Below are 144,179 nucleotides of genomic sequence, written 5' to 3' on the forward strand. Positions count from 1 at the left end.
TGATGCTGTAGTATACAGAGAAGTTGCAGCATTAGAAAATTGTAGCGAAATGCAGGAAGATCTGCAGCGGATAGGCACTTGGTGCAGGGAGTGGCAACTGTCCCTTAACATAGACAAATGTAATGTATTGCGAATACATAGAAAGAAGGATCCTTTATTGTATGATTATATGATAGCGGAACAAACACTGGTAGCAGTTACTTCTGTAAAATATCTGGGAGTATGCGTGCGGAACGATTTGAAGTGGAATGATCATATAAAATTAATTGTTGGTAAGGCGGGTACCAGGTTGAGATTCATTGGGAGAGTGCTTAGAAAATGTAGTCCATCAACAAAGGAGGTGGCTTACAAAACACTCGTTCAACCTATACTTGAGTATTGCTCATCAGTGTGGGATCCGTATCAGATCGGGTTGACGGAGGAGATAGAGAAGATCCAAAGAAGAGCGGCGCGTTTCATCACAGGGTTATTTGGTAACCGTGATAGCGTTACGGAGATGTTTAATAAACTCAAGTGGCACACTCTGCAAGAGAGGCGCTCTGCATCGCGGTGTAGCTTGCTCGCCAGGTTTCGAGAGGGTGCGTTTCTGGATGAGGTATCGAATATATTGCTTCCCCCTACTTATACCTCCCGAGGAGATCACGAATGTAAAATTAGAGAGATTAGAGCGCGCACGGAGGCTTTCAGACAGTCGTTCTTCCCGCGAACCATACGCGACTGGAACAGGAAAGGGAGGTAATGACAGTGGCACGTAAAGTGCCCTCCGCCACACACCGTTGGGTGGCTTGCGGAGTATAAATGTAATTGTAGATGTAGATGTAGATGAAGTCCGCCCTCAATGTCATCTTTAAAGTACCACATTGATAAAAACATATCCAACAGTTCTTTATCTTAGGCTGGCCAGTTATGTTATGAGTTTGTCGGCTTTATTGAGAAGAAACACAGTGGTCATTGTGTTCCTGCTATTGACTGTTGGAAGACAGCACCAGTCATAAAATTGCTCATGTCTGTGCTGATGGTGAGTTGACAATGGATATTGAGTGAGCCAGCCAGTGTAATATCCTTGGAAAGACCGTCTTTAATTTTGTCAAATGCTTGTTGCCTGGGGTGTGTTTGCCTGCTAGTGCGTCTGTAAAAGCTGTCTTTGTGGCAGTTCCATTAGGCTGGTGTCTACGATAAAAGTTTATTATACTAAGGAACTGGCGTAAATCATGAAAGATCTGTGGTCATGTCAGATGATGAATGAACTCAGCACATGGAGATGTAGGCTGTGTGCCATTGCAGGAAACCAAATGACCAAAAAAGGTAACTTGAGACTGACTCAGCCAACATTTATAGTCACTGATGATGATGATGCCAAGTTTGCATAAAGTGTCGAAAATTAGTTTGAGATGGTCTTCATGCTTCTCTCACGAAGTAGAGAAAACTTAAGTGTCATCCAAGTAAATGTAGCAGAAGGGGAATTTAAAAATACCACTGTCTATAAATCTTTGCCAGTTTGTGCTGCGGTTGTAAGACCATACGGTATATAAAGAAATTCATACAGTCTGAAAAGGGTGATGATAGCCGTCTATGGCACATCATGAGGTTCAAATGGATCTATTAAATACGCATTCTTACTATCGAATACACTAAAAACTGAAGCACCTGCCAAATAAAGTACAAACACCTGAATATTTGGGAAAGGGTATTATGTGGGAGTTGAGCGCCTAATAGTCGTTGCACAGTCTAAAAGTGCTGTTATTCTTGGGTATGGGCTGAGTGGATGAGGCCCAAGGCCAGACTGGCAGACCCAGTGTGGAGTTTATTTTAAGAACTGTACCATTACTGGTCATGCTCTGTTGGAATGCTCATGGAGATTATGTAAGGTGTGGAAAACACATACTGCAGGTGTACAGACACCAGAAGAAGAATGCACTTGAGTGACCTGTACAGTCGTTGATAAAGCTATTGCAAGCTGCTCCAGTGGTGTGTGAGTGTCTGCTAGAGTCTGTCCCGAATCCTCTAGCTCATTTGTGAAGAGAGAAACAGGATGGTGAGATGGTGAGGATGTTTCTGAATGAGCTGTTCCAGATATATATGCGTGGTAGTGAGCTCATCTGCTTATGAGCGACTTTTTTCACATATTGTGGGGTTTTCTTTAATCAGGCGGATTGGTTCCTGTCATATATGAAAATATTGCTGAGTAGTATGTTGTAATTCCAGAGCCAATGAGAGGCATTCTTGAATTATCTATCGATAGTAATTGCATGTGTCAACTGAAATGACAGTTTTCTAGCTGAGTTCTGTAGTCGCTGGTTGTTTCGTGGATGGTGGAACACAGGTAAATACTGTGAAAGAACGTCCGCTACTGTGAGGCAAAAGAGTTCCAAAAGACAAATTAGGAGATAACTGAAGGTGTCATAGAAAGTCAGCTCCCAATAGTGGTTCGTTAACATCAGCAATGAAAATTTCCAAGAGAAAACCAAAGTCCAGTGTTTGAGGTGTGGTCTCTTAGATATGATTTATGTAGCATTTGCTGTACAGAGCTGGAAGGGAGATATATTTTTTCCTGCCGGTGGTGCAACACCTGGAATAATGCTAACCTCAGATTCTGTGTGGACGAGAAAATATTAACTAGAAGTGTGGGGCAAGATGTAGAGTCTGTTGTACAAGGGTTATGTGCAGCGAGATTGACTTACATGTTGAGGTGGCAGGTGACATGACTTCTTGTGACTGTCTGGTCCCCTATTGTGGACCGGCCTTCCTTTTTTGGTGGTTGCAGGGAGCTGTGCAGTTATGAGCTTTATCACCGAAATGTACTTGAAATCATCATTGGTGTGTTCACATCTTTTTGTCAGCAGGTAAAGTATACCTGCCAGCTAGTCGTATTTGTTAGCTGGGTGAAGGTCTTTACTCACATGGGTGAGAATGACATATCATCCTCAGAGCTGTCTCTGAGCGCTTGGTACTGTTTGGTTGCTGGCTGCCTTGAGTCACGGCCTGTAGCCTTACTAAGGCACAGCTGATCACTGCTAATTGTAACTGAGAAGTTAATTTTACAATAATACAGTCTACAAAGTGTGGTATGGCATTAGTGTCACATCAATTAACTGTCTAAATGTTTGTCAGAGATAGCTCGATGTCGTTGCTCTTCTGGTGTTCGGGTAAGACGTTGCATGAGAACAGTCTTCACCACGTCGTATTTGTTGATAGTTGGGGGTGAGAATGTAACATCACTAATAAGATCTGCATGCTCTCCGAGGTGACACAGTAAAGTGACGAACTTTGAACTGTCATCAGTAATGCCATGATTGTGGTAAATACGTTTAAAGACAGTAAACCCTATTCTGGTTGTGGAACTGTGACAGGTTGGGTGATGAATTAAACCACACAACGTTGCTGTGCAAATTCCGATGTCCATATAGCGCTGCATTTGGTCGCAGAGTGAAGAAGTTCTGATGGGACATTGTCCAATCTACTGCCTTATTTCGATTTAGGTCTTTCAGTACTCTGTCAAATTTTTCTTGCAGCATCATATCTCCTGTAAAGGATGAGCCAGACAATAAGGGATTTTACTTTATTATATGAGCCTCAAACCGGTAACTTCATTTTTCCATTGCGGCCAAGCCACGGCTGGCAGTGTTAGCTGCCTGTAAATTCTTTCATCCCACGGTCTTGTAACAGGAAGTCAGCACCGAGAAAGGGCACCTTGTTCACGCGCCTCTCTCGTGTGCTGACGAGGTAACGCCGCCGCAGGCGTCGCTTAGCAGGCAACGCTCTGGAAAGTTCCATGCCGCCCGCACGGTTTGCTCGGTCCTGACCAATCAGGGTGGAGGAAGCCGCGTGGTGCGTCGAATATACCCGGCCGCCCGTCGCCGGGCCCGCTCTCTTGTATTCTTGCTCACCCGCGAGTCGGATGCGCTCCCTGTAGCATTGAACATCTCCCGCTTCTCCCGGTGCTACGGCACTGCGGACTTAGTTTTGGCAGACAACCACTTTCGGTAGCTTCGCGAACAATGTTCGCCAAATTGTAAGCTCTGGCTCACCCTCACCTCCCTAGGCCTATGTAGCCCCGTTCATCATGCTTTAGCCAATAAATGGCCTTTCTCTAAAATTCACACTATTATTCCACAACGCCCACCGCCTGCCCATACCCGCCATCCTGTACACTCCCATCTCATCTTCATCTACGTTCCCTTCCATTTGTATAATATTGCCTTCAAGTTCATTTCCATTATATATACCCTCTATATACTCCTTCAACCTTCAAGCTTTACCTTCTATGTTTAGTACTGGTTTTCCATCTAATCTCTTGATGTCCACACAGCTGCTTCTCTTTTTAATACTCCTTTTGTCAGAAAAGTTCCAGAACAGGTTTGAAAGTTTCCCTTACCAAGTAATGACCCTAGCTCCTGTGAAAGTAGTCCTCTTTGTTATCTATACACAGTTGCCAACGTTTCTGCAGATTTTTGAAGCAAGCAGTGAAATTTTCAACTGTGATGCTTGTGAGCTTATTTGTCACAGCCCATTGGATGTCTGCGGTATTTTAATGAATCTTTTCTTTCAGTCGCCTTTTCACTCGCCTAAACAAGGGAAAATAGCAAGGTGAAAGGTCGGGCGAATATGGTGGATGTCCGATGGCAATAACAGAATGTCTGGCCAGATACTTGGTAATAGATAAAGCAGTATGGGCTCTTGATTTGTTCGTTTGTTGAAGTGCACAATCTTACATTTCTGAACATTTAAAGAAAACTGGCAATCTTTGCACCACTTTGAAATCTTACCAAGATCTAACTGAATATTTGTGCAGCTTCTTTCAGACAGTACTTCATCACAGATTACTGTGTCATCTACAAAATGCCTGAAGTTACAATTAATATTGACTGCGGGATGATTGCTAAGCAACATGAACAGCGAGAGTCCCAGCACACATCCATGGGGCACTCTCGAAGTTACTTCTACATCTGACGATGACTCTCGATCCAAGATAATATGCTGCGTCCTCCCTACCAAAAAGTCCTCAATCCAATTACAGATTTCACTTGATACCCCATATGATCGTACTTTTGACAATAATTTCTGTTATCGAGAAATACTGCAGCTACCTGATTGCCTTGATCCAAAGCTTCAGTGTGTCATGTGAGAAAAGTGCGAGGTAGCTTTCACGTGATTAATGTTTTTGGAATCCATGCTGACTGGTATTGAAGAGGCCATTCTGTTCAAGATATCTCATTATATTTGAGCTCAGAATATGTTTTAAGATTCTACAACAAATTGATGTCAAGGATCCTGGACAGTAGTTTTGTGGATCACTTCTACTACCCTTCTTGTAGACGGGTGTGATGTGTGCTTTTTTCCAAGACCTAGGCACGGTTTTTTGTTCAAGTGGTCTATGATAGATTATAGTTAGAAGAGGGGCTATAACTCAGCCGCAAATTCAATATAGAATCTGATAGGGATTTCATTGGGCCCTGGAGCTTTGATCAGTTTTAACAGTTTCGCAACGCCACTGATAGGTACTAATACTTATTTTAGTCACCTTTTCAGTGGTTCGAGGATTAAGTTGGGACAGTTCTCCTGGCTTTTCTTTGTAAAGGATCATTGAAAGCGGAATTAATAATTTCAGCCTTTGCTTCGCTACCCTCAATTTCTGTTCGTGGCTTATTTGCTGGGGTTTTGTGAAATATCATTTGACAATATTCTGCTGAGGTAGTCACTTAAGGCATCACGCATTGCTCTCTTGACAGTCAAATAGTTTCATTCGACATCACTCTCTATCTATGGCTCTACACTTCGATTTCCATCTATTATACAGTAATCTCTGTTTAGAAGTTCCATTGGGTACATTTCTATCCAAAGCATGGCCAACGAATCTTTTAAACCTGAGCCATAGTTCCTCTACATGATCCTGTCCTGTGCTGAAAGTTTAAGTTCCTCATTGACATGTGACATTACTGATTTTTTTTATCTAGTTCACTGAATATATGTATATTTCTGCTTATTTTAGTTGTCTTTCGTACTTTGGTAATCATTGTTGTCACAACAGCTGCACAGATACCATATTCACTGTGGACACCCTCAGAGGTATCAGCTCTGTTTGTTGGCATAGATCCAATATTTTTTCATCGTCGGTGGGGTTCCTAACTGTCTTTTCTGGATAATTTTCAGAAAAGGCATTGAGCAAAATTTTTTACAGGATGTCTTAATACTCCGACCATTAGCAAAACTTCTTAATGCACCGATCATTAACAAAACTGTCATTTTCCCAATTAAGTGTTGGATGACTGATGTTTCCACCGATGATTACAGTATGATTGCGGAACTTACGTACAAGTGGATTGCAGTTTTCTTTAAATTTTTCGTTTACATCAGGAGATGAGTCTGGTGGGCTATAGAAGTATCCAGTTATCATTTTATGCCCGCTCTTGATACTGAGTCTCGCCCAAACAGTCTCACATGTAGCTTCAGTTTATTTCTCGGTGGATCTGAGTGTCTTGTCAACTGCAACAAATATGCCACCTCCATTTCCTTATCCTTTCGATATATATTAAATTTCTCCAAAAATCTAATGCTATAAGCTGCACCATAACATTAATAATCACCCATAAGATTTCTGTTGGCGCCATGTGGAAAGCTGTGCTACTGCGCAGAATTTGTGGCGTCCTTGTGAACGGTGCAACTACAGAAATGCACTAGTTGCATGTTTGAACCCGGCTTAAATTCACTGCCTAGCCATTGGCAGCCTTGCCCATTTAGCAAGAAACTTTGCGCAGAGCATCGTAAGATATTATTTAAGTGTTTACTGAAAGTAAACCACGGTGCACACGGTGGGTTTGTTTACGTATTGTGAGTGTACAGTATGTGATTAATGGCAAAATTAGGTGTTGCGTATGGGCTTTGCCCACTGATTGACGAAAGTAGTTTACTTGGTGTAACAGACGATTCCCAGCCCGGTACTGTGCTTGTGACACTTGGGAGAAATATCGTTATAAGATATAAGGTAAGTACTGTGAAACACAATGGTTGAGAAACCAAAGTGATTCGAATCTAGCATTGTTTTATGTTCACACTTTTCCTGATGGTTTAATTTTTACTCGGTAAGTCAACAGACAAATCCTTCTTACTAGATGTTCCCTTCGAAAGAGCAATGCCGGTTTCGTATACCAAACGTAATTTGTATTCCGCCACTAATGACCTCTTAATCGACTGGACTTTAAGCACTGTCTTCCTTCCTTGACACCGTCTGTTTCGTACCGTAACCTAACAAGCAATTTTACGTGGGAGTGTGCTGAACTGCCTTCTTATAGTGGAAAGCAGAATTACGTCTATCGTTTGAATAGCAATAATGTACTGTACTAAACACCAGTTTACATATTGTATTTGATATCAGTGTTAAGTTTCATATGACTCAACATTATGCAGTAATTCAGTCCCTACCAAATGTATGTTCTCAGTTTAATAACAGCCTAGTAGCCTAAAATATGACATTTACTGCATAGTTATGTGTGTGCACTTCTGTCTGTCTTGACATGGAACTAGAAATGAGTGCCTGCGAATTGTCAACAAGTGTATAACATATAGGCATGGATTAAATGCTGTCTTGTACAGTTCTGTTGTTAAACTGAGTGTGTGGTGGTAGTATACTATGAACTGTACACATATGAATAACATTGTACAGTTGCCATTGTATATTGTATAGCTACAAACAGAACCATCACATGCGCAAAATACGTAGTATATGAGATTGCATCTCAAAGTATATACTGATGGGTCATGTTGTTTTCAAGACCTGAAGTGTTAGTGCCAACTCAAAACAGAAATAAAAGCCAAACAAAGCTGACCCATAAAGAAGCAGAGCAGATGCTTCACATTTTCATAGTTTGTTGTTGTTGTTGTTGTCTTCAGTCCTGAGACTGGTTTGATGCAGCTCTCCATGTGCAAGCTTCTTCATCTCCCAGTACTTACTGCAACCTACATCCTTCTGAATCTGCTTAGTGTATTCATCTCTTGGTCTCCCTCTACGATTTTTACCCTCCTGTGCAAGCTTCTTCATCTCCCAGTACTTACTGCAACCTACATCCTTCTGAATCTGCTTAGTGTATTCATCTCTTGGTCTCCCTCTACGATTTTTACCCTCCACGCTGCCCTCCAACGCTAAATTTGTGATCCCTTGATGCCTCAGAACATGTCCCACCAACCGGTCCCTTCTTCTTGTCAAGTTGTGCCACAAACTCCTCTTCTCCCCAATTCTATTCAATACCTCCTCATTAGTTATGTGATCTACCCATCTAATCTTCAGCATTCTTCTGTAGCACCACATTTCGAAAGCTTCTATTCTCTTCTTGTCTGTGCATAGGTATGTATTTTTCCTTTAAATGACTGCGCCCTTTACGTAGTGTCATTAATTTCCGTATGTGTAGATAGACTGTCACAGTAAACTTTCTTGATGTTTTGTCATCTTCATCTGTTTTAAACTGTCTAAAACCAATGTTCCACCAAACATGCTGTATCATACTTTAGGCCTATATGAATAGAACCACTGTCATCCATTGTTGTAAAACATTACTTATTCATATGACAAATCCATTTGTTTTCATGTTTTGTTACTTTCATTTTACATATTTCTTTCTTTCTTTTTTTTTTTTCAAATTGATTTTTTTGTGAATTAGGTAGTTACATGTACCATTATCAAGTAGCTTTGGTTCACGTAATCAAAAGGAATTTCATAAAAACAAAGAAATGTGAAACAATAACAGCAAGGCAAATAAAACAGCATTCTCAGCCACCTACAACAGAAATGATGATGTATTGAAAGCATTAACCTCAATGTTCATTTACAAACCTAGGGAGATATGTAATGTCAATCTTTTTTGACTAGGGCCTACTACATACTGTACACAACACTTATTTTGATACATTTTGACGAGCTGCATTTCATAAATTACTATTAGGTACAATTTTTCTGGCACTGTGCGGAAGCAAACTGAAAGAATAGGAATCATTCTATGTTAAATCAACACAGCTGACAATCTCTGATTTTTATCAAATGTGTACTCATTGCATATGAGGAGAGAATGAAAAATGGCATTTTTCAGATTTGTATTTATTTATTTATTTATTTACATGTCAAGTTCCATAGGACCAAACTGAGAAGCAAACCTCCAAGGTCATGGAACGTGTCAGTACATGAAATTACAACTTAAAAGTAATAACGGATAAATTTTTGAATTTGAGTGGTAGCTTATTGAAAATGGATGCAGAAGTACACTGCACACCATTCTGCTCAAGGTGGTTAAGGAAGTCTGATCCAAATACAGGTTTTGATTTGTGCCGACTATTAACTGTGTGAAAGGTGCTTATTCTTGGGAATAAGCTAATATTGTGAACAAGAAGTGACAGTAAGGAATATACAGGGTGTCCCAGCTATCTTGTCCACCCAAAATATCTCTGGAACAATAACAGCTATTGGAAAACGACTTTTGCCGATATCAGTGTAGGGCTGGGGCCCATGAATGTACATATTTGGAAACATTCTAAAACGAAAGCATATGTTTTTTAACACAAACTTATGTTTTTTAAATGGACGTCCTATATTTTTTCTTCAGCAATCCATAGCATGACAAAGCACATACACAATGGCGTTGATTGCATCGCAATATTCCCATTACATCCCGAAATATTGAGACGTGAAGTTGACGCTTGAAAACCCCCGACATGTGCTACTAGCGCACGTCCTGAGGCTCAGGCGTGAACCCCAAGCTGCCCGTAATCGCATTGTGATTGACATGCGTAATCACACCTCCATGCTTATCAAGAGGGACACTTACTTGTGAATCACATCGCGATTATGGGCAGCATGGGGTTCACGCCTGAGCCTCAGGACGTGCGCTAGCAGCGCATGTCGGGTGTTTCAAGCATCAACTTCGCGTCTCAATATCTCGGGATGTAATGGGAATATTGCGATGCAATCAATGCCATTTAAAAAAACATAAATTTGTGTTAAAAAACATATGCTTTCGTTTTAGAATGTTTCCAAATATGTACATTCATGGGCCCCAGCCCTACATTGATACCGGTGAAAGTCGTTTTCCAATAGCTGTTATTGTTCCAGAGATATTTTGGGTATGAGACAGGCCTATGTCAAAATACCCAGAATCATGAACAGGGATCGACAAGAGGTTTGTGAACTTACACCACTTATTGCCTGAACTGCCTGTTTCTGTGCCAAAAATATCCTTTTAGAATGGGAAGAGTTGCCCCAAAATATAATACCATATGACATAAGTAAAGTAGACTAATGTTCGTGTCGAACGATCACCCATTTCAGATACTGTTGAATAGTAAAAATGGCAGCATTAAATCTTTGGACAAGATCCTGAAGGTGGGCTTTCCACGACAATTTACTATCTATCTGAACACCTAGAAATTTGAACTGTAAGTTTCACTAATCATATGCCAATTCTGTGAAATTAAGATGTCAGGTTTTGTTGAATTATGTGTTAGAAACTGTAAAAACTGAGTCTTACTGTGATTTAGCGTTAGTTTATTTTCTACAAGCCATTAACTTAGGTCATGTACTGCACTATTTGAAAATGAGCCAATGTTGCACACAACATCCTTTACTACCAAGCTTGTGTCATCAGCAAACAGAAATATTTTAGAGTTACCCGTAATACTAGAGGTCATATAATTTACATAAATGAGGAACAGGAGTGGCTCCAACACTGATCCCTGGGACACCCCCCATTTGACCATACCCCACTCAGACCCCACCTCACAGCCATTCTCAATATTGTGAATAATGACCTTTTACTGTCTGTTCCTAAAGTAAGAGGTGAACCAATTGTGAGCTGCTCCCCATATTCCATAATGGTCCAACTTCTGAAGCAATATTTTGTTATTAACACAAACGCCTTAGTTAAATCAAAAAATCTGCCTAGCGTTCGAAACCTTTTGTTTAACCCATCCAGTACCTTACAGGGAAAAGAAAATATAGCATTTTCAGTTGTTAAACAACTTCTAAAGCCAAACTGTACATTTGATAGAAGATCGTGTGATATAAAATGATCAATTATCCTTACATACACAGCCTTTTCAATAATTTTAGCAAACACTGATGGCATAGAAATGGTCTAAAATTGTCTACATTATCTCTTTCTCCCTTTTTATAGAGCAGTTTTACTACTGAGTACTTTAATCAGGAAACTGACCATCCTAAAGGAAAAATTACAGATATGGCTAAATACAGGGCTAACATGTGCAGCACAGTACTTAAATATTCCGATAGGCACTCCATCGTAACTGTGAGTCTTTAGTCTTCAGTGATTTAATTATTGACTCAGTCTCCCCCTTGTCTGTATCACAGAGGAGTATTTCAGACATCTATCTCAGAAAGGCATTTGCCAAGAAAGTTATGATTCCCTGTAGAAACTGAATTTTTATTTAATTCACCAGCAATGCTCAGAAAATCATTGTTAAATACTGTACATATATCTGGTTTATCAGTAGCACAAGTATGACAGAAGTAATGGCCACCCAAAGGTCTAAAAATGTGTGAAAAATGTGACAAACATTGCATACAGAAATGGCTGTAATGTCTGTTCTAAGAGAAATAGAAGCACTTTCAGATAAATTTGGAAACGGCTAAGAACAAGCTTTAAAAAGGTATCCAACATTACCGTATTCAAATAATGTACATAATCAAGGTCAGTGACCTTGAATAACTCAGAACATATCACCTACAAAATGTCTGAAAAAATATATTTGCGCCTTCATATTACATCACACAACATAGTAAAAAATCAAGTTAGGATGACATTTGGATTTGGAGATATTACTTTATTTCTTCAGTAGTATGACACAATAAAGCAATAAAAATTGAATGCAAACTGCAACAGAATAACTTAAAGTACTGAAAAACATGTTAACTTTTAAAAAAGATTGTGTGATAGCAATAAACAGTAAGGTAGCAAAATGAACAGGCCAATAGCAAGCACTTGTAATATGCCAAGTACAAATGTTGATATGATTGGTGGCATAATGACAGACCACAAAATGTGTGATAGGTGCAGGAAAAAATTGACACACAAACAAGGGCTTGTGGCTGAACCTACTATGTGGAAAGATATAGGAATCACAACTCAGCGTAACTCCTCACACACATCTATTGACCATGATGTTGATGTAGTTGAATTAACTGATAGTCTGGTATCATTGGTGAGTCACCAGTGGAAAAGAAGAGACAAAGAGAAAACATATGCAGAGAATAAGGTCGAGAAAGTGTCTGAAGTATTCAGAAATAAATACGAGAAAAAGCAGAGGGCGAAACAATGTTATGGAATCTGAAATCCCATTGAAGAGGCAAAGAAACTGGTACACCTACCTAATGTTGTGTAGGGCCCCAGTGACCACACAGAAGTGCTGCAACATGACATGGCATGGACTCGACTTATGTCTGAAGTAGTGCTGGAGGGAACTGACACCATGAATCCTGCAGGGCTGTCCATAAATCTGTAAGAGTATGAGGGGATGTAGATCTCTTCTGAACAGAACGTTGCAAGACATCTCAGATATTCTCAATAATGTTCATGTCGAGGGAGATTGGTAGCCAGCGGAAGTGTTTAAACTCAGAACAGTGTTCTTGGAGCCATTCTGTAGCAATTATGGACATGTGGGGTGCCACATTGTGTTGCTGGAATTGACCAAATCCATTGGAATGCACAATGGACATGAATGGATGTGAGTGATCAGGCAGTATGCTTACAGTTATGTACATGTCACCTGTCAGAATCATATCTAGAGGTATTGGGGGGGGGGTCCCATATCACCCTAACTGCACATGTCCCACACCATTACAGAGCTCCACCAGCTTGAATAGTCCCCTGCTGACATGCAGGGTCCGTGGATTCATGAGGTTGTCTCCCTACCCGTACACATCCATCCGCTGTATACAATTTGAAATGAGACTAGTCTGACTAGGCAACATGTTTCCAGTCATCAACAGTCCAATGTCGGTGTCGACGGGCCCAGGCGAGGTGTAAAGCTTCGTGCCGAGCAGTCATGAAGTACATGAATGGGCCTTAACTCTGAAAGCCGATATCGATGATGTTTTGTTGAATGGTTCACACTCTGCCCCTAGCTGATCGTCCAGCATTGAAATCTACAGCAATTTGCAGAAGGGTTGCACTTCTGTCTTACTGAATGATTCTCTTCAGTCATTGTTGGTCCTGTTCTTGCAGGAGCTTTTACCAGCCACAGAGATGTTGGAGATTTGATGTTTTGCCGAATTCCTGATAATCACGGTACACTCGTGAAATGGTCACATGGGAAAATCTCCACTTCATCACCACCTTATGCACCAATTATAACACCATGTTCAAATTCACTTAAATCGTGAAAAACCTGCCATTGTAGCAGCAGGAACCGATGTATCAACTGCGCCAGACACTTGTTGCCGTATATAGGCGTTGCCAACCACAGCGCCCTATTCTGCCTGTTTACATATCTCTGTATTTGAATATGCATGCCTATACCAGTTTCATTGGCGCTTCAATGTATAACACAACTGAAAGAATAATTTAGTAATAGCACTTCAAACAGTGAGAAGAACCAAATATTGATGCTTCTTCCGAAAAGTGGGAGCATCCGAATGATTGAAAATGAATTTGAAGCCTCAAACTATTTAATATTGGTCAAAGAATGTAGTATCTTAGGAACTCCTAATCCGAGACCTAAGTGAACATTTTGTGGACTTTCACATAGAATTTTACAACAGAGTGGATATAAGCCGCTATGTGCCCGAGAAGAAGGATTTTGTTGCTGTCAAGGGAAATGGTTCCAGGGTTCATAAACAAAAATGACTGGTGTAGGAAAACCTAATGATTTTTATCAGGGCATCCAGAGTTAAAGCTGAAAGTAGCATTATCCAAAGTTTGCCAGTTACGACCCAAGAACGGTGTTCTGGCTGGTGCAACCAGTACCTATAGTGTGCGTCTTGCAGTATTCATGAAAATGTGAAGCTCATGTTGGACAGGTGATGCCAACTGTCACCTTAATGCATACAAACACTGTCTGTCCGAGAGCATTTGTAATCCTGCACAGCCAAAATGTTATATGTCAAAATGTGAGAACTGCCCAAGTGCACAATCTTTCATTATATAATCTATAGGACTTGTTTGTTGAAAATGGAGCTGATGAAATAACATACAAACTTTGGACACCTACAGACCAAACATCTCTCCAAACATGTCTGTTTTGTGGAAGGTTTCTTGGGAAACCTCACTGAAGAATTCAAAAAAGCTCCTGCAGCTTCATAGCTGTCCAACAGTCTTTTCAATCTGAAAGGGACACTTGTGACAATGAATACATTGTTGTTTGTGATTTTGCAGAGAATTATACATTTGTCATGCAGGATGAGGTTTAAGGGGGTTCACTGGAACAATGCACAGACCTCTATTCATCCATTTGTTGTTTATAATGACATCCAGAAACCTATGCAGTTGATCACATTTCATTTGTTAACAAATCGGAATGCCTTAAACATGACAGTGTTGTGTGTGTTCATCTTTTACAATGCCATTGCTTAACTTATCTTTTCATCAGAGTGATTTCAGTGTCTGTTTAGAGTGTCATTTCCTTGCCACATCATATGGCAGAGGACCATGTGGTGGTATTGGGGTACCACTGAGAGACTTGCTTCCCATGCCAGTCTGCAGTGCATCTACACCTCTCAGATGATGACACCCAGGTAGCTTTATGAATGATGTTCCAAGAACATTACAGTGTATCACTTTCATAATAAAACTAACAGGGAATATAATGAGGACGCTCCTCTCTTTCAAGAGTCATTAGCACAGATTTGCACTATTTTTGGTACCCACTAGTTGCACTGCGTTATTTCCACTGTCCATAAAAAAATCCAAATGAATGTTTTCTCCACTTCACCATACATCAAAAATGAGTATCTGACACAGACCCACAATACTCATACCCTGTTGATATCACTGTGTTTGCTGTATGTTTGTATGAAGGTTGCTGCTGGCTTGGATGTGTTTTTAATGTTAATGAATATACCAGTGGGGTTACAAAAGCTCCCTACATCGTCATGGCTCTTCACCTTCATTGTGTACCCCAAGAAATCTGACGTCTTTACTGTGGACAAGATAGACATTTTTACAAAGGTTGATGGGAGTACAGCAACATGTCACATGTATGCCCTTTCACCAGAAGATGCTCAAAAGTGTTATATCTTGCTTCTCAGTGTTGAGGCGTGGTAACTACTGATGATGCATTTGTCATTGCATTTGGTTGTGATATTTGAATGTTTTTTCCATGCATTCCATACATTTGTCTAGGATGGTTGTATCATGTTTTGTGTCATTGAAGGTCAGAGAGCGTGCTGTTACCTTGCGTATTACAAATACTTGCAATTGGCCTGTTCATATTGCCATACTGTGCATTGCTATTACATCATCTTTTTAAAAGTTAACATGTTTTTCAGTACTTATAACATTTTGTTTCAGTTTGCATTAAATTTCTGTTGCTTTATTGTGTCACATAGCTTTAGATATTAACTCACATGTCCTAATCCAGATGACATCCCAACTTGATTTTTCACTATGTTTAGTGGAACAATGAAGAAGCAAGTACATCTTTCTCAGAAATTTTGAAGGTGATACGTTTTGAGATATTCAAGGTCACTGACCTTAATTATGTGTGTGTTTTTTAACATGGCCAAGTTGAATATCATTTGCAGTCTTTTCTTAGCCATTTCCAAAATTACCTGATCCATGATTCTGTCTCTATTAGAACAGAAATTACAGTCTTTTTTTGTGAGCAGTGTTTTTCGAATTTTGCACACATTTTTAGAAATTTGGGTGCTCATTCCTTTGTCATACTTGTGCTACAGTTCTGAAATTGGGCATTTTTCATTCTCTCCTCATGTGTAGTGAACACCAAATTTAATGAAAATTGGAGATGGTCAAGTTGGCAGCTGGGTTGACTTGACATGGAATGACTCCTCCTCTTTCGATTTATTTAGCCTTACAGTGCCAGAAAAAATTATACTTAACAGTAATTTATCAAAGGCAGGTCCTTAACATTTGTCAAAACAGACATTGTATACATTAGCAACAGGCTATTGGTAAAAACTGATTGATATTATATATCTCTCTAGGTTCCTAAAGAAAAGTTTTTGTTGTGTCTGTGATGGTGTTACCAACAGAGTATTAAAATTTTATGCTACCATGATGGTACCACTCTTTAACTTCATTTACAATCAGTTAAACACACAAGGCTGCGTTCCAGAATTTTTAGTAGTAATCATTTAAAGAATGCAGACCTTGTTAATGACCTCTCATTTTGGTTTATATGTAAAGGATTCTGTAGACATATGAAGCTGTATATTACCCTAAAAACAAAGTTCTGACTGGAGTTAAATCATGGTGATAGCTGGTTCTCTCACATATCCGAAGACTCGTTTGATGCAGCACTCCATGCTATTCTGGTGGTTTCAGTTGCCTGAGATTGCAGTCATGTGGATGAGCAGCATATATATATATATAAAACAAAGATGATGTGACTTACCAAATGAAAGTGCTGGCAGGTCGACAGACACACAAACATACACACAAAATTCCACACAAAATTCAAGCTTTCGCAACAAACTGTTGCCTCATCAGGAAAGAGGGAAGGAGAGGGAAAGACGAAAGGATGTGGGTTTTAAGGGAGAGGGTAAGGAGTCATTCCAATCCCGGGAGCGGAAAGACTGTTTCCCTCTATTATAATCATATATATATATGTCTGCTTGTGTCTGTATATGTGTGGATGGATATGTGTGTGTGTGCGAGTGTATACCCGTCCTTTTGAACCGACAAGGAAGATCAAAGAGTGTCTTAGATCGGCGAAGGAGAAAGGAGACCCACTTGCAAGGTCGGGAATATACCGTATACCATGCACATGCGGAAAAGTTTATGTCGGAATGACTGGACGATCAATTAACACCAGGATCAGAGAGCACAAGCGACATTGCAGGTTGGGGCAGGTGGAGAAATCGGCCGTGGCAGAGCACGCACTGAATGGGACCGACCACGTAATAAAATTCGCCGACACGGAAGTTCTAGCTGTAGAGAAGCACTATCACACGCGCTTGTTCAGAGAAGCTGTAGAAATACAAAAACACCTGAACAGTTTCAACAAGAAAGAGGAAAGCCTTAAGGTAAACGGATCCTGGCTTCCCGTACTGCAGCGAACGACCGTCGCAGGTAGCAAGAGGAGAACCGCACCGGAAATGACCGCGGAGAAGCCCTCGGACGTTGGCGCGCCAGGTACATATAGTCTGCGCCCGCGAGCTCGCCTCCAGTTCACCACCGGCAATGGAGGGTGAAGCTTTGACAAAGCCAGCCACTCGTGCTGGCGAAACGTCAGAAAAATCATTAGATGAACGTCGGCTGAAGAACCCGAGACAGAAGCCAATAGGCAGTTTGTCAACAAGTGGCCACGAAAGCCTTAACAATTTTGAAGGCAATCATGCTGATTGATGTTCCCCTGATGGCTAAAGAACATTTGCTTGAAACATTTTGTAATTTGCATCCGGACAAACAGTTATTTAGCGTGGTCAAGATAAGTGTACACCCTGTATAAAGTGTGGGTGAAATTTTGAAATCGTTTTGGCTGGTCGGTGTGTTTTACCACTGCTTGCAGGGTAACACCCTTTAGGTAACTACAAGCCAACCAAGCCTCATTCCAATCTGAGTTTCCCAATTCATGCCCTCCCCTTGTAAGAAGCATGCTAGATGATATTTTTCAATAGCCAACCTCTATTCTCTTCTTCAGTTACAAGCTAAAACCTACATTTCAGATGTACTACCTACAGCTGTGACATGGAAATTTCGAGAAAAGCAATTACAGGTGAGTGTCCCAGCTGAGCGCTGACCAATTTGTGACTGACTGCTCATCTCGAAGGTGTGTCCTCATAGTTACAGCTTCCCTTAAAGGAAAGTGCCATGGCTAATAGTCCAGGCTTACAATAGGATCATAAACCAAAGTTAACAAATTGGTATACTGGCAGAGATTAAGTGTTTTTTTTTCCAGATTATAAATTTGAAAGAGAAACAAAATAATAACAGTATAAAAGGGAAATTCCAATGAGAAATTTGTTACACACACTAGATTAAAGGAGGATAAGAACCACCTTGGTTCATACACGAGAAAGATGCCCTGGTCTGTTCTTACCTTCTTTGAATCAGAATTCGTAGTGCATCTGACAAACTATGAAATAAAAGATCTGGCAGGACAGTGAATTGTATTGAAACCCAGATTTTGTCAGTTAGTTTCATGCATTTGATTTGTTTCATTAATCATTGAGACTGAACAAGTATGACATGTTTTTCAGATATTTTTCTACATGTAACAACATGTCATCATAATGATACTTCTAACATGAGTTAAAAAATAAATTGGTCACTACTGTCAGCATTATTGCTCTTCCTACTGTTACTGCTACAATGGTTACTTTTATGACTTGTTGTTTTGCAGTTGCAAGATCAGAAGCAGATTGGTAGCTGGAGCACAAAAAGCAGACTGACATCACCTGTAATATACGACAAAGCAAACAAACAGTATGTGGGTGTGTTTCACTATAACCAAATCCGGACATGGACAGAAAATGATGACAGGTTGGATAAAGCAAATAAAATAAAGGTACGGTCATTAAAATTTCTTTTCTTAATTTGGTACTCATTTTAGTAATACTGTTAAGTGTAAGGTATAAAACACTAATGTTTAAATGTTTTTCAACTTAGTTTCAGGAACCCATAAACTGCATTTTGTCATCTTCTGAAGAAAAACCTCCCATTGTTCTTTTCAAAAATGGTTGTGTGTTACCATTAGATGCTGTTTTGCAAAAAAGTAAAGAAGACACCCAAAAGCCAGTTTTAGCATCAGATGAAGAAATTGAAGATTCCTATATTATATCCTCTGAAGGAAGAAATTACGTCACTTTTTTAGCACGTAACTCAAAGGTATGACAGTCATAGTAACATAGTTAATTTGAAGTGTGATTGAAACTTAGAACAAAATAGTCTCCTTGTACAAAAATGATGGGATGCTGGTGTTATGATTTTGGGAAACTAAGGCTAACTATTACAGATGTGGAAAAAAATATAACTTATTAGTTCATTTCAGCACTGATCTGAAGTGAAATGTAGCATTTTAACTGTTGAGTGTTATTAGAGTGGATTAGATATTGTGGAATCTGAACCTTTTTTCCATGTGTTGTTTGAATACTTTCTGCCTTTGGCTAGAACTAGGAAATCTGACATGCACTTCTGAATTTTACAAAATTACTGTTGCACATACCTAAAATAAGGTCAGATAAGAAAGTAACCCTAGTCAAAAAAATATAATCAGGAAATACTTCAAAAATCATGATTTGCCAGTGTGTGGCATTCTATGTTTCTGGAGTTCTAAGTTATAGATTTCTGGTTTGCTTGTGCCCACCACTGAAACTAAAATCATAATACAGAAGAAATAAGTCAGAAGTAAGTGACACACTGATTAAATGCAGCAACATCAGAAGTAGAAAAAAAAGTTGTTTATTAGCAGCAGCAGCAGCAGCAAGGCCAGTTTCTTAGTTCATCAAATAACAGAAGGAAGAGCGATGTACCTTCTCAGAAATCCAAAGGAGAGGTAAAGTAAACTTTCTAGGCATTGTATGTTGATATTTCAGTGAGTCATGATGAGCACTCCGAAAGATTTCACAAAGGACTGTAACTAGTGAGTATTTGTCACACTCCAGGTTCAGGGGCTTGGATTTTAGTGTCTCATTAGGATATCATATGATGATTTAAGCAAAATGAAAAAGAAAAATAAATTAACTGCAGTGGGTGGGATTGATTTTTTTTTTTAAATACTCTATATGGTGTCTTAGGTTAAGGTCCAAGAAATCACATGTTCGAGCCATTCATCCTGGTGGACACTCATTTGCGGATAATCAGAAAAAAATAATAAAAAAAATGGAATTTCACATGATGCTGTTTAACATTAAAAATAGTAACCATTTATGGACTGGTTGAAGAAAAGAAAGTACTATAGTATTTAAGTTACTGACTAGGGTGGATGGTTTGAATCTCATCAAGCAATGGAAACTTTTTTATTTTTTAAAAAATCTTTGTAAAAATGACTTTGGTCACCATTTTTATGCAATTAATTGGTTTACAAACAATTTTTTTAATTTGTATTTCCTTGTCATACCGTTGTAATCAACTTATTAACTTCTTCAATTGCTCTTAATTTTTCTTCTTATATTTATTTTTCACTTGGAATACTTATGCATGTGAATTTAATTACTTTTATTTATCTGTCTTAATGTTTAAACATATGAAAATGCTGATCTGTCGATTAAAAAACAAAAGACAAAATAATCTACTGTGCAGTGGTATCAAGAATGTATTCTTCTTTACAAGATGTACGTCTTTTTGGATTGCAATGGTCATACAAACATTTAAAATATAAATTCTTATTGTACTATGGACAAAATAACTTGGATGATGTTTTAAAGGAAAATGGGGACTATAAGTAAAACAAATTTCAAGCAAAATGGGAAATAGAAGTAATAAATGCAGTTACATGGACAAAAATTTAAAATGATGAAATGGAAGGCTTTAAGTCAAAGTTAACAATAATCGAAATCTCATTAATAGGCATTCCAAGTGGAAAAAGACTGATAGGAAGAAAAATGAAAGCAGTTGATATATTTCATACAATGACTTACATGTGGTGACAAGGGAATGGAAAAAAATTGCATTTAAACCAATTAATCGAATAAAAATAAAGATAAAAATAATTTCGATAAAGATTTAAAAATAAAGAATTTCAAAGTGCATAACAAAGTGTGAAACCACAATCTTCTACATGTGAGGTCATTACCTTAACCATTACGCTATACAACTGGTCTGTAAATTGTTACTATTTTTAGTGAAATTTTGAATTTCTTTTTCATTGATTACTCGCTAATGAGGGCCCACCATGGTGAATGGCTGCAGGGAGTGATTCTATGGACCTTGACATACATCACCATATAGATTATTTCAAAAAAATTCTACTGCTGGGACCGCTCCTTGTAAGTATCTGTCAAAAGGATGCACAATAGGCTTTGGATGAAGAAAAATCCATTTTCATTTAGCTTTTACAGGCTCATACAATATGTGATCAGAAGCATCTGGACACCCCCCAAAACATGCATGTTTGCATACTAGGTGCATTGTGCTGCCACCTACTGCCAAGTACTCCATATTAGCAACCTCAGTAGTCATTAGCCATCGTGAGAGAGAGAGAGAATGGAGTGCTCTGCTGAACTCACAGACTTCAAATGTGGTCAGGTGATTGGATGTCACTTGTGTCATACGTCTGTATGTGAGATTTCCACACTACTAAATATCCCTAGGTCCACTGTTTCCAATGTGATAGTGAAGTGGAAATATGAAGGGACACGTGCAGCACAGAAGTGTGCAGGTTGACCTCGTCTGTTGACTGACAGAAGAGGGTCATAATGCGTAATAGGCAGACATGTATCTTGACCATCACACAGGAATTCCAAACTGCATCAGGATCCACAGCAACTACTATGACAGTTAGGTGGGAGGTGAGAAAACTTGGATTTCATGGTCGAGCAGCTGCTCATAAGCCAAACATCACGCCGGTAAATGCCGAACGCCTCGCTTGGTGTAAGGAGTGTAAACATTGGACGATTGAACAGTGGTAAAACATTGTGTGCAGTGACGAATCATGGTACACAGTGTGGCAATCCATTGGCAGGGAATGGGCATATCAAATGCCCATTGAACGTCATCTGCCAGTGTGTGTAGTGCCAACAGTAAAATTCGGAGGCGATGGTAGTTATGGTGAGGTTGTGCTTTTCATGGAGGGGGTTTGCACCCCTTTCTGTGTTGCATGGCACTATCGTGGCACAGACCTACATTGATGTTTTAAACACCGTCTTGCTTGCCACTGTTGAAGAGCAGTTCGGGGATGGTGATAGCATCTTTCAACATGATCAAGCACCTGTTCGTAATGCACGACCTGTGGTAGAGTGGTTACATGGCAATAACATCCCTGTAATGGACTTGCCTGCACAGAGTCTTGACCTGAATGCTATAGAACACCTTTGGGGTGTTTTGGAACGGCGACTTCGTGCCAGGCCTCACCAATTGTCATCGATACCTCTCCTCAGTGCAGCACTCTGTGAAGAATGGGCTGCCATTCCCCAAAAAAACCTTCCAGCACCTGATTGAACATATGCATTCGATAGTGGAAGTTGACATCAAGGCTAAACACCATAATGAATTCGAGCATCGCCGATGGAGGGCGCCACGAACTTGTAAGTCATTTTCAGCCAGGTGTCTGGACACTTTTGATCACATAGTGAATATGTTGAGGCATTATGTTGTGATTCGTTAATGGTTAGAGACCCTAAGGTGAACAGACAGTTCATTGTAAAGATAATTATATGTACTGAATGTATTTTTAAGAAGTCTTTTTATTATTAATCACTTACGTGAAACTTGCTCCTGAATGCTGACAGTCATGTACGATAGTGTGCATTTGCATAATGAATGTTGAATGTACCCTGTAGTTCCATGAATAGGTTTACCTCAGTTGCAGAAAACATAGTCGGGTAACCTGCTTCTCAATATATTAGGAATAAAACGTGAATGAAATACAGCAATTAAGTTGTTCCTTAAGTTTCATAACTTGATATCTTCTGTCTGAACATGCAGATACTCAAATTCAGGCTAATGTTAGCTGCCTGTGAACAAAATTGGATCCCTTTGTAGCACATCACTTCAGAAGCTCCTGTTGTTTTCCATTTTTTTCTACATAAACTGAAATTTAGGTATGTATCTCAGAACTACTTTTCATTCTGAAAAACCAATCAAATACAAAGAGCTACAGTAAGAAACTTCAGGATTATGCCTATTGAATCAGCATGTTCAGAATGGGGTCATATCTACTGAATAAACATTCTAAGGAAACCTTTGTGTTCAAAAATTGTTGATTGGTTCTCTGTAAAAGGAGTACAACTAAACTGGCATATGACACACTGCATTTTTCCTGTACAGCACAAGAACTGACCTTCATTGCAGTAGTAATGTACGAGAGAAGATAATAAATAACTAAATAAATACAGTTTAGCAAATGTTTCATTTGGTTTATTTTAATGTTACTGGGATCATTTGTACAGTTAATCATCAGTTTGTAATGCTTCGAGAATTTCGGGGTAAGTTCTAGAAACACATGGCTCTCCACCATCTCGAACACCCGATATTTTAATGACGAGGGTGAGAGAGCCTTTTTACTGTGCCACACATATCTGTGTGTGCAAGAGGGACAGCTGTCACGAGAAGCCAGGAGCTGCGTCAGATGAGCGGCCCCGACAGGTGGTTACCAGTAGCACCTTGGAATTTACATCAAAAAGTCAAAGAGTGTTTGTATGATGTTCCATGGTTTGTGGTGTCATGAGGATTGTTACAGAGACAGATGAAGCGTGTATTGTATAGAGACTCTTACTTCATGTCTTGGCTCTGTATGAGGCAGCATGTATGTAATTGTATGGGTGGTTTGTCGATTCTGACGTTTATCTTGGAACCAGTTGGCTTGCTGGAGCTTGTACGGAATAATTGTTACTTTGGGGATGAGAGTTGAAAATATATTGTTGTTGAACCGAAAATATTCTACGAGTACATGATTTATTTCCACATCTACATATATATCCCCCGCACCCCCCTCCCTCTCTGTTCCACTCGCGGATTGCGTGAGGGAAAAACAACTGTCTGAATGCCTCAGTACGAGCTCTAATTTCCCTTATCTTTGAATGGTGGTCATTGCGCGATTTGAAAGTTGGTGGTAATAATATATGCTCTACATCCTCGGTGAAGGTCGGATTTCGGAATTTAGTGAGCAGCCCCTTCCATTTAGTGTGCCATGTAATTGAAAGTGTGTCCCACTTCAAACTTTCTATGAGATATGTAATGCTCTCGCGATGGCTAAATGTACCAGTCAAGAATCTTGCCGCTCTTCTTTGGACCTTCTCAATCTCTTGAACCAGACCCATCTGGTAAGTGTCCCTTACAGATGAACAATACTCTAAGACTGGACAAACTAACATATCGTAAGCTATTTCCTTTACTGAAGGACTGCATCGCTTCAGGATTCTACCAATAAACCACAATCTAGAGTTCACCTTACCCATTACTTGTGTAATCTGGATCATTCCATTTGAGATTATTTTGAATAGTCACACCAAGATACTTGAAGGATGTCAGCGCTTACAAAGACTGGGCATGTATTTTGTACTCATACATTAATGGGGATTTTTGCTTTGTTACGCGCAGTAGGTTACACTTACTAATATTGAGAGATAACTACCAGTCATTACACCACGCATGTATTTTCTGCAAATCCTCATTGATTTGTTCACAACTTTCGTGTGATGCTACTTTCCTGTAGACTACAGCATCATCGGCAAACAGTCTAATGCTGCTGACAATACCATCAACCACATTGTTTATGTAAATTGTAGAAAGCAGCGGACCTATTACGCTGCCGGGCGCTGAAGACCTTGCTGTCGTGCGCCCACAAAACCCCTCTACTACTACTACTACTACTATTACGCTGCCCTGGGGCACACCTGAAGTTACGCTTGTTTCTGTTGAAGTCACCCCATTCAGGACGATATACTGCTCCCTGTTTATTAGAAAACTTTCTATCCAACTGCATATGTCATCAGATAGACTGTAAGTGCGCACTTTTTGGAGAAAGCAACAGTGCGGAACTGAGTCGAACACTTTTCGAAAGTCGGGAAATATGGCATCAACCTGGGAGCCATTATCGTGCACAAAGAGGGCCAGCTGTGTCTCGCATGACCGCTGTTTCCTAAAACCTTGCTGGTTTCTGCTGATGAGCTTCTCAGAGTGTAGAAAGGTCATTATGTCTGGACACAAAATATGTTCCATGAATTCTATGATTTCAAGAATAGAGAGTTGGTTAATATTATTCCCTTTAACCTGATACAGTCTTTGGAGAAGAATTAAACAGTGAGAGCAACTTAGCTGATCGGCTACACACAAGCGTATGAGTCAACTGGAAGAGACGTGAGCTGCACAACCCAACACAGCACTGTCTCTTGTCATTCAAGAAAGCGTTAGAACGTGGCGACCAAGTGAGAGGACTGAAAGAGAAAGGGAAATTGTAAGCCAAAAGCGGGAAGAAGATATTTGAGTTGCCATAGCAACCAGGCATAACAAGACTGAGAAACTGTTTCGAGTAATTTGCGTTGTGTCTACTGAACCAAATGAAGAAATTTGTGAAAGCAACATAAGACAGTAGAAGGTAATAATGTCAAAAGAATGGAGGGAAGATGTCAACTTTTCAATTAAGATGATTTGGGTGTGGGGAGGAAGCATTTCTCACACACGCAGTAACCAGCCACCGGCATCGACGCAGTAACCAGCCACTGACGTTGACGCAGTAACCAGCCACTGACGTTGACGCAGTAACCAGCCGCCGACGTTGACTGCAACGGCTGCTGTTCACCGTTGCTGACTTCGTGTCCACTCGCCGACACTGACACCGCAACCAACGTTCGACGCTGCCGGCACCTGTGCTATTCACCGCAGCATAAAACTCTACACTGGGTGAGCGAACAACAATAATTGTTTGAGTAGGGGGGGGGGGGGGAAGAAACTGTTCAAAGACTATATTACTGTAGCTAGTACATTTAGAGGTGAAGTTGTTTTAGATGATCACTAGGTCGAAAATCAATAGGGATATGGATAGCATTCAAAAAACTGGGGAAACTTCAGAACTAGCCATGGTTACGACAGTGAGTAAGGGGGCACCAGACTGGTTTGAGGTAGTGAATTTACTTAAAGCCCAGAGAGCAGATTCAGCGGCTTTAAGGAAAGAACTAAGTGATCAGAATGCTTCATTAAGAAAAGAACTAAATGCTAAGTTAGATGCTCAAAGAGCAGATTTAAATGCTCAAAATGCTTCTTTAAGACAAGAATGAAGTCTTAAGTTAGATTCAGTAAATACACAATTGAACATCAAATTAGATGCTCAGAGTGATGTTTTAAGTAGCCAAAGTGGAATCTTGAACAGTCAAGCAGCTAATATAGTTTTGTTAAAGACTGAATTTGACTCTTTAAATAATAAGGTAGAAAATCTGATATTGGATTTAAAGAGTGAACAAACCAGTTCTTTGAATACTCACATTGAACAACTATTCACTGAGTTTAACCAAAGAAAGAATGAGCAATTTCAGGATTTAACTAAAAAATTAGAATTTGACATTGAAGATAAATGTAATAATATAGAAATGGAACTTGTCGAAAAATTAGGATCATTTCAGCGTGTATCCAATGTTACATTCGATGCTGTAAAGCAGAGGTTGTGCACCCTGAAAGAGTGTGTTGAGAAACAGGATAAGCTGATTCCTATAGTCCAATCACAAATTGCATGCGTCAACAAGCAAGTAAATAATGTAGAACGAAATTTCAAAGAAAAAATAGTCAACTTTGACATTATAAATGTAAGTAATCTAGCAGAACCATTTGAGCAAATTATAGATCGAGAAATTACTGAGAATATAATGTCCGTAAACGTTGCAACTGTTGCTTTTACCAAACAGAATGATACTAACAAGGTTACAGACAACTTGTGCAAGAAATTCAAACTTGTCCATGACAAAGTTGAAAACAGAATAACTTTATCTGATGTTGTGTTACCTAGTAAAGTGGTGATTGTTTTTCTGTTGGGAGACTTTCACTCAAAATGTAAAGAGAAGTACTGGTTTGCTCTCGCTCAAGTGAGGTTAATGTCAGATCCATGGGATCCGAGCGGAGTCACATCTGTTCCCTTGGGACGTTAACATTCTGTGTTAACGGGCAGAGTGACGACCGTCGGTTCCTGAATTGTTTTCGGTGTTGCTTCCACATTAGTTTTCCTACATCTAATTCTCTTCAATATTTTAATGATGAGGGCGAGAGAGCCTTTTTACTGCACCACACTCATCTGTGTGTGTAGGAGGGACAGCTGTCACGAGAAGCCATGAGCTGCATCAGATGAGCGGCCCTGACAAGTGGTTACCAGCAGTGCCTTGGAATTTACATAAAAAAGTCAAAGAGTGTTTGTATAATGTTCTGTGGTTTGTGGTGTCATGAGGATTGTTACAGAGACATATGAAGTGTGTATTGTATAGAGACTCTTACTTCATGTCTTGGCTCTGTATGAGGCAGCACTTATGTAATTGTATGGCTGTTTTGTCGATTCTGACGTTTATCTTGGAAGCAGTTGGCTTGTTGGAGCTTGTACAGAATAATTGTTACTTTGGAGATGAGAATTGAAAATACATTGTTGTTGAACTGAGAAGATTCTACAAGTACATGATTTATTTCAAGAATAGAGAGCTGGTTAATATTATTCCCTTTAACCTGATACAGTCTTCGGAGAAGAATTAAACAGTGAGAGCAATGTATCTGACGACCCAAAGTAGAGGATCAGCTGCACACACAACGTATGAGTCAACTGGAAGAGACGTGTGAGCCGCGCAACCCAACACAGCACTCTCTCTTGTCGTCCAAGAAAGTGTCAGAAGTTGTATGGAATGAGTCACTTTATATTCATATGTACCATATTTTATGGACTCTAAGATGCTACAGACTGTAGGACACATCGTAATTTTTAAGCAGTTTTTTAAAAAAATAACATTTTTACTATTTTTTATTATTAGATTGCAAAGCAAAACGAAAAGAATTCTTAATCTATAAAACTGAACTGATCTTTCAAATTCCTGAAAATAGTCATCTTCTAGTTTTGGCCTTTTTTTCTTTCAGTCCTCTGTTTGCACGTTAAGTCTTCCTCTTTTTTTTTTCAGTTCTTCTTTACTAGACCGCCAATTGTGATTTTTTTTTTTTTGTGGACGGCCAAAACGCTGATCAGTTACTCTGTTTCCAACTACATCTGTGTATGCTATTACTTTCAATTTTAGCCCTCATCATATGATTACCATTTATTTTTTCCCATTACGAAACTAGCAACCAACAAAAACTTACTGTTACCGAAAACCTAAATCCAGGGTTGCCACAGGTTCTGGAAACAGAGAATTTCAAACACGTCAGGGAAATCAGGGAAATATCACGGAAATTTGAAAAAGCACTGCATAAATCTTGATTTTGTCTCAGTAGATGAAATGGTTTGTTTAGTGAGGTGTCATACATTATCATTGGCTGGATGCAGCTGAGTACGTGTGCCGCTTCCCTACTCCCTCATTATTGCTGCTTCTCGTCTTCCTACCACTCCCCTCAGCTTGCAGTCAGTGTTGCCACTACTTCTTGTCACTAGCCTAACAGATGCCGATGACAGGCTGGGAGGCATGAGGAGTGGTTTGTTTGAATCTGATTCTCGGAGACTGTAGATGCAGGGGCTGGAGACGGCAGTCGTGTGCATGAGTTGTGTTGGAGTGATTGTGTGAATGTGTGTGTGTGTTCTGGTTTTCTGATAAAAGCTATGGCTGAAAATTTAGTTGTGGGAGTGTGATTGTCTTTTCTGTCTGCAGCTCAGCAACCATCTTTATGGTGAGTTGTTACCCATCTTCATTATTATTGATTCTCAGAGTATTTGAAAAAGTTATCTGTTGCATGCATCGATCACTTTCGTCTCATTTCATCAACATGCTATCTGTGGCTAGTGAGTAGCTGGTCACACAAGTGGATTTCCACAATGGGCCAAAACGGCAGGCCATTTCTACAATTGTCTGTAATGGATCATGTCTGCCAGTCTGAAGCCATTCAGTTCCCACTAATGTGCAGGCCCTGCCTGTCAGAACTAGTCTCACTGATCTGCCCACAGGCTGGGTCTGTCTGTGTATGGTGTAAGGCAGCGGATTTTCATGGTTCATCAATGGACCCAGGACTGTGGTGGTCCTCAGCAGGCCAGAGGCCATCGGCATTGGATTTCAGGAATTGCGACCGTCTCACCTCAAAGCGTTTTATAGACATTTTATTTGTTCTAGTACATTTTGGCACTTATAAACTACATTTTATGTTAGAAAGTGTGGATGATAAGAAGAAGAAAATTGTGTTACTCGCTGGCAGTTTGTACGCTGTGTACTCATATATTTCTTGAAAGAAAAATCATAAAATACTTGTAAAGTAATAGATATAATACTGTGGGTAATAACTGACAATAACGAACATAGTAGAACCAACATTTTACTGGCAGTCACCTACAGTGTTTGTTTACACAATTCTTCCCCACCTTATACAATTCTTTCAAGAGGCCTAATTTTTTTCTGAAATCAGTGAAGGTATTTTAAATTTGTCTTGGGACTCCAAGGAAATGTTTATTTTTGTCACCAAATGTGTTATGTTTTATTGAAATAAAATAACATCGGTAGTCTTAATGAAGCACACATACTATTTGACTTGCTTTCTCCATCTAAAAGCAGTTGTTTGCAAAAGATGTTGATGTTAGTACTTAAGATTTTTGGTCATATCAGGAAATGCCATCTGCTTGCGAGTTTTTTTTAGATATTTCCTCGTTTGCACTATTGTTTCTTGTACTGTAGCTGCAAAGACAGATTGCCAATTTATGTCTTAAGTTACCCTTGAGATCTCAAAATTTGTCAGGGAAAAATGCTAAAACTTGTCTGGAACTCAGGAAAATATCAGGGAATTTCATGTGGGGAAACATGTGGCAACCCTGATATCACTTTAACTGAAAGTTCACTGGCACCGTAGACTGTAATGATGCACCATAGGCTAGACAGTGTTCTGGGTGCGTGTTGTTGAGGCGGGAAGGAGACATTGTTAGCAAGCTTGTGAATCCCTGCAAAACTCATGTTCGTCACATTGGTGCACTGCTGTTGCTGTTTTAATCCAGTGTTGCCAAATAGAGGTAGGTTTCCCATGGCATTGAATATATGGTCATTTTTAAGACCACTGGGAATTTAAATCAAACACTGGAAATTTTATATTAATTTTGAGTAAGATGCACTTGAATTTTGGAGGCAATTTTTCAAAGAAAAGAGTGCATCTTACAGTCTCAACAGTATGGCTACATGCTGACAATTTACAAGTTTTTTTTTCAGCTGCAAATTAGTAATTCTTACTCACCACTGTATACAAATCATGTAAATAAATGTCAAGGAGAAACTTTTTCAGTTTTCAAATTTAACTCCAGTGTCTGCCAGACATTTTATGTTATTGGACAGGTGATTAAAAACTTTGGTAGCAGAGTAGTGGACCCTTTTTGGGCTAAAGTCTACCTTAATATGGAATAATGAATGTAATTTTTTCTTCTGCTTTGTAGCTAGGTACATCATTGTTCCTTTTCAAATGTAGTGAGTTATTTTCAACAAACTTCATGAGAGAGTACCCATACACTGTGAAGCAGTAGTCAGAAATACCTAATTCCTTAAACAGATGTCCACAAAATAATCATGGATGAGTGCCAATATTATGCCTTCAGCTTTTTGTACAATGAAAACTAAATTTCTTAAACTTGAGTTTTTTCATAATGTTATTCTATGTGAAATATGTTAACATAACAATTTATCTGTTTCCAAGATTTGCAATGATTGAAAGTGCAAATGTGGCTGAACTGAGTTGTTCTAGGAATTCAAGAATGTGGTTTTTCCTGATTAAGTTATCAACAAAATAGACATCTAAAATTTTGAGTTTTTCACTATAGTTATTACTTCTGCTCCATGTGTTATGTTGTTATGTCATGGACATAATACCATTATATGTGCATGTCACATCTTTTTGAAATCATTTGCAGAAGAACATTCTCTAATACTTTTTTGAACATTGTTTGTCATTTCTTCTGTTCCTGTATGCCTACTTGGATTTAGTGCAATAAATTATCAATGTCATCTGCAAATGGAACCAGTTCTGTTTGGCCTCTGTGTGTGTGTGTGTGTGTGTGTGTGTGTGTGTGTGTGTGCGTGTGTGTGCGTGTGTGCGTGCGCGCGCGCGCGCGCGCGTGCCCATGAGTGTTTTTCTGAATCTGATGAAGGCCTGTCTGACAGCTTAATCTTTTTTTAATGTACATTAAATGCACCCATGTGCTCCTGTGTCTGAGATTGAACCTTGTGGAATGCTTCTAAAATGTGGTGAATATATGAGGTCTGTTCAAAAAATTCTGGAACTTTGTCCACAAAATTTTTCTACATTTACCTTTTACTTATTGTGCATGGTGTCCTTTGAAATAACTGTTCTTGACATTTGATACTCTGCTCCCATTGCTGTCTCCACTTCCGGAAGCAGTCTTGGTACGTCTATAGCTGGATTGTGCAAAAAGCCATCTGCGAGCTTTCTTTTATCTCATCAAGAGTTGCAAATCTTTGTCCTTTCAGTGTGGTTTTCAACTTTCAAAATAAAAGAAGTCCACACGGGTCAGGTCTGGAGAGTACAGAGGATGAGGCAGCACAGTGATTTAATTTTTTGTGCTATAGTCATGCACCAAAAGCGATGAATGTACGGGTGCCTTATTGTCATGGAAGAGCTACAAACTGTCTCACCACATTTCAGGCCCTTCCGTTCTCACATTTTCTCACATGCGTCGCAACATGTCCTGATAGTACGAGGGCAGTTCAATAAGTAATGCAACACATTTTTTTTCTGAAACAGGGGTTGTTTTATTCAGCATAGAAATACACCAGGTTATTCCCCAATCTTTTAGCTACACAACACTATTTTTCAACGTAATCTCCATTCAATGCTACGGCCTTACGCCACCTTGAAATGAGGGCCTGTATGCCTGCACGGTACCATTCCACTGGTCAATGTCGGAACCAACGTCGTACTGCATCAGTAACTTCTTCATCATCCGCGTAGTGCGTCCCACGGATTGCGTCCTTCATTGGGCCAAACATATGGAAATCCGACGGTGCGAGATCGGGGCTGTAGGGTGCATGAGGAAGAACAGTTCACTGAAGTTTTGTGAGCTCCTCTCGGGTGCGAAGACTTGTGTGAGGTCTTGCGTTGTCATGAAGAAGGAGAAGTTCGTTCTGATTTTTGTGCCTACGAACACGCTGAAGTCGTTTCTTCAATTTCTGAAGAGTAGCACAATACACTTCAGAGTTGATCGTTTGACCATGGGGAAGGACATCGAACAGAATAACCCCTTCAGCGTCCCAGAAGACTGTAACCGTGACTTTACCGGCTGAGGGTATGGCTTTAAACTTTTTCTTGGTAGGGGAGTGGGTGTGGCGCCACTCCATTGATTGCCGTTTTGTTTCAGGTTCGAAGTGATGAACCCATGTTTCATCGCCTGTAACAATCTTTGACAAGAAATTGTCACCCTCAGCCACATGACGAGCAAGCAATTCCGCACAGATGGTTCTCCTTTGCTCTTTATGGTGTTCGGTTAGACAACGAGGAACCCAGCGGGAACAAACCTTTGAATATCCCAACTGGTGAACAATTGTGACAGCACTACCAACAGAGATGTCAAGTTGAGCACTGAGTTGTTTGATGGTGATCCGTCGATCATCTCGAACGAGTGTGTTCGCACGCTCCGCCATTGCAGGAGTCACAGCTGTGCACGGCCGGCCCGCACGCGGGAGATCAGACAGTCTTGCTTGACCTTGCGGCGATGATGACACACGCTTTGCCCAACGACTCACCGTGCTTTTGTCCACTGCCAGATCACCGTAGACATTCTGCAAGCGCCTATGAATATCTGAGATGCCCTGGTTTTCCGCCAAAAGAAACTCGATCACTGCCCGTTGTTTGCAACGCACATCCGTTACAGACGCCATTTTAACAGCTCCGTACAGCGCTGCCACCTGTCGGAAGTCAATGAAACTATACAAGACGAAGCGAGAATGTTTGAAAATATTCCACAGGAAATTTCCGGTTTTTTCAACCAAAATTGGCCGAGAAAAAAAATGTGTTGCATTACTTATTGAACTGCCCTCGTACCATTGATTAACAGTTTGTCCCTGTGGCAAGAACTCGTGATGAACTAATCCTTCAAAGTCAAATAAAACTATCAGCATGGCATTGACATTTAACTTAGGCTGAGTAGCTTTTTCTGGTCTTTGAGAACCTGTGCCGATCTATTGTGAAGATTGAACCTTGGTCTCAACATCAGGCCCATGGACACACATCTCATCACTGGTTATGATTCTCTTAAGAAACATCTCACTCTCATTTGCGCGATCCAAAAGCTCTTCTCAGATTGCAAGGCGAAGGTCGTTCTGGTCCTGACTCATGAGCCATGGGACAGACTTGGCGACAACACAATGCATTCCAAGATGCTGTGTCAGGATTTCATGACATGATCCAACTGAAATGTTACATTCTTCTGTAATCTCTTGGAGAGTCAATCTCCGACTGGCATGCTCAATTTCATTGATGTTCCTGACACGAACATCGTCAATAGTTGTCGGAGGGTGTTCTGAATGAGGGTCATCTTTAACTTCCATCCTGCCATTTTCAAGCCATGTGAACCACCCCTAACACTGAGTATGGCTTAATCACTCATCACTGTAGGGTTCCTGCATCATTTGGTGTGTCACTGTAAAGATTTTCTTGAGTTTCACACAAAATTTAATGCAGACGATTGCTCCTCTGCTTCTGCCATTTTGAAATTCGCAAACTGTGCGACACAATGTTCTACCCAATACAGCACTGAACAATAACTAACAGACATACAACAATGAAACTTCCAGCAGTTACACATTACACACAGGCTTGTATAGGATTGCCAACCGCATTTTGCTTCAACACACCATTGGCACGAAATTCTGAATGTTGCGAACTCGTATATATAACTGGCATTCCCAGTTGATCAACTGTTCCGAAATTGAAACAGTGATTTGCTAAGGATATTATTGTTGCTCAGGTAGATGATATAACCTTCTCAGATTTTTTGGGAAATGATGGCAGTAGTGAAACCAGTTGGTAGTTACTGATGCTGTCCTATTTCATTTTTTATAGATGCAGCTTTAACAATGGTATATTTCAGTCTCACTGGAAAAATGCTCTGAGTTAATGATGCAGTACATATTTTAGAAATGACAATAGTTGTTATGCGGGAAACACTTTAGTACTCTGTTAAAAATACTATCAAATCCAGATGAGCTTTTATTTTTGAGAGAATATGTAACTTTATTAATTATTTATTAATTAAGGAGAAGTGAGAGAGACATTTGTATTATCAACAATAATGGAAATTCCTGGATCTACACGTACATGGAACAATATGTAAAAGAATCTCCCACCTATAGTGGGCTGATGTATGATGCATAGATACATGTAACAGAAAACAGTGTTCATAGTAGCTTTCAAGCTCTTGCTCTTTTTGTACAAAAAGTATACACATTCACTTACATGGATACCCAAATGATCACTACCACAGGAAGACTGATTGTTATCAGTTATTGAGAGAACTTGTGTGGGCAGTTTGAGGTGGGGTGGGGGTGGGAAAATGATCGTGAGGCAAGGAAAGGGTAACAGGATAATGTGAGGCAGATCTTTCGACCGATGATTCAGCGGCTGCACAGCTAGATGAAAGGAGTTCTGATGATAGAGCATATAAGAAATATAGAAAGAGGGAGAGGGTGGGGAGAGGGGAAAGGGAGACGGATGAAGAAGGTGGAGATGAAGAAGGAGACAGGAAGGGGACAGAGACAAGCTAAGGCTTGCTGTTGGTTTCAAAATACTTGTGACCTGGTATCTTGCTTCTGATTTGTCCTGTATCATCTGTCTTAAATGCCTGCATCATATCAGCTACCTAGCAGCAAGACTTTTTTTTCATAATCTCTTTTTCATTGACACTCAGTTTTCTGCTAAAAGTCTGCTACAACCTACAGTTGGATGAGAGGCTCTTCTCCTACCATTTCAGGGGACACAACAAATTTATTAGACTGTGGAATCTCAGATGCAAATGAAGAAGCAGAATAAATGTTCACCCTTTTGCCCATTACTACTTACATTTCCCCAGTTCCCACAGACTTTTTCCTCCCTTCAACCTATCTGGTTCAAATTTCACATAATTTAATGCAGCCTGAAAGGCACAAATCTGTGCTTGTTGCTCTACGATTCTCTTGTCTTTTTAATAGAGTCAACAGTTCCATGAGAGAGCTTTGAGTTTCCCATTCAATTCCCCTCTACAATTACCCCACTGGAACTCCAAGCCACAATCTTCACCACTTCTTGACTGAATACCCTACGGTAACATTCACATTTGTTACACATTGAGAAACAAAATTTGTGCCCAAAAACAGTTGCAAACCAATTGACACACTGTACACTACACAAATTTTCATTATTTATGAGCTGCAAAAATTAGGCCTACAGATAGCATTTCAAATGTATAATAAACATATAAAGTTAGTTATTTCCACTCAAAATGAACCCTGTGCTCACTTACCTGCAATATGTGTTAATTAAGTTGCTCAAAATAAAGTGTCACTTTTAATCATCACTTAGCGCGTGATATGGGACAAAGTTTACTTTTTGCAAAATACAGCCTGCTTCAAGTGATGCAGCTTATATGACAATTTAAATTAAAAACTCAGAAGTTTGGGTATGTGCATTGATAAGAACTTGAACTCAAAACTACATAGGTATTACAAAATGTTTAAGGTTAGTGACTTTTCCAACATGGATGCCAGAAGATTTTAGAGATGAAAGGGGCTGTTTAAATGGATTGGTGTATTGTGGACTAATATTCCTGTTATCACTTATAAGAATATGGAATGCCCACTTAACTATAATTGTCATTATTGTTATTTATTAAAACAAGTGGTATTTAGGAAATATTGCACTTTCATAGAGGGCTAAAGGTTGTAGGACGGTCCATAACAACAGACATTCATAACACATTACCCATCTCATTTCAAGTAACTGAACATAATACCATTTGTAGAGATCATTATTATTATTATTATTATTATTATTATTATTATTATTATTATTGATTATTCCCATTTAAAGAGAGCGTGAATTCCTCTATGATGATTGTTTATGTTTTTTCTGAGCCCAAATTTTCTTCGTGTGTTCACTGCGTTTCTTTTGCTCCGCTGTCCATTTGCATCCTGGTCTCTTCTGTGTTGTGGTGTCAAATTTATGTTTTTTGATGATGTTCCTGAATTCAGTTCTATTTTCTGCATTGTTTACTGTTATGTGTGCTTGTCTGAGGTCCTCTTCAACTTCTTTTATCGATTTTGTTTTTCCCCTGCCTGAGTTGATGACTTTAAGAATTCGCTTTGAAATTCTGTTTTCATTCATCCTGTGGATATGTCCGTAGAACTGCATTCTTCTTTTCCTTATTTTATCCGTAATCTTCTCTGTGTATTTATATAATTCTGATGTTGGTCTCTTCTTCCAAATTCCTTGCTCTTGTATTGAGCTAAAAATTTTCCTGAGAATTTTCCTTTCATGTTTTCCTATTCCTTTGATTTTAGTTTGCCCACCTATTTGTGTTGTTTCAGATGCATACAGACCACCGGAAGTATGACAGTGTTGTAGTGCCTCAATTTTGCATTAATGGATATGGACTTTTTGTTATAATAGTTCGACGTGAGTTTATATGCTTTCTGTAGTTTTGTTATTCTTTCCTCATTGGCCTTTAGTTTGATCCCTGATGGCTGGATGATTTCTCCCAGGTATTTAAAATGTGGTACTTGTACAGTTTTCCTATGGGTTGTCACAATAGGCAATTTTTCTTGTGGCATTCTTTCTATGTACTGGGTTTTCTCATATGAAATTTGCAGGCCAGTTCTTTGTGCAATTTCGCGTAACTTCTCTATGGTGTTAGTGGCTTCTTTTCTATTATTTGTGAGGATTGCAAGGTCATCTGCAAAAGCTAAACACTTCACATTGAATCTATTATTAATTTTTTCAAGAATGATATTAAAGAGTAATGGTGAAAGTCTGTCACCCTGTCCCACTCCAGTTTGGATTTCAAATGGTTCAGAGATATCCCCCATAAATTTAACCTTGGAGACTGTGACAGTTAATGTTTGCCGAATGATTGCTCTTGTCTTTCTGTCAATGCTGAATTCTTCCAGCGCGTTGCAGAGTGCTACTCTGTCTATTGAGTCATAGGCCTTTTTAAAATCTACAAAAGGGACCACCGTGTTTTGGGTGTTTCTCATCTGGAGAATCATTTACAGATTCAAGGTCTGTTCTATGCATGATCGTCCCTTGCGAAAACTAGCCTGGTATTCTCCTATTTGTGGGTCAGCTTGTTCTTCTAATCTCTTCATGAGAACTTTTGATAGGATTTTATATGTGACCAGCACGAGTGAGATACCCCTGTAATAATTTGGTTCAGTTTTGCCCCCTTGTTTGTGGAGTGAATGGATGAGTGCGCATTTCAAATTATTATTAATATTATTAAAATACATGAATACAACTTAGTTGTTATTTATTTGTAGTGCTATGTTACACAGATGTGTAACTGTGTGACAGTATAGAAAGTATTAACAAAAAAAGTTATGCCTGAATGTTTTAAAACAAAAAACAAAGACAAAAAAATTATTGTGGAAGAATGTGTTTGTCAATGACAGGTAACACACTGAGGTGACAAAAGTCATGGGATACTTCCTAGTAACCTGTCAGAACTCCTTTTGCCTGGTATAGTGCAGCAATTTAATATGGCAGTTGTTGAAAGTCCCCTGCAGAAATATTGAGCCATGTTGCATCCGTAGCCATCCATAATTTCAAAGGTGGTGCCGTTGCAGGATTTTGTCCATGAACTGACCTCTTGATTATGTCCCATCCATGTTCGATGGGTTTCATGTTGGGCGATCGGGATGGCCAAATCATTCGCTTGATGTGTCCAGAATGTTCTTCAAATCAATTGCGAACAATTGTGGCCTGGTGACATAGCACATCATCATCTATAAAAATACCATTGTTGTTTGGAAACACGAAGCCCATGAATGGCTGCAGATGGTCTCAGAGTAGCAAAACATAACCAAGACCCAGTCCATTTCATGTAAACACAGCCCACACCATTGTTGCCCACCCTCTACTTGCAGAGTGCCTTGTTGACAACTTGGGTCAGTGGCTTTGTGTGGTCTGCAGCCATACTCGAACCCTACCATCAGCTCTTGCCAACTGAAATCAGGACTCATCTGACCATTCCATTCTAGGGTCCAGCCAATATGGTCAAGAGCCCAAGAGAAGCACTGCAGGCGAAGTCATGCTGTTAGCAATGGCACTCATCTCGCTCATCTGCTGCCATAGCTCATTAATGCCAAATTTTGCTATACTATCCTAATGGATTTGTTCATCATAACTCCCACATTGATTTCTACTTTTATTTCACACTGTGCTGCTTGTCTGTTAGCACTGTCAACTCTCTCTGAATGCCTCTGCTTTCGATCATTAAGTGGAGGCCATCAGCCATTGCATTGTTGTTGTTGTTGTTGTCTTCAGTCCTGAGACTGGTTTGATGCAGCTCTCCATGCTACTCTATCCTGTCCAAGTTTCTTCATCTCCCAGTACCTACTGCAACCTACATCCTTCTGAATCTGCTTAGTGTATTCATCTCTTGGTCTCCCTCTACGATTTTTACCCTCCACACTGCCCTCCAGTACTAAATTGGTGATCCCTTGATGCCTCAGAACATGTCCTACCAACCTATCCCTTCTTCTAGTCAAGTTGTGCCACAAACTTCTCTTCTCCCTAATCCTATTCAATATTTCCTCATTAGTTATGTGATCTACCCATCTAATCTTCAGCGTTCTTCTGTAGCACCACATTTCAAAAGCTTCTATTCTCTTCTTGTCCAAACTATTTATCGTCCATATTTCACTTCCATACATGGCTACACTCCATACAAATACTTTCAGAAACGACTTCCTGACACTGAAATCTGTACTCGATGTTAACAAATTTCTATTCTTCAGAAATGCTTTCCTTGCCATTGCCAGTCTACATTTTATATCCTCTCTACTTTGACCATCATCAGTTATTTTGCTCCCCAAATAGCAAAACTCCTTTACTACTTTAAGTGTCTCATTTCCTAATCTAATTCCCTCAACATCACCTGACTTAATTTGACTACATTCCATTATCCTCGTTTTGCTTTTGTTGATGTTCATCTTACATCCTCCTTTCAAGACACCGTCCATTCTGTTCAACTGTTCTTCCAAGTCGTTTGCTGTCTCTGACAGAATTACGATGTCATCGGCGAACCTCAAAGTTTTTATTGTCTCTCCATGGATTTTAATACCTGCTCCGAATTTTTCTTTTGTTTCCTTCACTGCTTGCTCAATATACAGATTGAATAACATTGGGGAGAGGCTACAACCCTGTCTCACTCCCTTCCCAACCACTTCTTCCCTTTCATGTCCCTCGACTCTTATAACTGCCATCTGATTTCTGTACAAATTGTATGTAAATAGCTTTTCACTCCCTGTATTTTACCCCTGCCACCTTCAGAATTTGAAAGAGAGTATTGCCCTTGGTGAAAGATAATGCATCAGATGTGGTTTTCTGGGGACACTTGACACTGTGTGACAAAGCAAGTAGGTATATGTTTACTTACCCTCTTGTTTTGCCATCTGCCTCCTTAAATTCGTTTTTATCAATTTTGACTGATTGCCATTAACATACGTGGATATAATCTGCATTTTCATAAAAGAGAAGGACTGGCCCTCAGTTTTAAAGAATGTAACACCAGATCTAATTTTGTGCTTAGTTTAATGTATGTAATTGATTTTATAATTTATTTTGACTATTCCTAGTTTATACTTTCATTAAAGGACGAAATCAGTAATTGTTTCCTAACTTAAATTCTGTTGTTGATGTATAAACAAATATAAATTCTGTACTAATTATAAACATTTGGAGGAACAACTAATGCTACTCTTAAAGGTTCTATTTGGCTCTATTCGAAAATATGTTAGCAAAGCCAGCCCTTAATTAATTCCAAAGTAATTGACAGTTTATCAAAGGTATTATTTGTGTAACGATATACGTTAATTGCATCATTTAAACAATAATTCAGCCTAACTCTTGTTGTAGCAAAAACTGTTAAAAAAAACAATTTTCTGATCTATTCAGTTAATCAAATGAGTTAAGTTTTAATTGTAATTTCTGTGAATTTAACTTCGAACAATGTGTAGTTTCAGCACCTATTATTGTGAGGGTATATAAGAGCACGATTTCTGGTCCAGAGACAGTCAGTTCACGGCCGAGTATCAGACAAGGAACCTGTATTGGTTGGATCAACAACAATGCATCCGTGAAATAAGTGTAACACAATTAGGCCTTGTGTTAAAACAATGACAGTGTCTGCTCCATACGTACCTTTCTATTCTTCAAGAACTGTGAACTTTGTGGTTAGGTTTTTACTGCTCGTAGATGTTCAATAGTAAACTACTGTAGCAGTATGTGGAGGTTTGCCAGCAAACTATTAATGAGGCTTATGGAAAGTTAAAACCATAGTGCACTGGGCATATATAACTGTGTATTATTTGAGGGGGTGGGGGGGGCGGGGGGGTAGGTTGTGAACAGTGAAAGTAAACTGCTGTGAAATGCAGCTATGTACCTGTCGGCTACATTATTTAAAGTAGTCAGTGTTGTACTACCACACCCCATTTTTCAGCCGGTATCACAATGCGGTACGTCGACACTGGGCACAAAAAACGAAGAAATAAAGAAGGTGAACCGTCACAACTGTATATCTCGGATATTGAATTCCCCAACAATTTCCTAAATGGAATGTTTATGTGTCTATCTCCAACTACCGTTCTGTGTTCAATGTCTGTTAATTCTCTCATGCAGCCATAATCACATCGGAAACCTTTTCACATGAATGACCTGAGTCTGAGTACAGTGATAGCTCTGCCAATGCATTGCCCTTTTATGCCTTTCTGTATGTGATATTACGAACATCTGTATATGTGCATATTGCTATCCCATGACTTTTTCACATCAGTATAGTTTGTAACACTTGGTGTCCATTGTGGAATTCTTTATGTAGCTGCATATGCCGACATCATCTTCACAGTACATTTATTCTGATTTTGTCAACAATCATTGATTGTATGGAGGTAACTGGAACTTTCACAAGTATGATACTGTAAGGAAAAATTACACATGTTAACCAATGATCAGCTTCAGTATTGTGCAAAGAGTAGGGGGGGGGGGGGGAGGGAGAGAGAGAGAGAGAGAGAGAGAGAGAGAGAGAGAGAGAGAGAGAGAGAGAGAGGGGGGGGGGGGATATTTCTGCTGTATTAAAGCAGAAATGAAGTTAATTTATCACTATCATATGATGAAAACTGGTAAGTATAACTATAAATGTCCTTTTAGTTGTCACACATGCACTTGGAAGATGTGTCTGATATATCAGATTTGTTACATACTGACTCGTTCCATATCATAATAAATTGTTTGTCACATTGTCTGTGGTACAAAGCACAAGGCGATCTAAACAGTTCTTATGCATTTTAGTTCTATTGTACGTCTGTATCTCTGAAATAACGAGAGTAACATATACGAACACAATTAGTCTGTGCTAGTACTTATTCTTGTATAAAAGATCCTTGGACTTCTGGCCACATTAATTCAGGGTAGTAGACTGTATTTACCATGAATTGCCACAGCAAGAAGTCCGAGAATGTTTTGTACAACAGTGCCGTAGTGGAAGAGTTTGTTCCCTTAGTGCTTATTCTTGTTGCAGAATGGTGTATTTTTGTATGTGATACCTGTTGTTGGATCCAGGAATGAAATACAAAAAGTAAACTTAAATAGGGATGAACCTGACATAACCTTAAAAGGCTTTACAGTTGTCCAGGATTCATCTTCCTGCCACATTTTCACTTTATGTGAGTATTTGGACATGTTTTAAGATATAAATACCTGTTTCACTTTTTCTATTGAAAGACTTGAACAAATGAACATTTGGGTTTTCAGGGAGTGATGGCAAACTATTCTCACTGAACATCTTCCATACCTCAGACATAAAGTCTCCCGGAAATTTTGTGCAAGCAGTCTCATGTGTCAACACCAAGAATCCAGTTGTGCTGAAGGCACTGAGTAGCACATATTTAATGTTGTATGGTGCAGATCCTAGTGAAGAAGGTTTGTGTTTAGCCGATAATTTCTTAACTTAACATTACAAGTAAAAAAAAAAAAAAGTCGAGCATTTCGAGCTTCAGCATTTTAAGAGCGACATAGTCACGTATTTACTTGACATTTGTTATGAGTACTTCTATCTTTAATGTTGTAATATGTCAATATTATACTCCGTACCTATTGCTGCCTTCTGGAACTTTCGGAGCTTACAGGGGAACCTCCCCATCGCACCCCCCTCAGATTTAGTTATAAGTTGCACAGTGGATAGGCCTTGAAAAACTGAACACAGATCAATCAAGAAAACAGGAAGAAGTTGTGCGGAACTATGAAAAAATAAGCAAAATACACAAACTGAGTAGTCCATGTGCAACATAGGCAACATCAAGGAGTATGTGAGCTCGGGAGAGCCGTGGCCCCGTGGTTAGCGTAAGTAGCTGTAGGACCAGAGGTCCTTGGTTCAAGTCTGCCCTCAAGTGAAATATTTTAATTTTTTATTTTCAGACAACTATTATCTGTCCGTCCGTTATGTTTTCATCACTTTTTTGGGAGTGATTATCACATCCACAACAAACCTTAAATCGGGCAAGGTAGAAGAATCTTTCTACCCATTCGACAACATATTCCTGTCATGTGACGCATATGCCGTCACCAGTGTCGTATAGAATAAATCAGATGTGTTTTCCTGTGGAGGAATCGGTTGACCTACGACGTTGCGATCAAATGTTTTCGGTTCCCATTGGAGAGGCACGTCCTTTCGTCTACTAATCGCACGGTTTTGCGGTGCGGTCGCAAAACACAGACACTAAACTTATTACAGTGAACAGAGACACCAATGAACGAACGGACAGATCATAACTTTGCGAAAATAAATAAAGTAAATTTGTCACTTGAGGGAAGACTTGAACCAAGGACCTCTGGTTCCGCAGCTGCTCACGCTAACCACAGGACCACGGCGTTCCTGGGCTCACACTGTTCTTAATGTTGCCTATCTTACGCATGGGCTACTCAGTTTGCATATTTTGCTTATTTTTTTCATAGTTCCACACAACTTCTTCCTGTTTTCGCGATTGATCTGTGTTCCGTTTTTCAAGGCCTATTCACTGTGCCAACTTATAACTAAATCTGAGGGGGGTGCGATGGGAAGGTTCCCTTGTTAGTGTGCCTTTTCACTGATGGTGCATTGTCTTGGAGTTCTGTGCCCCAGTGTTAGTGGTCGCATGCTGTCTTGGTATCGCATGCGGCCACGTTGCAGGTCAATCAGTATGAAGAATTTTGCTAGAAATTGTAATTAATAGTTGAATGTGTTTCATCAGTCTGTAGGAGAAAAGTGTTTGAGCAATTGAGCTATTTCACAGAAAGGCACATAGGATTAGTTAAGAGATTTATGGTTTAAACAGTGTTGTGTTTATTAATCAGTAATTTTGATGGAGAAACACATTGATATCAAAACATAAAATAAAAAGGCTGTTATGATTAATGACTACCTGTTTTTAGAGTTGAAACACACTGTAGCAATGGTTACTTCATTGTGAATGTGAAACAAGCATAATTTTACGTGAGACTGGATGCTTTTTGACATTGTTAGGGAAATGTGTTACGTGCTAAAGGGACTATAAACAAAGTTATTTGACTTGTGCTGTTATTACTTCTGTGTGACATTTCCCATTCTTTAACTGAAAACTTAAGTATTTGAAACATATAAGAGTGAAGCATTTGCATTAAGCTCACGGTCAGGTCTATTTCGTAACGAAGTGTGTTCCCATGTAAACCTTCCATACTTGGGTCCAATAATTGCAAAAATTAGTCTGAAACTAAATTGAAGAGACATTGCTGGAGCTTTGCACACATTTTGTGTTAATAACAAATTCTTTATTATTTACTTTTTTAAAACTTGTATTTGTGCAAAATAAGAGTGTTGTTTTGTAATGCCACTAGGTTGTGAACTGACAGTTGCAGCTGAAATTAGCTTGGTACATGAAATTTCGCCAAGCAAAGAGGGTCCTATTTGACAGTGATATAATCTGGAATTAACATTTATATGATGCAGATTTTCGAGTTCAATTTCATCCGAGTCATTTTTGGTGTTACTGTAAGGTCAGCTGCTTTATACTTTCATCCGAGTTACTGATCAGGCACTCTTCAAAAGTACAAAGGAGAGGCAGCAAAAATATCTGTTGGGGATGCTTTGGATCATAGATCATTTTTATGATTATTAATTCTTGAAGGAGAAAGGACAGGGCACGAAAAGAGCTGTAAGCCTAATGAGTACACTTAAAACAGAAAGAGAAATTTTTAAAAAGATACTTGCATGTCATTAATCGTTTCAGTATAATTTGACAGATAAGAACTCAGAGTTTTCCTTGAATAAACTACAAAACTCACACCAAACCTGGGCTTTAGAATCTTTCTGATGTTTATTGTAACAGTAAAATAAAATTGCCCTTCCTGTAGTCCCATATTTAGGCTGGCATGTCTGACATGTATGTCATCATGTATCATGTTGTTCTACTTCTATTTTTATATTGTGCTGTCATCTCCAATGGATATGAACTGGTTTGACTTATTGGTATTGACTTATTGGTAATGGAAAATTAATATTGCAACTTTGCAAGCTCCTGAAATTTGAGAGTGACCCTGTCAAATTTTATAGTACCCACTTAGTTTCTTTCCATATGCATACACATACTTTTACATTTATCTCCTCGGATGAATACAGCGTGTAATGTGCTACTGTTTGCATAATAGATTAGGGCAGTAGTGCTGAGTAACATGGGCATATGACTCCTATAGATTGTTTAGACAACAAAATCTCAGGTAATGTGGTTTCAAAGCTGGTCTAGCAGACAGCACATGCTTTGACCCTTCCTGCACATTGTTAGCAAGAAGAGTATTTGAACTGGGTAACCACAGAGAGAGGTGTGGGCAAAATGCCCTTTATACTTTTGATGTATGCTGTTTGTACAGCAAGTATTAGAGATGTTGTGCTTGTTGGGGCATTTTATCAAACAGTATGGGTGCAGAAAATTTTGACATTCAAACTTATTGGCATGTGCACTTTTTGCAAGATGGAGCAGTTAGCAAATCACTGAAAACTTTGAAAGTTAATAACTTTTGACCACAGTGAACTGTGATAACTTACAGCATACCATATTCCAGATCGTGATGAGGAATTTCAGAATATGTACTCACAGTGCACCCCAGCGTAATAATAGTTGTTTGTAACTGAGAAACAGGGTAAATATGTTTATTGTTGCATGTATTTCTGTTAGGGTAATTATGAATTATGGTAATTAAGAGTATAAAAATGACAATCATTTACATGGGTTACATGCTTCATAAATTCTGATGACACCAACACAGTGGTGGCTTGTGCAAAATTTTACCGATGTGCTACAACATCTACATCTACATCATACTCCACAAACCACCTAATGGTGTGTGGCAGAGGGTACTTTCGGTGTCACTATCTGATCCCTCCAACCCTGTTCCATTCGCAAATAGTGAGTGGGAAGAATGATTGTTGGTAAACCTCTATATTGGCTCTAGTTTCTTGAATTTTCTCCTCGTTGTCAATATGTGAGATGTATGTGGAGGGAAGTAATATGTTGTCCAACTGCTCCTGAAAAGTGCTGTCCCGAAATTTCAGTAGTAAAGCTCTCCATGATTCCCAACACCTCTCTTGTAATGTCTGCCAGTGGAGTTTGTTTAGCATCTCTGTAATGCTCTCTCGCCAGGTAAACAATCCCGTGACAAAATGTGCCGCTCTTTGCTGGATCTTCTCTATCTCCTCTATCAGTCCTACGTGATAGGGATCCCAGATAGGTGAACAATACTGAAGAATTGGGCAAACAAGCACCTTATAAGCCACTTCTTTCATGGACGAGTTACATTTCCTTAAGATTCTTCCAATGAATCTGAGTCTGGTGTCTGCTTTTCCCACTACCTGTTTTATATGGTCATTCCACTTAAGGTCGCTCTGGATAGTTATGCCTATATATTTTACAGCAGACGCTGTCTCCGGTTGTTTATCATCAGTAGTGTAGCTGTACAGTAGTGGATTTATTTTCCTATTTATGCGCAATATGTTACATTTATTTATGTTCAATGCCAGTTGCCAGAGTCTGCACTATTCATCAATCCTCTGCAGGTCTTCTGCAAATTCTCACTATCTTCTGGCGTTGCTACTTTGGTATAGACAACTGCGTCATCTGCGAATAGCCTTAAAGAGCATCTGATGCTTTCTACTAGATCATTTGTATATATTGTAAACACACTTCCCTGTGGTACCCTGGATATTACCTTTACATCTGTTGATTTAGTTCCATTAAGAGTGATTTGTTGCATTCTATCTGCAAGAAAGTCTTGAATCCAATCGCAGGTCTGCTTGGGTACTCTGTAAGCTCGTATTTTTTTCATTAAAGGGCAGTGCGGGATGGTGTCAAATGCCTTACTGAAATCAAGGTACATGGCATCAACCTGAGCGCTGTTGTCCACTGCGCTGTGGATCTCGTAGAGGAACAGAGCGAGCTGAGTTTTGCAGGATCTCTGTTTGCAGAATTCATGTTTACTTTTATAGAGAAGATGTTCAGTTTCCATAAACGCCATAATTCTTGAGCATGAAACATGTTCCATAATTCTACAACAGATTGATGTCAACGATATAGGTCTGTTATTGTGTGGATCTGTCTTATGACCTTTCTTAAAAACGGGAATGACCTGTGCTTTTTTCCAGTCATTAGATACCTTTTGTTGTTCAAATGATCTACGATAAATTACTGCTAGAAGGGGAACAAGTTCCTTTGCATAATCTTTACAGAATCTTATAGGTATTTCATCTGGTCCTCTAGCCTTTCCACTAGTAAGCGATTGTAGCTGCTTTTCAATTCTGCGATTGGTTATCTCAGTATCTGCTATTTCGATGTTCGTACGACGATTGGAAGGAGGGACAGTGTTACGATCTTCCACGGTGAAACAACTTTGGAAGACCGAATTCAGTATTTTGGCCTTCTCTCTCTTGTGTGGTCACTGAGAGAATGAATAGATGATTTTGACCCACTTACTGATTTTACATATGTGGTCGTCTATAGACTTTTAATTTGCAAGGGTAGTAATTGTAACTAAATTCAGTTTATTAATAATACGTATATCAATTGAACTTTTAAATATATTTAATTTTATAATTGTGTAACACTTCGAGAAATAGAAAAAAGAAATAAACCATTGTGAATCGAATTCGGGCCACAAAATTGTGAGTCTGTTGTCTTAAATGCTTAGTTGCCACACCATTATGAGATATGCTGCTCAAATATCCCTCGTGCTATATATGTAGATCCTTAGAGAGCTTTTTACCTGTTCCTGTGGATCACTCAAGTGGTATATTCTACGAACTTGAAAGGGTAATCTACCCGCTTCTAGTCACATAGCTTGAGCCAGGCCAGTGAGTCTCATCCCATTTCCTCCTTTTTTTAGCTTTAGATCCAGAAAAAACCTATCTGTCTCCTTAAATCTCACTTTCTCCTCCAAAGATCTACTGCAAAAGTGTCTCTATAGTAGATAACCTACAGAAAACACTTTCATACTAAAAGGTGGTGGCATTTCTCACTTTTGCTGTATTAATTTTGTTTGTTCATGACTAGTTTCAGCCTTCTAGCCCACTGTCAAGTGATTTTTGTGATTCTGCAATAGAAAACTATGCTTTACATATTAAAATTTCAGCATTTTTAAATATGTTTTTTTCTATTTGCTCTTGTCCACAAATGTTGTCTTGTTGGTTTGACAGCTTGATATTTACAGAGGTATTATACCCTTCTATGCTTTCACAATGTGTTACATGGAATTTCAAAGAGAAATACCACTCTTGTGCTGTGAACAACTTAGTAGTCGTAAGACTGGAAGGGATGACACCATATCAGAGTATGCCCAGTGGAAAACGGACAGCTGGATTCCTTCTCTGAGTTCATCGTAGTGTGGCTGATGATCATTTCAGCACTTGACCATAGCATACTGGTTTCTAGTCATATTGGAGAGAGCACTACAAAACATGTTTTTGTCCGTTTTATTTGCATACCAGCATGTATTCGAGGAGAAATGGCATAACTGTAGTGTGATTCGTGGTTTGCCCTCGAAGAGAAATGGTGTAATTTTAGTTTGATTTCTGGCTTAATTTGAAGAGAAATGGGATAATTTTAGAGTGTTATTTACAGTGTGCTGTAGCATGTTAGCTGCTGCTACACCATTGGAGTGCGGAGAGAACTCCCATATAAGACTGATGTGCCACAGCACTTGAAAATTTGTTCATGAAGATTCTGTCATTTTATTGTAATACCAATGCAATCACTTCAAACTTTAATGAGAAATTATGAACACACTAGTTTGCAAATAATCATATTGTGAAACTTCAGTTTCTCCCACATATAAAATATTCAAATAACTTTTGTGAATACAGGTGGGTGAAGTCTTTGACGATCGCTGATATTTTTACAGGTGTACACCCCGCCATTTTTAAGGCACAAATGCAGTGAGAGAGTGTTATGCAAGAAAATTTAAATCTTTGATAAGCAGGACACATGCAGAAAGACAACATAGGCACCATTAAAAGGGTCGCCACACAACTTTAGATGACAAATGTTGAAAATCATTGATAGTGAATTTTAATTGTAACAGTAACAGGTGATAAAGTAGCTTTAATTCTGTCCCTCTGTTGTTTGAGTGGAGGACGGGCGGGCGGGGAGGGGGGGGGGTGAAATTCAACCAGGATTCAAGCAAAAGTCTGCATAAACTGGTGTCCCAACAGCTGGAAGTACATGCCAGATTGTCTGTCTTGTTATATTACTTAGGATGGCTGGTGCCAAGGCAATATTCTGCAATAGCAGATTTGCTTCATTGTTGTAAGCGTGTGTGATGCTTACCGTAGGCTAACCAGCAGTCCTCCACAGTCCTGATGGTCTAACCAGTGTATGATATGTTACAACTTCAAGGGATTCAGTAGACACCTGCCGTATTCAAACCAAGATCACCCTTTACAGACCCTAAAGGGGCCCTTATCTTAGATAGTGTTTGAAAAACACACTTCACATCATTTTTCTATGAATACAACCGCTCCTGTTGGAAATGAAACGTACATGAGGCTGCGGCCTCATTATTTTTTTCATCACTCACTCGATTTGTGTTTGGTCCACAGCACAACACTCAGCTGATCTGTGGCTTTCACTGTAACCTTTCAGGTGAAAGGTGATTTCGAGGTGGGCCAACTCAGCTGAGTAACTTTCAGGGTCTGAGATGGCATGGGCCCTGTGTTTTAAGGTATGAAGTACACCTCCATGCTGAGCCAGCTGCTGACAATTATCAGCCTAAACGTTCAAATCAGTGAGAGTTGCTTCCTGTAAACAGCACGTCCCAATGTACCATCAACATTTTCATCAAGGAATGGAAGGTAGCCATCCGTTTCCACTTCCATCAAGGAAGTGAATATTTAGGTGGACTGAATTAAGATGTTCTCAAAAGTTGTTTAAATTCTCAATTCCGTGAGCCCAAACAACAAAAGTATCATCTACATATCTAAAAAAGCAACAGGTTTCAAAGCCACTGACTCCAGGGCACGTTCCTCGAAATCTCCCATAAACAGCTCAGTAATAATAGGTGACGAAGGGCTCTCCATCACAACTCCATCTGTCTGTTTATAGAACAGGTCATTGAATAAAAAGTAAGTGGGAGTCAACATATGTTGAACTAAGTTAGTTAATTCAACACTGAACCTAACCTCACTTAATGAATGAGAGAGAGGAATGTGAGTGGGGAGACTCCATCGAGACTCACTGAAATATCAGACTCTTTCAAACATAGTCCCTCTAATTGACATAAGAAATCTGCTGCATTCTTAATGTGATGTACACATTGACCTACAAGTGTGTTCAACAGAATAGCAATGTGTTTTGCTACACATTATTTTGGAGCACCAACTGCGGGGGATAATCTCTTTCAACAGGGAATGTTTATTCAGGAGGTTATTAGTCTTCCTCTCAGCCCTTTTTGTTGGATCAGCTCTGAGTTTACAATATGCTGGATCGGATAGTAAACACTGCATCTTTTGTACATAATCCTGCTTGTCTTACACGAATGTAGTAGCATAGCCCTTGTCCTTGAATAAACTAACAATATCAGGATACATGCGGAGTGAATACAAAACAGCCCTCTCTGCTGCTGTAATCTCTTGGGCAAACGTGCCCAAGTCAGCACATGACATGCTTCTCTCTGAAAGCTTTCTCCATGAGATTGATCACGGAACATCAAGATTATTCATAGCACCCTGCAGCCTGTATTACACACACACACACACACACACACACACACACAACCACCACCACCACCACCACCACCACATATATGCACACATAAGTACACCATACGATTCCACACAGGGTGTTAAATGTATATTTGGCATTTAACCATGAGGAAATACACTGACAAAAACTCGCTGAAGTGCTCATTCATGTAGTAGAAGATATTTATGTATCACTTCTTTCTCATCCCTTCCCTAGGTGGAGTAGGGATGTCTTACTTCCACACTTTTTGTATTCAAATAATATCATGTTTATATCAGAGCTTGTTGAAATAGTTTCAGCAGAATAATCTGGATAAATTTAAATCTCTCCCCAATCTTCTTTCCTCCTGCTACACCTCTTTTCCTCTTCCAACTGCTTCCTCACACACAATCCCTCTTCCACATGGGTCCTCACACCCAGTGCATTCTCCACCTGCCTCCTCACACCCAGTGCATTCTCTAACTGCCTCCTCACAATGTCCCCCCTTCCACCTACCTCCTCACAACCTGTCCCTCTTCCACCTGCTTCTCCAAATCCCTTCCACCTGTCTCCTCTCACCATGTTTCTTTTCCAATCATCTGCATCTTCCATCTGCCTATACACCTCTCACACCTGTCCCCTATTTGTCCATCTCTTTCTCATCCATCTCTCTGTCCATCTCCTCTTGCCCCCTCTCTCTGCGCACCTTTCAAATTGGCAGTTGTTGAAGACATCACTTGGCTGCACACCCTTAAGCTTTTTGAACAACAATTGTTTTTTGGTGTCATGTTTGTCACCGCAGAAACATACTGTTTTCTGTGCCTTCAGATTACAGTTTCAGATTTTATGAAAAAAATATTGGTTGTCAGTTAATGACACTGGAGCCAGTATACATGCTTTTCTAGTGAGATTTTAGTCAAATTCGGGTATTGCTAAGCAGTGCTTTTCAGTTATTTTCATTGAATAAATGAGGTATTTATTTCAGTTACTAAGGCTTGGTACTGCTTGTAGCTGCCTGATGGAACTAATGTTGATTTTAGGAGTATGCTGTAAAAGAGAATGCAGATGCAGAGGTTGGGTTCTGCCAAACCTTAGACAGAGCAAGAATCAGTAAAAAAGTTGCTATCATTGTTCCAGAGATGTTGTATTGAACTATCAGTATCATTACAGCAGAGTACACTCTCTCTCTCTCTCTCTCTCTCTCTCTCTCTCTCTCTCTGTCACACACACACACACACAGACAGATATACAAAATAAGACCTGAAGGAGAAGAGTGCAAACTTTTCCAGGTTGATGTTAGCTGTATTACAACCTTAAGGTTTTTGTTAGCATTATACGATTCACTATTGGATATTTTTTGGGACATGCAGTATTTCAGTTTGCCCAGTTAGGGGGGGGGGGAACTGAACAAATGTACATCACCATTGCTATGCACTGAATTTTGGTGCTTGTTTTTCTTATTTTCATTAGGTGCCTTTATGCTGGTGCTGAATTTGCAGTTCCGACTGGTAAAATCAAGACTGCACTTCAAACTCTTCAGCCCGCGGCCACAGGTGTGGCGTGTGCAGTCGGCACTGCTTCTCCCTGTTGGCCTTAGCCTGGTGGTAGTGCCATTTCACATAGGTGATGAACGCCTCGCTGCCCTACTAGGCACTTCACGGCCTCTTCTTTCTGAAGCTGGATTGCGGCCAGCAATTGTGGCTGACTGGGGCACTACCAGTGATACTGGCTCCAGTGTGGGTTCAGCACAGAATATCTTCTCCACGGCACCAAATCACATTCGTGAAAGGCTGGAAGGTGTTGCATCAGATGGCTGGCCACAGGCACTGTAAGTTGTACAGGATGCTGTGCATTTTTCTGATAATATCTGAAATGATATACATAGTCAGTGATTATTTTTATTGGTTACTTATTGCCAGTTGTATTTGTGTGAAACATGGGAAGAAAATTAAGGTCTCCAATTAGACTACCTAGCACCAGTGTTCTCTACTGTAGAACTGTTTGTGATTCAAGAATAAAAGTCAAAATGTTTTCCCAAAATGTCAGTCATTACTTAATCTCCTAGAGTATACATTGTTGTGCACCTGTTGAGATTTTTCGTGAATAGTTTACTACATCATGTGTCAGAATGGTTATTTTCTGTGGCATAGAAATATATGATGTCGATCAAAAGGGGCAATGACGATAACTTGTTTAACATAAGTAACAGAGCCATATTGAATATTCACACTGACCCACTTTTCAGTCTTTGAAATTTGGTGACTTTCAGCTTTTGTTACTTAAAACAACTTTGTTCCTGTATCATCTTTCAATACTTGCAAGAATGTTGCTGCAAGTAGCTCACATAAATGAACCTATGTAAAATGATCCATCAGTTCGTTTATATGCCCTTAAATTCTGGATTATGCTCCTGACGCTGAGAAGTATAGTTTCATCAAAACAAACAAATCTGTCCATTTCCCTGATATAAGAGAAATCTTCTGTGGAGGCCTTGAATAGAATCGGAAAATCAGATCAGACAAAGATGGCATTTTCATGTTTATGGTGAGGTCTTTCAATATCTTGGAGCATTGCATATAATGTTGTTTGATGAATTTCACTACTTCTATTTGCTACTTGTACAGCAAAATTGTGACATGTTGAGTGCATAGGTTTCGTTGCAGTTTCTCTTTGGGTGGTGGTACAGTTTTCACATTGATGTAGATTGTTTTAAATGATGACCTTGAAAAGGCTGTACGAGTTGGTGTTTGTAGTGTGAAAGGTTTGGGTGGCATTATATCACTGTCCTAGTATTGTACAATAGCATATGAAATTGTTAAGGAAGAAGTATTTTGTGATCCTGATGCAACATAAAATATGCTTGATTTTTTAAAGCATTAATCACAAGTGTTGTAATATAATATTTGTATTTCATTGTGATATTTAACTGTGTAAAGACGTGTTTTAACATAATGATATTATTATTATTATTATTATTATTATTATTATTATTATTATTATTATTAGTAGTAGTAGTAGTAGTAGCATATTCCAAATAATGGAAGGAGTACGAGTAACCATTTACTGCATAGTAGAGTTCCCAACATGTTTAATTATAGTTATGCCATTTACAAAATTTGCACTAAGTGTTGGCAAAGTAATGATAGTATTAATTTCTATCTTTTGGCTACAGGCTATCTTTACAAAACAGCTGATCTGTGTTTCATTCCTACTGTGTGCTGCCATTGAATTCCCTGTTAAAGAAGAAAAATCTTCAGCTCATATTCATCCCAGAGTTCAGTGTGGTTTTGGAGACATGCTCTTATGTGCCAGCAGGATTAGGGGTTTGGTGAAACATCTCAAAGACAGGAACAAAAGCATAATATATGAGACCTATAGCAGTCATCCTTGAACTGCCTTCACAGTAGACAACAGTAAAAGAGTTGATGAGTTCATCATCTAATTAGTTACGTCACTGTGAGTGAGATTCAAATTTAAGAAAATTTGAAACTTTGGTTTATCAAGAAGTTTGTACCAGGTGAATCCTACTTCTACTGACTGAAGACTGGAAATCTCAGATACAAACTTTCACCCAGTGTGTTCTGAGGAGATTTTGAAATGTAGGAGATGATTTTGTGATGAACATTGAGACAGGTGATGAAACCTGATTCCATTGTTGTGAACCTGAAACAAAGTGACAAAGTACAGAATGGCACCACGAGGATTCACCATCTGCAAAGAGAGCAAGGACAGTGTGATCTGCTGGGAAAGTTATGGGCAGTCTTCTGGGATGCAGAAGATTACATTCTGGCTGTTTGACTAGACAAACCATAAATGCTGTTCTTTACATCCAGACACATCTAAATATTCCACAATGAAACCACGGGAAGATGATTGTCCAGCAGCACGATGTTTGGCAACACACTGCTTATGTCACTGTGGAGAAAATTAGGAATTCGAGCATTTGTCTTCTCCACCCTGCAGCCATAGCATGGCAGTCTACAATCTTTTTGGTTTTGTGAAAGAACACCAGCATATCCAGTGCTGTGAGACACTGAAGGACTTCAAGAAAGCAGTGCATGACTATCTTTGAGTAGCCAGAAATGACTTCTATTGCAAAGGAATTTACAGACTTGGAAAAGAATGGGAAAAATGTATGCAGTGAAATGGAGATAGTATTGAAAATTGAATGAAAACTTTATAGTTTAGAGTGGTATACATTAGTTGTCTAAAAAATAAAAAGTAATATTCATAACAGTGTGTTGCTTTTGACTTTCAGTACAGTCAATGTATAAGGTGTTACTGGGATGATGATATTATTGTTACAGGCTGTCATTTGCAGAAGCTTTTTGGTGCCTGTTATGAATGGAAAGTGGCCATTTTTTAAATTATCAAAAAGCTCATTGTTTGTAATTTTTAAAAAACAACGCAGTATGAAATGTTACTGTGTTCTCCATCTGAAGAAACTCAGTTAACAGAGAAATATATGTAATGAAAAACAAATGTGGAAGGGAGTAACTGCATAGATATTTAGGTACTAGTCACTACTCATCAGCCATGGGAAAAAAGGAAAAGGCTGTAGAGGAGCTGCAGTAATTCTAAAGAGCTGAGGATGACAGTAATGAGGATACCTCATAAACATTGTAAGTCCAAATGGAACATGATTAAATACAGAATATCCACTGAGGATGGTGCAACTGTGTTCAAAGATGTTTGAGGAAAAAAGAGACAACATTTTTTTCTTCCAGTGATTGTTATATGTGTTGTTCCACTGTCACATGTATGTTGTTGTCATATTCTACTGGGAATCACAAATTTTGAGATCACTGTCTTATTGCAGTAGTTCAGCTTCTAAGGCATATGTCAGATGTCATTTGCGGGAAGTCATTACTGCTGATGCTGACAGATTTCACATAATCTCATTACCGAGTGAAGTGTGCAATGTTTGCATTCAGGATGAATAGTATTCCAGTCACTGTTGACCACTCAGGTTTAGGTTTTCTGTGTTTTCCCTAAATCACTTAAACTGAATACAGGGATGGTTCCGTTGGAGAGGTCATGGTTGAATTCCTGTTCCAATATATGCAGCCTGAGGCTCTGCTCCATTCCAAATGACCTAATCATCAGTTTAGTACTAAACCCTCATCTTATATCATCTACAGTTATTTTCGCCAATCCTTGTAAAGTTAAATGATTCTACTCACTGAGACTTGGAAGGTAGCATGCTTAAGGCTCTGAACTCTTATTTGCAGGAAACAGTATTCAAATTCCTGTCCAGCTACATTGCTTTAGTTTTTTAGAGTATTGCTAAACCACTTCATGTAAAGTCTAGGATGGTTCTGTACAAAGGGCTATTACCAATTCTGTGGCCCATATTTGTCTGCCTCAGGATATGCCCATACCTGATGGTCTGTATGTGAATATTATGTCAAACTGTAACCGTGTATTGATACAGGCCACCTGTGGTACCTTTACATTTTACACTGTTGCTCTTAATGGGCAGTGCTGACAAGGGAAACTTCCCATCACACCTCCGTCAGGTTTAGTGGTGAAATAACCCATTGGATAGCCCGTCAAAAATGGAACACAGATCAAGCATGAAATAGGAAGGAGGTGTACTGAACTGTGAGAAAAGAAGCAAAGTAGAAACAGTAAATGATCCAAGCTTAAGATGTACAACATTGATCAAAGTCCAAGAACCATAGTGTTGTGGTTGTGTGGTCATGTTGTTGGACTGCAAAGTGGGAAATCTATGTTCAGATCTTCCTGATGCATTTTTGTTTTCACAAAATTATGAGGTTTTTGTCGGTCATTGCTGTTTCTCTTCTCCTTCTGTAGTCTTGGTAATTGTCGTACTACGCATTGGTTATAGAATATAGTCATGTCGTAAGAATATACTACTGTTGCAAGTAAATGTGATGAAAAGTGAGAGCAGATGAGATACCGCGCTAGACCTCTCACAGAAATAAAAACAACAAATATACGGATGTGAATTATGTTACAAAGGAATTCAAGAGCCAAAACTTCCAAAATAGAACGTAGGAGTCATAACTTGCAGTACTTGTGTAGAACAAATAGGAGCTACATACGTCTGGAGGCCCCTTCCTTGCACATCGCTGTTGCAAATGGGTGTTACACCACGATGCAGACACAAATTTGAATACAGTAAACAGACACATCACTGACGAGATGGACAGTTCACGATTTTGAGAAGAAGAAGAAGAAGAAGAAGAAGAAGAAAATGGGGCACAAGTGAGATTTGAACACGGATCTCCCGCTTTGCAGTCCAACAGCATGACCACAGAACCATGACGCCACGGCTATTCAAATTCACTAGATGTTGCACATCTTGGGCTTGGACTGTTCAGTGTTTCAATTTTGCTTCCTTTTTCACAGTTCAGTACACCTTCTTCCTGTTTTCATGCTTGATCTGTGCTCAGTTTTTGACAGGCCATCCACTGGGCCATCTTAAGACTAAATCTGATGGGGTTGCAATGGGAAGTTTCCCTTGTAAGTATTACTGCACAAGTCAGAGATCTCCCGTTGTACCTCACACAGCTGTCCAGCTGTGAGGGCACCTATGTAATATACTACCTACAATGCTGCACATCTGCTTCTTCATGTGCAATAACAAATGCTGGTCACACAACATCAGTTATCATTGATATTGCAATGATAACATGCAGTGTTGTGAAGTACAAGTGTTTCCATTATTTTGAAACAATCTCTTCATTAGTGGGTAATAGACTAAAAGCTGATAGTTGTACTACTTTACAGTAAAGCCTGTGCTGTTATGATTTATTTCTGATTTTTAATGTCTGGAGTGCTGTTGGTTTCATACTACTGCATGATATGAAAAGTTAAAGAGAATTTTCTGCTCATTGTCATTACACTGGACAACAAGAGTTGTTTAAGCATAATGTTTGATTTTGTTTCCAGAATATTTTGTGAAATTCTGCCTCATCTGATACAGAAGAAAGATGTTAAAAGCCTAGAATGGTGCTTAAGACACCTCACAGACTTACCAGAAGATGGCCTTGTGCAAGTATTATCATTCTGCCTGTCAGCGAATGATACAGTTTTTGATTCTGGTGTGCCAGCTGTTGATGGGGACACGTCATTTTTAATGAATGGTAAAGTTCACAGTTATGCATTCATTTAGTATAATTTTGTGTTGTCACAACTTGAAATTAATTTATTAGGTGGTTAAGTACTTGTCTAAGTGTGATCATGTTGAGATGAAATGCACATTGATTGTTAGAGCAGAAATTTTCTAATCTTTACTGGAGAAAATGCTCAGATGCTGACTACAGACTCCAATCCACAGCTAGTTAAATCCAGATAGTGTACACCATTGACTAATTAATTAATCCATTAACAGTCTGCGTTGTAAAGCCCTGACAGTAAAGTATGTTAGAATAAATGCAAAAGACTGCCGTTATTATCCAGTTTTGAGCCATGAAACTAATCCCTAGATCTTTATAATAGAACTGTATTTGCAGTTTGGAGGACACCCATTTGCAATCTAAGATGGCAGTGCATATTCACATATTTTGCAATAGGAAATGTATAACATATTAAAACCAGTTAGCTGACTTACCAACTCCTGCATGTGGCATGACAAAAATTCCTGTACTATCGTATTTTCAGTTGTTGCCATCTCTTATTGACCTCTCTTGTCCTCTTCTGTCGCTTGTCTTTCTAGACCTGGTCACTTGTGTTACTTCTTTTTACTTATTCCATCAGTATTATCATTTCACACAACAGTTTTCCTCTTCTGTTGAATGAAGGCACCTCCAGTTCCAATGACTTGTATTTCTGTCTACCAATTTACTTACACATAGTAATAATAATTTTTTTTATAATTGCGAAGACTTCCATGGTCAGAATCAGTTGACATAAAAGTTTTCTGGGTATGTTACCTTATTACATTTTGGCCGTGGTTACAGTGCCCTCCTCCTTGGTGTATTTTTGTGTCCAGAGTAACTTATATTTTGCCATGACTGCTCACTGAGGATGACATTGGGCCATAATTTTTAAAAAAACATTGATGTAAGCAGTCTCTTGTGATGGAAGGAGAGAGAAACGTATTGTAATAGGTTACTATGATGGAATGAGTACCCGCCAGATTAGCCGAGAGCAGTAATGCGCTGCTTCCTGGACTCAGGTAGGCGCACCGGTCCCGTTTCGAATCCGCCCGGCAGCTTAACGATGGAGGCCGGTGTGCCGGCTAGCCTGGGTGTGGTTTTTAGGCAGTTTTCCACATCCCACAGGTGAATACTGGCTGGTGCCCATGTCCCGCCTCAGTTACCCGGCTCGCAGACATCTGAACACTTTTGCACTATTCCATGGATTACACTAGACACAGACAGTTGGGGTACACTGATTCCGTCCCGGGGGTACGGGGTGGTGGCAGGAAGGGCATCTGGCCACCCCTTAAATTAACCTTGCCAAATACGATTAACCATGCCGATGCTGCGTCGTTGCGGGAAAAAGGCCCAAGCGAAAGATAGAAAGAAAGAACTGTGATGGAATGAGTAAGAATCTGCTGTTGTCTGTTACTTCTTACAGTGTGTCCTATATTGGTAGTCATCAACGAATGAGGTTTGAAACCATGTTTTCCTCCTGTTGGGTGTAGGGTGTGCAGCAGCAGTTACTTGATAGTAACACTCATGTTTCATTTTGTTTTTGCGGCCTATTGGTCTCTAATGGCTGGAAACCAGGATGGGGCAAGCCTGACTCTGTCCTCTCTATTAGTGTGTTAAGGATGTTTCAATATTTCAGTGGTGTCTCAGATGTTGCATTGCACCATCCCTGGGTGCTTGGCAAGTACACAGGTTTCATTAAATTTTATTTCCCTGCCACAGTTTGTCTGGCGTTCAGCCTCTATAGATTCGTTGTGCTGCCCAAGTCACATATAGTGCTTGTGCTCCTGTATGTATGTTGCTGCTGGCCTGCAGGTTTCACCACACTCCCATTCCACCTTGTACACATCTGCAGTGTGCAGAACATCTACCTTGTCCTTGGTGGAGCTTAACACATCCTGGATCTTGTGGTTGCTGTTGAAGGCAGATTAGACACCAACACAACAGAGTTATTTACCAGTCTGGTTAGAGACATTCTTCACATAGGGTAAGCACAGTGCTGGCTGCAGTTTGATGATTCCCTGCCCATCTTGCATTCATTTGTTTGTTTCCTTGGCTGTGTGAATTGATATTACAGTGTCAGTGTTATTCCAAATTATGATGCAATGTTACTGGAACAGGTTCTGCAGTAACCACAGTTGCTTTGAAATATATGAAATTAATTCACAGTTGCAAATATGGACAACCATCAGCTGTATAATGGAACGAAGACAATAAAAATCCATGCCGGACTGGGACTTGAACCCGGATTTTCTGCTTATCATGAGCGGTCACGTTACCCTTAGGCTATCCAAGCACAACTCATGGCCAGACCCAAAATTCCGTATGTTGTCAGCCACGTATCTTGCCATGAGTCATTCTCAGATAGCCTAAAGGTAAGCCAGCTATTTGGAATAAGTGGGAAATCCAAGTTTGAGTTCCAGTCCGGCCTGGATTTTCATTGTCATTGTTCCACTATACAGTTGATAGCTGTCCATATTCGCAACTGTGAATTAATTTCATGTATTTACCAAGAAGGTAAATACGTGTTCACAGCCTTTTGAGCTCAGGTGTTAACATTGTGTGGATCACATAGGTGCTGCATGCAGGTAGTAAGGGAATGGATGACTGAGTTCTTTTGTGCGTGTGTGTATCGAGAAGGGACGCCTCGAACATGCATTGGTAGTCGTATTTTCAAGACCAGTAGCTTGCAGCAGACAGCGAATTGGCTCATAGAACGATGAACTATTTCACTATACAGTGATGGAGTGCACGTATCACTGAGTAGACAAGCGATAGTAAATTGAAGGAACCGTTTAACGAGCTACACATAGCTAAACCAAAACTTGATTAATCAAGGTGACGAGTGACCGATTTAAATGTTAGGAAACTTAACGGGTCGCGTGTGGTCAATGCCTAAAGAGGTCAAGATTTGCTTTTAAATTGTAGCTTAAGGTTAGTTGAAAAGTGGCGGTGACATTTAGGATTTTTGTTTGATTTTTTTTTTTTATTACTTGTTTCCATATTGTGTGGACTGATAATATATTTGCTGGCACTCATTCACTGGTGATAACCAACGTGTGTTGAGATACCTAGAAGGAAAATAAATCCAATTTTATTGGGGTTAAAGGAAACCTTCTAGTCTATTTAATTGGTATCTAGTGTGAATATATCTATAGAATTTTCGGAAGTACAAACGAGTGTAATTCAGAGATATTGATACAGTGGAGTCGATATCACGTATAATGTGGTGTTTTTAAATGTGCTTGGTAAAAGGTTCTTGAAAGAATGAAATTATAAATAATTTACTGAAAGTAGATCTTCTCAATATTAAAGAAAAGATTTCAATTAAGGGAAAAAGCTTCCTAAATGAGGAATAAGTTTAATTGAAGTAATTGAAGTATTTACGGAAAGGCCAAAGATTTTTCTACTAACAAAGATTCGTTATTCTGTGACACATGCGAAGTCTCATCACTTACATATTATCACTGCGTTGAATTGGAAAAATATTTAAGGGAGACTTAAAAATGTTTTAATTCCTAACAGTAGTGATGGAAGTGTCCATAAACAGAATAATCGTTAAAAGACGGTAGACAGATTGGTATTTTAGTACAAGAAGTAATATAGTTCTGAGTTTATGTCAGAGAGTATCTACTGCGTTGTGAGCTCGTTGCAAAAGATAACAATTGCTAGTTGGATGTCGCATGTATCATCATGCAGGATAATCAGGTATTGAAATTAAAGTAATTTGTTGCTCTGACGAGATCAGTATCGTAGACAACGAGAGTGGTTCATTAAATAGGCCCATTTATTCACTATTGCTTAACTTCAGTAATCATTGGTGTGTGAATATTGTTAAGTGATTATTCGTAGTTCTATTGTGGCTTGGTACGATTTCGGCATCGTGTCTAGGCAGGGTGATGTTCCCCTTATTTGGCAGACAGGCTGTTTGCATGGTCAGCGGTTGAGGTGGCTGCGATATTAATTGTACTAAGGCTGATTTCGTGTCCGATTAGTTCATTGCCAGTGTGATTGCGGCACGGGCTAAATTCTTGGCATCATCAGAGGCTCCTCTCCAACTGGAATCTTCTGCAATTAGATAGCGTTCTGCAGTCTTAACCTCTAGTTAAAAATAAGAAACTGTACCTAATTAAAGTTGTGGTGGTCGACTGGTGGCCTAAGTACTTTGCGCAACAGGATACTCTGCAGTAACGGCACAGAGACGTTGGTACAGTATGATCCCTTGTCATTGTCAATCGATCTTCAGTACTGCCAGTCACGGACCAGTACATTCAGTGGACTGGAGTGTGTACAGTGCTAACAGTTCATACACTGCCTCTAACTCCCTCCTAGCAACTTCCACCAATAACCTGTATCACAGCAAAACAAAGAGTTTAGTTCAAAATCAGCAGAAAATATCACAGAAATACCAAGCTGAAATTTCCAAGGAAACAAATGTAATTCAGTTAAACCTAGCCAAGTCTCTTCCTTTTATCCAAAAGTATCTCCAGCAAGCTAATGGCTCCACACTGTGCTATGATGCTTCTTTCTACTGAACATGTACACACTCACTAAACCCCAACATTTGCTGCAAAAGTCATGAAAGTGCTTCAGCAGAATTTCATGCTTTTTGCACAGGTACACATTTTCAAATGCATTGTAGGCTTTCCATACAGGAAAAGCACCTAGCTGACTATGGAGGATCACTAACTCCTGACCTGCAAACTGTTAACCACTTTAAAACACACAAGCTCCATCACAGAGGGCTATCTCAACCCCCTCCCCCCAAAAGGACTGATGCATGCCTGCATGAGTTCCAAAGTACACCACTGAACTCTTTAATATGTAACCCTTTCAGCATGTCAGAGTCAGGAGCAGCATGCTGACCTCTTCATTGGCCATGCTCTGCTCCCACTAGAAGTGCTCCTGAAAGGTGTCCCTTGCTGTAAGAAGTTCCAGAAGTTTCTTACCAACAGATGTAAAACATCAGCTGTCAGGAAAAAAATCACTCACCCTAGAGCACTGGCTAGTATTCTCAAGCCCATTTAGAAATAATTAAGGAAAGACCAGCCCATCCCTCCCAAGCTGAACAGTTATGGCACTGGAGATACAGAGGAATTTTCTGACTGCATGTTTTATGGAATTCAAAGCAAGTACTGGCTGATCAGTGAGGATGGTGAAGAGAGTGGGGCTTATGTTACAATGCAGAACAGCTCTAACTCAGTGACTTCCTGTAGAGTTTGATGAAAAACATACTGCATATCAGCCTCATACCAGTAAACGCCCCCCCCCCCCCCCCCCCACACACACATCTTCTTATTTGAAGAATTGTGATCTCACGTTTATGATGTCATATTTCCTGAACTTTGTAACATGTGGTGTGATAATTTTGCAGGCACATTCTGTGGAATATGTATACCATTTGCAAATTGTGTTGTGAATAGAGCTGGTTGTGAGGAAGTAGAGATTAGAGTGTCATGATTGGTGCTGAAGTTTTACTACATGAACAGCAAAAATGTATTTTGTGGATGGTGTAAGAGAAAAAGTTTTGAAAAGGTGTGAAATTATGTGTAAAGGTTGTTGGAAGTCACTAAGTGATCTCATTGTCAAATATTGGATGAATATACAAAGTTTCCAAGTTTAATATTTGATTTTATGAGTTAATATTTGACTTATCATGCTAAACCATTAATGTAAGATTAATTCTCTTAAGAAGTAGATCATGCCAGTACTTTAAATTTTTAACTTCAGCCCATATTTATGTGAAGTACTGGAAGCTGTTAGATAGCCAATCTGCAACTGGGACTAGGTGACCGTAGCCATCAAGTAATACAGATCATCAATCTAAGAAAATGGCATGACTATTAGCTAAGCCACATGGGCCAGTCTGATACCAGTTTATTTTGATATGCGTCAAATATTGCTGTCAACATGAAGGACATTAAGTGTTCCTATCAGAAGTTCTTGCAATGAGAAGGCTGAGGGCACTAGCGGTTGGGAGGAAGCTTCCCACATATGATTCTTCGCAGGGAAACAATGAAGAAAGAAAAAATGCCAGCAGGACTTATATTTAGATGCCAAGGAAAGGGATGCGTGACAAGACTTGATGTTAAATTTTTTGAAGATTGTATGGAAGAGAAAACCAGGCTTCTTTGCTTAATTGAAGGAAAATTTTGATGCCGGATTTGTTGATGGGATATCTCACCCAGCAAGTTAAGGATCTCTTAGCAAATAACAACACAGACCAGGTAATAATTCCTGTCGGCATTACCTCACAACTTCAAGTAATGGATGTTGTTTTGAATAGACAGACAGCTTTACAATGATTGGCTTTGTCAAGGAGATCAAGCCTTCGCTCCAGGCGGGAAGTTACAGAAACTCTCAATACCCATGCTGGGTCAGTGGATCCTTAGAAAGTACTGCATAACCAATGTTGTGGATGGGTCAGAAGATGGCATACTGTAGGATGAGTAGGAATTCCAGTATGCTTACAAATGAAGATGATGATGATGATGATGGAGATTAAAAATAGGGATGTAACAGATTACTGAATTAGATAGTAAGTGCCGTGTCTGTGGCTGTTGCCTCTACCGTCGTCACTGTCTACATGTTGAGATGGCTTCACCATCTCTCTCCAAAAAGAAGAGGAATGCATTGTCTAGCTGGTGCCTGATGACCCTGCACACATGCCACATACCATCGTTCTGTGGACTGCCACCCTGCCAGATTCTCTGCAGCTGATGCAGCTCCACTGCACTGTGACAACTGCTGTGGTAACAAGGGCACTACAATCACCAAACACAGCCGGCATTATGTCACATCTGCAAAGCTACATTGTGCTGAACACTTCCTGGTATCCACATGTCAGTTGGCCTCTATAGGACTGCTGCCTGCAGCTCTCCAGCAGTCTGATGCTGAGTCTGAACTCAACTCTGAATCCAAGTACTGTGATGAGTCACTGATGCAATGCAATAGCACCAAGCCAGTGACAGTGCAACCAACAATTTTGATCATGACCAATTCCGAACCTGACTGCAGCTGAGTAACCTGTGATCTCAGACTGTGTGCTTTCTCTCGTGCCTTCCTGGAACTTTATTGAATGAGTGGCAGTTATTCTGTTAGATCAGGACAATCTCTTACTTTATTTCATAGAGATTCTGTTTTCCATTGTTCATGTTTTCTTGCCTGCTTTCCTGTCAAATAAACTTCCATTGTGCAATGTTCCCTGGGTGCCTTCCTTTTTTCTGCATGCACCATCCCACCACGGGACACTGTAGTTAGAAAAGGGCGAAGGTAAAAATTGATGTAGACCTATTTTTTTTCCTTGTGTTATCAAAATGCAGACAATCAGTAAATGACATTTGTTTAGAATAGGTATAATGCTAACTTTTTTAGGCAGATACTTTATATCGGTAAAACAGTTTGTAATTTTGAATAGTCAGAACATGTTAAAAATAAAAATTTCTGATGGAGCCTCTTAAAAAAATGGGGGTGTTGTCTTATATTCAGATAAATATAGTACACATTTAACTGATGGTAACCACTCTGTTGAATGCCCATAAACAACATACATTTTTAACTACCAAATACTGACGTAGTGACTGTAGTGGCTCAATACCACCTAGAGACTAACTACAGCTATGTGCGCAACACCTACCTATAGACATGCATTTACGTAAAACAACAGACTGGTAAAATACTAAGCTATTCCATTATAAAATGTTAACATAAAAGACAGGAAAGTAAAAGTGACAATGGTGCAGTAGCCAGTGAAGTAAGATTGATTAACCAATAGCTGTTTAATTAGAAAATAAAAAATAATAGGTACCATTTATGAGAGTGACGTTTTAATGTGCATGGGAATTGCCAAGGTTCGCTAAGAAGTCTCTAAAATGTTAAGTCTCCTGATTTGAATAATTAACAAACTGACTGGTTAAGTAAGTGAAAGTATACAGTTTTGGAAGCAGAAAATTGTAATACACAATTATGGCACAAAAGTTTTGCATATGTATAACTTCTGAAATATTATTTTTTTAGAAAAAAAGAAAGCTTACTGAAAATCGGAGAAAGTGGGCTTTTAAGTGAGCTATGTCAATCATGAAACAAACAGTTTCTAAGCAGCACTGAAATTTGACATGCAGGCAGTTTGTAATAATTGAAAGCCAAGAATATGTCTTTAAAAAAATGTTTCCATTAGAACTGTGGTGACTCTTTCCACTTGCCTCCATCTGTAGCAACACTGAAAACCAGCAATCAGCGAAGCGTCCTGTTCAAAGGCTCCACCAAGAGTGAGGGACCCTCTGTTGTGCTGTAGTTGTTAGCTTTTAGGAATAATATCGCTGAACCAGCTGATGTGGCTTTTCCAGAATGGCCCATTATTTATTGTTATCCCTAGCAATTAGTGTGCCTCTATAGTCATGTATGTCCCTCAGGGTCATAGAAGGGAACCTAAATCGTTCCTTCAGAACTAAATATACTATTGTCACCAGCAATCGGTAAATCAAACAATGAAATTTAATGAAATGCTGCTTGAGTAAGAAATAAGTTATTTCATGTAACTATCATATATCATATGAGAAAAGGAAAAAAAAAGTAATTTTGGCGTAGGAGTGGTATAAGAGTGAGTAGGATAAGCCCACCTTGCTTTGTTACTGTGCTACAGTAACTGTAAATCACAAGTACTGATTCACTATGAAATATGTTATGCACAATAGTTGCATCTTTCAAAAATGTTCAAAAGTATGCATTATTCACATAGCTGGACACTGAAATTTGGAGTGGATGATTTATAATTTTTATTTATTTTTTAAACTGGGATACTACTGTTAAAACTGTACAAAGCTCAAATGTAGATTACAACTGATGCTGTACCACAAAACATGTCTTTCACTGCATTCACCATACAACAATACACAATATATCTTGAGTTGTTCATGAGTATTGATACAGTTGACTCGAGAAACAAATTTAAGTTTTATGTTGAAGTTTTTGAACCAAGTTTTAGAAAGTGAATTTATCTGACACACACAATTTTATTCAGACACAAAGTTAATACCGAAGTCTGCTTAGATGTGTAAATAGGCATGTGAAATCCATAGATTTGGCATGTAACTCTATTTGTAACACCTACTAAACTAAGTGTTCCAAAAATGAGCACTGTAGTGTTGTTATATCTCACAAAAATAACATAAAACTGTAGAGCACAACAAGGCACATTGGAATCTTTTTATTTCTCTCCTTTTCCACTACTCCCCTTTCCCCACCTCTTCCCTGCCCTCCATCTAACCTGCAGCACTTCACTGTCCGCCACCCCACCATACTATCTCTTCCCCTCCGCACCCCAGCCTCCTCTTTACCCTCACCCAGTTGCCACTCTCAACATGCAATGGTGCTGCCGCTCGAGTATGGTTTCAGTTGACTGACACTGCAGTCGTGTGTGCGAGTAGAGCTTGCGTGACTCTCTCTCTCTCTCTCTCTCTCTCTCTCTCTCTGTGTGTGTGTGTGTGTGTGTGTGTGTGTGTGTGTGTGTGTGTGTGTGTGTGTGTGTCAGTCATCTATTGTTGATGAAGAGGCATTAATGGACAAAAGCTTTAATTGTGAGAGTCTTTTTGTTGTGCCTATCTGTGACTCAGCATCTCTGCTATATGGTGAATAACATTTAGGATTCTGATTGGACTCATTACATGCGTGGCTCTTTCTGTTTCCAGTTCTTGACTGTGAAAATAAATGTGCCTAATAGTGTTCAGAATCTGGTTCATTGTTTACTGTCTTCAGTATTGTAATTGCAACTTTTGCTACATGGCTTACATTTTGAAACTAAAAAATACATTGTAATCCCTTTTCTGTAGCTTCACATAATTATTGTACTATAAATACAGTGATTCTTATATGCCACTGGAATTTGCATTTGTAACTAGCTCTTTCGATGAATTGCTTATGTCATTTTTTTTAATGTTTCTGCAGGTGTTCTGGATGATGATGCAGACATTGGAACCAACAAAATTATGAAGATAAAGCCGTTAAGTCCTCCTGGTAGGGCACATCTCTTGCAATTAGCTCTGAATGCTCATGTGAGTGATGCAAAACTGACAGCACATCTGCGCACACTTCCACTGGATGAGGTGCTACTCTTGCTGCGTCATTTAGTTTACCAGCTGCAGCAAGATGTGACTGATGTTCGGCTGCTGAACTGGTCGTGCACAGTGCTTGATGCCCACTATCAGCAGCTGCTGCTCAGCAGAGACAACCAGGTTGCCCAGTTACTTGCCGCCTTCCATCAGATTGTCATTGGAAATGTGAGTCCAGTAGCTGTTTGTCTAATTCATGAGACTTTGAGCAAATAATGCATAATGTAGCAGTAGCAAAATGGTTGGCTCATATCTGATGTGCGTGACTGTATCATTTTGAGTTGTATATTATACAGTATTAGATCAACTGAAAAGATATTTGAACTTGTGTATACTTCATGCACCCATACATGCATAATTAAGTGGCTCTTAGGCTTTGAACAGGATTATGATGGTATACCAGCACTTGACTGTTAGATGAAGTATTGATTGTGATTAGGCAGATATGAAGTTAATTGCTTTTAGAACTGTGGAATTCAAATTCCTTTTTCAGAGCAAAATCTTTGAAAGTACAAACATACACATTTCTGTTTTATTTGACCCATTTTTTTCCAAATTAAAGAAAAATGATGTGTTACTATTCTCTAGTATTCATGCAGTGCAACTTCCACTATAGTTACTTTGTTCGTTAAAGTCACAAATATCTTTGATCAGTTAAGTAATTTAAATGGAAGTTAATCAGTGTCAAGACTTATTTGTGATGCTGCATCATGACTGTAAGTAGTGTTTCAGATTGAGGAAGGTGGGAAGGTAGGAACAGTGGGAATAATAAGATTCGAAGAGGGCTGCGGAATTGGAGGTAACTGGGGGAGAGGGAAACACAAACACAGGGTCCTGGAACCAGGTAAAATATTTGGGGATGGTTGAGGGGAAGAGGAGGAAGGAGGAAGAAGAGAAAAGGGGAGGGGGTAGCAAGGAAGGAACAGGAGGTCAAAGAAGGAGTTAAAAATACAATTAACAGAGGCTAGGATGGGAAGAGTGAAGAATGTCTGAAACAAAGGATAGGGGAGGAAGAGCAGTAGGGGCACAGGAAAAGCCGAGTTTAAAGTTGGCAACAGCGGGCATGCATGACAACTGATTTACCTCACACTGCAGCACCTACATCATTGATAATGGTTTGATCTATGGGAACGTTATTAGAAGAGGAATAGGATGAAGATAGAACTTAATATAATGCAAGATGGATATGTTGTTGGGAAAGATAATGAATAAAGAGAACACTACCACTTCGGCTTGGTTAACAGTGATAGAGGGGAGGTGAGAATTGTGGGAGGTTATGGCCTGGAAGGTTAATTTTTGGGCTAGACCCGGCAGATGTTCCTACCTGTGAAGGTGTTGCTGAGAACTAGTGCTGGTATGAGCTGTAGTGTCCGTGGGTATTTCAGCTGGGGTTTTGCTAAGATAGGGATTATAGATTTTGAAGTGGAAAGTATAAGGGGTGTTCAAAAAGAAACAAGCCAGAGGCATAAGTACAAAAACCAGTACCTGTATGTAAGAAGTATTGACCCTGGCTGTGTCTCGGCTGTTGAGACACTTGTTCTGGTACAGAGTGCCGCAGGTTTCAAATCTGTGCCAGACGGCGTGGACCTTGATTACCACTAGAGGTATCTGCAGCCGTCGCAGCGTAAGCCTTGGCTGTGCGCGCTCCTGGCCCGCGTATAATGTGAGGGCACCACTTAGAGCACGTGGTCCCAGTGGCCAATAGAAATGTACCCTATCTTGCATTTAAGCGCCTGCCTCTCACTCAGGGAGGCAGTCTGATATTCACGTGAGTCTCTCGATATATCGCTTACAGACATTGTGTTTGCTTTGCTTATTTCCGTGGACAAGTGGACGTTGTTGATTTCATGAGGTTTTTTATTGTGACCCCGTTGCTTCTTGCGTGTTGTTGTTCTTGGTGTCTTGCTCGGTCGTCTGTCATTGTGCGTGTCCATCCTTCCCCATTCGTCTGTCTAGTTTGTTGGCGGGCCATTCCTGTTTGGTGCCTCTGGCTCGTTTCTTTTTGAATGCTTCTTATATTTGCCTTTTGCAATCTACATTTTCTTTTCTTTTCAAGATCCCTTATCCCTGCTGTGGAATTTTTTTTTTCCCGTTTGTTTTTTTGGGGGGGGGGGGGGTTGGAATGTTGTTCAGCACATTGATGTAGGTTGCTGAAAGCTTTTCAAATAAAAAGCACAATCATTTTTTGTGATCATTGAGAACAGGAAGAAGTCACATGATATTAGGTCATGCTGGTAGGATTGATAAGATAGCACTGGCATTTTTGCCACTGTGTGAATTGTTAAATTGCCTTGGTGTAGGTGGATATGATTTTTCTTTGACTGGGGGCATTTTGAAATCCAAGAAGCAGTGACTTGAACCAAATAATGTGTCTCAGTCACCATTTATTGCACATCTAGTATCCTGATGAACAGTGGTTGGATATCCTGTTATTTACTTCCATCTTGTAAGTATGATAACTTTTATAAAATATGGTGATGTTTATATCATTATTGTGAAATGAAGAGCTGTACAATTAAAATTAATACCACGTGAGAAAAAAGGCTGTAACGTTTTGAAAAAAAAATACTTTTTGAAACAAAAGCCAAAAAAGGAGAGAGAAATAAAATATTTCCAAGTAATGGAATGCACAATTAGTTACTCTGAATTTTGAATCAGGAGTAGCAAAAGATATAGTCGAAAAACTGAAAAGTGTAAAGGGCCATAAGGGCAAATATTCAAATTCCTAAAAAGTGGTTGTGATTTATTGTACCTGATGTGCGGCATCAGGGCACCCCGCCTTCAGTTGCTGGTCTGGGTGTCAATCTGTATAGAATTGATGTGTTTGTAGACACACCAGAAATGCACATGAAGCCTCCCCCTTTCTGCCAACATTTTTCACTAAATGAATGTTGCTTTATTGAAGTGTGGTTACTGGAAACTTTCAGTTTGGTTGTGATCCATGAATGACGCATTTACTGTATTGACTTATTGACTTGGAATGAACCTGAACTTCGTTAATTTTGATAGTTTCCAGAATTTCTTGACTGCGTAACCCTTTTCCCTACACATTGGACTATGCAGAATACAGATGCACGTATTAAATAAACCACAGTCTGTAACTACTTAAATGAGTTTACATGTAACAAAGAGTCTAGAATAACACCAGCTCAACTCAAATTAAATGGTACCCTACCAGAATATTCATGGAATGGTGTTCATATTACTGAAGACTGCTCTAAATTGAAATTAATTGGATTTTATATAAAAAAAAGTACATTTGCTTCCACAGCAACATCTTCAACTCATTTCGTCTTAGATGTATGCTTTTCAAGTTCTGTAAGATTCATGAGGATGTTTATGTACACCATGGTCCCATCATAAAATCTGATTGGTGGTTTTGTAGCCTCACAACTGACCAACACTCGCATTCAAGGGGAGGCAACTTGTGAGACTACAGAAATTGTGTATGAGTAGATGTGAAAGTTTGTCCAACATTCTGTATTGGCATGACCAACACTAACCTCACACTCAAATGATCTACACTTGGAGTACCCAATACATGACTGTTAAAGTTAGTATTGAACATAATAGCAGGAAATTTGGTACTTGTCTCATCGCATGAATTTATTGTATTTACTCTGTTATAGGGCAAGGCTTTTTCTTCAATTCATCGTTCATTGTCTTAGATTCACAGATTGAATTATTGCTGCTGAGGTCAATGTTTTTACATTGTGTAAAAGATCAATATAGGGGTCATCCTGCTTTGCCAGTTGGGGTCATGTGCAGGAATTTGAATGAGTGTGGGAAGGGGAATGGTAAGTGGGCAGCAGATTTCATGTGCTACCAACCATGGGAATGTATACCATGTACCTCAGCTTTTTATGTACTTCTGCCAATTTTGAACTGAAGTTTGCCTGAATCCATTTGCAATTGGAATTGAACTGACTTTAAAATTGGACAAATACTCAAAATAGTACTTATTTCTAAAGGAGAGGTAAAAGTATAGTTAAGGCCCAGTGGCATATGTATGTGTGTTGTGCAGCAGTGTTGTCAGCACACACCATGAGATATAATGGAAACGAAGGAGGTTTGTCAGCTGAAGGTTCTAGGCAGCCAATGAGGGAGCAATAATAGCCAAGTATTTGTGACAACTAAGATCATTAGTTTAATTACTGCTTGTTCCTTTGGCAGTAAATATTGCTGTGCTATTAGGTCCCAACCTAATCCTAGCCTCATAATTCGTGACATATTCAGAAAAACAGTGAAATATTTGTGACAACAGTGAAGAAGAGAATGGTTTCAGTTTCAGTTTCAGTGTTAGAAATTCAGTGGCTCTTTGCTTGCCTGTCATTGTTTATGTGAAAGTATCATCCCACTGACTACACAAAACTTAACATCTTGCCAACTTGTCTGCAGTAGACACACAGTGCCATAACTGTTGCTGGTCCTGTTCTAGGAAATAGAGATGCCACTCTCTTGGGTAGTAAGCAAAGAAGGAAGTGAAGATAAAAATTGATGTAAACTGTTTCTTTTTGTTTATCTTATTTCTCCTTGTATTATCAAAATGTACACAACAATAAATGGTATAGGTTTAGAATAGGTGTAACGTTAACTTCTAGGCAGATACTCTGTGCCAGCAAAACAGTTTGTAATTTTGAATAATCAGAATATTTTAAAAATAAAAATGTCTCTTTAAAAAAATAGGGGCATAGTATATTCTTGGTCATCTTATGCTCGGGTAAATGCACTATTTGGATATCTCTTTTTAAAACCATAGTGATTCTGAGCTTAGAGGTGAGAACTGAACCTCCAGTATGCACTTGTCTTTCGCCATCAACTTGCTACCAAATTACAGTAATTCTTTATCCTTCTCATCTTTTCGTTTACTAAACAAGGAAGCGCAGTGTTTAAAACATTGAATTCGTGTGTGGGAGGAGTGAAGTTAAAATTCTGTCTGGCCATACAGATGTAGGTTTTCCATGATTTCCCTAAATCATGTTAGAAGGTCTGTTCTTTTGACAAGGATAAAGCTGCTTTATTTTTCCTTTCTTATCCAACATGTGATGGTCTGCTTTCAGTAGTGGTTCTACTCAGTTCTGACGAACCTCTTGGTCTCATATGTTGCTGTACTGAAAAAGTATCGTGGAATTGAATTTTAAAAATGGTCAATACAAATTTGCAGTATACTGTAGTTGATGGCTAGTTCCAGTTCTACAATTTACAATTTATACAGCTACAGGCATGCAGATCTCTTCCTTTGGGAATGCATATGGACGAAGTATCACCCAATCATTAAACACCATCAAAGTATTGGTTAAAGTCAGTGGTGTAATGTACAGTGACAGACACATGAAAGTAAATTGCACTCTAAATAACTTGGAGTATTATCACCAGCATTAACAACAATTTCCAATGAACAGAATTAGTAGATCATAACACTTTCAAGTTGTGTATTTATTAGCTCTCCCAAGATTTTAAGACATAAAGATATTACTTAGTTTCAGTCTGTTTACAAACATATGTGTCACACCTGGTACAGAATTTCACTTTAACCAGCACTTAGATGTTAGCTAAGTGCTTGCCAGTCACAGACTCTGAACAATGTGACAGAGATGTTATATGTGTATTTGGGGTAGGGGTGGCTATTTAAAGACAGATGTAAGAACATGACGTGAATTATAAAACTACTTAATGCTTTGAAATTTGGCTGGGTTAGATTTTACAGTTTTCCATGGACTCTTGAGACTCAAGTATTGTTTGATTTATGGAAAATGTTGCAGATTAATAATTCACAAATGTACATGGATATTATTACTATGCGCCATCTGAAATCGCTTCTTTACAATTATGGCATCCACCTTGAAATAAAAATTTTATGATTCTAAATTATTGGAAATCTTAATTACTGACTGAATGTCATCTGAAATCGCTTCTTAACAAGTATGGCATCCATCTTGAAACAATTTTATGATTGTAAATTATTTGAAATCTTAATTACTGACTGAATTGATTAGTGAGCGGTATTATCTGATTCATAAAAAATAAAGCAATTTATTTATTTATTTATTTAATCGTATGGTTAGGGCCACCTGTCGGGCAGGCCGTTTGCTGGGTGCCGGTCTTTCAATTTGATGCTACGTCGGCGACCTGCAGTCGATGAGGATGATACAATGATGATGACAGCACAACACCCAGTCCCTGGGTGGAGAAAATTCCCCGACCCAGCCGGGAATCAAACCCGGGCCCAGAGGATTGACCATTCAGCTACCGGGGAAAGACAATAAAGCATTAAAGTTTATTGTTAAAAGTTCCTTATTTTGCAGCCATTAAGGCAAAATAGATAACTGAAATATTGAGGGGTCTGAATTATTTCAGTTATGTCAATTATTTCATAATTAATTGCAGATAATTCCAAATATGTTCTCAGAAAGTTTGGAGTGTCTGCTTTTGAATGAAGAGTTACATTATCTCCTCTGCTCCTTATTTGCTCACAGTGCTTTACCATTATTTGACAATGCCGGAACTTCAGTTCCTATATAATGCAAGAGTTCACTATGCAGGACAAGTCCTAGAAAAAATTAATGAACTGGGTTGGGAAGTTTTGCCTCGCCTACCATATTTGCCCATTTTGCGCCATTGGATTTCCATTTATTCCATTAGCAACAACATTTTCTGAGTGGCAAAAAATGTGAAATGTGAATGATGCCCAAAATGCCATCTTCAGATACTTTTCTCAAAAACTAATTGATTTTTGTCGGTCTGGAATTAAAAATTTGCATACTAGACGACAGAAGGTTGTTGATAATGAGAGCAATTAAATAACTGATTAAAAATAAAAACTTGTTAGCACTTTATCTGTTTGAATTTTAATGCAAAAAAATACATTACATTTTGGTCCCCCTAATATCTCTTTTTAATAGTTGGAACTGCCTTATCCTCCCTTCCACCACCTGAGTTTCCATACTTTAGCTATTGTGTTTTGTACCTGCCCCACATTTCAGTAAAATAATTGTTGAACCAGTAATCTCCCATAATGTTGCTGTATATTACTATTGATCATTATCAGTATCACGTATTTTAGTTGAAGTAAATAGCTGCTAACTGTAATTGATTCAAGAAATCATTTTATTACAAACTAAATTCTCTATTTGTATTATGTTACAGTTGAGCTGCATGAAGGATCTTGAGACATCAGCAGCAATTCTTCATAGGCTGAAAGCAGGAAAACCATTGAAGAAACGACAGTGTAGTAACAAAGCATACTCAATTGAAACACTTCGCCTGTATTAATATATCGTAGTTGAAAATAAATGTTAAAATTTACTTTGTTTGTGTGACTAAAAACCCTTATAAGTTCTATGTGCCTTGGTTGCTCAGTGACATAGTCCCACACCACTGAGAGGGTATGAGATTTTCCATTATTTGATTGGTAAGAAATTTATATATATAAAGAAAGAAACTCATCTGATTAATAGGAAAATGCTATACTAGTTTGATGTATAAATGAACAAGCATGTATAGTTGTCCATTTTTGTAAAGTTGAGTAGAAAGATTATTCCGAGGTTTAGAACTATATTTATTATTAGCTGATTAAAATTACTCTGTGATTAATGCTTCAGCGAGTTGAATGGTAGGGGCCAGGTGCCAGCCAATCACAACTGCTTCTTAGGCTCCATGTGGTTGCTGTGTTGCCTGTCCTGCAGGAACAAGCGTTTCCATGTGAGGGAGGCAGGAGGGGAAGGGAAGCACTGTCATTGCTCTCTGTACAAATATTTTTATGCAAATAATGCAGAACTGTACATGTTGTTGAAGTTAGTCTTTGGTAAAAATTGTTTTTTCTGCTCAGAAATACTGAAAAGAAAAATGTCAGATTCATAATCTTTTTCACACAATCATAAATAAACTATTTGGTTGAAAGCTTCAATTCCTCTACCGATTACAATCTCAATTCATAGCTTGCGTTTAGTGGTAGTAGTTATTACGAGGTTTTGAAGTTAAGAAACCTAAAGCAGTTGCCTAAATATATACAAGTCCAACTTGTTTGCTTTTGAGTGATGAAGTAGACAGTGCACAGAAAAGGTCCATTCCAAGTCCATGAGTGCAAAGGATAAGTATAAGGAGGAATGAGGAGATATACCACAAGACTTTATAGATAAGCCAACCAATGCTGTTCTTATGTCTGTGTCTAATGTTTCTATTCATAGGCCAAACAAGCATAATGCGTCATGTCACAATTGCGTTATACGCAGAGCAAGCTAGGCAAATAGATTAGATCCAGTTTTTGTTCCGTGAACCCAAAAATGAAATGATTCTTGTGGGTGTGGAACATGACAGGAAGTATAACATAAAAATACATAGTGTGTGTGTATATAATAATTTGTCAGGAAATCGTCATGATATGTGAATACATTATAGTAAATTGGAACTGGCTAATATTTACAGAATTAATACACTACCATAATGAAACATAGTTATGAAATCGTACACAAAATACCTAATCTTGACTGATGTGACCAGGTGATGTCAGAACTGAAATGTAACAGACATTTTTATGTAAAATGGTCTAACAGTCCCTGTTAAGATAATTACACACTTTGCTCTCTGAAAACTTTTGCTTGGTTTGACGAGTTACCCGAATATATCATCCCATATGGCATAATTTAATGAAAGTATGCAAAGTTTTTTAATATCTATATCTTCTACATCTGATGTCATTCGCATTGCAAATAAAAGCGTGTTTAGCCGCTTCAGAAATTCTGTAGTATGCCCTTCCCAACTAAATTTATTATCGAGTTGTAATCCCATAATAATAAATTTAGTTGGAAAGGGCATACTACAGAATCGAGTTATAATCCCAGAACCCCCCATGAATCATGGACCTTGCCGCTGGTGGGGAGGCTTGCGTGCCTCAGTGATACAGACAGCTATACCATAGGTGCAACCACAATGGAGGGGTATCTGTTGAGAGGCCAGACAAACATATGGTTCCTGAAGAGGGGCAGCAGCCTTTTCAGTAGTTGCAGGGGCAACAGTCTGGATGATTGACTTATCTGGCCTTGTAATACTAACCAAAACGGCCTTGCTGTGCTAGTACTGTGAACGGCTGAAAGCAAGGGGAAACTACAGCCATAATTTTTCCCGAGGGCATGCAGCTTTACTGTATGGTTAAATGATGATGGCGTCCTCTTGGGTAAAATATACCAGAGGTAAAATAGTCCCCCTTTCGGACCTCCGGGCAGGGACTACTCAGGAGGACATTGTTACCAGGAGAACGAAAACTGGCATTCTACGGATCGGAGCGTGGAATGTTAGCTCCCTTAATCGGGCAGGTAGGTTAGAAAATTTAAAAAGGGAAATGGATATGTTAAAGTTAGATATAGTGGGAATTAGTGAAGTTTGGTGGCAGGAGGAACAAGACTTCTGGCCAAGAAATTACAGGGTTATCAATACTGAATTAAATAGGGGTAATGCATGAGAAGGTTTAATAATGAATTAAAAAATAGGAGTGTGGGTAAGCTACTATAAACAGCATAGTGAACACATTATTGTGGCCAAGATAGACAGGAAGCCCACGTCAACCACAGTAGTACAAGTTTATATGCCAACTAGCTCTCCAGGTGACAAAGAGATTGATGAAATGTATGATAAGATAAAAGAAATTATTCGGATAGTGAAGGGATACGAAAATTTAATAGTCATGGGTGACTGGAATTTGATAGTAGGAAAAGGAAGAGAAGGAAATGTAATAGGTGAATATGAAATGGGGGTAAGAAATGAAAGAGGAAGCTGCCTGGTAGAATTTTGCATAGAGCATAACTTAATCATAGCTAACATTTGGTTCAAGAATCTTGAAAGAAGGTCGTGTACATGGAAGAGGCCTGGAAATACTGGAAGGTTTCAGATAGGTTATATAATGGTAAGACAGAGGTTTAGGAACCAGGTTTTAAACTGTAAGACATTTGCAGGGGCAGGTGTGTACTCTGACTACAATTTATTGGTTATGAACTGTAGATTAAAACTGAAGACACTGCAAAAAGGTGGGAATTTAAGGAGATGGGGCCTGGATAAACTAACAGAACCAGAGGTTGTAGAGAGTTTCAGGGAGAGAATTAGGGAACGATTGACAAGAATGGGGGGAAAGAAATACAGTAGTAGAAGAATGGGTAGCTTTGAGAGATGTAATAGTGAAAGCAGCAGAGGGTCAAATAGGTAAAAAGATGAGGTCTCGTAGAAATCCTTGGGTAACAGAAGATATATTGAATTTAATTGATGAAAGGAGAAAACATAAAAATGCAGTAAATGAAGCAGGCAAAAAGGAATACAAACATCTCAAAAATGAGATCGACAGGAAGCGCAAAATGGCTAAGCAGGGATGGCTAGAGGACAAATGTAAGGATATAGAGGCATATCTCACGAGGAGTAAGATAGATGCTGCCTACAGGAAAATTAAAGAGACCTTTGAAGAAAAGAGAACCACTTGTATGAATATCAAGAACTCAGATGGAAACCCAGTTCTAAACAAAGGAGGGAAAGCAGAAAGGTGGAAGGAGTATATAGAGGGTCTATACAAGGGTGGTGATCTTGAAGACAATATTGTGGAAATGGAAGAGGACTTAGATGAAGATGAAATTGGAGATATGATACTGCATGAAGAGTTTGACAGAGCACTGAAAGACCAAAGTCGAAGCAAGGCACCGGGAGTTGACAACATTCCATTAGAACTACTGACAGCCTGGGAGAGCCAGCCCTGACAAAGCTCTACCATCTGGTGAGCAAGATGTACGAGACAGGCAAAATACCCTCAGACTTCAAGAATAATATAATAATTTCAATCCCAAAGAAAGCAGGTGTTGACAGATGTGAAAGTTACGGAACTATCAGTTTAATAAGTCACGGCTGCAAAATACTAACACGAATTCTTTTCAGACGAATGGAAAAACTGGTAGAAGCCGACCTCGGGGGAGATCAGTTTGGATTGCGCAGAAATGTAGGAACATGTGAGGCAATACTGACCCTCTGACTTATCTTAGAAGATAGAACAAGGAAAGGCAAACCTACATTTCTAGCATTTGTAGACCTAGAGAAAGCTTTTGACAGTGTTAACTGGAATACTCTCTGTCAAATTCTGAAAGTGGCAGGGGTAAAATACAGGGAGCAAAAGGCTATTTACAATTTGTACAGAAACCAGATGGCATGAAAGGGAAGCAGTGGTTGGGAAGGGAGTGAGACAGGCTTGTAGCCTATCCCGGATGTTATTCAATTTGTATATTGAGAAAGCAGTAAAGGAAACAAAAGAAAAATACAGAGTAGGAATTGAAATCCATGGAGAAGAAATAAAAGCTTTGAGGTTCGCCAGTGACATTGAAATTCTGTCAGAGACAGCAAAGGACCTGGAAGAGCAGTTGAACGGAATGGGCAATGTCTTGAAACGAGGATATAAGATGAACATCAACAGGAGATTAATGAGGCTAATGGAATTTAGTCAAATTAAGATGGGTGCCACTTAGGGAATTAGATTAGGAAATGATACACTTAAAGTAGTAAATGAGTTTTGCTATTTGGGGAGCAAAATAACTGATGATGGTTGAAGTAGAGAGGATATAAAATGTAGACTGGCAATGGCAAGGAAAGTGTTTCTGAAGAAGAGAAATTTTTTAACATCGAGTATAGATTTAAATGTCAGGAAGTCATTTCTGAAAGTATTTGTATGGAGTGTAGCCATGTATGGAAGTGAAACATGGACGATAACTAGTTTGGACAAGAAGAGAATAGAAGCTCATGGAGAGCTGCATCAAACCAGTCTCTGGACTGAAGACCGCAACAACAGCAACAACAATCTCAGAAATGTAACACTGCCAACCTCTTCTGTCTGCGTGTCTTCATATGTTACACACATTCTGGAAGGAAATCTCTTACAGGTTCTGAATGGCATATAGTGGTTTTTTTCAAAGTTTAAAGAGATTGAATTAGAAACTTCCTGGCAGATTAAAACTGTGTGCCAGACCGAGACTCGAACTCGGGACCTTTGCCTTTCGCGGGCAAGTGCTCTACCAACTGAGCTACCGAAGCACGACTCACGCCTGGTACTCACAGCTTTACTTCTGCCAGTACCTCGTCTCCTACCTTCCAAACTTTACAGAAGCTCGCAGGAGAGCTTCTGTAAAGTTTGGAAGGTAGGAGACGAGGTACTGGCAGAAGTAAAGCTGTGAGTACCGGGCGTGAGTCGTGCTTCGGTAGCTCAGTTGGTAGAGCACTTGCCCGTGAAAGGCAAAGGTCCCGAGTTCGAGTCTCGGTCGGGCACACAGTTTTAATCTGCCAGGAAGTTTCATATCAGCGCACACTCCGCTGCAGAGTGAAAATCTCATTCTGGAGATTGAATTAGCTTTTAACCATTTTTAATGTCAGTGATAATTTGCTTAGCAGCCATTTCTAAATCTGTGCTTGACTTACTGTTTATTGTGGACTGTGCTAATTAACCGATACCATACCACCATGTTCACAAAAGTGGACAGCTTATTTCAAGTCACAGGGTAAGGAAGAATGTTACTCAGAATTATTGAAATTGGCATAATATTACTTTGCAATTCCAGGCCATAATGCCAGCGTCGAAATACTGTTCTTTTTCAGAAACACCCTAATGGAAAAAGGAATGAAAGAAACTGCAAATTGACAGAATTACAAAGATGGTTTCATCGTTGCATCATTTAAAATAATACTGTGAAGAGTTCCACAAAATGATTTCCAAGAAAAATAGTGTTATTGATGAAACTGATTCCAAGTCTAAATGAAATGACCAAAGTTACTGAATATCTTTTAGTTTTCCATCCCAGAATAATAGACAGTAGTTTATTTTGTTTGATGAAGAATCTTTAGTTTGTTTGGACATAAGAGTATCTTAGGAAGAAGACAGCAATTAAGAAGACTAAGCATTCAGTTGCTATTATAATTACCAAACTAAAAGCCTGCTTACTGACTGTTTTTTTTTAGTTAAAGCACATTTAAGTTTGATCTTGCAAAAACCTGATTGTAAAATTCCCATATCAGATGACTGAAGAAAGGTTAATTAGTTACGCTCGTGGCTCATAGTAAACATATAAAAATTATAACCAACATTGATAGGTCACAAATAAGTCACATGATATTTATTGAACTTCTTTATTACATTACACATTTTAGCTGTAGCCCAATATCAGATCTGTCAAAAAATTTATTATACATTCACGTGCACAAGAGTAATCCGCACCAAGTTGTAATACAAAAATATGTAACACATGACAATAGAGGATGTACAAATGATATACACCAAAATCCAAAGTTGATGGAAAAAATTCTAGATGCAAACAATGATAAGATAGTAGTGCCAAGTGATAAACATGAATATTAATACAAAACTGAAGGAAGTGATATATCCTAAATTAACTAGTGGCACTGCATTATGCCAAAGAAATATACTTTATTACATTTTATCATTAAAAACATGCCATAAGTATTAGCAAAGAAATCAAGAAAACTTGCATACAAAGGTCAGTAGGATAGAATAGATAAATAATAGAAGTATCACAGTAACAATTAAAGTGCTGTAGTATAGGCCACCACTGGGTGATGGAGAAACCTACTTTCAAAGCATATAATATAAATATGTTTTATATATAAGGTGATACAAAGTAATAAAGTGAAGAAAACAACATGAATTCCTTGTAACATAAACAAACATAGCCGCATACTGCTTTTGCATATGCCCAGGGATGTGCAAGGGCCTACCATCTGATGTAGTGCACACATTCAAATTCAGTTAAAGTAAAGGGATATTATTGCAAAATAATGCAATTACAAACTAAATGAAATAATAATGACAATAGGTAATAACAAAATGACAAATAAAAGAAAGATTATGGTTGATATTTTATTTTAAATATTGTATTATATTATAGAAGATATTACAAAAAGAGGAAGTAAATGAATCTGAAGTAATTGCCAGTAAATATGACACAAGTAATGGAGAGATGAAAGAGTGACTAATGAACCAGCAAATCATCAAAAATGTTAAAAAAGAACCAATTCCTTCTACTTTCCACTTGCTAATTGGTGACAACCTCTGGACCAGACTGGAGCTGCATATAAATTTAAGAGCTCCTCAAGAATGTCGAGGTTCCCGCCCTCAGGTTCAATATGAGGATATCTGAATCATCATTAATGCGTGGCAACAGATGACCATTCTCTCTCAACAGACATCCAAGTACACCACTATTTTTATCTTTTTACAAAATCTCTCTTTGTCTGGTCCACATACATTCCATCACAAGAACCACACTTGATTCAGAAAACACTTGAAGTTTTAAGCTTATCAATTTCATCACTGAGACTATGCCTCAAAACAGCCCCCCCTCCCTCTCCCATACCCTGATTTGATGCCATGTCGCTGACCTCCCCTTAATCTAATTTTGTGTGTTAATTATCTTTCATAAACTCCTTTTACGTCGCATTGTTTTTAGCTCTTCCTCTAGTTGTCTACATTGTGTTGTTTGTATGGATGTAATTTTTTCAGTCTTTAGGAACTTCTTATTCTAAAACATCTGAATATACAAATCAGTGTTACATTTGTTAGTGAATTTTCTTCCATTTTTTTGTCCTCCTGTCTTTTGATATGATTCAGAGCTTGCAATAGATAATGAATTCCTAATGGAATCAGCATAATTTTGGAGCAGCTATAGAATTGTCATTTTATTGATGGACGTAAAAAATGCAAAAGTGGTGTTAAGTTTATGCTGGCATTTAATGTTTCCACATTTTTATGTGAAAATGATTTTTAATCATACTGCAGTGCAGCTGCAGTGTGGGAGCCACCACTGGGGATATTGAGGAAGGGGGTGGTGATTTGGGCAGGGGCGGGGGGGGGGGGGGGGGTACCATGCTTTGCTCTTACTGTTTGTAAAACTGTTAGTTGTGTACATGAATGATTCAGTTCCTGCTGTAACTGTTCTCTGAAGGCTAAAATGCTATCTGTCTCCTTGGAAGCACTCTGTCTGATACCTGGAGTGCTCTGCAAGCTTGGAAAGCTGCTTCCCCATCCACCAGTGGGTAGATCCACCAGTGGGTAGTTGGGAAAAGTAAGTTGCCCACAGTATTGGTAACAGTACAACAAGATTTCATCAAGCAGGCACAAATTGGAACAAGATTAAGTCATCCATTCAAGGAGCCAGTAGAAGCACATAATCCTACTGACCATCCACAATAGTATGAGACATAAGCAACAGGATAAAATGTTAGTACATGTCAGACTCTTCACTGTTAGAGTATCATTGTTGAATTGTTGTACTTGCTTCACTCCTGCAGCTTACTATGTACCACCCAACCATTGTCATTTTTCGCCATTGGCTCTTTTTTGAACATTTCATTATTTACACACCACACTTGGATTTCACAAAAGTACAGAATATTGACACATTTTTATCTTTTTTACAATTAAACCATCTATCTTTTACCAAGAAATGACAACAAGTTTGTGTGTGTGTGTGTGTGTGAGAGAGAGAGAGAGAGAGAGAGAGAGAGAGAGATTAAAATGTCATAAAAATTGGATGACTCATTCAAGAGAAAGTGCTTCACAAACTGAGTAAGTCAAGAGCACTTTGGTCCACCTCTGGTTCTTATGCAAGCAGTTGTTTGGCTTGGCTTTGACTGATAGAGGGATATTATTCCACATTCTGCCCAATTGGTGCATTACATTGTCAAAATCCTGAGCTGGTTGGAGGGCCCTGCCTAAAGTGCTCCAAATGTTCCCAATTGGTGTGAGCTCCAGCATCCTTGCTGGCAAAGGTAGGGTTTGGGTAGCATGAAGACAAGCAATAGAAACTCTCGCAGTGTGGGGGCGGACATTATTTTCATGCAGTGTAAGACCAGGATGGCTTGCGATGAAGAGCAACAGAATGAGGCACAGAATATCGGCAACACACCCCTGTACTGCACAGATGCTGCAGATGACAACCAACAGGGCTGGGGGGGGGGGGGGGGGGGGGAAGAAGGAAAAAAAAAAGACACCCTACACCCCAACCATCACTCCTGGTTGTCGGGCCATATGGCGGGCACCAGTCAGTTTGTCTGGAGCACCTCCAGACATGACTTCGCTGGTCATCGGGTCTCAGTTAGAAGCTTGCATGAGAGACAGAGATGGACCAACACATTACTGACTTGCTGAATTTGTGAAGCTCTTTCTCTTGACATCCAGTTTTTCTGAAACCGTTATCATTTGTTAGTCTGTACATGTACATCTCTTCTATCGATTTCTGTTCCCTTCAGTTAATTCCTTCAGGGTGCACGTGTTTATTGGCACAAATTATGCTACTGGCAAAGCCACATTATGTTAAATTTCTAGACTGCATTTCATATTACTGCTTCTGTAAAGTATTGTTCACCCCTCTGATGTTAATTAGTGCAGAAGGTTTTAAAATAACTGACTTTTTTGTAAAATGACTCATGCTGATAGATTAAAACTGTGTGCTAGACTAGATTTCAAGACTGTACTCTGTATGGTGGAACAAGATCACAGTAACTGGAAGCGCTGCATTTATGAGGTCTGTTCAAAAAATTCTGGAACTTTGTCCATAATTTTTTTTCATGGTTACCTTATACTTATTGTGCATGGTCTCCTTCGAAATACTCTCCTCCACAATTGATACACTGTTCCCAATGCTGATTCCACTTCTGGAAGCAGTATTGGTACACCTTTTGCTGGATTGCATGAAGTGCGTTCTGCAAATTTTCTTTTATCTTGTCTATTGCTGCAAATCTTCGTCCTTTCAATGGGGCTTTCAACTTCAGTCTGCAGGGACCAGGTTTGGGGAGTGTGGAGTATGAGGCAGTTTTCGTGCAATAGTCATGCACCAACAGGGATGAATGTGCGGGTGTGTTATTGTGATGCAAGATCCATGAATTGTCTTGCTACATTTCAGGCCTTTTCCTTCTCACATTTTCTTGCAGGCATTGCAACACGTCCTGATAGTACCATCGATTGATAATTTGTCCCTGTGGCAAGAACTCATGATGAACTAATCCTTAAAAATCAAAGAAAACTATCAGCACGGCTTTGACATTTGACTTGACCTGATGAGCTTTTTTTGGTCTTTGAGAATATTTCCTGATCCATTGTGAAGATTGAACATTGGTCTCAACATCATAACCATAGATCCACATCTTATCACCAGTTATGATTCTCTTAAGGAACATCTCGTTCTCATTTGCGTGATCCAAAAGCTCTTCACAGATTGCAAGGGAAAGATCTTTCTGGTCCTGACTCAAGAGTCGTAGGACAAACTTGGTGGCAACACGATGCATTTCAAGACCCTGTGTCAGGATTTCATGACATGATCCAACTGAAATGTTACATTCTTCTGCAGTCTCTGTCAGACAGTCTACGATTGACATTTCTGACGTGTCATCAGTTGACGTTGAAGGATGTCCTGAAAGGTCTTCTTTAACTTCTGTCTGGCCATTTTTAAACCATGTGAACTATTCATAAGACCAAGTATGGCTTAAGCACTCATCATTGTAGGCTTTCTGCATCATTTGGTGTGTCTCTGTAATGATTTTCTTGAGTTTCATGCAAAATTTAATTCAGATGTGTTGCTCTTTTAAATGTGCCATCTCGAAATTCGCAAACTGTGCGATACAACATTCTACTCAATGCAGCTCTGAACGATAACTAACAGACATACAACAATGAAACTTCTGGCAGTTACACACTTATCACAGACTTGTGCAGGGATGCCAACAACATTTCACTCCAACATAGCACTGATGCAAAATTACGAATGCACCGGAATTTTTTGGATTTACCTCGTACTTCAAGTATGACATTTGTGACTGTTAAAAATGATTTGGAACCTGTTACAAGTAAAATCAAAGCTCTCCTTGAATTGAATTTTATTTCCAGAAGAGGACACATCAGATTTGAAGTTGTGTTCGTAATGCAAGATGTAGTGCAGCAGAGACATTGTGATGTTGAGTTGAGTTGTCTCATATGGCCTCCTGTGTTCAGGTCGCCTCTGTATAAACTATATTCATCCACAGAATGGATAATTTTGGTGCTATTTGGAGATTATGGGGACCGGCTACAGAATCATCAGCCAATTTACAGTGTGGACATCATGGTCTCAAAACCAGCAGTCTTGAGGTAAAGACATTAATGTGAACTTGAAGAAGAACTTTGTCCAGTTCTCAGCAGAAACTTTCAGAAAATAAGTGTAAAAAACTGGTTATTTTGAATAGTGAGCCGCCACTCTATCTGTATTATTTTTTGGAAATTGAGTGGGATAGTATGAAGTTGGTCCCTGTGGTGAAAACGAGAAAAGTGACAGTGCTTTGGAACTTGTAATTTTTTTGTGGTGTTTCTCCTTCTGGTGTAATGTAGTACTTGCACATTGAAGAATTATCATTCTCTTAGGCAAATCATGACATTGCCACGCATTTAATTATGGCACTGCCATGCATTTTAGGCACACACTGTATGTGACTTCATTCATGAGGAGGATGTTTCACATTCAAAAGCATGGGTTACCAAATGGCAATCTGTACATGGCATTAAAAATATTAAAATTATGGTATGCTAGTTAGTTTGAGCATGTACTCAATGTGAATTTATTCATCATGTGGACAATTCAGCTTTCATAGCACGGTGTTACTCAAATGCCAATCTCTACATGACATTAAAAATATTGATAATTCATATTATGGACTGAATCTACATGTTAAGACACATCAGGCAAATGGAGATACTGATAAGACAAATAAGAGGGAACAAGAATATCATTGGCAATATGCTGCATACAAATCTGGTATCCTTGAAGAATTTTCTCAACTATGTGTGGTACAGGTTGGGTACTAAGAAATATCTGTTCATGGTGATTTGTCAGCTGGGAAAGGCCATCAATTTTTTAATGGTAAGTGGAAACAAAACTTGATAATCTCATTTGCTGTCAGTATTCAGCAAGTGGTCAGATGAGGGTGTGAGTCTCGGCCAAGATAATGGGGAAACTGCATGTGTATAATGACCTCATCAGGTCAAAAAATATCCTGTCATCTGTTGCACATGCTCCAAGATGGTGCGATACAGTGTCATCGTGAAAGGGTTTTGGAAAAAATTGCATAATTGCCTATGTCATAATAGTATTCTGAGCCTGAAGGATTCCTAACACTTACATACAACAGGTTAACAATCCTCATTAACTGATTGTTGAGACAATACCAAAAAGGGTTGAGACGAGTACCGTCTTATTGTTTGATGCATAATCGAAAATTTACTTGCATCAAAGTTGTGAGCTGTCGTCAACATATCCTACTTTCCCCTGGCAGAGATGAGTGTATAGGTGATTATGTATGTAATGTGTTGGAGAGAAAAGGGCAGCATAAAAATGCTTCTGAACATTATCAATTTGGACTAAGACAAATATTTGCACCACTTTCGATCTACTGTGAAAACATCATGATCTGTGTAACAGTTTTCAAACTTAGACTCCACTGATTCTGAGTATAAGTAGCAATCAGTAATTAGTTCTTGAAAAATGTGCTGGAGCACATCAAGAAGTCACATATAGCCATGAGACAGCTGCACAGATTGGTGATAAAGCTATATGATGAGCATTACTAGTGTGAGTACATGGATACACTTTTGAGAGTGGGACTTTTAATGCAGAAAAATATTGAGATGAGTTTCAAAATAGCAGCTTGGTATCTTCTCAATGAACTGCATATCAGAATTATGAGGACATGTCTGACAGAATGAGTACTGCAAAGTGAAGAAGAGAAAAGTTGAAATAGGAAAATGGAACATCACCAATGACACAAGTATTTTGACAGTGACAGTATTCCAGAAATATGAAGAGCAACCTGAAAATTTGTAGGTTCTGAATTTGGTGTATGTTATTACTTGGTATATTCTCAAGAAAGTGAAATGTTATCTGACGGGACCCACCAATGATGGTGATATCAGCAGACATGATGGAGAATCCTGTTGTGATGATTCCAAAAAGAGTCAGAATGCAGGCAATGTAAGATCCTAAAAGCAATCAAGTTTTGCATTTATAAAGTGGCTTGTAGCATTGCATTCTGTCCTGCAAACGTGAGTGTACAGTGGTGTATAAACATTCCATGTGGCTAGTGTTTGTTATTATAGTTACTCTTTGACATGAGTGATATAGACGATCCCATGCCTGTCGTAACAGTTAATTGTTCAGCCTTCCACGGCTACAAGTTACTCTGTATAGATGTGTTTCACGTGGAAGTAAATTTTCAGTTCTACCAGATACCACAGGCTCATCTATAGGATTACGGTTTGTAACCATACTGTACTTACAGTTCAAAAATGGACCAGCAATATATCGGATTGGAACAACTTTCTGAGTATTGGTGATAAGAGCAGATACTCAAAAACAGCAAGGAAATCAGGAGTGACACTGTTATAGAGTTTCTGATGGATAAGATCCATGTGATGTGCATTTTGAAGCAAACTCTTGTGGATAAAGACCCCAAGCATGCAGTCTTGTTTGATAGGCAGCTAAGAGATATGATGAAAGAGAATGATTTTGATCCATAATACTGCAGGTTATTGTGAACACTGAACAAGAGAACTGGTGGTGGTAGTCATAGATGCATAGCCTATTAAAATATTTTTCATCAGTTCCACAGGCTGCAGCAAAATGTTCATCCTGAAAGCCATTAAGGGGCAACAATAAATTGTCATGTCACAAATAGCATGATGAACACTTCCAAGGACTGAACATCTACAGGTAAAGCAGCAGTGGTGCTCATAAGATTAATTGTTTGTTTACCATTCAGATTGACACAATTGAAAACCATGTGAATAATGACGACAGAGGTTCTACTGAACTACCATGATGTTCTCAAGAGACCTAAAGCTGTAATTTTGGATGAGCTTAGATGGTTATGTTATATCATGGAAGTAGAAAAGGATATCATCAGCATGTTAGAAACTTGAATTCACAATGAAGACCTTATTGGGTCTGAAAATTTTGAACACACAAACAGAAAAACATGCAGTGGTAATAGGTCAGGAGAGGTGTCAGTAATCACTTGGAGTGGAGGTCTGTGCATTGTTTGTCTCATATTTTACTAAGAAGAACTGTTATACTGTCATTCAAATACAAGAGATCTACAGTTTATGATAATGATTCTACCTCCCAATCACAAATTTACCCAATGTTTATACACATATATCCAAGACAATTGTACACTGATATGCACCACATTTAATTCCAAGTTATATTGATACTGCTAACATGAAGATCTAGAATACCAAAAGTTTTAAACACAAACTTTTTATGCACAGAAAAATCATTATGTTTCAATGTAACAAATCTATACAATTTGTAATGTTGCTTTGACAACTTAGATTATACTATTCCAATAACAAGCCTACATAACAGAAGAGGCATTTGAGGTTAATGTGTTGATATTAATGATTTTAGAACATGCTGGTAGTTAAACTCAGAAGTTTACTATGTGTGAATTAGTTATCACCGGCTGGTGTGGCCGAGCGGTTCTAGGTGCTTCAGTCTGGAACCGCACGACCACTGCATTCGCAGGTTCAAATCCTGCCTTGGCCATGGATGTGTGTAATGTTCTTAGATTAGTTAGGTTTAAGTAGTTCTAAGTTCTAGGGGACAGATGACCTCAGATGTTAAATCCCATAGTGCTCTGAGTCATTTGAACCAATTAGTTATCAAGCAGAGGAATAGGACAATAAGCCATGTTGATGGATGTTCTGCTAACAATATAGAAAGTTCTGTTGAGGCTATTCCAGTTTAATGCTTTCAGACCCTCTGGCAGCAATTGTGTACATGAACTTTCACTGCATCTTAGCTGAAATAGAAACATTTTTCCACAATGGAAACCTGAGGTACACATTTGTGAACCTTTTCATCATGCGTAAGTGCTCCCAACTGTTGGGCATCACTATGAAAATACCAGGTAGTCAATGTAGCAGTGAACAGCAGCTCGTGATCACCAGAAAACAAGATTGTGGTTTGTTCTCTATATACCACTGTATAACTGAATATTGTAACACTGAAATCCTTGCCGGCCGGTGTGGCCGTGCTGTTCTAAGCGCTTCAGTTTGGAACTGCGTGACCGCTACGGTCGCAGGTTCGAATCCTGCCTCGGGCATGGATGTGTGTGATGCCCTTAGGTTAGTCAGGTTTAAGTAGTTCTAAGTTCTAGGGGACTGATGACCACAGATGTTAAGTCTCATAGTGCTCAGAGCCATTTGAACCATTTTTGAACTGAAATCCTTCTCATCCCATCTGGTAAGTCTCCCTGACTTTTCCAATTTCTATCCCAATTCCTAAAGCTCTCCAGTTCCTTTCTCTTCGCCCTTCTTCCTTCCCCTTCGACCTTTCTGCTGGAAGAAGGTGCCACTGGCTCCAAAACCTTGCATAAGTAAAACTTTTTTTTATGTGTGTGTCCTCCTGCCTCCACTTGGTGAGTAGATTTTTTATGTATCCAGTTACATTATGTTGTTGAGTATTGTTATATTAATTATTAAATGATCATTTTATTTATTAGAATAGTGAATATTTCATAATTAGTTATTTTAGTCTCTAAAATGAAGCCAAGTATATGCTGAAAACAGGTACATAGTTTTGTATAAATCTTGCATCATTAAAAAGAGTCACCTTTGAGCATTGCCATATAAAGAAAAATTTTCCTTCCTTCCAGAAAAAATTCAGGTCTGAAAGGGTTAAGCATGCTTCATAGGCAAATGCATCACAAAAGTACAGTTCTAACTATGGCCGACGTAACTTTAATGGGAATAATGTGGTACTTCATCTCAGTTATTGAAGCCCAGAATGAACCTGGGTTTTCATCCACGTAAAACGAACACCCTCTTATGTTTTTCATTAATTTGTGAAGTCTGATCTATTGATGGTGAGAGTGCTGAAGAATGTAAAACTTGCAAGTTGGAAAAGAGGTAGAGAATAAGAAGAAAGGAAATAAGAGTTCAGAAAATCATAACTACTTCAAAGTACATAGAAACCAAAAAGTGGCTGTAAGTCATGAAGTTGCTGTCATAAAATTTTGTGACAGAGACCCAACAATGTTTAAAGAAGAAAAAATTACATGATAACTGGGAAGAAATTAAGTATTTCCATCAAAATAACTGAGACTAAACAAACAGGTTGTTCTTGACAATGGGATCAACAACTTAAATTGAGACGCTGTGTCCGAACTACCTACATACTCTGCTCCCTCTCACAACTTCGGTAAAGAAGAATATATTAATCAAGAAAAAGGAGTATCAAGTTTCTCAACAGCATTTATATTCAAGAAGCAAGTAATAAATCCATGAGTTGAAAGATCGACTGACGTGGCATCAGTATCTGTTATTTTCTCATTGTCAACAGTTCAATACACTGGAGGTTAGCTACAGTTGCATCAGCAGCCCATCTAATTCCAGCCTTGACTGCAGCCAACAAACCACCTACCTGTAGCATTGCAGTTAGCCTCATCTCTGAACCAGCTTCTTGCCGATAACTTGTTTGTTTTATTCATCATGGTGGTGGCGTTGGGCTTTGCAGTGGGATCAAAAGTAATCTGATTGATCAAAGTTTCTTTTCTTAAGTTTATAACATGCTTTAAGTTACCTAATGACTGCAGCTGACTTAAAAAAATTCAATGAACTCAGTCTTGGTAACATTGCATGCTGATCTCAACATGTAATATGGAGGAAGTGTTGAAGGCTATTGCTGAATTAAGAACTCAATTCAGTGCTAAGATAGATAACTAATATGCTAGTCTAAGAACAGAACTAACTACTAGCCTAAGAACGGAGCTGACTGCTAACCAGGAAGCTCAAGGTAAAGAACTGTGAATTCAAAAAGATACTGCAAACACTAACCAGAGTTCTAAGCTAAAGAATGAAATTTCGCTGTTGCAGAACATGATAGCTTACTTAACTGTGGAATTACGCACAGATTGTCTAAAAGATGGAACCATTTTAACCACCATAGACTGTCAGTTTTATTTCTTTAATATACCATGCATTACGTGTATGGTGCATTCAGGAATAAAACAGACAGCCTATGGTGGTTCAAATGGCCCCATCGTGTAGACAAAACATTGAGGCTGTGGACCTGTAAATGAAGAAATTACCAACAGATGTAATATAACAGAGCAATCTGGTCTGGAATGAAGTTAGGTAGCAGTTCCAAGATATAAATATTGATGTGAAACAAATTAAGGATGACTATCACCAAATTATCAATTAGGACAAAGGTGCATAGACAGAGGGCGTATACTGGCAACTTGCAATGTCCTGTTGCACAGCAGGCTCTACAACATGATGATTGTGACCTCAGTGCCTGTTTCACCACACATGCCATCTGGATTCTTCCCCCAGACACCAGTTTCTCAGAACTCCACAGGTGGGAACTAGCGCTACAATATGTCCTTGGTTCTCGTCACCCACGTGGCCTTAATTATGTTAATTTCTTCCATCTCAGCATTTCTTCAATATAACTACTCTTTTCTTCACTCCGTTATAGTTTTCTACATCTTTCATTGACTTACCCATTTATTTTTCATCAGCCCCCTCCCACCTCCGTTACATGCAGTGCACCTATCTTTTCATTCTTATTAACTCATGCATGATTTTTAAGCAGTAATATCTGTCTTGCATATTTCCCTGTCTTCCACCTTTGAGCTCTCAGCTTTCCAAATCTTGTCCAATGCAGTCTCCAATGATCAGTCTTTCTTTCTCATTCCGTGCAGTAAGTCTCCACTGACCCACGGTTCTTGGTGACTTTCCCGAAATCTACCTCTTTCCCTAGACCTCTTCAGTATTTTTCCTTCACCCCTCCTCCTTCCCCTTAAACCTTTCTGTCTGAAGAAAGAGCTACTGGCTTCAAAAGCTTTCCTAATTACAACCTGCTTTTATGTGTGTGTGTTCTGCTACTGCGATGGGGCAGGTGTCGTCTGCGTTTTTGTTAACGCTATCGTTCAGTCCACCTACCTCGATAGGATTCTTGCCAATGTCCCTTCACTCTGTGGTAGCAGATACATGTTAGGCAGTGTAAAGCAGTGTTGATGAAACCACTACCTAATACCTATCACACAGAGGCCACGTACCTCTAGTTGAAAGTCAGTTCCTGAAAGTTCATGATTAAAAAATCAGGTGTTCTGTATCTTCAGCCTACTTGCAGAAAAGGATTTAAAATTAGACTAACTCTGCTTTTTATTCATATCGAAACACATGAAAAGGCTATCAAGTCCGTATTTAATATGGTAAAATGTTATCATTCAAAGTTCACTGTCTGTATAACAAATATTCACTCAAAAAGCAGCCAGAATTTTAGTAAGTCCGACCCGACTAATTTTCATGTTCTACCAGTCACAGACCCACAACTATTCACGAGTTAAACATTCGGTCATTTCAGTGGTCTTCTTCGTAAGAGGTGCTCACCAAAATATTCTGTACAGACCACGAAACACGCCACGTGGAGTTGTTACTATGACCAGAACGTTCACATGCTCATATCTCTCAAACTATTTAAGTTAGAAGCACCAAACTTTCCTTAAAATATTTGTAACTCTAGTCGCTTCAGTCATGATATGTTACAACTGAAATTAGCTCACTATTTCCTCATCTTACAGATTATTTTTAAGGAGCGATTTAACATCGTGTTATCCGTAGACTGGCTAGCAAGTGACTCTTCTCGAGGTACTATCCTATATGCCCATATGCCCACTCCTCTTTTTGCATGGGAACAGCTTAATTCTGATTGGCTGTTTATCTAAATGACCAATCAGAACGTTCCTTCCAGATCATTCTTGCGGCAAATCTTGCCTTATCCAATCACTAATTTGATAGTAATTAATGTCAGCAAAAATTCTTGTATTTTGTTTAATCAAAATAAATGATGTGCAAAATATTCTTCAAATTGTTAAATAAACTTATTCCACCTCTAACTTCCATTCTGCCTACTTCTTTACAAAAGCAAGCATATACCGAAATACGTCACCTGAATCATGGTTGCAACATAACTTTCCCATGGTTCATTTGCACAAGATTTTACGTAAAATCAAATATTAAATTTTAACGTATGTCCCACATACATTCTCTCAATCATTTTCACGCACTCACACGACAAAATATAATCAAATAATAATTTTGACCAATTTTTGTATTATGTAATGCACAGTGACCAAAGTTTTACAAAGAAAATTCTAATTAATTAATTTTTATGCACTGATAAATTTGTATTGGCTTCAAATGATAATGAAAGTCAATCCGTTATTGTTCCTAACTTGGTTTTAAAAAACAAGCGTAGGTTTCAGGAGTTTTAGGTAATTCTCTTTATCTCCAAAACTATAATAAATAAAAATCTGAAATTTTGACAGCATCATTCCATTAGTAACAAAAGGCTGTGTACCAAATGTGAACAAAATCGGATAATAACTAATATGGATTACTTAGATTTGTAGGGGGTATGAATCTCCGTATCGACTGAATGTGTTACGCTATGCAATTCTCACGGCAGGCAGTGTCAGCAATGTTGTGAGTAAAGTGGGGGGGGGGGGGGGGGGGGGAGAAAAAAAACACACAGCCATCCTGCAGCCACCATACTAAATATAGATGGCTGCGTGCCTTACTGCAATAAATGTCATCTAGTAATAACTTGATGCGTTACATCACTGCCTGGTGAGTAGATTTTTTATCTATCCAATTAAATTAAATTAAGGATTTTACTGAATAAGAATTTAGAGAAATACACCCAAAAATCTCAGATATACAGTGGAAGGTAAATATTGTACAGAGTGTCAAACAAACTGAGAAATTGCTTTTACAGAATTGAATTTGGCAACTTTGTGTGTAAAATTTCGTGACTTAATAGAACAGAAGGTTCATAAGCCGACTGATTTACCTGCCAACACATTTCGATCCATGCAAGGTTTACAAAGAACTGAAGGGGAGTCCCAAAAACTGTGGGAGGAACTAGGTAATAGGATATTTTGTGGAGGTAATGGCCTTTCAGCAGAACTTGCTGAAGACCAGAATCTAGGAAATAGTATTAATTTATCTAAACAGTTTCCAAAGTATAAACCTGAAGGGCATGTCCAGCTAACATATTTCCTAACATGTGTCTATTGCCCACAACCAGATGGTGGATATGTTATTTCATGGTGAGGACACACAGTATCATTGGGGATGCAGTATTCCTCATGAAGAACAGTGACAGAACTAGCAAAGGACTTATGTTAATAAACAAATAAATAAGTAAATAAATAAAAATTTTCTTATAAATGTTCATAAGGAGTCAGTAGATTTTAAGTGAGAGATTAAAATACACACTAGATACTATTCTGTTTCTCAACAGTATTTATATTCAAGAAACAAGTAATAAATCCACAAGTCGAAAGACTGCAGGCATGGCATCAGTAACTGTTATCTCATTGTTAACAGCTCAGCACACTGCAGGTTGGCTACAGTTGCGTCTGCAGCCCATCTTTTTTGCCACCAACCCTACCAATCAGATTCAACCAAAGACCAATGTTGAACCCTACCTTACTCAGTTCACTCCTCCATCCAACTGTGATCCACCCCCACTGCCCCCATTTTACCCCCTGTTAACTTTATCCAGAATTTGTTAGTCTCGAACCTTGCCTCACCATCATTCCCCAAATCCCTTAATAAGAAAACAAACTTACATCCACAGAAAGAACTGCAATCCACAACCTAGAAACTGACAAACTACCTACTGACAAAGGCTCCATGATTGTTGTTTTGAACCGCAAGAATTGCGTGGCAGAAGGACTTCGCCAGCTGTCAGATTCATCCACCTACAAACTGTGCCACAGTGATCCCATTCCAGAAATCCAGCTGGATCTCCAATCTCTCCTGAAATCCTTACGCCCATCCCAGAACCTCTCCACAGAATCCATCTCTCTCCTCAACCCTACTACTCCCTGCATTCCTAACTTCTACATGCTTCCTAAAGTCCGTAAACCCAAGTACCCAGGACGCCCCATGGTGACCGGTTATTGAGCCCCCACTGAGAGAATCTCTGCTCTTGTAGACTATCACTTGCAGCCTATGACCCACAACCTCCCTCATATATAAAAGATACCAACTATTTCCTCTGCCGACTCTCCACAGTTCCTGTTTCTTTTCCACATAGTGCCCTGTATGTTATTATTGATGCCACCTCTCTTTACACTTACTTCCCTAATGCCGATGGCCTTACCGCTATTGAACACTCCCTTTCCCAATGCCTGATGGATTCCGAACTAGCAATCTCCTTCCTAGACACCAGGACCAACTAAATCCCACCCAACAATTACTTCTCCTTTGAAGCCATCACCTAGAAACAAATTTGGGGTATGGCTATGGGTAGAGGTCTGCGCGGATAAGAAAAGTGCAATCCTAATCCGCAACCGCATCCGCAGCAATTAATCCGCATCCGCAAGTTCCTTATCCGCATATATTTAAGTTTTGAATGAGTAATTAATAGTAATAGACAGTAGTACTATGAATTATGGTATGTAATGACACAGTTATTGTTAGGGTGCCATTTCTGCGACAACTTAACTACTTTTGATTTCTTAAATCACAGGAAATGCTCTATACCTACTCTAAAGCAGACCATTCCAAACAGGAAAGCATTGATGCTCCAGAGCACACACAGTAGCGGCTCGGATCTCGTGAGATTGGAAACGCTATTTAAAAAAAAATTATTATATTATAGCTTACGCGTTCAGTCCTCGTCATTTCCAGGTGAAAATATTTACAGTATTAGGCCTACACTGCAAAACACTGGCGCACCTGTGGAGAAGTTAAACTGCCAGCAATAATTGACGTTGTCCGGAAGAAATAACTCGTCTTCCGAAGAGTGACAACAAAATCAGTGGTTATAGAAATTAGGAGTCCATTTAGCTTTAGCTAAAAATACGATTGAAATCTCGAACCTCACCTTTTGGCTGATTTATCGAATTAACACCTAGCGATAAATGAAATGTCTGTTTCATTCTCAACTAAACAGAGTTTTTCACACTTTAAAATATCCTCAACATTGCTCTAAATTGCTAAGACAAAATTTGCAGTCGATTTCGCAGTTAATACTTTCAATGTTAAAAAATAATTTTTTTCAGAATTTAATGGAACTGCAAACGATTTCAAGATGTCTATATAAAAACCACTGTCCCATAACTTCAAATGTTTGGCACTGTTCCCTGTTAAGCAATGCCGAGTTACAGTTAAAATGTTCAATTTTGTTACGAATTTCAGCCCTTATCTTTACTAATTGGCTGGTAAATTAAAAGACACATTATTATTTTGGATGAGTTGAATATTTTGTAAGTTTTCAATGTGATCAGAATAATCTTTTACGGGCTATCGTTGTCACAGCTTGTTGGTGGTCGTGAGCCGTAGTTTGAAGTCCCACTTGTAATTAATTACAAGGCCCGCCGTGCCACCGCTCCGGCCGGGCTGTTTCACTGTTCACAAAGAGCGACAATGCTCGGCCGCTGCAAATGTTACTGTAGTGCACGCTAAAATTTTGGTAGGCTCTTATGAGATCATCATTACCTAGTTTAATAATATTGACGTGTTAGCTGTTGAATGTTCTTGTTGCGAAGAGTAAAAACTTAAAATTGAGCTCTTTAATATGAAAATTACAACAACACAAATTGCTTGATAAATATTTCCTTCTTTTACCTAATGCTACTTAAATGTTCTTGTTGGGAATAGTAAAAATACTAAAAATATATCGAGGAAATTCTTTACTATAATTATTAAAATAAAAACTCACAGGCTTCAGATAAAATATTTTCATCTTCTGCTTGCTTCTGATTCAAATTCTGTAAAAGAAAGAATCAGATGAAAAAAACTGTAACTAATTCAGATAAGCCCAAAAAATACAGTGAAGTAAGAAAAGCTGTACAAGTACCTTTTTACTTTGAAAGATTACTATGCAGGAACATGATGCCATCAATTGTCTGTGGCTTCAAAGACGTGCGTCGATCCTGCATTATTTGTCCCGCAGTAGAGAAGCTTCTCTCAGATAGCGCGCTGGACGCTGGAATGCAGTGCACGAAGTATGCGACTTAGGAAAGACGCGGATAGACGTTTTCACGTCCATGCCACCAAGGTATCACGTCGATGCCTTTCGAAAATTGGACTTTATCATTCTTATATCTGAGAATTTCATCTGACGCAATGTCAAGATCTCTTGTCGATTCATCTTCTGAGGAATCTTCAAATTCATTAAAAAGTACGTCAGACTTTGGCGAAGTGCTGCCCCAATATTTGGACCTCTATCCATAACGAACACGATGTTATTCACAGCACTGAATAAATCTCACTCTCAAAATTTCTGGTGCACAACACTCGATCCTCAAGTTTCACTTCTTCTGTGCAGTCACTCCCGTATAGTTTATTTTACGATACAAATCAGTCCATAAATCGACAGTTAGTGCTCCACCTATATCTCTGAATATATTCTTCACTTCTGCGGAGACAGTTTCACGCAGACGATCGGCCGTTTCCTTCAAATTTCTGGATATGGTGGTTGGATGAGGTAGCAGTTCCTTAGCACTCACTGCACCTTACTTGGCCCCCACATCAGTAAGAAACTGTGCCGTCTCCGGCTGTCTTCAAATTTGGCGGAACTTCAGGAACTTTCACGTCTCTCTTGGTATTTAAATAAGTAATTATGCTACTTTGTCCAGCCTCACACGAATGTTTTAGCAAATTTGAAGTTCCACTTTTGTGTCCAGTGTAGGAATATACTTTTTTACATGCAATACAAGCCACTATATCTTTTATCTTTTCATTGCCATCAAATATGTATCCGAATTTTTTCCAAATTGGCGATTTCAATTTGTTTTCCTTCACTACTGTAAAATCACCTTTTTTCACCTTACTCGAAATTGTATCCATCGATAGGTGTTCATTTGAAGAAAGAACTCTCACTGATTTTTGTTACGATGCACGTTGTCACTCGGTCACTACAAAGCGCTAACTGAAGGCAGCGATAAATTGCAACGGGCACCTGTCTAGTAGACAGTGGGCAAGTTTGCCGCCCAGAGAGCACTTCACAGGCCACACGAAAGACACGGTCGCGGAAACGTATTAGGCGCAGGTCTCTTGGGTACAGCTACGTCGGTCGTAGCCAGGGGCTGAGGACAACAGATATCCGCTCTACCCGGGCCCTGCAAGATTCCAAGAATGTCAACAGACTTAAAGTTTTCAACTAACATTTCAACATACGTACTGGGCAGATGCCTTGCTCATTATCCGCAGATGACCCGCGGATATCCGCGCCGGTCGCGATTTTATCCGCCAAGTAACAAATACCGCGGATATCCGCGGATATATCCGCGGATATCCGCATCCGCGCAGACCTCTAGCTATGGGCACCGGCATGGCACCATCCTGCGCCAACCTGTTCATAGGCCTCCCTAAACACCTAGAATCCCAGACCCCTCACCTGGTTCAGACCTATCAACCACCAGCAATCCTCCATCTTGACAGCTGCCACCCATTCCATACCAAGAACCCCCTTCCACACAGTCTAGCCACCTGTGGCCGTTGCATCTGTAGTGATGAGCAGTCCCTCTCAAAATATACCAAGGGTCTCAGTGAGGCCTTCATAGACCATAATTACCCTCCCAGTCTTGTACAAAAACAGATCTTATTTATTGCATAAGTTTGTTGTGGCTATTAACAATGTCAGATTTAATGGAAAGGAGACTGGAGATGCTCTATAAGCATGGAAGGTACTAGAGCATTGGAATGAAGTCTAAGCAAGCATGAAGTGCACGCTCCAAATTAACAAGAGCATTAATTACACTAGAGCTAACTCAGAGGAATGTTTTTGGAACAAAAGGAGAGGAACATTTTTATACGCTCAGCACTTGTGTGGATTCGGGAGCCATGGGGAGTAAAGAATAAATTTTTGAGAATATGCGTTTGGAGCGCAGCATTATATGGTAATGAAACATGGACTGTGGGAAAAGTGGAACAGAAGGGAATCGAATCATTTCAGATGTGGTGCCCTAGAAGAATGTTGAAAAGTATGTGGACTGATAAGGTAGGAATGAGAAGCTTCTGCTTCTGTTGAGGAAAGAAATATATGGAAAACATTGACAAGAAAATGGGACAGAATGATATAACATCACGGAATAACTTCCATGGTACTAGAGGGAGATTTAGAGGGTAAAAACTGTAGAGGAAGACAAAGATTGGAATGTAGGTTCCAAGTGCTATTTGAGACAAAATTATTGGCACAGGAAAGGAATACATGGCAGGCTGCATCAGATCAGTCACAAGACTGTTGACTCAAAGAATGTGTGTTCTCTACGAGAGTGTCAGTTTTTTAAAGCATTTGTCTGTGGTTGCTGTGAGTTTGTGACTGGCTATCCATTGCAGAATTTCCATGTAGAACTCCGCCACACACCGTCAGGTGGCTTGCGGAGTGTGGATGTAGATGAAGTTCATCTACGTGGAAACTGATTTGCCAGTTGCATTACCGGGAAGGATACTTATTATAGAGTTGAAACTGGGTAAGATGATGATACTAGGAAACATGTTTATTATTTGTCGATTGAAATTTTCACTCCATGGTGGAATGTGCACTGATATGAAACTTCCTGATGAAAACTTTGTGTTGGCTGAAGACTCCAACTTGGGAGCTTTACCTTCTCATGAATTGCACTCATAACTTTACTCCCATCGGTGCCGGCCGGCGTGGCCGAGCGGTTCCAGGCGCTTCAGTTTGGAACCGCGCGACCGCTACGGTCGCAGATTCAAATTCTGCCTCGGGCATGGATGTGTGTGATGTACTTAGGTTAGTTAGGTTTAAGTAGTTCTAAGCTCTAGGGGACTGATGACTTCAGATGTTAAGTCCCATGGTGCTTAGAGCCATCCACCAGTATCTCATCTCCTACCTTCCAAACTTCACAAAGCACTTGCCTGCGAATGGCAAAGGTTCTAAGTTCGGGTCTCAGCCCAGCACGCAGATTTAATCTGCCACAAAGTTTCATGTTTATTATTTGCAATTACAATGGCTGGAAAAACATCACTTTCCCATTGGTTTTCTTTGCTAGTGTTAAGTACAGGGATAAAAATCTAGGGATAACAATCTGCTATACGTCTCTAGATGCCTGACTGTCTTACTGTCAAATAAAGGTATCTTAAGGAGTCAGAGTGTTAACCAGACTTACCGCATTATCAGTTAAAGACTTACAATTGGTCGCAAGACCATGACATTGTTTTTGATGTGTTAGCTTAGTACTCCAATGCTATAACAGGGAATGTTATATGATGCCATTCTTATTAATGTTTAAAAACATCCGAAGCAATGTAGATGACACTGAGACAAGTACCACAGTTTAATATAAGGCACAGGGAATGCTAATGTTGGGAAATACCCAAAAAATTAGTGACAAATTTTGAATGCTTGGCGTTACAAAATAACATACCTCGCTGCACATGCAGAGGTTGAGCCTATCGGTCTGTTGCCCCTGTTCATCCCCACCCAAATCAAGTATTCACATATGCGGCCTTAGCATGTGGAGATGAAGGTCTCTGGTTTATTGCAAAGTACACTACAACAACACCCCACCATATTGGATCACAAATATATGAGTATAAGCATCCTAATTCCGACATTACCAGTAAATGACTTTTTTTTAACAAAAAAGAAGGGCAGCTTCTACTTGGTTACAGCGAGGACAATTATTTTGTAACTTCTACGTATACAATACAAACTGACACTGCTCGAACACAAGCACTGCATTTCTCAATCATCTCTTCACACTCCTCAAGTGATGGGGTACGACATTGTGACTTACAATAAATACAGGCCTGAGAGCACAGCTGTGTGATGTCAGCAATGTAATGTTCGTGGCCTCACTGGGTGATTTATGTATTGGTTGACATGTTTTTTGGAACAATACGTAAAATGGTACATCATGGGATTCGAGTAATATACTGAAATCTGGAATAGCTACCGGCTGTTGCTAAAATCCTTAAATTAGCCACGAGGCCATCTTTAGCAAAATTAAATTCATGATTTAAAGAACGAAACACCACACCAATTATGTATTTCTTCACTATTTGCGCAATGCTTTGGGAGAATTAATCCTCATGATCAAATACAAATATCTACATAGATATTTTATATGATGTTTCGGAAAATCACCTGAAAGAAATCTGTCCGACTGCAGCTGACCCTATCAGAACTGCAGGGCAAAATAGGCAGAACAACACACATACAAACACCACACAAAATACCTAAGTGAATACTTCTTTTTGATAAAGAAAAATTCTCGGAAAGAGTCATATTAAGCATGGAAAAATGTGTAACCAGTGCACTGTTTCATTATTTAAATCGTGAATGATACAGTTGCAGGTTTTTAAAAACATCGGTATGTTTAATGAAATTAAGAAATGGCGCTTCTTAAATAAGTATAGTATCATGTATAAGGGACCAGTTTCATGAGGGCAGACTGAAATGTCTGTTCACCTATTCTTAAATGATTTTCGTTGTTGTTAATGTCCTCGCACTATAGCTCATGTAAATAATTCTAGTGAACACTTACGAGTTTCTCCTCTCGCCATCCATGGTTTCAATCGCTATCATTTCCATTTCTCTTTTTTTTTTTCCAGCAGTGCGCTCGCCACCAACAATTGCTCAGCATTCATTCCCAAACAACTATGACGAAAAATTTGACGATCCCTGGCCAAGGATAAATACAGGCCTAAGCCGCGCGACCGCAACTGTCGCAGGTTCGAATCCTGCCTCAGGCAAGGGTGTGTGTGATGTCCTTAGGTTAGTTAGGTTTAAGTAGTTCTAAGTTCTACGGGACTGATGAGCTCAGAAGTTAAGTCCCATAGTGCTTAGAGCCATTTGAACCATTTTCAACAGGCCTAAGCCCCCGTCTGTGTGACGTCAGCAATGTAGTGTTAACCATCGGCCGACACCGAGGAGGTTAGAATTGCCCTTGTACTCAGCATAGGTAGCCATGGAAGTAAAAAAAAAAAAAGAAGGGAGATGGCACTGCAGACTTACGCATTTCGTTGTTTTCGAGATGAAGGGTAGCGGAGCCGCCGCCATTTTAAGTAGCCCAAAACATTAACAGACTACTGTTTACGACTACTTCTTGCTCATTATTTCTGTCATGTACAAGTTGTTGGAATTGTGTGAACTATATATTTCGTGTGTGACGGCGCAAAGTGCACTGTGTAAAATACACCTCTTTGGCATTGTCTAACACTCTTTGTGTGCGCTAATTATTCTGTGGTGTTCGCTGTAAATTTTTTTGTTCTTGAATGTGCAAATATAGTTATTAGTAAATTGTCCTTTTTTTTCTCCTTAATACTTATTCAGCTGCGCAAATTCCAATAGGTTATGGGCCCAGGCTGCATTTGGAATAAGTATATCTATAAAATAGGAGGGAGAAAGTATTGGAAAAGTTCCAATTTACGTGAAGTGCGAGTTATCCTTACAAGACGATCGCAATTTTTTTCCGCATTATTTTTCGGTGTTCTTTACGGCAATAAAAAGCAAGTTACCGTTAAGAATGAGTGCGGCACAAATTCCACAGATTGAAAAACTTATAGGTCGCGAAAACTATGCAACCTGGAAGTTCGCAGTAGAAGCGTTTTTATGTTTAGACGACCTATGGGACGTGGTAGATGGGACAATGAAATCCACAGATCAGAATTATTCAAATAAGGATAGGAAAGCAAAATCAAAATTGATATTACTGATTGATTCAGTGAATTATGTTCACGTTGAAAAAGCTGCGACAACAAAAGAAGTGTGGGACAATTTACAAAGTGCAATCGAGGATGGTGGTCTTACGAGAAAAGTAGGATTATTACGTGAGTTAATTACCACTCGTCTGGACAAATGTAAGAGTGTAGACGAATACGTTAACAAAATAATAACCACGTCGAACCGACTGAGAAACATCAGATTCGAGATCGCTGACGAATGGATAGGAACATTGCTGTTGGCGGGACTGCCCGAAAGGTATGCACTTATGATTATGGGACTTGAAAGCTCGGGTATACCAATCACAGGCGACAGTGTTAAGGTGAAAATCCTGCAGGACGTAAAGAGCGCTCCAAGCTGTTGTACAATGGAGAAGGAAGGTGCGTCTGCTCTCTACTCAAAAAACAAAAAGAAGAAATCGGTGAGGTGCTATAAATGTTAGAAGATGGGACATATTGCGTCTCAGTGCAAAGAAAAAGTAAGCCCAAGATCAGACACTCAGCAAAAGAGGTATGTTACTGATAGCCCAGAGAGAAGGACCAATAACAAAGGTAAGGCACTCTCATGGTATTATTCTTTTGGTGGGATGAGTAATCGTGATATGGAATGGATTTTAGACTCAGGTGCATCTGTGCATATTGTTAAAGATAAATCACTTCTTTATGACATCAAAGATAAGACTCATATGGGAATATCTACTGTTGATGGCAACAAGCTCCAGTGTCACCTGGCTGGGAAACTAGATCTACATGTAAGTGTAAATGGTGAATCAGATATGGTTACAGCACACAATGTTCATTATGTGAAAAATGTGGCAACTAACCTGCTGTCTGTAGGGGAAATTGTCAAGAAAGGAAATACAGTCACTTTTGACATGCAGGGTGCAAGAGTAATCAGTGAAAGTGGTGAAGTTATAGCTACAGCAAGTAACGAAAGGGGTATTTTTAAGTTGGATACCATTGACGGTAAACATAAAAATGTTAGTGATTCAGTATATTCAGCAGAAGGTTTTTTATGGCACCGGAGGCTTGGACATCTAAATAGAAAGAGTACATCTATAATAAAGGATATGGTAAAGGGAATACAGAATTTTAGTGTGTACAAGGATCCTTGTGAGACATGTATAAAGGGAAAACAAGCAAGGTTACCCTTCAAGACTAGTAAGAGTAAATCCACAGAAGTCTTACAGTTAATCCACACAGATGTATGTCGCCCGATGGAGTGTGAATCCATAGGTGGGAGTAATTATTTTCTTACGTTTATTGATGATTATTCACGATATACTCATGTTTATTTTCTTAGTTCTAAAGACCAAGTGAGAGATATCTTTGAGGAATATTGCAATATGGTTGAAAGGTGGACGGGAAAGAAGATCAAGATCATCAGGTCTGATAATGGGAGAGAATATATTAACCAGAAATTGAAGAAACTTCTGGCAGAAAAGGGAATCAGGCATGAAACTACCATAAGGTACAGCCCATCTCAAAATGAGGTTGCTGAGAGGGCTAATAGGACCATTGTTGAGAAAGCAAGGAGCATGATGACTGACGCTGAATTATCCAAAGATTTTTGGGCAGAGGCAGTGTCAACAGCTGTATATTTGAACAATAAATCACCTACAAAAGCATTAAAGAATAGAAACCCTTATGAGATATGGATAGGAAAGAAACCTGATCTAAGCAATATAAGGGTTTTTGGGTGTGATGCAATGGCACATATTCCAAAACAGCTAAGAGGAAAATGGGATCCGAAAGCTAAAAAGTATATTTTTGTAGGCTATTGTGAAAATTCATAGGGCTACCGATTAATGGATCCATTGACTAAAAAGATTGTCACAAGTAGAGATGTAATATTCTTTGAAAATAGAAAGGACTCAAAAGAGAGCAAAACCACTAAGTCAACTGCACCTAGTTCAGAAGGTGAAACCTTGTGTGAGGAAATAGAAAGTGAAGAAGAGGAAGACGACAGCCAAGGACAAATGGAAGCAATTTATGATGACAATGAGTTAGATGATGAAAAAAATGAAGAAAACAATGTAAGGCGTTCTTCTCGTGTACCAAAACCGAAGGAATATCCGGATTTTGAGATGTATACAGCACAGTCTTTTAATGATGAGCCAAGAACAGCAGAAGAAGCAATGAGTGGCCCAAACTCTCAAGAATGGAAAAGAAGCGATGAAGAGAGAATTAGAATCTTTATATCAGAACGAAACCTTTGAATGGGTAGATATGCCAGGAGATAAGAAACCACCGCAGGCAAGATGGGTATTCAATTTGAAGAACCCTGAAAGCTCATCACCAAAATACAAAGCAAGACTTGTGGTAAAAGGATATTCACAAAAACAAGGGGTAGATTACGAAGAAACTTTTTCACCTGTAGTCAAGTATGCATCATTGAGATATCTTTTAGCCTTGGCAGTAAAACGAAATTTAATAATTCATCATATGGATGTTAAAACGGCATATTTAAATGGGAAATTGGAGGAGGAGATATATGTCATTCCACCAAGGGAAGCCATAAAAACCAGATCAGAAAGTAAAAAGATTTGGCGTTTGAGAAAAAGTATTTATGGACTTAAACAAAGTGGACGTTGCTGGAATCGATGTCTACATGAAACTCTAATAAATATGAATATGAAGCAATCCAAGGCAGATCCCAGCATTTACTATAAAGGGAGAAAAGAAGAAATAATAATAATGGCGATATGGGTGGACGATTTCTTTGCCCTGACTGAAAGTGAAGGCCAAATGAGAATTTTCAAGATACAGCTGCAAACCAAGTTTAAGGTGCATGATTTGGGAGAAGTCAAATGTTATTTAGGTATGCAGATTACTAAGGATGAAGAAAAACAAGAATTGAGCATAAGTCAATCATCATACACGGAAAAAATATTAAAGAAATTTGGCATGAGTGATTGCAAACCCATAAGTACTCCAATGGAAGTAGGAGTGAAGTTAAGTGTAAATGAGACTGAGGTGGAATGTGACAAGAATGTTCCTTATTTAGAAGCAGTAGGGAGTCTGTTATATTTGTCTCAAACGTCACGACCCGACATTGCTTTTGCCACCAATGCAGTGAGCAGATATTGCAGAGACCCAAAGGAAAAGCACTGGAAAGCTGTAAAGAGGATATTCCGATACCTAAGAGGAACCTCACACTTGAGTTAAAATACCATAGAGATGGTAACGCAAAACTAGAGGGATATAGCGATGCGGACTGGGGGAGTGAATTGGGAGACAGATACTCCACCACTGGCTGCTGTTTTAAATTAATGGGGGGCCTCACATCATGGTCCTGTCAAAAGCAAAAAACTGTTGCATTGAGCACCGTAGAGGCCGAGTATATGGCACTATCTTACACCACACAGGAAGCATTATGGCTACGAACATTAATAAGTGAAATAGAACCCAATTTAATTGAGGAACCTACAACCATCTTCTGTGACAATAAGGGAGCCATAAACCTAGCTAAAAATGATGTTACTAGTGCTAGGACAAAGCATACTGATATACGGCACCATTTCATTCGGGACCACATAGAGCGACAGAACATTGCCGTGGACTATCTGCGCACAGAAGACATGTTAGCTGACCTTCTGACCAAACCCTTGGAAAGGGAGAAGTTTGAGAAGATTGTGGGACTATTTGGTTTATCATGTGGAAGCAACACACAAAATATAAGTTCAAGGAGGGGTGTTGGAATTGTGTGAACAATATATTTCGTGTGTGACGGCGCAAAGTGCACTGTGTAAAATAGACCTCTTTGGCATTGTCTAACACTCTTTGTGTGCGCTAATTATTCTGTTGTGTTCGCTGTAAATTTTTTTGTTCTTGAATGTGCAAATATACACTCCTGGAAATTGAAATAAGAACACCGTGAATTCATTGTCCCAGGAAGGGGAAACTTTATCGACACATTCCTGGGGTCAGATACATCACATGATCACACTAACAGAACCACAGGCACATAGACACAGGCAACAGAGCATGCACAATGTCGGCACTAGTACAGTGTATATCCACCTTTCGCAGCAATGCAGGCTGCTATTCTCCCATGGAGACGATCGTAGAGATGCTGGATGTAGTCCTGTGGAACGGCTTGCCATGCCATTTCCACCTGGCGCCTCAGTTGGACCAGCGTTCGTGCTGGACGTGCAGACCGCGTGAGACGACGCTTCATCCAGTCCCAAACATGCTCAATGGGGGACAGATCCGGAGATCTTGCTGGCCAGGGTAGTTGACTTACACCTTCTAGAGCACGTTGGGTGGCACGGGATACATGCGGACGTGCATTGTCCTGTTGGAACAGCAAGTTCCCTTGCCGGTCTAGGAATGGTAGAACGATGGGTTCGATGACGGTTTGGATGTACCGTGCACTATTCAGTGTCCCCTCGACGATCACCAGTGGTGTACGGCCAGTGTAGGAGATCGCTCCCCACACCATGATGCCGGGTGTTGGCCCTGTGTGCCTCGGTCGTATGCAGTCCTGATTGTGGCGCTCACCTGCACGGCGCCAAACACGCATACGACCATCATTGGCACCAAGGCAGAAGCGACTCTCATCGCTGAAGACCACACGTCTCCATTCGTCCCTCCATTCACGCCTGTCGCGACACCACTGGAGGCGGGCTGCACGATGTTGGGGCGTGAGCGGAAGACGGCCTAACGGTGTGCGGGACCGTAGCCCAGCTTCATGGAGACGGTTGCGAATGGTCCTCGCCGATACCCCAGGAGCAACAGTGTCCCTAATTTGCTGGGAAGTGGCGGTGCGGTCCCCTACGGCACTGCGTAGGATCCTACGGTCTTGGCGTGCATCCGTGCGTCGCTGCGGTCCGGTCCCAGGTCGACGGGCACGTGCACCTTCCGCCGACCACTGGCGACAACATCGATGTACTGTGGAGACCTCACGCCCCACGTGTTGAGCAATTCGGCGGTACGTCCACCCGGCCTCCCGCATGCCAACTATATGCCCTCGCTCAAAGTCCGTCAACTGCACATACGGTTCACGTCCACGCTGTCGCGGCATGCTACCAGTGTTAAAGACTGCGATGGAGCTCCGTATGCCACGGCAAACTGGCTGACACTGACGGCGGCGGTGCACAAATGCTGCGGAGCTAGCGCCATTCGACGGCCAACACCGCGGTTCCTGGTGTGTCCGCTGTGCCGTGCGTGTGATCATTGCTTGTACAGCCCTCTCGCAGTGTCCGGAGCAAGTATGGTGGGTCTGACACACCGGTGTCAATGTGTTCTTTTTTCCATTTCCAGGAGTGTAGTTATCAGTAAAATGTCCTTTTTTTTCTCCTTAATACTTATTCAGCTGCGCAAATTCCAATACAAGCAACAACTGTTTTAAATACTAAAAATTACAGTGCTTATATAAATAACATAGTGTCAAGAAGGCAATTTCGACCGTTTCTCTGTACTTAAATACGTCTTTGCTCTAGTATTTATAATACGACACATTTGGCCTCGTTAATGTAACTTGTTTTTTTGTTAATATATTTCGAATAACCAAGAAGAGGAGGGAGTGATGTGAAGAACATGCTTTCGTAATCCATTAAATTCCACTCTACTATATTTGTGTCGATAGCAAATGAAGTTGGAACTCTGAAATCAATGCCTGTTTTCTTACTAGTACTGCTTCCTGTTCGTTACATTTTCAGCTTTCAACACCTATGCAAAACATTTTTAATGTTCATGTTTGCAAAAACCTTATCTGCGTGTGCTTCGTTTGTCTATAAACGTGTGCAATGAGAAAAGAAGAAGGGATGCTTTCGTACCTTGTTCGTGTCAACAAAGTGAAATATTATTGAAAAGTCAAAGAAACAGAAGTGCATAGAGAGATACCTCCACGCAGAATACAATTTTTGTTTCATTAGGTTGTCTGTGCATTTGTCTCACTGTAGTTTACACATCTTCTCACTTTGAAATCTTATATATGTGATGTGCAATCATTGTGTGGCTAATAATTGCAGTCTACAGGGTAAAAAACGATTTAATTTTGTAAACATGTTCGAGCATTGTGCAATGCTCAAAAGTGATTAAGGGAATGATCTCAAATGCTTAGACCCCATAAAATGGATGTTTTGCGTTAACATGTATGTAGGTAAGTCGTTTTTTCAGTAATTGTAGCCTGACCTGCTTGATTTTAATTTTGAATTTAGTTTTGAGGTTTTAGTATATAGAAGTCTATACCATGCTTTGTGATATACCCATAATTAGTTACTTAGTCAGTTTCATGTTCCATGTACCTTTTGTATGATAAATCTTAATGATATGCAATGAGTCATTTATTGATATCAATTTTTCTTTGTAAATATGCCTTCACGCTAACCATTTATTACTTTTTACGTTTTTTTAATTAAAGACAGACATATGTTAGCCAGCAATTCCTACCCATCACCAATGACACATTACAGTAATCGATAATTTTCATCAGAGTAGGAGTTGTCAAAGAGAAATGTTTTCAGTTTAGTTTGAAATTTTACTTTTCTGTGTTTCAGGCATTTTATATCAATGGGTAAGTGATCTGAACTTTTGGTTGCAGAATTGTGAGCCCCTGTGTGTGCTACAGACAATCTTGATGTGGCGTAATGGATGTCGTTTTTTCTTCTGGTGTTGTAATTACGTGCACCATTGATCCTACTTAAGTGCAGTAGATTATTTTCAGCGAACTTTTTAAGAGAATAACTATACTCTGAAACATATAGATTGCTACTCAAGCGCCGAGCATAAGGCAGGCACGACGAAAAGAGTGTTCACATAAATTTTCAGCCAAAGCCTGCATCAGTAAGGAAGCAAAGCATGCCTACCCATTCTTACAGACGAAACTCTCGTAGATATGACCGCTCTCTCCGGCTGTTCTAGCCAGAATCTTTTTTTAAAATGGGAGGAAATGTAAACAATGAATAGTAATAATCACCGGCGAGGTGCTGCTCCAACAATCAGCGTTGTTACGTAGCCGTGTGTTGTGCAGAGACGAGACCGCTGACACGGATGTCAGAGCGTTTGTGATTTGGAAGGCAATGAAAAACACTGGAAAGGAGAGAAAGAAAAGGACACTGAGGAAAATAAGGGAAATCTAAAGTCAAATGACAGAAATAAAATCACTACAATAAAAATAAACAGTGCAACAATATACAAACAGTATACAAAAGAAAATGTTGCTTGAACAGCTCCACTTACTAATGAAATGTGATTCATTTAAACATTCGATTACGATCGGATGGATTAATACACCTATAAACAACACAGGCTGTTATTTTTGATGAACAACTACGTCTCCATACAATCAAAGCACCCAACAGGGTCTAAGATGAGCACAGGCATGAACAACACAGGCTGTTATTTTTGATGAACAACTACGTCTCCACACAATCAAAGCACCCAACAGGGTCTAAGCTGAGCACAGGCACGTCAAAAGCGACATCATGGGCAAGTATCACCATAGTGAACTGTGGAGGTATGAATGCGATGAACTTAATGTTTTGGGTTAGTTAAGATGGCGGATATTGGCTTCAAGTTTGTGATGTAACAACACCTCCCTTCTTTTTTTTACCTCCATGTAGGTAACGCCACAGTCTATTAAATACAGTCTTGACGCTCTCTGGTATGGAAGTTCCTATTTGACAGCTGGAGTGACACTAGCGCTCCAAGCGCTGAGAAAGCAGACAGTGACATGTGTCGGAGGATCGCGTATATTTTATTCATTTTTCTGATTAAGTAACGGAATAATTGCTACATTTTTGCAGTCCATTCATTACTAAATTACCAAGGGATACGAATTATCCTGAAATAACTCTATAAACAGCCGAATTTCATTGATTCAATGATATAAGCTACAACATGAACATGAATAAATACCTTTGAATTTGTGAAAAACTGCAGCTTACTTCACTGACAAGAGAATATGCCCAAGAAGAATATATTTCTGTTACTGTTTGTTCTTATTCTGACAGGCTGCCGGCCGCTGTGACCGAGCGGTTCTAGGCGCTTCATTTGGGAACAGCGCTGCTGATTCTGACAGGCAGCCGGCCGCTGTGGAAGAGCGGTTCTAGGCGCTTCATTTGGGAACAGCGCCGCTGCTACGGTTGCAGGTTCGAGTCCTGCCTCGGGCATGGATGTGTGTGATGTCCTTAGGTTAGTTAGGTTTAAGTAGTTATAAGTCTAGGGGACTGATGACGTCAGGTGTTAAGTCCCATAGTGCTTAGAGCCATTTGAACCATCTGACAGGCACTTCCCTTGACACGTAAATCATTTCGTATGGAGTTTAATGTTTTGACTTTCTGATACACTAATATTTTTGTAATTGTAATTACTCTTGCTTCAAACGCGATGTTGAAGAAGCTTGCCGTGTATGGCTCAGATGTAGCAACAATTCTTGGCATAGTTTCTTCTTTGCTGCGAAACAGTTTTGTTGCTTTTTGACGTTATATTATGAGGTCTGTGCGGTTTTCCCTTCAGCTACATGTGCGGTGGCTTATTTGGTACGTTAAATAATGTAGGTATTACCTTTCATAGCGGTTAACTACGTAGCAAATTCACAGATTGGGCAAGCGCATTGTTGGGCGATCTGTGACGTCTTTCTGCAAAAGTTCACGTCTTCCAGTGTTTTTTGTTATGAAAGGAAATAACATTCTTCAATAAGTATCAGTACGTTACAAGAGAATCGTAAAGAAACAGTCCTATAATCTACAGGTTCATACTTCCTAGGGTCCTTAAGAAACTAAAGAATGTCAAATTTAGTGGCATTTTTTAGTTATTGTCGATTTTTATGGCACAACATACACTCTCTATTGTAAAATCTACGTTACAAATCAGTATAAATAGTAGTATTCTTACTTATCCGATATCGAGAAGTGTCACTTGATGGCCGCTTGGCACACTGCTATCGCAGTGGGTAACAAAAATGAGACAAGAGAGTCGCGACTGTTATGTTAGTGTTGTAACGCCACTTCCCCTTTATTTTAGCCTTCCTGGCTGACATAAACTCTTCCTTTGTCAAAGATTTTGTCATACTTCTTTGACCAAACTTGTTCCCTGGAACTATTACACGATCTTAAAATTATTCTACGTATTTTTTTGGGAATGGATGTCGAACAGTTAACAACGCATGTGTTGTCGGTCTAGTGCACTGCCTGAAAAGAAAGAGAAATGGAAACAATAGCGGGCGAAACCGTGGATAGCGAGAGGAGAAACTCAAAGTGTTCACCGTAATTAGCTACATGAGCTACAGTGCGAGGATATAAAGAAAAAGGAAATTTATTTAATAGGCGAACAGATATTTTAATCTTCCCTCATGAAATTGGTTCCTCATACTTGCGTACACGATACTCATTTAAGAAATGCCATTTCTTAATTTCATTCACCATAACCGATGTTTTGGAATACCTGCAAATGCATCATTCACGATTTAAATAATGAAACAATGCACTAGTTACATATTTTTCCATGCTTAATATGACTATTTTCGAGAACTTTATTTTCTTTATCAAAAAGAAGTATTCACACAAATATTTTATGAAATAACTGCCCTGCAGTTGTGATGTTATGATCAATTGTCGTCGGACGGATTTGTTTTGGACGCTCATGAGAATAAATTCTCGCAAAGCATTGTGAAAATCGTGAAAAAAAAAGTAACTGGTGCAGTGTTTCGTTCTTTAAATCATGAATGTTATTTCTGCTAAAGATGGTCTCATGGCTATTTTGAGGCTTTTCGTAATAGGTGAAAGCTATTCCTGCTTTCAGTATATTACTCGAATCCCACAATGTATGTTTAAGTATTAGTCCAAAGAAACATGTGAACCAATATATTAATCACCAATGTGGCATTTCTGAAGGTTATGTTAGGTTATGTGGAGTACAAATAAACACATTTATTTCACTTATGTATACTTTAAACATCCTTGGCTTTTCACAACTCCTTAATCTTCCATATCCTTTCTTTTTAAATGTAAGCTTGACATCATACAAAGTACAGGAACTTCCGAATGGAGCTGTGTGGCATGAGGAATTTTGTAATTTTCATGCCTTGCAAGGATCACTGTGGTGGTAGCCATGCACCAAATGTATTTTGCCATTTTATAGTTTAAATGCACTAGCAGATAAGTGACATGAAAACAATGGCTTCACTCGTAACATTTGTCACAGATCATTGCTGAAATCTTCCCTGCTACACTGTCAATGATTTGATCAAAGGGGTTTGACACCATCGAGTTAAGAAATGGAGGGAGATGTCAGCACGTCACAAACTTGAAACCGATGTCCGCCATCTCAGCTAGGCCAAACATTAGCTTCACCGCATTGGTGCTTTCCTCTGACGTCACTCTGACGTGCCCAGTTTCGACAGTGTTGGGTGTTGTGATTGTACGGAGATGTAGTTGTTTTATCAAAACTTCCAACTTGCGTTGTTTACCGGTGCACTAATCGATCCGATCGTCTAGAGCTTAAAGGAATCACATTTCATTCGTAAGTGGAGCTAGTCAAGCAATGTTTTCTTTTGTATACATGAATTACAGTTGCACTGTTTAGTTTTATTGTAATGGTTTTAATTCTGTCATTTGACTTTAGCTTTGCCTTACTTTACTCTTTGTCCTTTGTTTCTCTTCTTTCCTGTGCTTTTCACTGCCTACCAAGTCGCAAATGCTCCGACATCCGAGCCACATTGAATCAACGGCCTCGTCCCCGCACAACACACGGCTACGTAACGGCGCAGATTGTTGGGGCAACGTCTGATGCCCTAAATTTCTCTCGCCGACAGCTGTTATCCATTGTTCACATTTCCTCCCCCTTTAAAAAAGATTCTGGCTAGAACAGCCGGAGACAGCGGTTATGTGTGTGTGAGTTTAGTGTGTATGATTGTATCTATGTGTATGTGTGCTTGTCTTCCTTTCTGAAGAAGGCTTTGGCTGAAAATTTCTGTGCACTTTCTTTTCGTCGTGCCAGCCAGCCTTGTGCTCTATCCGTTTCACAATATAGTTATTCATTCCTGAAGTATGTTGAAATAATCCACTGCTCTTCAACAAGATCAACGATGTACATAATTACAATACCGTTATTATTGTTGTCTTCATTCCTGAGACTGGTTTGATGCAGTTCCCCATGTTACTCTAACATGTGCAAGCTTCTTCATCTCCCCGTACTTACTGCAACCTATATCCTTCTTAGTGTATTCATCTCTTGGTCTCCCTCTACGATTTTTACCCTCCAAGCTGCCCTCCAATGCTAAATTTGTGATCCCTTGAGGCCTCAGAACATGTCCTACCAACCGATCCCTTCTTCTAGTCAAGTTGTGCCACAAACTCCTCTTCTCCCCAATTCTATTCAATACCTCCTCCTTAGTTATGTGATCTACCCATCTAATCTTCAGCATTATTCTGTAGCACCACATTTCGAAAGCTTCTATTCTCTTCTTGTCCAAACTATTTATCGTCCATGTTTCATTTCCATACATGGCTACACTCCATACAAATACTTTCGGAAACGACTTCCTTACACATAAATCTATACTCGATGTTAACAAATTTCTCTTCTTCAGAAACGCTTTCCTTGCCATTGCCAGTCTACATTTTATATCCTCTCTACTTCGACCATCGTCAGTTATTTTGCTCCCCAAATAGCAAAACTCCTTTACTACTTTAAGTGTCTCATTTCCTAATCTAATTCCCTCACCATCACCCGACTTAATTCGACTACATTCCATTATCCTCGTTTTGCTTTTGTTGATGTACATCTTATATCCCCCTTTCAAGACACTATCCACTCGGTTCAACAGCTCTTCCAAGTCCTTTGCTGTCTCTGATAGAATTACAATGTCATCAGCGAACCTCAACGTTTTTATTTCTTCTCCGTGGACTTTAATACCTACTCCAAATTTTTCTTTTGTTTCCTTTACTGCTTGCTCAATATACAGATTGAATAACATCGGGGACAGGCTACAACCCTGTCTCACTCCCTTCCCAACCGCTGCTTCCCCTTCATGCCCCTCGACTCTTATAACTGCCATCTGGTTTCTGTACAAATTGTAAATAGCCTTTCGCTCCCTGTATTTTACCCCTGCCACCTTTAGAATTTGAAAGAGTATTCCAATCAACATTGTCAAAAGCTTTCTATAAGTCTACAAATGCTAGAAATGTAGGTTTGCCTTTTCTTAGTCTATTTTCTAAGATAAATTGTAGGGTCAGTATTGCCTCACGAGTTCCAACATTTCTGCGAAATCCAAACTGATCTTCGCCGAGGTCAGCTTCTACTAGTTTTGCCATTCGTCTGTAAAGAATTTGCATTAGTATTTTGCAGATGTGACTTATTAAACTGATAGTTCGGTAATTTTCACATTTGTCAACACCTGCTTTCTTTGGGATTGGAATTATTATATTCTTCTTGAAGTCTGAGGGTATTTCGCCTGTCTCATACATCTTGCTCACCAGATGGTAGAGTTTTGTCAGGACTGGCTCTCCCAAGGCCGTCAGTAGTTCTTATGGAATGTTGTCTACTCCCGGGACCTTGTTTCGACTCAGGTCTTTCAGTGCTCTGTCAAACTCTTCACGCAGTATCTTATCTCCCATTTCATCTTCATCTACATCCTCTTCTATTTCCGTAATATTGTCCTCAATTACATCGCCCTTGTATAAACCCTCTATATACTCCTTCCACCTTTCTGATTTCCCTTCTTAGCTTAGAACTGGGTTTCCATCTGAGCTCTTGATATTCATACAAGTGGTTATCTTTTCTCCAAAGGTCTCTTTAATTTCCTGTGGGCAGTATCTATCTTACCCCTAGTGAGATAAGCCTCTACATCCTTACATTTGTCCTCTAGCCATCCATGCTTAGCTATTTTGCACTTCTTGTCGCTCACATTTTTGAGACGTTTGTATTCCTTTTTGCCTGCTTCATTTACTGCGTTTTTATATTTTCTCCTTTCATCAATTAAATTCAATACTTGATCCTCTGCTGCCTTCACTACTTCATCCCTCAGAGCTACACATTCTTCTTCTACTGTATTTCTTTCCCCCATTCCTGTCAATTGTTCCCTTATGCTCTCCCTGAATCTCTGTACAGCCTCTGGTTCTTTCAGTTTATCCAGGTCCCATCTCCTTAAATTCCCACCTATTTGCAATTTCTTCAGTTTTAATTTACAGTTCATAACCAATAGATTGTGGTCAGAGTCCACATCTGCCCCTGGAAATGTCTTACAATTTAAAACCTGGTTCCTAAATCTCTGTCTTACCATTATATAATCTATCTGATACCTTCTAGTATCTCCAGGGTTCTTCCATGTATACAATCTTCTTTTATGATTCTTGAACCAAGTGTTAGCTATGATTAAGTTATGCTCTGTGCAACATTCTACCAGACAGCTTCCTCTTTCATTTCTCTCCCCCAATCCATATTCACCCACTATGTTTCCTTCTCTCCCTTTTCCTGCTCTCGAATTCCAGTCACCCATGACTATTAAATTTTCGTCTCCCTTCACTACCTGAATAATTTCTTTTATCTCATCACACATAGCATCAATTTCTTCATCATCCGCAGAGCTAGTTGGCATATAAACTTGTACTACTGTAGTAGGCATGGGCTTCGTGTCTATCTTGGCCACAATAATGCGTTCACTATGCTGTTGGTAGTAGCTTACCCGCACTCCTATTTTTTTATTCATTATTAAACCTACTCCTGCATTACCCCTATTTGCTTTTGTATTTATGACCCTGTATTCACCTGACGAAAAGTCTTGTTCCTCCTGCCACCGAACTTCACTAATTCCCACTTCAACCTATCCATTTCCCTTTTTAAATTTTCTAACCTACCAGCCCGATTAAGGCATCTGACATTCCACGCTCCGATCCGTAGAACGCCAGTTTTCTTTCTCCTGATAACGACGTCCTCTTGAGTAGTCCCCGCCCGGAGATCCGAATGGGGGACTATTTTACCTCCGAAATATTTTACCCAAGAGGACGCCATCATCATTTAACATACAGTAAAGCTGCGTGCCCTCGGGAAAAATTACGGCTGTAGTTTCCCCTTGCTTTCAGCCGTTCGCAGTACCAGCACAGCAAGGCCGTTTTGGTTAGTGTTGTAAGGCCAGATCAGTCAATCATCCAGACTGTTGCCCCTGCAACTACTGAAAAGGCTGCTGCCCCTCTTCAGGAACCACACGTTTGTCTGGCCTCTCAACAGATACCCCTCCTTTGTGGTTGCACCTACGGTACGGCCATTTGTATCGCTGAGGCACACAAGCCTCCCCACCAACGGCAAGGTCCATGGTTCATGGGGGTAGGAATTACAATACCAGAAGATAAAATTACATTCATTACGCCACGTTAAGGTTGTGACATAGACAGGGGTTCATAATGCTGCAACCAAAGGTTTTGATCACTTATCCATTGATATAAAGTGCCTGACACACAGCAAAGTAAACTTTGAAACTGAACTGAAAACGTTTCTCTTTGACAACTCCTATTCTGCGGACGATTATCTATTAGCCTACTGTAATGTGTAAGTGTGACGGGTAGGAATTGCTGGCTAGCATCTGTCTGTATGTAAAAACTAATAAATGATCAGCATGGAGGCATAATTACAAAAAAAAATTAGATGGAAACATATAATGACTCGTTCCATAAATCGTACAAATGTTACATTGAACATGTAAATAACTATGGATGTCTCACAAAGAAAGGCATTTTACTATATCTTGTGAATGTCAGCAAGTGAATGATTATTGAAATGTCGAAGAAATAGAACTGCATAGAGGTATACCTCCATGCAGAACAGAGTTCTTGTCTCATTAGATTGTCCGTGCATTTGTCTCGCTGTAGTTTACCTATCTTCTCACTCGCTACTGTTGGAAAGGCAGGCCTACATCTTTCACAGGTTAGGCTATCGTTACTAAAAAGTTATTCATACATGTTAAAACAAAATATAAATTTTAATGGGTCTTATGCGTTGAGGCCTTTCCTTTGAACACATTTACAGCATTCCATAATGCTGGAAGATGTTTAAAAATAATATCTTTTTTTTTACCCTAAGTTGCTGTTATTGGCCGCACACGGAATGACCCATGTTAGGTAAGATTTGAGAGTGAGAAAATGGGTGAACCACAGCGAGACTAATGCGCTGACAATCTAGTAAAGGAAGAACTCCATTTTGCATGGAGGTACACCTCTATGCAGTTCTGTTTCTTCGGCATTTCAATAATGATTCACTTTGTTGACATGCACAGCATACGATAGAATGCCTTGCTTCTTTCCTCTACGCACACGTTTAGGGGCTAGCAAAGAACAGGTAGGTAAGTTTTTTGCAAACTTGAACAGTAAAAATGTCGTGCATACGAGTTGAAAGCTGAAAATATGACTAACAAGAAGCAGTACCGATACCAGTAAGCAAACAAGCGTTGGTTTTGGAGATCCAGTTTCACTTGCTATAGGCAGCCCAGGATGTACGACATTTCCGAAAGATGTGTTCATTTTGTCGCGCGCATCTTTCTGAACAGTTTGATGTATAAAACATTACATGTTCGAGGAAATGTAAGACATGTTATTTGGCCTATAGTGTGCTAAACTGCGGTGCCACACCTCTTCACACAACGTTCTTCTATCACACATCACTGTATTTCGCTTTGTGGAATTCAAACGCGTGTATTTTGTAATGGAAGCCATCAAGTCTATATTCAGGACAGTGGAAATTAAAATGTCCTGTGGTGACTCTCCTGCTCCTAGTCGGCCGGTTTGACATCTTACACCCCCTTAAAAAAAAACTCACAATTAATACTGGGTGGGATTATTTGTGACTGACAGAATAAGAACTCTACAGAAAATTTGCACCCTTTATTGCCTATTAGCTAATAACTTTCTCATTTGTGTGACATACAATTAAATGTAGGAAACATAAAACCAGTAAAGGCAAGAGACAAGCAAGACAGTACACATTTCTTAAATCCTTAGGTCCCAGCATTTTTTTCTCTCTAATCTTGCTACAGCTTTACACGGCGTGCTTTCCTTTCTGCGAAAGACAAAGTTCGTCAAACGTTTTGCTATATGTAAAATCAAAATGTCGTTGTCTAATACTGAAAAAGCTGTTATGTCTATGTTGTCACTATCAGCTAGATAAAACGAAATAGGCCTTACTAATATTGCAGGAACTGTAACACACGCCAAATAAGGGAGACTGTTTTGGCACAAATGGCAATTTTTATCTACCTCATTTACATAAATAACACGACAGAATATAATTCACGAAGTACCAATATAAAATGCCTATTAGATATATTACGAGCAAATAGTTTCACGTTTCATTCATATGATCCAGTTTCTCAAGCATCAGATCGAAAACTAGTAGTACGAAATTTTTATATAAATTTGGACTCGTCGTATTCTTCCATATAATTTGTGTGATGCCCCCATTTCTTCTCCTTCATTGTTCTAGCAAACAATCTTGTCATCACTAATTCTGTAACTATTCCTGCATTTCACAAAACTTATTCTCCAGTTAAGTTCATTAACCCTGCCAGAATCACCACTTTAGTTATCCCGCGTTCATTCTTCGGGCACCTCAGTCCTGAACCACGCTGCGTAGCAATGTGTGTGATGTCCTTAGGTTAGTTAGGTTTAAGTCGTTCTAAGTCTAGGGGACTGTTGACCTGAGATGTTAAGTCCCATAGTGCTTAGAGCCAAAGTTTCTCGCGCTATTCGGGGTACAGAACTTACGCGTTTGCTAACCAGGGACTGCATAACTGGCCGCTACTTGTGTAGCGATCTGGCAAAAATTTTCTGTCAAAATTTCATTTTCTTCGATACACCGAGAAGGTAATATGTAATCTTTCTTACCTGTCCTTTTTGCTCTGGTAGTATGAATATCGATTTCGATAATAATTATAACAACGCTGATCATTCGCACACCCAATCAACTCCAAAAACGCACCGCAATTGGCATTCAGCCTTTCGGATTTTTTCGGCTCAACGCGTGTAGCACCGTCACCTTTTGTCTGCAGGAAAGTTTTCCGTTTCTAGATGCGAAGGGGATTTCCCTGGCAGAGACACCGCGTACACTGCGCACGCATTCAAAAATCAGCGTATGATTCGTTCAGAAATCAACTTAGAATATGTTCAAAAATGTTCAAAAACCGACGCGTTTCAAAATAATGTGAATAATCGATAGACCAACGTGCGCTGGATACTAGACATTTTGTGAAACAAGGTTTTTTCTACAAAAATATGAATTTGGCGCCCTTCCACCACCTCCCCCCACCCCCACCCCTCAAATTGCTGCCTGGGCAGATACCATGGTTTGCCCCCAGATAGATCCGGGCCTGGCTATTGACACAAATACGGTAAAAGTGGATTACGAAAGTATGCTTTTCACATCACTTTCTTCTGTTTATGGTTATCCGAATTGTAGCAATAAAAAATAATTTACGTTAACGAGGCCAAATGTCTCGTATTACTAGAGCAAATACGCATTGAAGAACACAAAAACATTCTAAATTTCTTCCTGACACTATGTTATTCACGTAAGCTCTATAATTTGTAGTGTTTAAAATAGTTGTTGCGCTCACACGACAGAAATAATGATCAAGCAGCAAGCGTAAACAGTAGTCTAATAATGTTTTGGGCTACTTCAAACGGCGGCAGGCCGCGCCCACTCTGGCTTCAAGAAAACGTTTAGCGTAAGTCTGTATTGCCACCTACTTTCTTTTTTTTACCTCCCTGTTTGACACAGATATACAAATTAACATTTTTTTGGGGAATTCACACACATTAATATTTACCTTAGATTTGCGGAGTATATTAAGGTGTCACACACACTACGGTGTCAAAGTATCTCACCTCACCATTTTTTTTTTAATTTGTCTCTCACTACAGCACATGAGGACGCCAACGGTTTTGAGTGCACAGCACTCTAACATTTATTGTAAATACGCATCTGCTAAAACAGATATAAAGGGAGTCCTTAACGAAAGTTCCAGCTTCAAATCGCTGTAGAAACAGAACCACTACTGAGAATGACATCGTAAGGGTCTTATGTAAATGGGGTTGGCTAAAAATGACAGATGAATCGCAATACGCTGGCTATTGTTTGAGAGGGAATTTACGTGATCCGTACTACTCAATGACTGCACAAGTTCGGCAGTCAACAGTTCTGGCACTGATTGTCAGGTAAGCCTATACTCCTTGGCAAGATTGTACCACATCGGATGACAAAAAGCGGTTTTTAATCGTCCTGGGGTCAAAAACCGCATAAAAAGCAAAATGAAATCGGTTTTTAATGTCTTGGGGTCAAACACGACACGTAAAGCAGAATGACATTGGTTTCTAATTGTCGAGAGACTGGCAAAAGATATGTTCAATATGTTGTTCAGCGCTTTCTGCCACGTGTTGAAATGTTGAAGTCGAGAAACAGCAGGTTCCACAACAGGCCAGAGTGTTTTGGGGTCACGTTAAGAATGCATTGCGGAATGGATGGCTTCAGTTCAGCTACGTTCGTAATTGGAGCACTGAATTCAACATCCTTCAGATAACCACACAGCCAGAAGTGTCACACAGATTAAGGTTGGGTGATCTGGACGGCCAGACTGTAGGGGGGGGGGGGGCGGGGGGGGGTACGGCTGATATTTCTCGCATTTCCAAGATGCCTCTGCAGCAGCCTCTTCACTTGCTGCACAATTTGAACAGGAGCACCATCTTACATAAAAATACTTCTAGATATATATCAATACTGCTCTAAGCTTGGAGTGATGTTGGTATGCAAAAGACTTATAGTTTTTACTATAGAGTAAATATCTCTGGAGTGAGCATTGCGTTCTGCGCATGTTGTCAACATTAAACCAGGACTGTCACGTGTTTTCGGGCCTTCGCTGTGCGTGTGTGCTTCCGCAGAGTTTGAAGTTTATAATATCAAGAGTTTTTGTTGTGTTTTCACCGTTTGTTGATAGTGTAATAGCTGTGGTGAATTACTGTTGTTGCTACGGATGCAAAGAAAAATATGTGAAAGGAGGATTAGTAACTTTTCATGGGTACAATGTTTAAATATTTCGAGACGCATTATAATTAAGACTTGATTCTGTAGACCTATTTTTCTACGATTTTATGACTATATGAAAGATATTACGGCTCGTACAAAAGCTTACAAACAATCTCTTCCTCTCGCAAATTTGCTAGTGGAACAGGAAAGGGAATGGTTAGTTGTTTCAGCAAATACTATCCTCCACGCATTTATCAAGTGACTTGTCGATTATGTATATAGATTTGAAAGACGGGAGACAGATAAATTCAATAGAGTGGGCGTCTGTAATTGTCTTCGTATAATATGTGTGTCCAAACCTTTTTGTTTACTATAAAGTTTACTATAAAGTTAAGTGTGTTTAGGACATGGAGAATGATTATGTGTGATTTATATTTTAGTTTCCCGAAGGATGAACAACGAGTAAAGATGTGGCTCCATAAAATAAGGAGGAGTAATGTTGTCCCCACAAAATATTCCCAAGTATGTTCAAAACACTTTGGAGAGGAATGTTTAGACAGAGAAAAATTTGGTCGTGTGTGGCTGAAGGTAGATGCTATAACAACTATTTTTAATTTTCCACCGCACCTACTACCAATTTCTGCATTCAGCTTAAATACATTTTCTGCACAAATCAAATAAAAAACACAATAGTGTAGCTAATCAAAGTACACATTCATCTTCTTTGGTGTATTTTGCCTTCAATTTATTTTCTTTACCATTTGATTAAGAAGCGTAAAATATTAGTAAACATGTCCCCAAACTCTTTCATTTGTGTCACTTTCCACTTCTCTTAATGGTGTTGTATGGGTTGACTGTTACATGACCAACTGTATTTGCTTTACAGTACATTTATTCTCCGATGGCTTTCCCCCCCACCCCCCCCCTCCCTTCTTACTCAGTCTACTATTTATTTAATAAACTGGGAGCAAGTACGTAAAATGCGTTAAACAAACACTTCAAAGTGTCACCAGTAAGAAAAATTGTGCTTTAGATCGCAAAAACGAGAAAATAAATACGCAGAAATAGCAAAAAATGTAATCGCTAATGTGTGTCAATTTCGGTGTTTTTCGAACACTTGCAAAAGTACTAGCGTACTCTCAAGCCGTTTTGCAAGACTATCACTGCAAAAATGTACGTCAGGCTCTGTAATACTATAAAGCCCCGTATCATACCGAAAACTACCAAAAATCGAGTGCATCTAAACTGTGACACCTATCGCAAAGAAGCAGAATGCAATATCACTTGCCCTTAAAAGTTACGTAGCTGGTTTATTCCCGGTATCAAATGGATACTGTTAAAATGTCTGCGCAACGTATATAAATAATCCACGACACGTACGAAAAGAATCCGTCTGTACTAGGGATGTAGTGACATTCGAAATGTACAGGGCGCTATACGGACAAACACACAACGTCCCGAGAACACGTGACCAGGCCGGCAATGTGTGTTGACAACACAAAATCTGTTTTGCGCATATGAATGCTCACTATGGTTTTTACCAGTGACGATGGAGGTAACAGTATCCGCAGGACTCGTCTCCTCGAAAAAATGTGGCTCTGTGATAAACGATACCCTCAACCCGCACCACACAGTCACCTTTGCAGAATGAAGTGGTACCAGCTGATGTACCGAGCAAGGTGGCGCAGTGGTTAGCACACTGGACTCGCATTCGGTATGACGACGGTTCAATCCCGCGTCCGGCCATCCTGATTCAGGTTTTCCGTGATTTCCCTAAATCACTCCAGGCAAATACCGGGATGGTTCCTTTGAAAGGGCACGGCCGACTTCCTTCCTCGTCCTTCCCTAATCCGATGAGCCCGATGACCTCGCTGTTTGGTCTCTTCCCCCCAAAACAATCCACATCCAGCTGATGTGCATGCAGGTTTTCTGCTGCCCACATTCTGCAACTCTGCATATTTATTTTGTACAGACAGCAACGCAGGAGGTTTCAAAGGATTTAATGCACCATGGCTCCAGGCCCCCTTCAACGTTCGGGGAATTTCCCTTGCACTGCATGTCTGCACACCTCCATTCAACCACTCCTGCAATGCTGTGGCTACATCTTTGACGGACGCCGGATCAACTGATTTCCTCCCCCTACCACGTTGTACTTCATAAAAACCTGTCATTTTGAATTTTGTAAACATTTTCTCCAGACCCTTAGCAGACATGATATCAATTCCTTTTTTCATACCCTTAAATCTCCAGAACTTCTGCAGGACTACTGGTGCACAGTTACCGTTCTTGTAAACGAGCTTTACCAGCAGCACAAGATCCTTCATGGAGACAGCTGCGATGATCAGGGACGTAGATGTAGATTTGTCAGGCGAAAATAATCCGATAGGGACGAAACATCAAGCAGACAGATGTCAAAAGATTCTTGTATAGTAGACCGTAGTTTGTTGTCGGACATGAGGAGTCCAGGTGAAGAATGGTCATCTGTTCTGGAAACACCCAAACGAGATGAATGTAGGTCTGAGTCTGACATGTTCACAATACTGATGGAAATGCTGAAGAAGGAATTTGAAGAGACTGCTAAGAAAATAGGAGAGAATAGTAAGCAAATGGAACAGAATCTTACAGCTTTAAAGAAGATGGGTGATGAGCATGATCAAAAGATAGACACGTTTATAGCTCGCGCAGAACAGCAGGTCGAAGATTATTCAAAACGTTCTGAGAAAGTCGAATCTGAAAACAATGCAGTAAATCAGTAGCTTAGAGGGAAGTTTGCAGCTTACGACGAACATTTTGAGAGACTGGATGGGGAAGTGCAGGAGTGTAAACATAAGGTGCAAGCCGTTGTGCTGAACCAAGATGCTTACGTGCATCATGTAGACAAAGTATGCAATGATGTAAGTGACAATCACTGGTTGAACAACAGGTTAAAAATGAAGTCGTTATTATGCAGCGGAGGCATAACAAGACGCAGCATAGTTTGTGTACAAAATGATGAGGTTTTCGTTAGTATTGGGAATTTTAGACATTTTGATTCAAACAGAAAATGGCATCCGAGAAACTATTTAGACCAATTTAAAGGTGTACTACCTGAACTACGGGATGAAAAGCGGAAGATACGCCTTGTTGCGTCGAGAATGGAGGACGAAGATGGTACCTTGGACAGAAGTGCGATAAGTTGGTCTCCACGAAAGGAGAATAATGTTCGAAACAGCTTATATCAAAGTAGGTTTCATAAAGGTTGTGACTAGAACCTAAAGGAGTTATTTCAGTATTATTAAGTAAGAAACATGTACTTAGATTGACCGATCAAGACAGAGGCAATAGAATAATTATTCATGTGTAAACTACCGGTAGCAGTTCAGGGAGAAATTACTGGTGATTCCTAAGGATGATGTAGAAGTGATAACGTCAGCCTGGGGACAACTAGATATGTTGTATGAACAACAAGGCACAGAAGAAGGTAAACGTGATAGATGGAACGGCGAAAGGAACTAGTATGTGATCGCGCAATGATAAATTGTGTAACGGCCAGCGTTGGAATCGAGAGAATGATGAAAGATTTGAACGCAGTTTTTGAGGTCGCAGAGCCTACTGAGGACAACGTGGCGGTTATGGCTACTGGAACATGGAGTGCGTAACAATTGAGGAGACCGAGTGAGTTGACAGGGGATAAAATGTAAACAATGACCATGACATGGTGCGGAGTCATGGAAGTACGGTAAACTATACTCCATTCACCGAAACAAGAGATGTACTGTAAACACGGCAAGGTGCGTGAACACAGCGCTGCCGTCGAGGGGTGTACAAGCCAGGGGCGTCAGAAATTAAAAAATGAAAGTCGTGTTTTTTATATTTTGGCACCTGAACATGATAAAGTGATCCGAGAACTACCTTCCGACACCTTTTTTTACATTACATTAAAATTTATTGTCACTGAAAAAGACAAATATTTAAGCTTTCAGGAAAAGTTGTTTTTTCGCTTTACTCTATATTTATGACGCCAGTCTCCTAAACTGTGTGTCGCACAGCAAAATAATTTTATAATTGCCTTCAATACTATTTGTTGATGACGTCTGCAAATTTTCTGCCCAATAGAGTCAGTAGTAGTGAAGTAATAAATTAAAATCTCACGTCTGATTCAGAACTTGTACCAAATCATCATCCGAAATATAGTAAGCGACAAACTTTTCCCCTTGAAATTTTTTTGTGGGAGTGTAAGCGAGAAAAGTTTCAGAAAGGTTTGAATTTAATTTTGTAGTTTGTTCGAATGCGATGGGTGCAACCGTTTGTCCTTTATGAGCGATACATTGTGCGGTTCACAGGCGCGGCGCTCAGTCAGTGTCGCCGTCTCAGTTGCAGGTGTGAGATCGTTAGTGGGTGTTGTACAGCGGCGATTTCAGGATATCTTAAGTTCATCTGTAAAGACACTTGAAAGACTAGTTGTTGATTATTACAGTAAGTATATGTGTTTGTAGTCACGCTGAGCATTCACTGTTTATGTGCGCATCCAATAGCATCGCATGGTTTCTTATTTTATATATTCACCTATTTCATTAGCATCACATACGGCTGTCTTCATTATGTTATCCACGGATTCAGCGAGCGAGGTCGACGTGTCAGTTCTGAGTCCACCAAAGAAGCGAGCAAAGAAGAAATCATTAAGTTCTTCTGAGAAGCACATGGTGCTTAAGGTGTATAAAACGGAACTGCTACATCCAGAGCAGTCGATGAGTGACATTGTTTCGAAAACAGCCGCAGCTACAGGTGTTGGACGTTCTTCAGTGTATCGTGTGATAAATGAGTACAAGGCCACACACTCTTTGAAGTCTCCCAAGAAAGAAAAATTACGACAGAAACTTTCTGAAAGTGTTGATGACTTCGATAGAAATGCGATACGAAGGAAAGTACACGAATTTTTTTTTTTCGTAACGAATTGCCAACAATTGACAAAGTGCTTACAGTCGTGAACGAAGATGCAGATCTGGGCAACTTTCGGAGAACTACATTTTATAAGTTATTGAGAGAAATGAATTTCAAATATGTCTGGCGTCGGCGCGATAGCATGCTAATAGACATGGATGACATCATTTTATGGAGGCGGCGTTATCTTCGAACCATTAAACGGTTGATAGATGAAGGCAGACCCATTTACTATTTGGACGAGACGTGGGTGAACGCAGGACATACCCGAAGTTACGTCTGGGTAGACAACACTATAAATTCCTCAAAACAAGCGTTTCTGTCCGGGTTATCCACCGGAAGCAAGGGCCCATCAGGTAAAGGGAAACGTCTGATTATCGCACACATTGGCAGCAAAGCAGGGTTCGTTGAAGGATGTTTGTGGACTTTCGAATCCAAGAAAAGTGGAGATTATCATGAGGAGATGTGCGCCGAAACCTTCGAGAAGTGGTTTCAAGATGTTCTTCCTCGACTTCAGGAAAATGCAGTTATTGTTCTTGATAACGCGCCGTACCATTCTCGGAGAAAAGAAAAAGTTCCCAATGCGAATTCCAACAAGCACGAAATATCAGAGTGGCTAAAAACTGAAAACATCGATTTCGAAGACGGTATGTTGAAGAAAGAACTTTTAGATATAGTTAAAAATCACAGAACAGCGCACAACGAATACGCAACAGATGAAATGGCGAAGAATGCAGGGAAAACTGTTCTCAGAATTCCTCCGTACCACTGTGAATTAAACTGTTAGCCCTTAGTCGGCGTAGCTGTTAGTCACGCGAGGACAAGAGAGATTATCAGGCGAGCCATGTGGGTGCTCCAGATACGGCCAGCGCTCGGAGACGGCAGACAGCAGTCTGCTTCGCGCACCGCGCCGCCGTCCCCATTTCTGGCACAAGCGTCCTTGTCGCGTGAATCAGAGGCGGTCACTCGACCCGTGACTCACGCTGGAATCTGTGTACCGCCACTCCAGGCCGCAGACAAGGCCTGCTGCGTAACCATAAGAACACTAAAACTGGCGGTCTCTCGGTGTAATAGCAACGTCGGACGTTCGATTAGGTTGTTAGTGTGGGCTAGAATCAAAGACTATGTTGCAGCGAAAAACAAAACATACAAAATGCCGGAAGTACTGCTAGAAGAAGCAATGAGAACAGTGACTGCGGAGGATTGGAACAAGTGCCTCCTCCATGTTGTAGAAAAAGTGGAAACTCAAATGTGGAAATTAGACCGCATTATAGAGGAGAGAGAGGAGCGGTTTGTTATAAACCTCAATGAAAACAGTTCAAGTTCGACAGAGTGAACCTTGTTTCGTCCTTTATCATTATTATTACTGGTATTGTTATTAAAATTAACAATTAATTGTTTTTGAATGAACCGTTTTGTTAGCAACCTGAATGAAAATAAATCTGCTTCGACAGAATGAACTCAGTTTAACATTATTGTTAAATTTATTTCGTACATTGTTGCCCAGGTTTCTCACTGTCCGCTGTGACAGCTCGGCAGCCAGCCGAACGCCGCCAGCTGCAAAGCGTGCGCCAAGGATTTTCCACACCCCTACGTATCACGTGAACACCGAATGCTTTCTCTGGAAACGAGCGTACTCGCTCACGTGACACTGTTTATGTTTCGTCCCAGCTCTCGGTGAATAGACTTTAGGCGACATTCCTGTTGTGGCCCGGCCGGGAACAAATGACATACGGCCAGCAGTCATGTCAGTATGCAAGGGAGGCGCCAAAAATGGCATAATTGAAGATTTAATGTGGGTAGATGATAATGAGTATAAAAATAAATTATACAGTCTGTAGTAGAAGCAGATATTTTTGGAGCCTGGATAGATGTGGTCGGCGCAGGGAGCCATGTCTATTCTGTGTGCCTGATGCTATACGAAATTCTTAGAGCAGGGAAGAGAGATACCAAATTTTCCAGTGCTTATAATATGCACTGCGAGTGCTACGGATGCAAAAAGCAAAGTAATTAAGGTTCAAATGGTTCAAATGGCTCTGAGCACTATGGGACTCAACTGCTGAGGTCATAAGTCCCCTAGAACTTAGAACTACTTAAACCTAACTAACCTAAGGACAACACACACATCCATGCCCGAGGCAGGATTCGAACCTGCGACCGTAGCGGTCGCGCGGTTCCAGACTGTAGCGCCAGAACCGCTCGGCCACCAGCGGCCGGCAAAGTAATTAAGGAGTAAATCTTAGTCACAATGAGGCTTAATGGTGAATTTCATAATGTATTGGCACTTGTGAGCCAGGGTTAGCATTGCCCATAGTTTCCTGTGTTGATTGGTTAATGGAGCAGGAAGCTCGCTTGAATTTTGAGAGAGGTAGTGTAAAAGTGTAACAGAAAGGAAAGGAATCAGTTATCGACCTTGAAGGAAGAATTAATGTTAGGGAAGATAGAAGAACGACTGAGTTATGTTGTTTAACTGATCTGCAGTTCACAACACGGAGTATTACAAAGACAGACTCGACACTACTATGTAAGAAGCAATGGAGATAGGAAGGCAAGGCTGACACAGTGGATCTTGAACTTCTTGTTGATATTGGAGATAGGCAGTTTGAGTGAGCTTCTGAAGAGGCATAAGCAAGTTTTCTCGAGTGATCCAGGGGTGATAAAGAGTGCAGAGTGTAAACTGTAGGTGAGAGAACATTAAACATTTTTAATATGGTCAAATGTGGTCCCGCAGTCGAGATGAAGCAGTGGAGGAGGCAATCAAGATGTTCAGCATGAAAAATCATCGAACGATCGACCAGTCAGTATAACAACTCATTATTTGTGGTACAAAAATGGAGAAAAATGGAATGGCGATGTCGCAATTCGTACATATTACCTGCACTAGCTCAGTAAGTGGAAGGAATACATAGAAGATTTTGAGGGAGTTCAAAAATGGTTCAAATGGCTCTGAGCACTATGGGACTTAACTTCTGAGGTCACCAGTCCCCTAGAACTTAGAACTACTTAAACCTAACTAACCTAAGGACATCACACACATCCATGCCCGAGGCAGGATTCAAACCTGCGACCGTAGCGGTCGCGCGGTTCCAGACTGTAGCACCTAGAACCACTCGGGCACCCCGGCCGGCTTTGAGGGAGTGATTAACAGCGTGCCATCTTCTAGAGTATTGCTGTGCAGTGTGGAATCCACATCAGATAGGATTGACAGACGATATCAAAAACAAAGAAGGGCGGCTGTTTTTGTGTTCTCACGAAAAAGGGGAGAGAGTGGCATGGATATGATACACAAACTGGGATGGCAGTGATTAGAACAAAGGCATTTTTTTGCTGCAGCAGGTCTTCTCATGAAACTCAATCACCAACCTTCTCCTCGAGTGTGAAAATATTTTGTTAGCGCCCACCTACATAGGGAGAAATAATCATCATAATGAAGTAAGAGAAATCAAAGCTTGCACAGAGAGATCGAAGGGTTCGTTTTTCCAGCGCTTCGTTCGAGAGTTGGACGGTGGAGAAGCAGCTTAAAAGTGGTTTGATGAACACTCTTTCAGGTACTTAATTTGCGAATTATGGAGTACACATGAAAATGTAAATGCCTCATGCAGCAGTGTTCACCCTGTGCGAAATAACCAGCTGCCTGAAAGTATATTTTCGGAGATTTTGAGTAACTCTCCAGCCGCAGATCGAACATGGGATGACAATTATGAGTTGGCCATGGAACAGTTGTGTGAGAATGTTCGCCGGCCGCAGTGGCCGAGCGGTTCTAGGCGCTTCAGTCCGAAACCGAGCGACTGCTATGGTCGCCAGGTTCGAATCCTGCCTCGGGCATGGATTTTTGTGTTGTTCTTAGGTTAGTTAGGTTTAAGTAGTTCTAAGTTCTAGGGGACTGATGACCTCAGATGTTAAGTCGCATAGTGCTGAGAGCCATTTGTGTGAGAATGCTCAACAGAGAAAGGAGTGCCATGGTACGATAGTGTGACCCATGAGATATGAGATAGGGGATTCAGTGTTAATTATGACTCATATGGGTTCAACCAAGGTGACTGAAGAGATACAGATCATTCATTGTGAATACAAGAGTCCATATCGTAAAGACATTGAGTGTAAAGACACTGAGTGTCCAAATACTGTATAGTTGGAAGATGTGAAATCTGGTAAATGTAAGGGTAAACAGCACATGATGAACATCAGACCGTACCATTGCGAGCAGTATTAGCGACAAATATGTTTCTGGCTCATGTAAAGTGAGTTAATTCTGGAATGTATGTAATCATGTAGTTGGCTACTTATGGGCATGACAGCCTTTTATTGGTATGTAGAAGTTTATTGGTTCTTGTGTGAACAGTTTAGTGATATTTCCTTTGTGTGTTTAGAGATATGTGAGGACACTCAAATAGAGTGATATAGTGGGTAACAGTGATTAGTTTTAACATACTGAGTAATCTGATATTCTATCTATGTATTATGTATTTAATTATGTCTGTTCCGTGTGTCTTTTTCTTTGAGAGAGAGACAGATTGGTGGTGTTTTAATTTTATTAGTAAGTTTTCTCAGTATAGATTAATTACTATTGGGTTTTGATAAAGAAAAGGCATATTTCTGATAAGCACAATATTTTCAGTATGCACAAGCCCACTTCAAGTTTTCTAATGCTTCTTGAGTTCATGTGTTTTTGTTTGATATTATTTGAGTATGGTGCTATGGCTACTAGTGGTAGGTATAAGCTGTATGTCTCATGAGTAGCTTAGGAGTAAGTTAGTACTGATAGTGTACTGTTACACTTGTTTTATGTACGATGTGGACGTACTATTGCCAGGTAATGATAGCAGTCTGATGGCTGTGTGTTGTGAGAATTGTATGCTGTGACAGCTGGCAGCACTGCAGTGCATCAACCCCCCCCCCCCCCCCCCACCTTTCCCTCTAGCAAATGCCCCAATGGTGCAGTTCTTTGAATAATGGAAGTTTTCTTGTGTGGATGGCCAAGTGCTGTTGTGTAAGTGTATAACTTTTTCTTCCTGTTCAGTATCATAGGTGTATTAGATGACTACATCTTACAAAGCGTTTATGCATCCGTAATTTCTTTTCCAGTAACTTAAATAATATTGTATTCCACTGTGTTTGCTTTCTTTGTCTTTTTGCTTGTAATTATGCCCTGTTGTAACTGGATGCACTTTAGGCAGGCTGGTACATGTATTTGATTTCCTTCGTATGTATTGTGATATTATGTTTCTTGATGTTTAGTTTAGGTGTCATGGTGTCGCTATGTCGTCATCATTTAACCACGGCAGTACTCGAGGGAGGGGTATTCCACACCCCTACACCCACTCCAAACCCACTATTGGAGGGACTTCTTTTCTTGTTTTTTTGCAGTTCTCTTCCAGGATTCGAAAACATTTCTGTGTGGGAGTGCAAGCATATTGTTGTATCACTGACTTACCTATAATCGCCTCTCTCCCGAGGGTGGAGTGCATGAAGAGTAGGAGCTTGGTTGCCATGGGGTGTGGGCTTCGTGCTGTGTTGCTGCCGTGACTGCACCAGGCATTTCTTCAGTTATTGTGATGTAATCAAAAATGTTTGTCACGCAGGTTGTACATTTCATATCAGCTTTCACCACTTAGTATTAACATTTATCTAAAAGATGACAATTTGCGTTCTCATGTGTCATGTTGGGAGGTCAATAACCAACCATATCGGGATGTTTATGGGAAGATAACGTAGACTGGACTGACTCTAATTGCAAGTTCTAAGTGAAAGCAACATGTGTGGTTGGACTAAAAAATGGCTCTGAGCACTATGGGACTTAACATCTGAGGTCATCAGTCCCCTAGAACTCAGAACTACTTAAACCTAACTAACCTAAGGACATCACACGCATCCATGCCCGAGGCAGGATACGAACCTGCGACCGTAGCAGTCGCGCGGTTCTGGATTGAAGCGCCTAGAACCACTCAACCACCTCGGCCGGCGTGGTTGGACTATCTAAATATCACGGGCATAGGTAATTCCTCATTCCGTATATTACGCACTGACTATTTGAAACATCTGCATTGCACTTTGGTCATGAACATGCTTGTGTAATGAATAAAGGAATTTTTTAATACTGACAGGAAGAACTGTGGTCTGCGTTGACTTATGAAAAACCTTCTGAACAGTGAATTTCTTGTGTGTTCTGTGTTGCAAGTATTTGAATGGTATAAACAATAACCCAAGTTCATCAGAAAATTTGCGTGAGTGGAATGCAGATACTGGCTACATCATTTGTGGAGTAATGTTAATTGTGAACAGTGCAGCCCAACCCTGTGTGTGTGTTTAACGGAATATACTGAATTCTACCAGACTAAGTTGGCACTGTGTGTTTTAGTGGCTCTGCACCATGTTAGATAATAATTATTAAGGACCATCGACATAGGCAGTGCAAGGAGATGAGAGCAGCCTCTATGGGAAAACCAGGTACGTGTGCTTACGTAGACAGTCATTAATTATTCAACCCCCCTCTTCCTGTGTTTAGGAAGTACTTGCACAGAACAAATGTATCATTTTATCCCCGGGTTTGTTACAAGCCATTTACGGCACGTCTGTTGGTGTGAATGTTCTGATGCTTACAGCGCCATCTATTGGTCAAATTATTGGTGAATTTTTTTGTTTCATGACGTTTCCATCCGTGTCAATAAATTCATGTTCAAATTTGATGTCATTCTGAACAGTGGTTCTCTTACTACAGCGTTTTGAATATGGAATTTTAATTATGTACATTCTACATTTACATATATGCCAATTCTTTTTTGGCTGGTACATTTGCATTTTGCTCTCTTCTGCCAGTTTTAATAATTTCCAATGTGGTTCCCTACCAAACTGCCAATTTTATAGCCAATTTTACCAATTATCAGCTTGAGTGCCACTAGAAAAACCGTTTCTTGCGGACAGTATTGTGACATCATTATTTTACACTGTCAAAGTATCTTACCATGGCATATGTATGACGTATGTACGGCATAAGTGTGGTGTATGTGTGGTGTATGTACAATGTAAACATGATGTATCTGTGGCATCATTGAGGCATGTGCATGGTGTAATTGTGGTGAAGTTGGGGAGCATGTGAGGTGTGTACATAGCCATGGCGCCAGTTTACCAATTATATAGAACATACCAATTTGCAGATTTGGCATCATGCCAAACTGCCAATTTGATAACCAATTTTTATCAGTTTTTAGATTTGGCAACATATCCAGTTTACCAGTTGTGCAGCTAATTTACGAATTTCTAGATTTGTCATCCTACTAAACTGCCAAGTGTATAACCAATACTACGAATTTCCTACCAAATGAAAAATGTGCTACAGTTGACAGTTAAAATACTTCCTGCTCCAAGTTCAACTGCAAGTGTGTGTGCTGTTATTGATTGATAGGGCTGAAAATAAAAACAGTTTTGGGCTATATTGAGTTACCGCTTACAATGACAGTAACAACCAATCTTTGTCAGCCGCAGGTGGCTGGGTATGCGCTGCAGGGGTGACCTTTACAGGGCAGTGACATGCTGTATTCCTCCTGACTGCTTGACCATCCAAATAAACTTGACGCAGAAGGCTTAGCTGTGTCTCAGGCAATAGTAGGTCGTGTAACACCTCTGTGTCCTGGTGGAGCATTTCTGCCACTATTGGATTAGGGGCTCTTTGAGCTGTGGACAGTTGCTGATGAGACTGTGCCACTGCACAGTCAAACAAGTCTGAAAGGCTGGGAAGACATTCTGTGGACAGTGGCTGCCACTCATGAGCAATAGTTCATTTCAGAACACATCCGTGTCCTGCTCCAGCACCACATCATAATAATTAATAATAACGACAAAACATAAGTAACGCATACAGAGTTTGTCCAAACGTTATTAATTTATCACAATAGGTCATTGTGTCTGTAAAATATACATGCAATAGTTCTTTATCACGCATGGAAGTAGTACAACATTATCTGTTACCCTCATGGTGTGTTGGACATTTGTGACATGCACATCCAGACTGATAGCTTTTGCTAATAATAACCACCAAGAATTGAAAAATATTTACTGCCAGACTTCTTCGTCCCAGCTGATAGCTGCTGCTGCTGGCAGCGCTTCATGCTTAACAAAATCAGACAGAAAATGAGGCACTCATGCAGTCAAATTGTGAAAATTAAATTGGGAGGCTGAATTTGCACGCCATTAGCGCCCTGAGGTCCCACAGTGATTCACACATATTTAATGCCATTGGCCTGTTTAAACAGAACCACGCGCAAATTAATTAGCGCACTCCCATGACATGGAGATGTTGTGGTGGAGGGGGGGGGGGGGGAGGTGGCGCCACATGTGGCTGGGTATGCTCTGTAGAGGTGACTTTTATAGGGCAGTGATATGATGATGTCATGACCGTGGCTCAACTGCCCGGATGCAATGATATCAGAGTTCCAGCAATACTAATGCTGGTTTCAGCAAAGTACACTGAAGCGCCAAAGAAACTGATGAAGGTATGCGTATTAAAATAAAGAGATATGCAAACAGGCAGAATACAGTGCTGCGGTCGGCAACGCCTATATAAACAAGTGTATGGCACAGTTGTTAGATCAGTTACTGCTGCTACAACATCAGATTATCAAGATTTAAGTGAGTTTCAACTTGGTGTTATAGTCGGTACACGAGCAATGGGACACAGCATCTCCGAGGTAGCGATGTAGTGGGGATTTTCGCATACGACCATTTCATGAGTGTACCATGAACATCAGGAACCTGGCAAAGCATCGCTGCGGCTGGAAAAAGATCCCGCAAGAATGGGACCAACGACGACTGATAAGAATCATTCAACGTGACTGAAGTGCAACCCTTCCACAAATTGCTGCACATTTCAATGCTGGGCCATCAACAAGTGTCAGCGTGCAAACCATTCAACGAAACATCATCAATATGGGATTTCAGAGCTGAACACCCACTCGTGAACCCTTGATGACTGCACGACACGAAGGTTTACACCTCACCTGGGCCCATCAACACCGACACTGGACTGTTGATGAATGGGAACATGTTGCCAGATCAGCCGAGTCTCGTTTCAAATTGTATTGAGCGGATGGACATGTACGGGCATCGAGACAAATTCACGAATCCGTGGACCCTATTGTCAGCAAGGGACTGTTCAAGCTGGTGTAGGCTCTGCAATGGTGTGGGGCGCGTGCAGTTGGAGTGGTATGAGACCCCTGACACGTCTATGTACGTAAGCATCCCATCTGATCACCTGCATTTATTCATGTCCATTGTGGATTCCAACGGCCTCGGGAAATTCCTGCAGGACATCGTAACACCCCACAGGTCCAGAATAGCTACACAGTGGCTCCAGGAAAACTCTTCTGAGTTTAAACACTTCCACTGGCCATCAATCTCCCCAGACATGAACATTATTCATTTCTGGGATGCCTTGCAACCTACTGTTCAGAAAGTATCTCCACCCCCTCGTACTCTCACGGATTTATCGCAAGCCTCGCAGGATTAAAAATATCAATTCCCTCCAGCACAACTTGAGACATTAGTCGAGACCATGCCACATCGTGTTGCGGCACTTCTGCGTGCTCGTGGGAGCTGTAGACCATATTAGGCAGCAGTACCAGTTTCTCTCGCTCCTCAGTGTATAAGTGTATGACAGCCTGAGCACTGGATGCTGACATCTGTGCTTCCCAGGATGCTGATGTCACCGATTCCTTGAATGTTGATGCTGACATGAGCACTGTGGCTCGGAACATACAGGGTGTGGTAGATAAGTAATGAGACTCAGTCTACAAAAACAAATTTATTGATCCAATTTGTACAAAACGTTAATATTCTTCAAAGTACTCTCCTTGGGCGTCGACACAACGTTGCCAGCGCGTTTTCCAAGCTTCATAGGCCCCAATGTAGTCCGTTTGAGTGATCCCAGTTAGTGCCTTCGTGACAGCACGTTGGATGTTCGGAATATCGTCGAAACGATGACCCTTCAGGCACCTTTTGACCTTCGGAAATAGGAAGAAATCAGGAGGACTCAAGTCAGGGCTGTATGGTGGCTGTGACAAAACTTCAACTCCAATTCGGGTCAAGTAGGAGGTCACGAGGAATGCTGTGTGCGCTGGAGCGTTGTCGTGGTGGAGACGCCAGCGTTGAGCAAGGTCCTGTCGCTTCTGTTTGACGGCTCTGTGCAATCGCTGAAGGACTTCTTTGTAGAATTCGGCATTGACAGTCTTCCCCTGAGGGACACACTCTTTGTGAATTAAGCCCCGCTTGTCGAAAAACACAATCAGCATTGTCTTGATGCGGGACTTTGACATTCTTGCTTTCTTCGGCCGCGGGGATGCCGGTGTGTGCCACTCCGAGCTCTGGGCTTTCGTCTCCGGGTCGTACTGGAATGTCCACGATTCGTCGCCTGTTACTACGTTGTCTAAAAAGTGTGGATTATTTTCCAAATCATTCAACATCTCACGGCAAACGTCCACTTGTTGTTGCTTTTGTTCGGCGGTGAGCACTCGGGGAACCAATTTTGCGCAAACTTTCCTCTTCATCAAATCTTGCGTAACAATTTGGTGAACCGTAAATTTATTCATGGAGACCTCATCGGCGATCATTTTGAGACTTAAACGACGGTCGGAGTCCAGGAGTTCTTTCACTTTGGCCACCGTTTCATCCAAACGACTTGTTGAAGGGCGTCCAGATCGTTCCATGTCTTCAACGGATTCCCTCCCGTTTTTAAATTCATTAAACCACCGGAACACTTGAGCTCTTGATAGGGAGTCTTCTTTGTAGGTCTCCGTAATCATAGCAAAAGTTTCCGAAGCAGTTTTGCCCAAGCGAAAGCAAAATTTGATTGCATACCGCTGTTCTATCGAGCGATCCATCTTCAGCGTTTTCACAAGTGTCACGGGCACACAAACAACGTAATACGCGAAGCTCGACCCTCACTGCACCAGAGCTCCGACGCGACTGCGAACCGGTTCTATTGTTAGCTCAGATCCCCCACCACGTGACGTACAGGTGGAGACCGCCCTGCGAGCGACTGGGGCGCCGCGCGGCGGCCAGTCTCATTACTTATCTACCACACCCTGTACACTACTCCTCTACTATGCTTTCCATAGGGCGTGACAGCTGAGCGGCTGAATTTTGTTTACGAGTGGGTGCACTGTGGCCACAGCTAATAATACATACTTTTCTCAGCTGTAACTTTCATTTAAATCTGAATGGCAGTGAGAGAATATAAAACATATGGAGGCTTGATGATGATGCTTTTTTTTTACCCATTTAAATAAAATTTGTGACAATAAGTGACAGCCCAAAGTATTTATCTGTAATCAGCTTCCATACTTAAAGACTTTAAATAGGACGTTAGTAACTTTACATTTTAGGAAAATCGTATTCAGTTAAATAATAAATGAATATAAACGTAGATTACCAAGTTTACGAAGTTTCTGCCCTCCTTGTACCATCTCCTTTCTGTTAGATTTAAATGCTAAGACATGCAACTGCACTCACAATCACCTGCTGGTGCTTGATAAGTCAAGATGGGTTAGCTGAAAGTGGTGCCAAGACACATAATAGGTAATGTTGCAGCTCTTTTAGTTTTTAAGTAATGTAGTGTAAGCATTACAAGTATTGCAGCCGAGGCTTAGCAGTAAGTGGGTGAATATATCACACAGTATTGCAAACCGTATTGCATATGGGATTTTGAAGCAGGTGGATGCTCTCTCAACCTACGCTAGTAGTGGTGCATAAACAGAATGGAGCTGAAGGACTGAGGCAGTCATGACTCATGCCTGGAAAATTCAATTGGTCAGAGCATTGCTTCTGAAATGTAATTGGCTGGGTTTGTGTTGTGGTCTAGAACACAGTTTTAATCCACCACAAAGTTTCGGAGAAGACTTGAAATTGTTTGTTACTGCTTTGTGCTGAAGTGTGTTGGGACCTTTGCTGTTCATTTTCTATATTAATGACCTTGCGGGTAACATTAATGAGCCGTGTCACGGCTCAGCTCATTTGATTTACCCGCGAGATTATTTCACTTGTTTTCGCCACAACGATAGGGGGCGTGATCGCTGAGCGCTGTTGGTGCTGGTGCGCGAAGCAACAGTTTTGGAGGACGGCTCGGTCGGGACATGGAGAGAGGACCAGTCAGTCAGTCTCGGCGAGTCTGGTCAGTCGGTTAGTCGCTCGGTGTGGGAGTCGGTGCAGTGAGGCGACAGTCAGTCAGAAGGCAGACACTCGCATGTTACTCGGTCGGCTCTAAGTCTCAGTCGCTGTTGGGTTGTGCACTGAGTCGGGTTCGTCTTTACTAGGCGGTTGGACGAGTTGGCAGTCAGCAACAGGCAGGTCCGCACGGTGCAAGTACGCGCCGGTGCCGTGGTCGACGCAGACGGAAGGCCGTTGGTCGCTCGGTCGGCTGGTCGTCGGATGGCGACAGGACGGAAGGGGCTGGGAGTCAACTAGTGCCTGTTGTTGGGGACTGCGGTAAGATGGCTGTTTGCGAGCATGTGGGGAGGACGGAATGCTCGCTTGCTTAGCGCGGTTCTCCATGACCAGCTGTTGTTTGTTGCGACTAGCACTCGGTGTAACAGGAAACTGCATTGGTGTGGTTCTCGTCACCTGGCTAAGTTCTGTCCAAATTATTATTACATTAAATCTTGTTAAACTTGGTGCATTTAAATTGCAAATTCCCTAATTCTACTAATACTGCTTGGGATATAGATTTTGAGCTGTGTTGTGTATGCACTTAAAAGGACTGTTGTGAGTGAGAAGCACACTTGAGTGTGTAATCCTTTTCAGTTACGAAGTGACCATTATTTATATTGTGTGATTTGTTGGATTTTGGTAGTGAGTGGAACTTTAATTTGTGTGATTCTGTTTTGTAGAAAGTTTTTCGTGGCAGCATTTGAGAATCAGTTGTTACAATAAGTTGCTAGCTCTGAATTGCCACCTCGTTAATCAATCATTTATTGACAGATGTGTTTGTCTGTCTGTAGAAAGTAAGACGCAGCAACTGTAGCTTGTTAGTACAAAAACTGTTATTCAGAAATCTGAATGGAAAAAAGGGGCAGTCATCTTTTATTATAAAGTTGTTTTATAGGATGTTGGAAGATCATTCTTTCGAGCTGTGTTTATTCTGTATGAATCAAATCTAGGTATCACACAGCTGGCAGGAATGACTGTTGAGCTCGTAATAGACTTTACGTGTGAAATAATTCGTGTAGTTTTGTGAGTGATGTGTTAAATTGTTTATTTGTAAGTTGTTTTGAAGATATGCATACGTTTTACTAACAGTACCTTTATGTAATGTTTCAGAGTGGGGCTGCATGTTCTTCTGGAGAATGTTTAAAAAAAACAAAGATTTTTCTATTGCTAAAATTTCCTTTAAACTGTTAATTGTATTAAGTTGGATGTATGACCAATTATTGTTAAATAATAAATTTGTGTCAACAAGGCTTGGACCAAATAAATGTGCCTACACCTTCCCCATCCTGGCTGTGCTACTGTCAGTACATTACAATTAATAGTAACAGAGCCTCAGACTTTTTCCAGACAAGAATGACGATGAAGTACCTTCTGAAAGAAGCTGTACAAATGTCCAATCAGATATTGATAATATTTCAAAGTGGTGCAGTGGCTGACAACTTGCTTAAAGTGTTCAAAAGTGGTATGTAAAATTGTGCACTTCACAGGTATCTTATGACCGTAATATCAGTGAGTCATTCTTGGAACCAGTCAACTAATACAAATGCAAGGGTGTAACAATATGAAATGGAACGACCACATGGACTCTGTTGCGTGTAAAGCAGACGGAAGACTGTAGTTCGTCAGAAGATCAAAACGAACTGCAAAAGATTTAGAAAAGATATCTGTATGGTACGAAAATTGGCAATTGACTCCAAATAGTGAAAAGTATGAGGTCATCCACACGAATCCTAAAAGAATCCGTTAAACGTTGGTTACGCGGTAAATCAGTGAAATCTAAAAGCCATAAATTCAACTAAATACCTACTAGTTACTATTAACAACCACTTAAATTGGAAAGAAACATAAAAAAATGTTATGAGGAAGGTGAACCAAAGATTGCGTTTTATTGACAGAACATTTAGAAGATGCAACAGATCTTCAAAAGACACTGCATACACTACGTTTGTCCATCTTCTTTTGGAATATTGCCACACGGTGTGGGACTTTTACCAGATAGGTTTAATGAAGTACATTGAGAAAGTTAAAAGAAGAGCAGTACATTTTGTATTATCAAGACATAGGGGAGAGAATGTCACGGACATGATACAGGATTTGAGGTGGATAATATTAAAACAAAGGCGTTCTCGTTACTGCAGGATCTTCTCATGAAATTTCAGTCACCAACTTTCTCCTCCGAATGCGGAAATATCTCGTTGACGCTGACTTACATGGGGAGAAATGATCATCCTAAAAAATAAGAGAAATCGGAGCTCCCACGAAAAAATGTAGGTGTTCGTTTTTTCCGCGCACTATTCAAGAGTGGAATAATAGATTACTGTGAAGGTGGTTCGGTGAGTCCTCTGCCTGGCACTTAAGTGTGATTTGCAGAGTATCTACGTAGATGTAGATTTAGAAAACAAAGCTGTATTTAGTCTAGGAAGGGGACTGCGTACAATACACTAGTACGATCCATCCTAGAATGTTGTTCAAGTACACTCCTGGAAATGGAAAAAAGAACACATTGACACCGGTGTGTCAGACCCACCATACTTGCTCCGGACACTGCGAGAGGGCTGTACAAGCAATGATCACACGCACGGCACAGCGGACACACCAGGAACCGCGGTGTTGGCCGTCGAATGGCGCTAGCTGCGCAGCGTTTGTGCACCGCCGCCGTCAGTGTCAGCCAGTTTGCCGTGGCATACGGAGCTCCATCGCAGTCTTTAACACTGGTAGCATGCCGCGACAGCGTGGACGTGAACCGTATGTGCAGTTGACGGACTTTGAGCGAGGGCGTATAGTGGGCATGCGGGAGGCCGGGTGGACATACCGCCGAATTGCTCAACACGTGGGGCGTGAGGTCTCCACAGTACATCGATGTTGTCGCCAGTGGTCGGCGGAAGGTGCACGTGCCCGTCGACCTGGGACCGGACCGCAGCGACGCACGGATGCACGCCAAGACCGTAGGATCCTACGCAGTGCCGTAGGGGACCGCACCGCCACTTCCCAGCAAATTAGGGACACTGTTGCTCCTGGGGTATCGGCGAGGACCATTCGCAACCGTCTCCATGAAGCTGGGCTACGGTCCCGCACACCGTTAGGCCGTCTTCCGCTCACGCCCCAACATCGTGCAGCCCGCCTCCAGTGGTGTCGCGACAGGCGTGAATGGAGGGACGAATGGAGACGTGTGGTCTTCAGCGATGAGAGTCGCTTCTGCCTTGTGCCAATGATGGTCGTATGCGTGTTTGGCGCCGTGCAGGTGAGCGCCACAATCAGGACTGCATACGACCGAGGCACACAGGGCCAACACCCGGCATCATGGTGTGGGGAGCGATCTCCTACACTGGCCGTACACCACTGGTGATCGTCGAGGGGACACTGAATAGTGCACGGTACATCCAAACCGTCATCGAACCCATCGTTCTACCATTCCTAGACCGGCAAGGGAACTTGCTGTTCCAACAGGACAATGCACGTCCGCATGTATCCCGTGCCACCCAACGTGCTCTAGAAGGTGTAAGTCAACTACCCTGGCCAGCAAGATCTCCGGATCTGTCCCCCATTGAGCATGTTTGGGACTGGATGAAGCGTCGTCTCACGCGGTCTGCACGTCCAGCACGAACGCTGGTCCAACTGAGGCGCCAGGTGGAAATGGCATGGCAAGCCGTTCCACAGGACTACATCCAGCATCTCTACGATCGTCTCCATGGGAGAATAGCAGCCTGCATTGCTGCGAAAGGTGGATATACACTGTACTAGTGCCGACATTGTGCATGCTCTGTTGCCTGTGTCTATGTGCCTGTGGTTCTGTCAGTGTGATCATGTGATGTATCTGACCCCAGGAATGTGTCATTAAAGTTTCCCCTTCCTGGGACAATGAATTCACGGTGTTCTTATTTCAATTTCCAGGAGTGTATACGGGGCCAACACCAAGAAGGACTAGCAGGCAATATTGAACAGATACGAAGCAGGGCAGCATGAATGGTCACAGATTTGCTCGACCTGAGAGTTACGGAGATGGTGAAAGAACTGAACTGACAGGCGTTTGAAGACAGACACAAACTACGAGGGCTGTCCAGAAAGTAAGTTACGATTGATCGCGAAATGAAAATCACAGTGAAAATCAGAAATGTTTCATTTGTAACAGTTAGCTACCCCTTTCAGCTACTTCTCTACGTAGTCGCCGTTCTGACTCAGACATTCGTCGTAGCGTTGTACCAACTTTCCAATACCCTCATCATAGAAGACAGCCGCCAGTGCTTTCCGCCAATTCTCTACGCTGGCCTAAAGCTCGTTGTCTGTGCCAAAATGTTGTCTTCATAGCCAGCGGTTCGTTTGAGCAGAGATGAAACTCAGTGGGAGACAGTTACGGGCTGTATTGTGGGTAACCAAACATTTCCAATTGAAACGATGCAGGAACATCTTCATTGCCCCTGCAGAATGAGGCTGAGAATTGTCTTGAAGAAGAAACCGTACGACAGTTATGTAATGTTGGTTGCATAGCTTCAGGGGAAAATTCTCACCAGGCCCTCGTACTTGGCGGGGGACACTATTTTCTATAACATCTTTACGCGCTCAGTAAGAGCTCAGGAATGAAAAGAGCGACATAATTCTACCTAGAGTCATACTAGAGACACTGCCCAACACATATTTGCAAAGCTTTATCGGATTTTCATAGTCGTTTCCATTTCGCGACCGATCGTAACTTACTTTCTGGACAGCCCTCGTATCCCAGAAAATATACTCAG

The 144,179-nt window shown here is 40.0% G+C and overlaps 1 protein-coding gene and 1 non-coding gene across 2 annotated transcripts; both read left to right on the plus strand.

The window, feature by feature from the left end:
• Positions 1 to 6,752: 6,752 nt before the first annotated feature.
• On the plus strand, positions 6,753 to 74,919 carry LOC126252029 (nucleolar protein 11-like). The gene is made up of 9 exons (XM_049952815.1): positions 6,753 to 6,982; positions 18,517 to 18,681; positions 18,783 to 19,001; positions 41,692 to 41,836; positions 41,925 to 42,092; positions 51,857 to 52,214; positions 57,305 to 57,498; positions 67,453 to 67,784; positions 74,763 to 74,919. The coding sequence occupies exons 1-9, from the start codon at positions 6,851 to 6,853 to the stop codon at positions 74,886 to 74,888; spliced, it is 1,839 nt and encodes a 612-aa protein (XP_049808772.1). The 5' UTR covers positions 6,753 to 6,850; the 3' UTR covers positions 74,889 to 74,919.
• Positions 74,920 to 79,824: 4,905 nt separating this feature from the next.
• Positions 79,825 to 79,899, plus strand: Trnas-uga (transfer RNA serine (anticodon UGA)). Its single transcript has one exon. It is a non-coding gene; the product is annotated as a tRNA-Ser (tRNA).
• Positions 79,900 to 144,179: the final 64,280 nt, after the last annotated feature.

This window comes from Schistocerca nitens, chromosome 4 (assembly GCF_023898315.1).
Source record: "Schistocerca nitens isolate TAMUIC-IGC-003100 chromosome 4, iqSchNite1.1, whole genome shotgun sequence".
NCBI classification, from domain to species: Eukaryota; Metazoa; Arthropoda; class Insecta; order Orthoptera; family Acrididae; genus Schistocerca; species Schistocerca nitens.

What these genes read in the sequence shown, in the direction of transcription:
- LOC126252029 (XM_049952815.1), top strand. Translation starts at nt 6,851, where the DNA reads ATGGCAAAATTAGGTGTTGCGTATGGGCTTTGCCCACTGATTGACGAA. An exon ending in ATATCGTTATAAGATATAAG is followed by an intron (nt 6,983 to 18,516) that starts GTAAGTACTGTG and finishes GTTGTTTTGCAG; the next exon opens with TTGCAAGATCAGAAGCAGAT. An exon ending in ATAAAGCAAATAAAATAAAG is followed by an intron (nt 18,682 to 18,782) that starts GTACGGTCATTA and finishes TTTTCAACTTAG; the next exon opens with TTTCAGGAACCCATAAACTG.